The 144,179-nt window shown below is 41.1% G+C and overlaps 2 protein-coding genes across 2 annotated transcripts; both read right to left on the bottom strand.

The window, feature by feature from the left end:
• Positions 1-29,248: 29,248 nt before the first annotated feature.
• On the bottom strand, positions 29,249-32,677 carry TLR5 (toll like receptor 5). Its single transcript, XM_018085042.2, is given in 1 exon segment — positions 29,249-32,677. A coding segment is annotated over 1 exon segment (2,586 nt). The 5' UTR covers positions 32,615-32,677; the 3' UTR covers positions 29,249-30,028.
• A 27,461-nt stretch (positions 32,678-60,138) lies between these two features.
• Positions 60,139-92,371, bottom strand: SUSD4 (sushi domain containing 4). Its single transcript, XM_008919871.4, has 8 exons — positions 92,299-92,371; positions 90,849-91,061; positions 83,358-83,537; positions 79,854-80,042; positions 65,082-65,273; positions 64,463-64,607; positions 62,431-62,813; positions 60,139-61,241 (listed from the first exon to the last, which is right to left on the bottom strand). Exons 1-8 carry the CDS (start codon positions 92,369-92,371, stop codon positions 61,213-61,215), a joined length of 1,404 nt encoding a protein of 467 aa, XP_008918119.1. The 3' UTR covers positions 60,139-61,212.
• Positions 92,372-144,179: the final 51,808 nt, after the last annotated feature.

The raw sequence follows: 144,179 nt of genomic DNA, 5'->3' as shown, positions 1-144,179 counted from the left end.
ATGTTATATTTCCGTTATGATTTATATGTTCTTAAAGGCTAATACAGTGAAAAAATGGGGCAGATAAGGACTTGTGATGTAATGTGCTCTTAGAAAAGCTTGAAGTGAACTCATGTACTTGGCTAGTGAACAGGATCACTGCTGTATTTGCCTTTTGTGACTTTACCATTGCCCCCCTGCTAACTGCTTTATCCTTTCCAAATCAGTAGCTGGACAAGCAGCAGTCATGGACTTAGATAAGTTTAATACTTATGGACATGGCAGCTTGTGTGTGTGTGTGTGTGTGCACTGCATCTATGTCAGTTCATGTGTGGACTCTAAAATCCGAGCTGTGGAGAGTGGAAGAGAATAGGTTCCAGTGAGAGGTGAAGGCTGATGAAGCTATGCATTACTCTATCCCTAGAAAATTCAGGAGAGAAATAAATAAATACTAATAATTAAGTTTTTACCAGCTACTAGGAGCAAGCAAGGAGAGGTGGGATTCTTTTCCAGTCCATGAAATCTTAACAAGAACCATAACGTCCTACTGAGACATCTCTCAAAGACTTGCCAATGACAGCCAAGTCCCAAGGATAGCTGATGAGCCAAAAATACTCCAACTTCCATTAACTGATTTGCTGTCACTGAGGTCCTCCCGTGCATTGGGATTGCATAGGGAATATGGGTGTGTGCACACCACACAGTGTGGCTCAGTGTGGTGCTTCTCTTGTAGGCTGCCCAGGTGGGCTAAGGGCCCTACCACTGCCAGTGGCTGATGCTCATTCCATGAAGTAACATGGTCCTGGCTTTACAAGATGCAGAACTTTATTTCTATGGATAATCCACAGTGGGGTGTTTGGGAATTGTTCTGTCAGTGATGACATGTATCTTGAGACATGACAGGCGAGATTTCTAGGAAAGATGTTACAGCAACTTGAACATGTAAAGTGTCTTTAAAGTGACATCTCTTTGATTATTCAAGGAAGGAAAGAGACTTTATGTAGGAAGACAGTTACCTGTTTATGGGTCTTAAGTTTGCTAGTATGCTTTCTTAAGGAATAAAAAAGTACAAGCCAGAATCTTCCTGGAAGTGGGGCTTACATCTGAGATCAATTCTTTCAAATTCACTTCACCTAGGGGAAAAAAAAAAGATATTTAATGTATTAGATACCTTAGTTATCTGTATTATCCTTAGGGTCTGTGTTTTTCAGGTCATAATCACATTTAGATTGTGGGTAATACATTGATTAGTTTTAAAAAAAATGATACAAGTATTTACATTAAGTCCTCTAAAATATTACATCAGGCTCAGTAATCACTTGGAATGCAGTTACCTCATATGAAGTATTGGTAGGTGGGTAGGTAGCTGATGAAGTAACATAAAGGAGTTTTAAGTTACTGTTCCACTGTTTGTGTTTTTAAAGAAAATTAAAATCCCTCTTTCTGCAATCACCCATAATCACTTTAACTTGATCTTTTTTAATTGATGTGGGAGAATTCCTTTGAAGTGCTTTGAATCAGGGACACCTCTCATTTTGCCAGATGGAGTCCTGGCAGTCAGTCCAAGAGAGCTCTAAAAGTACAGGTTGACAAATGACAAAAATTCTAGCACTGTAAGAAATGTCAAACATGATAAAAATTGAATATATTTTATTTATATAAAGAATGTTATACTACTTAATATAGGTAGCAGATGGGTGATTCAGGCCAAAATCACACTGACTTCATTGAATTGGACCTTAAATTTTTTCCACATGCTGGCAAGCTATATTAAATTTTATTTCTGCCAATAACATCTGAAGTGCCTGTACCTCTAGCATTTGATTTATGATAGTGAGCTGGGACACCATCCTACTAAGTGTTGCATATTCCCACAACGCGAAACAACTCCTGCCTCAGCAATAAAAAGCTCAGTCTGTAGAAGTTATAGTCTGGAAGAAAAGCAATAGCTTCTCCTCATAACAGATCTCTGCAGACTCATGAATTTGGATCCAGTGTCACTATGGCAGAACTACCCTCACTTTAATGGTGTTATCCTTTGACTATTTATTCACTCACTTTATCAGAAAAAGGCCTCTGAGGTGTGGAGAGCCTGTAACATAGATCATGCACAGCTTAGAGAGGCTGCAGTTTTTAGGTACTACTGTGCTATAACGTCTGAATACTAAGTAGTCTTACACACCAAGGACTCTTGACTTTACTGTTTGCTTTTAGTTGGCATGGCAGCCTGTATTCCAAGTGTTTTTCCTAAAGTCTCCACTTAAGAAAGTTCCATGGAGTCAGGTGTTTCCTGGAGACACATAATTTTGGATATTTTGGTGTATCTGAAATGTATTAAAGGTAATATGTCCAGCTTGGGTTTGGATTCCATTATTTTAGGTTTTGACCAATGTCACTTTACCTGCAAATGGATAGATATATTCCAAGTAAACAGCAGCTGGTCGTTGCTTTTATTTAAATTCTGTTAGTTAAAAATGTATGTTGAGTCTAGTTCCCAAACCATCGATTTAAAACTGATGCTGATCTATCTTCTTAAAAGCAGCAGGGCTAACACTTGCTCTCTTGCTGTGGCCTGGCCACAATGGTGGTAGTGTTAGAAGTTGAACTCTTCCAGAAGTGAGTCTTTAGGGCAGATGGATGGCTTTGCTTTGAGGCCTAAACAAACTTTCTTAAACCCTTGTAAAGCCTTAACCAAAATTGTCTGTAGATTTATCGTAATAGCAATTCTAGCATGTTTCTCTGTGGTTTAGGAAAGCAGCAGATTATTCGTAAGGGACTCGTTATTAATTTGGGCTGTACTACAGTACCCTGATCCTTGGAAAACAGTGTGACTAAAATACACACTGACTAATGGCAGGCTCTTAAAAATTTGACCTAAGCCATGTCTTCTGCATACAATAGTTTTTTTAAAATATTATTCAATAATAGGAAATGTCATGGTTTAAATTTTAAGATGGATGATGTGCTGAAACTACTACTGAGTTTACATGTATTTGAAGTCATTTTCAGGACAAGTGAAGGACAGCTTGGCTGGGTATGACAGACGAGGTGGCACCTCTGGTTGTCTGCCCTCGCCCAATGCTAGGAGCAGGTCACCTGAAATCACCTTGCTGTAACAGCAGCGTTCAGGAGCTGTCAGAGGAGCCACCAGGTACCTGCAGCGTGGGAGGAGCAGAGGGGCAGCAACTGCATCAGCCACCTCTTCTCCCCTTCCCTTTGGTAATAAAAAACCCTTTCAGTGTGTTGCATGCTGGGGCAATAACTCATCTCTCACTTTAGTGGTGTAAATCACAAGTAAGTTAATTGGAGTTACTTGAGCTGTGTTAGTATAAGAAAGAGGGATATCACAACTGCTGAGTTATTGGCTCTCATAAAAATTCCTTAGCATTTGGCCCAAAATCTGCTTTTGAGGAGAGATGTTTATGTGCAAAAGCAGAACCCGTGGATGTTCTTACAGTCCAGGTAAAAATGAACAGAAATAGGCCACTGAAGGCATGTGAACTCAGTCCTAAAAAGACTGACAGCGCAGAAAGCAGGTTTAGCACTGCTTGGAGTGGAGAGTTCTGCTGAAGCCATCCTGCAGTACAAGGCCAGATACTCTTTCACTTTTTGTTACAAAAATAGTCTGATTCGATATATATTTTTAAATCTATGTTTTTAAAATTTATATTTTAAATATCTGTTTTATAATATATAATAGTATTGTCCCAAATATTTTCCAAGTAGTCTGCACATTGAATCTTCTTCCTAAAAAAATGTTCTTTTCAATCTAATGGAACTTGAATTCATGGCTGTCACAGGAACAAAGCTGTCCAAGTCCATTATTCACCTTTTCTTCTATTCTGTGTTCCTAGTTAGGGTTCTGTCTCATATGATCCTACATTTTCGGGCTTTTCTTAGATGTCCTAACAGCTTGATTTCTTTCCTGACGTGGTACTGAATCCTTTAAGTGCCAAATGTAGCTCATTCTGTCATAAAACTGCATGTAGCAGGCCTTCCTCTCCTTCTGTTGATTCCCATTTGTCTCGAGTTCTTGAAATACAGCTTCTGTTGTTGTGTAGCATAACCTCTTTGATCCTTTCTTATTAGAGAAGCTTTATTTACATTTGGGGAGTATAATATGTCAGCTTTTTAAGATTTCACAGCAGTGTTACACTACAAAATAGGGCAGAAATAGGGAGAACTGTTAAACTGACACAAACTGAAGTTTGAATACTATTAGCAGTAGGTAGTTACATAATATGAGGGTGTTTTATTTGGCATAGCACTGAAAGGGTATAATTTTCAGAAAGATGGGTATAATGAATTTTGTAACATAAATGACAAATAATAACTTACTTTCACCTTCTTTTGTGTAGCATTACCTTCACACAAAGTAACTTAAAAGAAGTAATTCAGGAAATATTAAGCAGAACAACATAAAATTGAAAAGTGCTTGGATTACAGTGGCTTCTCAATTCTATAAGGACTTTTTAAACCACCTCGCTTAATATGTCCCATGCTGTTGTTGAACGAGAATTGAACAAACTGTCCTCCAATATCTCTAGATGGTATCACTTTCAAAAGAAGTTTGAATATGTGAAATAGCAAGACTGGGGAAAGATGGCTTGCCAAAATAAGGTGTCAAAGAAACTATCACTGAAGTGTTAATCTGGCTTTCTCATCATTTGCAGCTGAGAAGCATTATGGGACTTGAACTAATACACTTTAACTGCAAGGCACTCAAGCCTGTATGCAAGAATTTGAGAGAGGCTCAGTAGGTACACTGGATAACTTAGATATATAACATTCAATTAGCTTAGTTAAGACAGCAGGAGAGAGAGAGAATCCTTATTTGCTTTGAAATACTCTTGTACACTACATAGAGGGAGTAAATGAATTGAAAATATGTGTAAACCACAATATTTGAGAATACAATAACTTTTATGATCTCAGAGTAATAAGCGTGAAACAGAGTTGCAGACAATAGCATGTGTAAGGTGATTGATGTTTAATTAGGGAATTGTAAACTTCTGTGCACTTGAAAATACCAGTATTTGAAAAGGCTGCTTTCCAGGAACCTGCAATAAATCACAGAATCATTTTGGTTGGAAAAGACTGTTAAAGTGATTGAGGCCAACCATCAATCCAGCACTGCCAAACCCACCACTAAACCATGTCCTTATAGTGACACATCTTTAAAATACCTCCAGGGAAGGTGACTGACCACTTCCCTGGGCAGCCTGTTCCAGTGCTTGACAACCTTTTCTGTGAAGAAAAAAATGTCCTAATAGCTGATCTAAATCTCCCCTGGTGCAACTTAAGGCCATTTCCTCTTGTCCAGTCCCTTGTAACCTGGGAGAAGAGACTGACTCTCACCTGCCTAAAACCTGAGGGAGTTGTAGAGAGTGATAAGGTCCCCCTGAGCCTCCTTTTCTCCCGGCTAAACAACCCCAGCTCCCTCAGCTGCTCCTTATAAGACTTGTGCTCCAGACCCTTCACCAGCTCTGTTGTCCTCTTCTGAACCTGCTGCAGCACCTCAATACCCTTCCTGTAGTGAGGGCCCCAGAGAGCTGCATGCAGCACTCGAGGTGTGGCCTCACCAGTGCCAAGTACAGGGGGAAAATCACTGCCCTGGTCCTGATAGCCATGCTATTGCTGATATATGCCAGGATGCCATTGGCCTTCTTGGCCACCTGGGCACACTGCTGGCTCATGTTCAGCAAGTGCTGACCAGCACCCCCAGGTCCTTTTCCTCTGGGTCGCTTTCCAGCCACTGTGCCTTGAGCCTATAGTGCTGCTTAGGGTTTTTTGACCCAGCACTTGGCCTTGTTGAACCTCATGCAATTGGCCTCGGTCCATTGATCCACCCTGTCCAGATCCCTCTGTAGAGCCTTCCTGCCCTCCAGCAGATTGACACTCCCACCCAACTTGGTGTCATCTGCAAACTGATGGAGGGTGCACTCACTCCCCTCATCCAGACCACTGATAAAGACATTAAACATTGTGAGAAATGATGTCAAAGGCTTTACTTAAGTCCTGGTAGATACATCCACAGCTTTTCCCTCATCCACTGAGTAGGTCACCTCGTCATAGAAGGAGGTCATGTTGGTCAAGCAGGACCTGCCTTTTACCAACCCATGCTGTCTGGGCTTGATCCCCTGGTTGTCCTGTGTGTGCCATATGATGACAACCAAGTTGATCGGCCTCAAGATCTTCCCCTCAAAACTGACAGGCCCGTAGTTCTCCGAAGACTCTTCAGCCCTTTTTGTAGATGGGTTTAGTCACATTTACCAACTTCCAGACAACTGGGACCTTCCCAGTTAGCCAAGATTGCTGGTAAATGCTAGAAAGTGGCTCGGTGATCATTCAGTACCCTTGGAGGGATTCCATCTGGTCCCATAGGCCTGTGTGTGTCTAAGTGGCATAGCAGGTCTTGTAGGTACTTGTTCAGGATGACTAGGAACTTAGTACATCCAGGTAGCTTTTATTGCTATAACTTTGATATACTCCACCTGACATTTGTTTGCAGGTACATCAGTGCAGAGGATTTGGCTGTCACCACTCACAGCTTTGGATGGGGACTGAACTGCCTCCTGAATGAGCAGGAGGAAATCAGAACTGAGACCCTTTCTAAAAGCAGAATGTGAGTATGCCTGTTTGGCTTATTCCAGATGCTGGTTTGTTGTAGGCAACGGAGAAGGGAGGTTGAAATCTGTGCTTCTATTTGTCTCCTGAATACAGAAGCTGATAACTTTGCCCAGCATAGATGTTTCAAAATTCAGTAGGTGAATTAAGTATTTGTAATGGTGTGTACATGTAGCTGAAACTGTGTGTATGTGCTTGAAGTCTTTGGTTGTTCCAAATACATACTTGGATTTTTGTAGCTAAGAAGTTACTGGCATTCAAGCTGATTAATTTTTCACTTCACCCTGGTTAAGTGTAAAATGTGGCCTGATCTGCTTCTGTTTTGGTGTTCTCAAAGAAACACCATGCACTTACATTTAAATTCATGCTTCTTTTAAATATATAAAACCTAGAATAATAAGCTCCAGTCTTAAACTACTATTATTATAAACTGATGTTTAATGTTATCATTATTTCAGTATTTTTATAAATGGGCAAGCACAGTAGGGACATATAAGCTCTCATTTAATTTATCACTTTTAGTACTTTGTGATTGTATTTCATGATGCCTTTAAAATAATTAATTTGAAATGCATAAATGATTCAAAGTACCTACATCTAGCTTTAAAACTGCTTGATTCAAACATGGGGAGAAAAAAGACAAAACACTTGACCTATAATAGTGAAACAGAAGCCAAATATACTTGATTGCTAGGAGGTCTGTAGCACTTTTCACAATCCACCTTACAAGATGAACTCCACCCTTGCTTTGTCTTCAAGTTCCCTTTTCCAGCTCAGCTCCAGCTTCCTTGCAGTGTCTGACCATGCATCTTAAGGGATAAGAGCTGGTTATCACACTGCAAGGGGCCAACCAGTTCAGAGGGGCTGGTTATGCCATTTTGTGCATGCTTTTTGTGTTTCCAGACACAGAGCTTAAATAAGAACCACTATTATATCTCTCCCAGTCCTCTGACCAGAGGGAGGGATTGATCTCAAGCAGCAAAGCAGATGTGGTGGCCTGTGCAGCAGGGGGGTACTGGGCCGTGCAATGCCTGAGGATTAGCCTCCAGTCATAAGAACTCTCTGCAATTTATCTGTCTGATGCCAGGTCTAAATTTGCCTTTTGTTCATTGTCACTGTGCTACTCTGCAAGTTATTCCCCCTCCTTTGGGCAACTGAGAGCAACTCCCTCCTGGTGCTCACGTTTCTCAAATCCTTGCAGTTGCTGCTGCCTGCAGAGACCCTGCTGAGGAAGAATCCCTGCTGCTTGTGTACAGCCTTGTTGGAGCCCCACGTTAAGTGGAGGAGAGCTGGTGGGATTAATTTATTTAAGTATTATTTATTACCCAAAGGTAGCTACTGTTTGTATTATCACCTCCTCTGGCACCTGGGGTCTGGGAACAGGGTCGACCTGAGCTCCTGAGGTGGACTGTAGATGTACGGCTGCGGATTTAAAACTGTTTTTTCTTCTGACTATGCAACAGCTTAGGAATTGTCCTGATGTCTATCATTTGCTGTCTTGCTCCTGTTTTTTGATACATTTTAGCCTGAAAAGGCTGATTGATGTGAAACCCTGTTGGAGTCTTCAGTTTCTACACTTGCTCTGGTTTTGCATTATATTTTAGGATCAGGGAAGCAAAGATTCATGCCAGATGTTGTTGCTGCTAGAGTCTTCCCTCTTCCCTCCACCCAAGTCCATGTTATCTGGAAATGGATCCACCCTTCCTTAGGAAACCCAGACAGTGAGGAAGCCACAGCCTCTTCATGTTTTTACATTTAGGTGTGCCTGACTGAATATAGATTTCCTCAAAGCTATCACGGCTCTCAGATTGGTTTGTTTTTACTTCAGAGGATCTGAAGTCACATTTCAGTGTACTGAACTAGATGCAACTCTTGTTTGTAACCTCTTCTACAGCGGGAGGGGAGATGGAGAAGACATCAAAAGATGTCAAAAGATTCAATCTCTTCCATCTTTTCTCTGTAGAACAGGGGCTGATCTGTAGCCGATGATCTGAACTGAAAATTAGTCTCCTAGCTACCAAGGTTTGCCACACAGTGAATTAGTTCAGTAAAGTGAGATCTTAGAGCTCGAGCTGTTGGTATGGATGCAGCATCTAAAGCTGACTGCTGACATAAGAAGCACATGCATCCTGGACTGTGGTGTCCTGCCTGAAATCCCTCTCTCCTCACTGCAGAAAACCTCCAAATTAAATGTGTGGCAGGAAGCTACTATGTAATAGTAATCTGAGATGTACCCCTGTTGTCTTCTTCACACATTCAGTCCAGGTACAACCTTCTGGAAGCATGTGTGTCTTTTCCCAGTGAATGTGCAGAGAGCCCAAGATCCTAATTTAGGAGCATCAAATTGTATCTAACTTGGAACATCACCCTCTGAAGGTTTTCAAAGGTTGCAAGGTCTTCTTGGCTACCAAGGCAGTATATAGTATATAGTCTCTTTTTGTCTTGTTAACTCACATGCAAGCAGATTGAAACCTGAAGCTGGAATAACATGGGAAAGTTGGAAAAGCACAGGAGCGGGTGAAATATTTCTTTCCTCTTTGAGGCAGCAAGCTTGGCAAAGGGGCTACTTTGCTTCCATGAATCTTTATATTTGACCAAGCAAAGGAAAAGGTTACCTGCAATATGTGCCCTGCTCCCCTTAGTCACCAAAGGAATCCAACTGGGACAACACAGGCTCTGGCCTTCAGTACTCAGCTCCCACAAATATCTCTGTGCTGTGGTGTGGCATGCACTGGGAAATTAAACCATAACCCAATGTTGACTTCTGTTGGAAGTCATCCTATACAATGGACTTTAGTAGTTTCCTTTTAGGGCCAGAGCACCACCTTCTCTGGGTAACTGGTTACTTGTGTCACAATAGGGTTAAATCAGTGGTTACAGTGGTCCCTGGGACCAGTGCTCTGAGCCCAGCCCTTGTCTCTTGTCTTCCTCATGATGATGCTTCAAATCCAATTCATGTTCCTCCTAACAGTCAGCCCTTGGCTGTGTGCTGGCTTGGAAAAACTAAATTCCTTTGACTAATCTGTTGTTCCCATTTTTTTGTGCATGTAGTTTCTAACAGGAAAAGGCATGGGGTTTAGTCTGTGGCATGAGGCAGCACTCACCCAGGACACCTGGTAATACTGCTTTGTGTGCAATATTCATATTAAGAAAAATGTTGTAAACCTTATGTGCTCTTTGTAAACTAAAATACTGGATATCCAGATCAGAATCTTTCAGAGGTGAGGAAATACAGGTGATCTACTCTTGTTCTTAGAGATCAGCAGTTGTCTTACACACCTCTGTACTTACACATTAGAGGCATCCTTTGATTTAGATTTTGAACAAAACCTCTCTGACCCTGGAATTTACAGTCATCCTTTCCTGTAAGAAGAAATTAAATGGGAAACAGGTTTTCTGGTGAAGTTGTATCATCATATACCCATATGTAAGTGTGTGTATAAAAATAAAAAATAAATAAGCAGGCAAAACCCTAGATTTCTTTAAAGGTTAGATCTGGTCATAAAAATTGAGAATGTTTTTAAAAAATTTAAAAATCTTGTTCTTTCAGTGTTTACTCACAGTGTTTAGGCCAGCTGAAGCTTTGAGACACATCGGCATGCTTTACTTGAGGAAGCTCAAGTTTACATTAGTTTCTAAAAATGTAATCCTTCACTTCCAGCTTTCTAAGAAAGTCTGGCCTTTCTTCCCTTACATGGTGTCTGGCCACATTATGCCAATTCATTCATCACCTCCGGATTCTGCTGCTGGGGTTTGTTCCATCTAAACCTGGGTTGGAAGGTGGTGCACAGATTTCGTTTGGGACAGCATGTGATGGCCTGCCTGCCTTCTCTGGACCTTCTCTCTTGTGGCACCACACCAGCCACACAGCCCAGATGTGCCCATTCTTTTGATGACTGATAAGGAAAACCTCTCAATACACATTAGATGAATGTAGAATCAGAACTCCTTGAAGATGCATTTTGGAGCTTCCTTAGAAAGCCTTTTTATACTTGGGGCCATAAACTGAGAACTTCGTTCTTGTACCTCTAAATCTTCTCCCACCTATCCTTCTCTACCAAAATATGTACCCCAATGAATGTTCCCTTCAAGAGGGAAGATTGTCAGGCACTACATTGTGTCTGCTTAATATCTGCAATATTACAGATAGGGCAACAGTGAAAAGATAAGGCAGATAGTTTGGTTGTCCAGCATTTTTAGTTCTGTATTGCTTCTGCAGCCCTTTGTGGATGTTCCAGGATTCACAGATAAATATAAGGTCAACTCTGGAAGGAAAGGGTATTACCAGAGAGGAATAGATGAAAGAATTAGAGCCATAATATATATAATATACAATTAACATACATATTGTGATTCAGAACTTGCAGAGCTCCAGGAGAAGGCACCATCTCATAAATTACATCTCCACTGTGATTGCATGATTATTCTTATTAAAAATGATGTATGAAATCAAAAGACAAGCCTAATTCTCAGATAATGGGTTAAATCTATAGCACTGGCAGCCAGATAAATCCTTCTATCTACCTGGTAAATGCATCAGAGATAGAATTGGCTACTCAGAAATGTATTTAATATTGACTGAAGGAATAAAAGGGACAAATTTAGAGACAGAGTAGTGGACTGAATTGTACATGTGCCTCTGAGAGTGTCTATTACTGTCCTGTTGGGTAGGGGACTTTAATGTGTTGAGTTAGAAAGAACTGCCAGACTTAATGAAGGCAGTATGACCTTGCAGGACCAGTGATTAAACCAATTAGAATTAAACAGTGAGTGCAGAACTGTAATATGGGCCCTTGGTGGATATGCAGACAATATGCTGCAAAGCAACTGTAGTAACTTCACAGACACTCATCAGTGTGTTGGCATGAATTTCAGCAAACAGCCACATGTGGCTCATCTGCCAGCATTTCAAGGGGAAAGCCAAAATTCCTTTATTACCTTGGTCTGGATGGCTACGCTGTCTGGTTTTTTGTACTGCTATAGGTGAAAAGGAGGTGAATAAGTTGTCTGGTCAAGTTTTTTTCTTACCACTGCTTCCAATTGTGGCTGTTTCAAGAAAGGCTTAAATGCTCATTGTGTTCCCACTGTAATTACATTGAAGTGTTGTATAGGTGAGGGTGGGGAAGCTATTTTTCCGTGACCACAGCTGACAATTAGTTTATCCCTTTGAAGCATGACAGTTGATATCTTTGGACATTTTTCATTAGCTAGTGTAATGTTAGATACTATTCTTATTCTTACAAATGCCCAATCCAGCTTTTGTTCTCTGAGCTGGCTCTGCCAGGGGATATCCGAGGAGAAGAGAGAAGAACAAGGAAGACAGTGTACTGATGCGGTGTGACTGATGTTACTGGGAATGCATAACAGTAATTGCAGGCTTTTCCTGCCCCAGTTTCCTCTTCCTGTTGGTACTTAAGTCAATGAGGATTTGAAATAACTCTTCAATATTGTGTTTGTATAATAATTATTGGCATTATGAACAATGAAGGCAACAGATTGACATGCCATCAGGAAATAATGTTAAGTGTTGTTGCTGGGGGCCGAGGGGGTCACACACAATACAATGCAAGCAATATTTATTGAAGTGAGATGGGAAGTCAAAACCTTTCCCAAGCATTTATAGTTAAATAATTTGTTCTAAATTTTGCCAAGAGAGCAACTTGTCTGAGAAAGCAGTTTCTGGAATAAATCAAAGTTATTGTTGCCCTTAGGGCCCCACTGAGATGTTCTTCTCAGATATCGGCTGCATGAGAGATGAAAATAACTGTGTCTTTTTGACTGACTGCTGTTGTACCTTGTCTTTCCGGCAGCCTGGAGAGAATTAACAGAGTCCCGGGCCTGGAGTGAGCATGGAGTCATCAGAAACTACAATATTTGGGAGGCCTGAGTTTTCAGTGAAAAGCTCAGAAACATAGCTGAACTAGAAAACTCTAAATACAAGGTATTTAGCCATTTAATGAAATAAAGCCTGTTTATCAGCCCTGGAAATTACTGTCCTTAGTCATGTCTGGCCATTGATTGGCAGTAGCAAGTGCTAGTTTTGTTCTGCTTGCCATTCAGTGTAGGGCACCAGGCAGGAATAAGAAACAGTGAGCCCTGTACTCCTGAAAATGTCGTCTCTAAAAAGAAAAGCTTGAGAGACAATAAAAAATAAACAATCATATTGTTCTCTGTTTTTGAGCTGATGCTGAGTGCTACCTGAATGTGGGGACTCAGACCTCCAGGATTATTGTTTGTTTCAACTCTTACTACTGTGATTTTATTCAGGTGCAGTCTGGACAGTCTGGAAATGTCAGAAATGCTTTGTAAGTCTCAGAGTGTTATTACAGGGCTTGTGAAGTACTGATAATAGAAAAATGATTTTTAAAATGTTTTAGTTTTGAAGGCCTTTACATACAGCACAAACACTTTATTAATTCAAAATATTTCACCAGCATTTATACAGAAGATGTCAAACTTTCTTCGTGGCTGCTCAACATGTTCTCTTTTTTCTCTAAGTCTTTCTATTTTGCCACTGAAGAAGTGAAAGAAGAGGAAAAAAAGACATGAAAACTGAAGCTTCTTTAATCCAGGGTTCATTTTTTTGAGAAGATGATTCTGAAAATATTATTTTTGCTAGAAATTAGTATTTTAAATATTTTCTGAAACAAACAAACAAAAAAAAACCTCAACGTGATAAGGAAAGCTTGTTCTGTTTAAGACTTTGATCCCTTCCTGCCCCTGGCCTTTGTGCAGCTTTTTCTACCCTTTTATAAATCACAGGCTGGTCTTTTCACTCCAATTTGAGAAGAATGTCAGGTATGCCTGTGTCAAATTGCTGACATAACCTTTTCTGCTTTAAGGCACACATCGACATTAAGTTGTCTCTGTGTAACAGTGTCCAAGGTGTCTGGTTTGTCTCTGTCACCTCAAGGTGAAGTCACCTTCCACACTTTTTCACGTAGCAAATAAAACCCGTACCTACCCAGACTTCTCAGCTCTGCCATGTGTGCCTGATTCTTGGCAACGTGAGTCCCAGCAAACAGAGGCTATAGAGGAAATTTAGCTCCAGTGAAACCTGGACTTTTTTTAATTTTATCACCAGAGAATTTGAAGAAAAATGCACTTCTTTCTCCCATATTGCTGATCATTCTATGTGGAAATGCCTAGATCTCCAGAATCCTTTACTTTCTTTCCTTCTTTTTTCCTAGGAAAGTTACAACTTCTTTCAAGTGCTGTCATCTACTCAGCTTATCAGCACTTAAAAATATCTGCAATCACTCTGGTTTCAGTGAATTTTGGGGGCAGTTTTGATTCTCATCAAGATGTCCACATTTCCCTTGCTGCATACCTTAATTTCTGTTTGCAATTTCCTTCTCATCTCAAATTTGTCTATCCCAGTAATACTTAGTTCTGCTTCTTTGCTTATTTCCATGTTTCACACAAAACCTGTTTATGATATTTTCCTTGGCAAAGGCACTTGGAGATTAGAGGCATTATAAGAATAACCGTGCAATGCAATGCCTTTTTTTAATCTCAACCAGACCTCCCTCCTTATGAAGCAAAAGCTTTTACAAGTTGCAAAGAGACAGGTCATCAAGACCGTACAGTGAAGCTGCTATCACAGAAAGTCGCTTGTATTTCTCACTGAGGTGTTCAGTGTCTCCACACAGTCCTTGGGCAAAAACTGAGTTCAATAACGCAGCTGAGCAAAAATGGAACTATTTGATAATTCTTTCAAAAGATTTTGGATGGTCCAAGTTAAGGCAAGAAACATAAGGATTGTGATTGTGGCCCAGACTGACTTTTCCAATGACTTGTACTGTTCAGTTTCTCTGTGCTCTCAAGTCTGAGCAATGGGGGGAGGATAATGCTGATCATTCAAAGAACTGAGGAAAGTTTACAAAGTACTCCTGAGCTGACATATAACAGACTGCTGTTATATGGCAAAAATTGTCAGCAGTTCACCCAGGCATTCCTAATCTACTCCTGAAAGGGACTTCCTAGTTACTGAAGCCAGCCTCCCTAGAATCCCAACTGAAAAATCTCATTGTCTCCTAACACAGATGGGATGACTTGGCCATGAGCAAATGGAGAGGAAATGTGCAGAGACATGAGCAGAACTTCATCTTGTCACTGCAGAACTCTGGTTCCAGAGCTAGAAGGACTGAGATTGGGTCTTGTCTGCACCTTGGATTTGTGTTCTGCTGGAGCACAGATTCAAAACAACAGCATGAGTTTTGGATGGGTTTTTTTTTCCTATATGAATTCTTTAATTATTCTCCAAAATTCTGTAGCTGATTCCATTTCACACCTCGCACTTTGCAGCTCTTCAAGATCTCTGTATAGTGTTATCATGCTTGGAGTTGTCAGCTCAGATTCATCCCATATGTCACATATTGGTTGGAAATGAGACAGAAAACAGTGGGCTGCAGCATGACAACTTCCATATGACACTAATGCTATATAAAAGGAAATCACAGATGCTGAAATACTTCCATGACCTCACTGATCTCCTAAGGTAGTGGCACTTTAGTATCCGGTGATACTTTGGTATCACACTGGATACTTTGTCCAAGATCAGTTGTGTAAGTGTTTAGGTTTTGGAATAGTTTTGGTTTGTAGCTTGTGCAAATGGAGTGGAAGGCACAGAAGCCACCTGTGTGTAATCCAAAGCCAAATATACTCAAAACTCAAAGAATTTTGCCTTTAAAGTGTCCTTGATTGATTACCTGGTTCTTCCTGTTCCAATAATAGCTTTTCTGATTCTTTCTCTGAAAAGTGAAATCACATTATGAAATTACATTAGTGTGCATTGAGAGAGTACCAGTTATCTGATCTGACATTTTATGTATTGATTGAAGTGCTGAGAGACAAGAAAGTCATGATTTATAACAGCACAGTGAAAAACTGAGACACGGGTGAGGGAAGGTCACAAAACATGAACAGAAAATGGGAGCTGAGCCCACTCAGTTCCTGAGAAGCATGAGCCTGACAGGGCTGCTCTGTGATGGGAAGGAAGGAATATGGGGGGTTCTTATTCCCCAAACCAAGTTTGGTTTGCTTAGCCATTTTATTTGTCTATGTAGTCTTACCAAACTATATGGAACACAAACCACCAATAGTAAGGATATATAGTAATACTTAATCCAGAACTTCTTATCTATAGTTCTCAAAAAATTTCAAAAATACTTCAGATAGGTAAAGCAGCAGAGATGTCCCAAGGTAATTACCTAGCAGGCTGGTGAGGAAGCCAGGACAGCCCCCAGCACTCATGAACCCCAGTCCAGAAATCTGTCCTTTATTGAATTGCATCTAATCATGAGAGCAAAAAAGGGTGATGTCAGGGTTGTGTTGTCATCTGCAGTTTGAAATAGCTGAGCAAGTTACATTTAACTTGAGCTGGTTTGTGTAGCCTGTTTGGCTTTGTCAGCCTGCCAATGTTGGCCACTGGGGAAGAGCAAGAGTATCTGTTAGGGGAGTGCTCTTTAAAAGCAAGATTTTTGTTTTAATTGCTATTTACATCTTCCACCCTTCACCCCTTTTCAGCTGCAGGGAGATCTTGTTCTATTTTAAAAGCTTGGGCAGGAACTGGAGGCTAGAGACTGCAGCCAAATCAAACAGGAATCTCACCAACCTAATAGAGGGTTGGCTGATAATAAAGGCTATCTTCCCGAGCCTTTAAAGCTCTCTTCTTCCAAAGACACTCCCTTATCTGAAGCCTCTGGCTTCCCATGAGAGGGTATAAACATCTTCCTATGCAGCAGGGTACCCTTTGACATTAAGAGGAAAGCACAACTCAAGATAAGTTGAAGAGGCTTTTATGTCTAATCTCAGTAAGCATTCAGAGGCTGTGAATGTCTTTTTATCCTGAGTTGTTGAGTTTTGTTTTGTTTTTTTGGCTGGAAGCACATTTTCCTTGGAGTTTTATTACATCCCTCATGGCTTCTTTTTTTTTTTCATATGAGCTGTCAGTGCAGTACTTGTTTGGTCAAGACTTGTGTGTTTACTTGGCATCTTCAGTATACAAAACCCGTGCTGTTCACATGGCTTCCATGCAGCCAGTTCTGCTAATATTTTAAGGCTCTGACTAATGTGGCTTGAGGGTAAATGTTTTCTGACTTTAACATTGTACCTTGCTCACAGGAGCAAATTTTGATGACTTTCTTTCATTGGCAGAGGTTTCAACTTTGTCAATTCACTGCTATTCCTCATTAGGGGTTTTTTTAAAAGGTGTCAAAGCTTTTTTTCTTTTTTTTTTTCTCTCGTAGCCGTTGGGATCCTGTTGGTGAACGGCTCATAGAAAGCCCAGCTCACTTTCCTACAAATGCATCAAGTGTATCTGGGTGATTGCTGAAGGCAAGACCCCTACTTTCCCTTGTGATAATCATCTCCTCTTCCAGGAGTGCTCAGCTCCAATGCACTCTCCAGGACCTTTTCACTGTTCCTTGTTTCATGTCCATTCCCAGCTCTTGTATCCCAACCACCCTTCTCCTGGCCAATGCAGAGCAAATGAGGTTTCATTCAGAGCCTGGCTTAAGCGGCCCCATTGTTGTCCTTAAGGACTGAGGCTGAAGGATTTGTGAGGTGCTTTGTGCTAGCCCAGGGCCCTACACTTTACTTCTGCTGTGCTCCAAACTGGCTGTGAAGATGCTGGAATTGACCTTTCCCTCCCAGCAGCAGTGCCAGAGGCCTCTCTCTTCTGCTTGCTGGGAGCCAATTAGAAAGAAAGCAAAGACATTTCAGCATAAGATTTACCCCTGTGGTTTAGCAGCAGTGGTGTCTTTACTCAAAGGCTGTCTTGAACCTCCTCTTTCTATCCCATGAATGAAGACTGGAAGTCCCTCACATGTTCATGGTAATCACCACAGGCCTTCCACAGTGGATGTTCCCCCATGTTCAAGCCACTTTCATTTCTTTCAAAGGGAAAAGGTCCCTTGAGGCTCATGGTGTGAACTTGTTTTTAGATAAAGAACATGTATTCAACCACCATAATTAACCTTCCATTTTAAAACCTCCCTTTGCAGATCAGCTCCCTACAGGCTAATCTTTCTGTTTGCAGGAATGGGTGAGTGATGCACAGATGCTCTGTCAGGATACTTTACCTATTCATTAACTTTGATTAGATAGCATTTGCACTCTGCCATCTAAGAGTGCTGCCACTTTCTGATATAATTAGTGTTCCTCCAATTAGGATAAATGGCTGTTTCATTACTTTTAAGTGGGTCATTAAAGTGCCATTCCTGTCTCCTGCCTCTGGAGCTGACAAGGGTACCTGCACACTCCTTTTTGCAATGTCAAATCAAATTTCAGAAGGCTAATGGAGTAGGTAATGTACCAGGGCAGACGTTTCTCATGGCTCCTGCTGAGAGCAGTTCCCGGGTAGTTGATTTTCCTGTGTGCTTGATACTCTGATTTGTGAAACAGAAGTTCTTGATTGCTAAGACACCTTTTGAAGAAGTTTCTGAATGCATCAAAACATGGAAATTACTTAAAATACGTATTGATAAGCTTCTGTTGCCATATGAATTCCTTTTACAATGTGGAAGCTTGTGGTTGTCACAAGGAAAACACAGAGATTGTGCCTTATCAAGAGCAATCCTTTCATCTTTGTTTTCTCATCCCTACATTCAACCACAAGGAGCTCTTCTCTCCAGGGGTCATGCTATTTGCTTGCAACCAGGGTGTAGCAGCCCTTTTTGTTTCTCCAAGAGGCCTTGCAATTCCTTAATCATTAGATCCTGGTATGCTATAAACACCATTTTCTGAGAACTAGAGGGCAGATTCTGGCCCATATCAGAGAACTGTGACTCACATTTTGGGAAGGGATAGAGACACCACTTTTGCAAGGGAGATTTGAAAGTGATGATTCACCACGCTGGTCCCTTTCTGTAATTTTTCGGTTTTAGATGTGGAATTCATAGACAGCTGTAAATTTTACAAATGCTTAAAGCCACATCTGCAGAAGAATAATCTTGATAATTTTGGATGCTGTAAGTCAGAAGCTGGTCCAGCTCTGAGATCATCTGCTTCACCCCTTTAAGATCTAATACTGTTTTTAAAAATTTCTTAATAAGGGCTAAGATTCTGGAAAACAAAGATTATATTTCTTGCTGCAGAATTTATCTACTCAAGATGTAGTAAAAATGCATTTTTTTAAAAAAAAACAAAACATCTATGGAATTCCCTGGGTATCTTTCTATTGATGAAACTGGATCCTATCATAGATTGCTTAAAATGTAAAAAGCCCATTTGTTTTTTTTTGCTTTTTTTATTTTCCCCTAGTTTTCTCTGATTTTCAAACCCTTTTGTTTTTTTCTGCCGTGTGGTCTCTGGTTCTGTTTTCACCACAACATAATTGTGCAAGAGTTCTCCTCCCCAGTTCATCCAGCTTACAGCCATCTAGATATTGCTCAGGTTCTCATCTCAGATGGCTCATCAAAGCCAAAACACCCAATAATCAGTCACCAACTTATTGATTAGGTTTATTTCTAGTAAGTGTATTAGCACTGAAGAAAAAATAATTCCAAGATGTTTTTCCCATCCTCCTCAAAGTCAGTGGATATCAGGCAGGTGGGCTGCAACCTTTATCCCCTTCAATGACTTCTCAGTGGGTAAATCGAAACATGCAGAGCAGTCACAAAAGCCAAGTGGGAGCTAGGCAGGAGGGATTAGATCTTGAGGAATTTTATTTAATTAACCTTCCTGCTAAAGCAATCATATCTCACTTCTCAGACTCTTACCCTCCTAGATCATGTTTTCTCTATCAAACTATGAAGTAACATACAGAATTATATAGCCTTCTTGGTATCTTTGATTTAAAATAAAATTTAAAATAAAAAATTCTGAAGTGACATGGAAGTATAAATAGATGGAGTATGAAGATATTTACTGCTGTGTAAACAGCTATCAGTCTGTCAAAAATGTACGCAGCTGCTGGCTCTCGGTGGGAGGTAAGGCTGAGTCTTGCACCTTGAGCCACTTGTGACAAAGGTTTGCATTGATCCCAGATGCCACTTTGAAAACTGAGGCTCAATACACCTCTAGTCTTTGCAGGAAGTCGGAATAAACCCAACAGCTTCTGTTTAAAATCTGTGCTGGTTTTGCTGTGGATGGTGTTTTGATGGTGTAGCAGCTTTTAGTGAAGATTCTGGCTTCAGATACACATCCCAGGAGAACAGACTGATATTTTGCAATGCCAGATTTCAGTGATGAAGGCACCAACACGTTGTGGTAGCTCATCAGGCATTGTTAATGCATGTATCCTGGAACTAAAGATGAGAGTCTGGCCCAGGGTTCATAGGTTCAGGCAGGATGTGCTGCTTTGTCGCTGCTTTGTCATGCCAATGAAATACAGTCAACAGGATATGGAGAGATCTCCAGCCTGGGTGCAAGGGCTACCAGAGGGTCACTGAAAGAAAAGCTACTTACTTCTTCTATATGTGAAGCACAAGCTGTATCCCTCCAGAGTGTCTGCTGCTAAGCTTTTTCCTTTGAAGGGGTAAAACTGAGGTCAGAGAGCAGTAAGTTATTAAGGTTAAAAAGTCTGGATTCTGAGGTCATCTGAGAAGTGGCAAATCTATGGATGCTTTGCTGAGAAGAGCTGCTGTTATTCTTCTGCAAGATGTAGGTCTGTTCAGTGGATTTCGTCGCCCATTGCTGTGTCTCATGAATTCGAAGTCTGAGCCACTTCCTGAACAAATGGCCTGCTCCCGTGGGAGAACAGACATATGAGAAATACCACCTTTCTCTGAAAACTGAGAAGGCAAAACAGCCCAGCCATAATGGTTACTTGCATCTACCTACTTTGTAGAATATTTTTCTGCAGATATTCCTCATAGGTCCCTAAGTTATAGTGCCAGGCCTCTTTCCTAAGGGCTTGCAAATACTGAGAATATGCAAGCCTGAGATGAGTCATGGATTGTTCCTAAACCTTGGACCCTTCAAGGAGCCATGGAGAGTAACTTGAATGGCAGAAATGACTGTTTACTAATAACAGTGTCCCTGGTGCTGCTCCCTGAAGTCAGTCAGTGGTGTCTGAGCAGGTGTCCCAGGTTGCCTGTTGAATGAGAAGGGCAAAGCTAGTAGAGTGTCCACTGCCACCTCCTCACCACAGTGTCAGCAGGATGGACTAAAAAGGGGCCTCTCTGGTGCCTTTGGCGACTGCCAGCAAGTATGTTGGAGCTCTGTAGAAAACTACATCATTCTTATTCCTCAGGCTTGCTAAGACTGGGCAACTATTTTATCTCCTGACTATTTTAGGACCATAACACATATGCTGGCCTAGTGGAGTTGTGCAGAGGAAGGTCAGGCTTTGTAGCTGTGTGCTTTATAATGCTGTAACATAAGATGGTTTAGTTCTGTCCCTTCAGCTAACACCAAATGATGCTATAACCCATCCTCAGACAGGCTAACCTCTTCTGTATGCACTGTCCCTCCCTCCTCACAGGGCACGGTACAAGTAGGGAACAGCAAATGCATCCCCAGCGTGTGCATTGTGGTTGGCCTCCTGCAGCCTGACCCCTCTCTCTCTTCAGGATCAGGCTATTGGCTGACTGGGTCAGTCTTCCCCAAACTATTTACTACAGCTACTCTCAAGCATTTTATAGGCCTTCCTCTTTACTGCTTAGCTTCCAGGTAGCTTATTCCTCTCTCACGAGGTGTACGGTACGCGCTCTGACAGCACACGTGTCCTCGTGTGGAAACAGTCACGGTGCCAAATCCTCTAAATATTGTAAAATTCCAAGACTCAGTCCAGGTCTCCTAAAATAGCACGTCTGAGCAAACTTCCTGGGGCTTTTTAAACAGCCTTCTGATGTGTGTGCTGGGGTATGAATGGAACTGCGGATTTCTGAAGTGTCAAGGGGGTAAATGTGTTGTGTACCCAAATGAGAATATTATGAATGAGTCTCTTCAGAGAAGAACACTGATGAAAAGGACACTGTTAGCAAAAATGCCCACAGAAGTATGAGCAAATACTCGAAAGGAAGAACACCCAGGGGGAGTGGGTTCCCACTTTCTAGTGAACTACATTATTTTCTTTTCAGAAGTCATGCTAAATAGGAAAGATTTTCCAGTTTTAGAAGAAAACCTGAAATAACGTCTGTTCTTAGTGTAAGTTCTTCTGGATGTGAAGACAAGTGCCAGTGTGACTTCCGTGGCCCTAGGACAAGCCTATAGATTTCTCTCTTATGAGGAGTTAAGTAAGTTGAAAAAAGCTAAGCTCTTATCTATCTTCTATGTTTTCATTGCTTCATCAGCACATTGTTTAATTGTCTCTCAATTTTAATATCCTCACAATTACAGCAGCCTTAGGATACAGAGCTTTTGCTGTCCTCCCATGAAAAAGATTAAGAAGTGAGGCATGAAGAGGGTGATTTGCACAAGCTTCTTTAAAAGTTTCAGGTTATTGACCTCTCATACCATTCTTTGTCTTTCATTTAGTCACTGCACCTACAGTATGAATAGACACTGAGCTGGCAGGGACAGTGCCCTCTGTAGTAGTGCAGCTCCTCTTTCTTCACACTGAAAACTTGTGTTAGCTTCAGATATGACTTTCCTGCAGCTGTTTTGCTTCTCTGGGTTTTTCAGATCTTTCAAATCAAACTACAGATTTTTCTAGCCCGTCTTTTCTTTCATTAAGTGATTTGTTTCCATCTTCATACAGAACCTGGGCCAGGAGAATTGAACAAAAATGGAAAATAGGGCAGAAAACTGCCTGGGCTTTTCTAAAGCCTCTCTCTAGTTTAGGAACAAAAGGAAGGAATTCCTTCATTATTTAAACTAACCAAGCTGTGTCAGTCCCAGTTCGAGTCTGTTCTCCATCAACTCACATTCCAGATTGCTCCTGATAAAGAACTGTAAAGACAGAACTGAGTGAAATACCACCAGCTTTGTATTAACAGACAGCCTACATTTTTCCTCTTTCTGGATGTGTCCCTGAAGAGTATCAAGGGATTTTTGTAAAGGTAATGTGTATTCTGGATTTCTCTTTGTTCTACACCAGCTTGTATTTTCCCTCATGCCATGAGGTCTGTCAGGGGCAGCACTGGATGCTACAGCCAAAGACTGAGTTGGCATCTTCTTAAAAAGTCTTGCCTCTGGCATGAAAAATGCAGCCCACACTTCAGAGGAAAGGCTTTGATTAATCCCTGGGTTTTCTCTTAAGTCTAGGTAGTGAGTATGGTGGACATACCTAGCTAAATGGCTTGTAGATCTCTCCTAACTTGTATTTAAACACAGATATTCCTGCCATGCAGTGTCCTAAGTGTCAGCCACTCTCAGCCCTCCCTCACAGCACAAAATTGTTCTTCCCTGGGTGGGTGCAAATCCATTTGCAACAAAAGATGGCCCAGGGATGTTTGACAGTGTGGAACTAGGAAGGTTACAAAAAGAAGTTGCAAAGCAATTAAAGTTTGAAATTAAAGAAGCTGACACTGAAAATTGCAAGATGCTTGCAGCAGGCAGTTGGAATGTGTTCACTTTGCAGCTTGAAGGCAATTCTCCTTAGGATAAGACTGAGAAATTCAAGGCCTGCTTTTCAGGAGTGTTGAATGCTTATGTGAGGAGAGCTGCAGGTGCTAACACTCTACAAAGTGAGTGACTCCCCCTGGCATTTCTCACCATCTCAAAGGGAAGGCTGAGTGCATGGGACTTGGGTTTTCCTTTCCGATGGGTTAAAGGGAGTAAATTCCAGAACATCAAATCTTTGGAAGAATGAGGCTATAGTTGCAATATGTTTATTCATTTCTCGTACTCTCTACTCTAAATCAAAGGTAATTGTCTCACCTTTCTTTTTTTCCTTATTCACATTCAATTCTTAGGCTTCATTGTTTTGAAGCAACATATCCAAATGGCTCATTCCAAAGCTTTTTCCTGATCATTAGTGAAATTTTATGAACTCAGAGTTCTCGAAAGAGAGTTCACGTAATTAAAATTTCTTTGCCTTCTCCCTGTTCTCTCTGCTCCATTACTGCCATTCCCACGGGTCCATCTTGAGGACTATGTCCTCATGGGGCCAAATGTCTTCCACTATTTCTCCTGTTGTTCCTAATTTGCAAGCCCTCACCAGAAATACCAGACCATGTGGGTACCTGAAAAGTTGTCAGCGACTCCTAGTGAAATGCCCAGTGAATTCTTACTCCTATACTTGATAGGCTCAGACCATCCCAAAATCACTGACGCTCAAGTTGGCAACTCTCAATGACTCTTCAGCTACCTTCTCCTCCCTGTGAAACTTGTTCTGCCACACATGGGCAAACTAGTGGCACATTAAGTGGAGGCCTTACACTGTTAATTAGTTCTGCAGATAAATAGAAAACTTTAGTTTCCAAGATAATAAAAATGCATGTTGTAAAACTCCTACAAAATGGAGTAAAGAGACCTAATAGCTTATCCTTTGTCAAACCTGAGCTCTCCTCCTAGTACTCACCGCGACCAAAGGTACGTATCTTGATTCTTTCTGCCTCAATTCCTCCATCTTTAATGAGAGGATAATAAAATGCACCTAAAGCACTCCTAGGTTCACTGTTACAAGACACCACATGTACCAAATATCTGTTTTGATGATGTAGCTAATCACAGTGCTGAAATTGCGTTGCCAATGCAATTTTTAGGAACAGCATCAGAAGACTTTGTGACTTGAAGTGCTTAGTTTTGGGTGGCAACATGCAAAGATCACACTGCCTGGTATGTGCAATCCTGACTCAAACCCACCTTCCCCCCCTCAAAACCTGCCGTATCAAACTCATTGTTTTGTATGAGGATTCTCTGTTTGCTACATTCCTCTCCATCACTGCCCTACATGCCAGCTTGAGGCAGCCTGATAATGCTGTTCTTTCACTGTGAAATCTTGCACACAGCTGAGCAACCCAGTGCAATGACTGCTCATAAATCCAGTTTTGCAAGAGGCTGGTGAACTGGTAAAAATACTCTGAACAGCAGCATAGCATTTGGGACACACTAAATAAAAAGTGAAGCTTTCTTTGATACTTACTGATGTTTACATGCCATGTAATTATTATTATCATTGAAAATCCCGACTTCCTTTCTTTGAACATAATGTCTAAACAGGAAAAAGGTAACCTTCCTGTTTGGAGAATTGTTAGTTTCAGAAGAAATATATTTTTTCTCTCTTGCTTGCAGTTCTCAAAGATTTTATTTTTAATACAAATGAAAAAGACAAACAATAGGCTATCTAAAAGGAAGGAAAACTGCATGTCTGAAACAAACAGAGTCTGCTATGAATAGATAGTCTTTGCACTATGAAATAATTCATGCCATACCTACATACTGACTTTTGCATATTGGGAAAGGAAATGTAGACTTATTTTTGGCACCCACTACGCTGTATATGCACAGTACAAAAAGCAAAGTTAAGGTTAGAAAGGGAAGAGAAGCCACCCGTCAATCTGCACTAACAGCAAGAAGCAATCACGTAGGAGTTGGCCTGCCCCACTGATGTGAGGCAAGGCTGACTGATAAGGCTGAATTTAAAATTCCTGGTACCTGCTCAAGTCAGTGCTCACAGTGGCCTTCTGGGTAAATCTTGGCTTGTAAACTTACTTTGCAGCTTTTGTTTAGCTAAAGGAAATAATGATGGAGCAGCACCTGCGGCGCCGTTCCAGGTGTATGGAATCTTTGATGGCTGCCAGGAGCAGCACAAGGAGAATGAAGACCAGGATGCTCAGCTCATCTTTGTGAGAGACAAATCAGAAAACAGGTAACTAAAAGCTGAGTATGAAAAAGTGCTCACACCCAAAGGCAGAAAGAGCTGTTTGGCATTCCAAAGGTGTGACACCTTCTCAGAATCTGGCAAACAGCCTAATGAAATAACCACCAGAAGAGGCCTTGTGAGGTCTGCTGATGTCAATTTTTCTGTATGGGAAGTGTTCATGTTGCCAGTTCTCCTTCCCATTATTTCATTGCAGTCAAGGCTGTAGTTTTGCTGATCCTACTTAATAGCAACAACTAAAACATCTTGCACGAATGGAAGAGGATATATGTGATGTAAGACCACTGCCCAGAGAGGGCTGGAAAGCTAAAGTTCTTTATTCAAGGCCTGACTAATTCAGATGTTCCTCACAGCTATGCAGAAGTCCTGAAATATTTGTACTATTTCAAAAAGTCTTTCCTATTCATGGACTGCATGAATATCTACCTTCTTATGATCCTGAAGAAAGTGAAAAATGTCTTACATGGTCAAACACCAGACATGTATAGTTGTTTCCTAATCTCTGGGGGTTTTTTACACCAGTCTTCTGATTTTGGAAGCCTTATTTTACAGAACTGCCTGCTTGCTGTTGGTAGTACTGTATAAGTGCAAAGAAACTCTACAAATATTTGCTTGCACTAGTCCCATTTTCAGGTGAATCCACTTGCTACGTCAGGGCATTATGCTGGCTCATGTTTGTAGAGTCAGACCCTAAAGATGTGTGTTGTTCCTTGTCTATCTTTCCTTACTTCATGTTTCCACTTCTCATGGAACCCAAGTCCCCTTTCTATGGCAAGATGCTTAAGCACGTGTACCCTTCCTAACTTAGCTGCTTTGCCAGAGATTCACATGTGAAGCTTCTGCTCCATTTGCAGCATCTTCACCGCTCACTCCTACCACTCAGTTGTGTGTTGCTCTTCATCTGTAAGTATTTTGTCAGGTATGAGCCTTGCTGTGTGATTTAACTGGACTGCTGCTATTTGCAGCTCCAGCAAGAAAAGAACATGTTAAAGCCATTGTAAAGTAATCACTACCACATGAACTTGAGAAGGTGGGATCCCATGGTCTGAAATGCAGATGGTCTCTGGCAGTGAGATGGAGAGCTGTCCTGCTGAAAAAGACCCAGAAGTCAGCAGAGGAGCTGAGTTAATGATGTGACACAAGAAAATTAAAGGCAGAGTGATTCTGAGCAACGTAGGAGTGTCCCACTCGAAACTGAACTCTCTGCAGTCTCACTACCTAGTGAGATCCACACAGGTAGTGCATCTATTGGGGTGGGAGCAATACTAACTGTTAGTAGTTAGATTCATCACCTTGTTAATTAACAAGGTGATGTATCTACCTGCATGTGGAACAGTCTCTCTGAGGAGGGATTAGGGATTGGGATTAGCAAATATAATTGCAGTTTGCTGAGACTAGTATGCGTGTCAGAGTGGAGGGGAAGCCTGGTTTCACTGTATATGAAATAATAATAATGTGAAATAATAATAATAATGTAAAATGTGAAATAATATGTAAGCATATAACTGTTGGCTTCTGTTACTCTCCACAGGGATATGTTTGTAGAATCTGGGTTCTGGTCTCGAGTGCCTTGATTTTGAGGAGGAGCCCTTGCAATCCTTGGACTCTGGTAGGCTGGATACCTGTTGCTGTTGAACAATATTGCCCACTTGACCAGTTAACGTTTATAATATATATTGCAATGGTGGCGGGAGGCTTTTACCATTGAATATCTGAGCTGATACCACGGGGCACTGAGTCACTGTCCTCTGAATATTCCCTGTGCTGCTACTGCAAATAAATTCACCACCTTCCATCTTAATAGCTTGCTTTAGAGCCAGTGCCACACTTCACACCCTATTCTGGACACCCTCCAACAAGTTAATGTTTTTCACTGAGGAAGGTGAGTAAAACTGATGAGAGTATCTTTAACTAAGGAGCCATAAAATTCTAATAGAGCAGTAATGTTCCCAGCGAGCCTGAAGGAAATTCGATCAATAGTTATGAGGTTGAGGCTCAATTTAAGGCTCAATTTATGGCCTTAATTCATCAAACATAGTCATTCTCCATTTTTGTACAGGATGCTTTTGTGGTTCCTGCTGAGCAGAGGAGTATAAAGTCTGCACAAGCTCTTTCTCGACAATTCCCCAGGCTTTGTCATTTAAGATAGGTGACTCTACAGAGGTGATGTTCAGGGTTCTGGGATCTATTTGAAGGTGATTTTTCATCATATAGGACAGACTGCACCAACTGCATTTGTTCTGAGCATCTCAGGCTTGGAATGGTTTCACAGTGAGTAAAAAGGAAGATGTTTTGGATCTCTTTAAAATTTGACACTGCAGTTATTCATATGCCTGTAGACCACTCCACAATCAGGAATGGTTCAACAGCATGTTCTCCAAAAAACCTTTTGCTGCTTTTTGTAGACCCCTTGCAACAGAATTTGAAAGGTGCAGATGGGGGCTGGGCTTCTTCTACATTTCTAAGCTGCCTCTGTGGTAGAAAGAAGTTTTCCCAGCTGCTTCTGACACAGGTGTGATCTCTTTTTTTCCAAAATGGTATGCAAGCACAGAGGCAGACAATGAAATTTCATGCAAAGGTTTTATTAAAACCTTTCTATAAAATGACAGATCTTTCCGAAGACTGAAGTAAATGCAACCTTTATGTACCCACCTCCCACCAGTGGCATAAGCATGAGGTAGACAAAAGCATCTCAAATGAAAGAGCCATAATTAAAGACATCTCTTGTATGTACTTGTCATTCCTGCATACAGAGGTTAGCAGAAGTAAGTTTTAACTACGTGAAGTGATAGGAGTGTCTTGTAAGTATACAGTAAGGTCGTAGCTGGAGAGGGCTCTTAATCAACACTTGACCAAAAAATGTTTTGTGACAATCATTCAAATATAATTTCTAAGGGTGCTTTTAAAATCCCCAACTCTTACACCACGTACAGATCCACAAACAACCCGGAGCTGCAGATGATCTTCATTGTACAGACTCATTCCTGAAATGCCTGTGGTGGCTTTTCTGACCGCCCAGGGGGGCTCTGGGAAGCCAGGGCTGCTGGTGACTTCCTCGCCCTCGCTCTGCAGCACCATTTTCCCCCACTGCCAGCAGCTGCAGTAGCGGGGAGGCAGGAGGGGTTCTGGAAACCCGGGCTGTTACCTGAGCCAACAGCGACACCCAGGGATTCACCAACACAGTCCATCCCTTCTTTGATCTGCAATCCCCTGTCCCATGCCCCCTGAAAAATATTCCAAGGTTTACCCATTTTTCTCTTCCTGAGTGACTACACTGATTGAGAGGGAAGAAATACTGTAGTAATTATAGTAATTTTATCTATAGAAATCCTGTTTTTATCTATAGAAATCCTGTATACTTGTGTGCTGAGAGTAAATTAGATCAGCCACAGGCACATCCATATTCAAATAAGTGCATTCACATTTCATCTCTATCAAAACAGTTAGGATGGTATTATTTGTTTGCAGCTAAGGTCAAGACAGACAACTTATAAAACCTCCCATTCCTGCTTCCTCACTACAGCAAAAAGCCCCACTGAGGCCCTGCTGAAAGTATTTTGGTAAACTTTTGTTGAATAAATGTACAGAGATGAACAGTACACTCAAGGAGTACGTCACAATCAAAATAATAGGTGCAGGTTCTGTATCAGTGAACACTGAGTCTGACTTCTATTAAAATGACCCTGAACAACTCCTTGAAGACAGATACCTGAGCAAACAGTGGTAAAATAATTAGAGAAGTAAGAGACTACCAGGCATTAATGACTCCAGAAAAACATTTCAGTAGAAGCAGAAAAACACCTTAGAATTGATCAGGACACAGGATGTGCTGAGAACAACCCAAAATACACAGTACAATTACCAAGTGCAAGTGTACTTCCCAATCCCAGCATGCCAATGCTGTCTGTCAGTCACTGGGCCATTGGCCCTGTCACAGGTGTACAGCCTGCACGGCTACTGAGGTAGTCTCTTGTTTGCTTTTCAAGCCTAGGCTTGCTTCAGATCCAAAGGGAATGCCTGCTCCTCTCTGCAGGGCAGAAGGCAGCTCAACTGAAAAAGCACTAGGCTGAAACAGCAGCAAATGAAGTAGACCAGTGACTGTAGCTTTACGACAACAGAAGTTGTGAAGGGAAAGGGCACGAATGAAGTCCAAAGTTTGTATGTTCCAGTTGAGAAGCTGAGGATAATTGAGTAGGAAGCAAACAAATGAAATCTGTGTTACAACAATTTAAAGCATAAAGGTGCGAAACAATGATTTGACTTTGAAATGGAGCATGAGAAGTTACAGGTTCAGAAAGCACAGAAATAGTCCATGAACTGATGGTCAGGCAGTGCCTGAAAGCATATTTGGTCACTCCATGGGCTCTTTTTAAAAAAACAACCATGAGCATCCTTCTCTAACTGAAACAGACCCATGAAGTAGGTAGTACTCTGAAAATCAGGACTGAATTGTCTAAAGATGAACATCCAAAATGTGGAGTATCTATGATTCATTTAATTCTTCTGAAAATATGTGTCATAGTCCATATAAAATAATAGTACTTTCGTCTATTTGCTCGGTGCTTTCAAGCTGTCTCTATGTTTTGTAGGATTTACACTGAATCAGTTATCATTCTACCTTGTCTTTTCAAGGAAAGATGAACCAAACTTCTGTTTACTCCTGCCATGGCACAGCTGGAAATGGGATATTTGCCAGGAACTCACACACTGTCAGTGTGAGACGGTTGCTACAGTCTGCAGCTCAATACCATTGGCTTTCCTTTGTACCTTTTTCTCCTTCAGAATCTGGGACGAAAGGTTATTTAAAAACCAGTCTACATCTTGATAATCTTCAGGCCACCGCAAATACCGACTCCTTTGTAAGAAGTTTCGAATTGGTTTGTGTTTCATCAGTTGATATTGAGAAAGTGACCCAACCACTACCATTATGAGGACATCTTTCAGATCAGAGAAGTACCTGCTCTGGGCAAAATTGAAGGCTTCCACACACCACCCATCTTTGAGAAACTGCCTGGTCACAATACAAATTGTTTTCCTACTGTTCCAAATGGCATCACGAATATTATTGATATGTTCTTCCCCAGGCAAGAAGTCTCTTTCCTCAAAACACAAGGTAAATCTGTTTTTATCCAAATACTGTGAATCCAGGTGCTTTAGCAAAGCATTCTGGACCCATTCAAAGTCATTTTTGCTGTAGCACAGATACGCATCATATCTGTATTCACATTTATTTGTTACTTGTGGATGGCTGGCTATTATTTTTTTGGTGATAGTTTTATACCAGATAAAACAAATCCCCCGACAGCGAGTAAAAATGATGGCTGACACCAGAAACATGAGAAAGGTGACAGAGAAGACAATGAATAGTGAGAACCTGAGTGCCTGCTGGAGTTCATCTTCATCACAACCATCATATTCCAGATACGACAGTGGTACCCCTGCAAATTCAGGTGGGTAGGCACAGTACCTGTCAGATTCGGAGCCAGCTAGGGTTACATTGGTTTCATTTAGCCACACTAGTAGGCTCTTTAAAGATCAATCACAGACATACTTATTATGTGTTATATCCAGAATATTCAAAGTCATAAAGACTTCAGGCTCAGGGGAAAGCAGCTGGTTTCCAGATAAGTTGAGGTACATTAGGCTCTCCGGAAAAAGCCCAGGAGAAAGATGAGACAGCAGATTGGAAGCCAGATTAAGGGTTTTTAGAGATGTTAGACCTCTAAAAATGTCCTGTGGAAGAGCACTGAGGTAGTTGTTATTCAGATGGAGAACCTCGAGTTTGGACAGTGCCCCAAACACATCCAAACATAAGTCTCTCTCCCACACAAGCTGTAACATATTTTCACCCAGATCCATATAGGTTAACTGACTATTTTGTATAGCATTATCACTTTTCACACAGTAAGAGAACCGATTCTGTTTTAAGAAGATATATTGCAGATCTGGAACTTGGAAAAGAATGTACAGGTCACCTACATTTGCCAACCAATTTCTTTCTAAATCTAGGTATGCTGTATCTATTCTTGTGTAGGCTACAGTCATTAGCTTATTGTCACCTAAAGAGGCATACGTCAGACGTGGAAAGGAAGGGAGCTTTTTAATGGCATTGTCTCGGAGGTCAATTATTTTCAGACTTACTAAGTGATGGAATGATTTTTCACCAATCATCCCAATATGATTCTGCTGTAAATCAATATATGCTACACTGCGTAGACCCTCAAAAGTATGATCATACAACTCACCTAACAGATTACTTGAGAGATTGAGGATTTTTAGGTTGCCCAAGCCAAAAAATGCTTGTCTTTCGATTTGATTTATCTTGTTTTTGAAAAGGTTCAGCACTTCCAGATTACCAAGGCTTTGAAAGACTAAAGGGTTGAGAGAGAAAATGTAACCCCCTGAAATATCAAGGGAACTAAGATCACTTCTTTCTAATCCTGCAAAAGTATAATTATCTGGATTTTTTAAGTTTTGAAAGCCAAATCCTGAACCCATTATATGAGTGCTAAATATTAAAGACCTGATTTGAGTCCCTTTAATGGCTGTACAGAAATATTGGACTCTCTCCGTGCTCCAGCCATTTTTGCTAAGGTCTAGTGAGTTAAATGTAATATTTTTGAAAGGATTTGGGCATTTGGCCCAGTCTACACTTTCTGCCTTGTACAAAAAATTAGAACTGAGGCTGAACAATAAAAAATGTTTTCCTCGGAAGCTGGTAAGATTGCTCTGGCACAGGTCGGATATGTAGTTGGATTTCAGGTTCACAGTTTTCAGGGCTGTTAGATTATAAAATAATGGATGAGGCTGAAGTCTGGTGATTTTGTTCCCTGAAAGATCCAATTCTTCTAATGATCTCAAATCTTGAAAGTAACGTTCCTCAAGGATGGAATTTCCAAGGTAATTCCCAAACAGACGGAGTACAGTCAGATTTCGCAAACCCACAAAAGCATCAAGATCTGGTTGAAGAATCCTGTTGTATCCCAAATCTAAGATACGAAGGTTTGGCAGGTTCCTGAAAGCTCCTTTCCCTATGGTAACAGGATAGACCAACTGCGTTCCAAATTCCAACAACAACAAGTGCTCCAGCAGCGGAAACGAAGTTTCAGTCACTCGTATGATATAGTTGGAAGTTAGAAAAAGCTTCACCGTGTCCTTCGGCACAAGTGGAATATCTGTGAGGTTGCAGAAAAAATATATGGAGACTTGGGCTTCTGAGTAGCAGCTTCTAGATGCACACACCCCACTAGCTAGTGAGAGTCCAAAGACAAGCACTAGTTGATGACATAACATCATGAACCTAGGTGAAACAAAGTGAAAATAGAGAGCATTAATTCTGCAGTTGGCTGTCTATGCAGTGAGTTGTAGAGCCCATTTTTAACAGTTGTGGAAGAGAGGACTAATGTCACACTAAAAGTTACTAGTGGTTTGGGAATCTATCCTTTCTCTGAAGTCTATCTGATAGGCTGTCTGGTCAGAACAGACCAAAGAGTCCCAAAGAGATGTGAGCAACTCCTATGACCTAAAAAGTAACTCTTCTTTATGTACCTTAAGGGTGGCACCATAACCCCACTAGGTAGGTGCTGAAATCTCGGCGTAGCTATTTAATTTGCACCATGGAACTGGTAATGCTGGTGTATTAGCTTAATTCCTTTATCAGTTATTCAAACAGGTTTTAAACAGTTTGGAATACCCAAGTAAAGTGCAATCATCCAGTCATCTCAACAGAGCAGGCCAACGCTGCTCTTTCCCTGAGCACTCTCCTTGTGAGGGCTATTACCTATTTGGAATTTAGATTGCTGTCATACAGAACTACCTAACAGCCTCGAATTTTAAAGAGGAGGACCTCTTTTGGGGCTCCTGGAGCCTCAGACTACGCTGACAATGTGAAATTTTTCTTGAAATGGTTGTGAGATAGTTTTGAAAGTATAGGCAGGAACAAGGCTTATGCTGAAGGAACAGAAAAGACACAGTAGCCTGAAACTGTCCTGTGAGATTTCATGTTTCATGAAAAACTGTATTTCCTGAACTGTAAGTTCCTAAGTTATACAAAAAGGTGGATAACGTAATTTATGCAGCTTGCTGATGAATCCATTTATTAATATATTCCCACTCTGTATTTTCCTTGCATTATGCCATCTGTCTGCCTGTCTCCCTTTTTATCCAAGATAAAAACCTCTTCAAAGCAAGGAAGATCTTTTTTACTGAGTATGGTAAAGAACAGAGCAAATTATTAGCCCTAAAGTGATTGCTTGTGTACAGTAGTTTTTAAAAAAATCCCTTCTAAGATTGCAACCATCTGCTTCTGCTTTTAGACAAGCGTTTATTGAAATGAAATGATAACCCAATGGAAGAATTTTTGTGTCCTCCAGCACAATCTGCTTAAAAATTGGTAAATGTAAACTCTTGGGGAGCCAAGCCCCCAGTGGCCATCTAACATCTGCAAAGTAAATCTACTTCAGAGAGGAAAAAAGTGGGGCTTTGAACAATTATTGTTCTGATTTGAGCACACTGCTTCTTTAAAGCACAAGTAGAAGCCTCTATGCAGAACATTGTACTATTAAACTAAAATCATCTTATGCTTTTTGCTGTCATACAAAGGGATTTCTGGGAAATGTCAGTAGAAACCCAGGAAAGAGAAAGCCAATTTTTAGAGACTATCTGCTACATAGGCAATACAAGGATATTACAGCACAGTCCAGTCTCACTCTACCAAACATCTCAAAGTCATTTGATTATATTAAAACTCTAACTTGTAACAGCTGTGACTACTAGAGTGAGTCTGCAAATTTTCACCCTAGAGGCTCAAACACCAAATGGGAAACACAAATACCTCACAACTTAAAATACTAATCTTTAAATTTTTAGGACATTCTTGTGTGCTTAGGACAAGATCTGATTCTTGAGGTAAAAGAGATTATGAATATAGGATACGAGTGTTGAATTCTGAAGTCCTGGTGTTCAAATTTCATTAGCATTTTGTCTCACAAAGGAATTTAGGATGTGCTGTAAAGAAAAGCAAATGTGCTGCAAAGAAAAACAAATTGTAGGTAGTGAGTATCAAAATTCTGTTTTATTGAGCATAGTAAAGAACAGAGCAAATTATTAGCCTCAAGGTGGTTGGGTTTGTACTGTACTTAAAAAAAAACACTTAAGAGATTTTAACTTCTTCTATGGGGAATAATTCCAAGCACTAGAATATAATTGTATTTACTACCCTCTTTTTTGACCTAGCATACACTTTTAAAGGGGACATTATAAACAGTAAACTATGTAATGTTTGTTGTTGTTACTACAGAATGTTGTAGGTTATTAAGAAAGACCCAAACATATAACAGGTGATTCAAGATCTTGTTTACATTTTTACATTCTTCTTTCCTAGAACCATGAAAACGAAGCACCAAGTTTCCCTTTTAGTATTTGACAACTATGACATTGGTTCTTGCTGACATTGTAATATAAGATGTTTAGCACAAATAGTTTTAAATGACATTTATCTTTCAGACTTTTACATTTTCATTCCTTGTATTTGCACAGATGCTATGGCTAGTTTTTAAAGTTTGGGCAAAATCACTGCATTATCAAAAGCAGTGGCAGACAGAAAATACTTTGGAAGTCAATATTTGATGGACACGTACAATAGACAGCTAGAAAAAGATCAAAATGCTTAGAATGGAACAATTAGGAAATGTTGTTGTTTTTAAATTTTAAAATGTTATTTTATTTTCTTTATTAGAATATAAGAAAATGGTGAAAGATTTTTAGCCGCCTTTCCCTTTATACTTACTTGCTTTTCCACATTCTTTTAAGTTAAACAAATACCTAACAATCTTTTAACAGTTGTTACACTCCACCTCTGCTCTGGTTTACTGACAAGAAAGATTTCACTTGTAAACTCTTTGCTCCCTCAATTTTTTCCACATAAGTTACTACCTTCTCTCCCAAATCTTGTCCCTCCATGAGCAGGAGGGTGATGCTGGCAGTAAGTAATGCCTCTTACTGCTCTCATGACAACAACAAAGATTTGTATTTTAACAGAATCCCATCATGTAGCATTTTATGCAACCCTTCAGCACTGTACATTAGCCTTTAAAATGTTTTGGGAAGAATATTCTTCCCACAAAACGAGGATCCTCCCATTCAATTACATGTCTGTGCATGGACATGGAGATGAAGGGATGTCTAAATGCTTCATTCATAGAATCTCAGAATCTTTAAGGTTGGAAAAGACCACCAAGGTCACCGAGTCCCACCTATGACCAAACACCACCATGCCAATTAAACCATAGCACTGAGTGCAAAATCCAGTCATTTCTTGAACACCTCCAGGGATGGTGACTCCACTACCTACCTGGGCTGCCTGTTCCAATGTTTAACACCCTTTGAAAATGTTTTTCCTGATGTTCAACCTTAATCTTCCCTCATGGAGCTTGAGACTCTATCCTCTTGTCCTGTCAATTATTGAAAATTTTCATTATTGAAAACTGGAGCAATGAAGTTTAGAGAATCAGGGCCCAATAGGAGTGGGATGAAAAATGCAGCAAATGCTTTTGGGATGGGAAGACCTAAGCAGGCTATGTTTCTGAGCAATGGAAAGAACTTTTACAATGCAGGGTGAATATTCTACCTAGATCTAAAGGCATAAGTGAGTGCATACAGAATGCACATACTCTAGCTCTGGTCTCAGCCTCCTGTGCATCTGGATCAGGGAAGGCAGATGCAGATGCTTTGAGTCATCTGGAACTTTCACTATTGTACTTACTTTTTTGTAAGACTTTTGTTAACCTGGTTTAAATCACCTAGAAACTTTCACTAGCACAGTAAAAAAGGATGGGAACTGGCAGTACCTGAGAGTGGATGTTGTAGCTGTGCCTGTTTATCTCAGCACAGCTGTGTATGCCTTAGGACACTCAGAGAGACTGTCAGTAAGCAAGGCTTGAAGTAAAGCTGAAAAGGAGGACTAAGGTTGTCTCTTTTTGTTACTCATGCCAGAGTAACAACTCTCCCATGGAGAGTTAGAAAGCATTTGCCATTCCCCTTTCCACACCCCCAACAAAAATACACGGGATTCCACATAAATAAAGAATAGGTTACATACCCTGCTTCTGTCCTTGCTGAGGCCTGAGGCTTGCTTTTAAAAAGAGTGACCTGAAAGGAAAATTTCAGTCTTAAAAGTGGTTTTGTGCAGCAGCAGCAGCCTCCTGTGCTTCTGTCACATTACCCTAGGTTAAACGAGAACCAGCACACACCAGTGGGAGGGAACAGGTATGAACTATGTGTGCTTATGAAAATGAGCAGCAGGCCTAAGTGTTCTCAGCTGTCAGCCATAGGTTTTGGGGAAAAAAGCAGCAGAAGTGCTGGCTATCTGGGTGGACTCTAGGGAAGACCAGTGTAAAATAATCACCAATAAGACTGAAAGAGTTTAAAAATATTTTTAATAACCTATTGCAGTGACGATGATATCCTTCTAAGGAGATCCTTCGTAGATGACAGCTCAGTCAGCCAGAGGAATTGTGTGCCCACCACATGCACAGACTACTTGAAATAATTCCAAAAAGATGAAGTCCTGTGACCAAGGATACCAGCCATTTTGGTGTTTAGGATGTGGTCAGTGGATAAAAAGGTAAAGCTGGTAAAATCTTCATATCTGCACCATAAAGGAGAAAAAAAGAGTACATTTTTTACTAATGCTAATTTTCATGAAAATGTCCAGGTCATTTTCTGTAGGTCACTGAATCACAGAAGAGTTGAGTATATACACAATAAAGGTAACAGCACCTTTTGATGAGTGTGTGAGAATCTCATCTGTAATTGCCACAAGCCTGCTTTAGGATTAAGGATTAAGGGATAAACATTAATCCTACTGCCAAGTTGGAAGGCTTTTCTTCCCTTTAACTTCATAGCTAAGGGTCTTTCTGTTTGGACAGCAAGATGCAAGAGCTCTCTTGGAGCCTGTGTTACCCTGATGCCTTTCTGTGAAACACCACTTAGTTGTCACAGGCAGCACAAAAGCTCCCCAGAGAAAAGGGAAAGATAGGATTCAACAACTTCAGGGTATATTTCTTGCCTGTAAAATGCATGGAAGACAGTCCTCTTCTCTCCCTCTGTACCCCAAAACATTAGACACTAAAGTGGCAAACTCTGTCTTAATTGTCCCTTATTATTTTTTCTAAAGTGAGATGTGTGTGTATAAAAGTACAGATTTAACTTTTTATTAGATATGCACACTGCTTTCATCATCAGTTTACAACTTTTCTTGTGACTGTTTTGAAAAGTGTATTTAAGCCAACTTCTTTATGTATATGTCCAGAGCCCAGCTAACTGAACAGAGACTGTTTTCCATTCATTTAATCTAAACCATTCTTCCTATTTAATTACCCCCAGATCTTTCTGCCAGAAACTGGCCAAGTGCAGCACTCAGAAACAGTATCAATAAAGAAATCATCTGCAGGTACAAAACACATAGGCATGAAAAAGCTACTGGGAAAGGGAAACAAAGACCAGGAGGAATTTGGAACCTGTGGTGGGTTGACCCTGGCTGGATGCCAGGTGCTCACCAAAGCTGTTCTATCACTCCCCTCCTCAGCTGGACAGGGGAGAGAAAATACAATGAAAGACTCGTGGGCCTAGGTAAGGGCAAGGAGAGATCACTCTGATTACTGTCATGGGCAAAACAGACTTGACTTGGGGAAATTATTTTAATTTATTACCAGTCAAATCAGAGTAGGCTAATGAGAAATAACTACCAAATCGTAAAACACCTTCCCCCACCCCTCCCTTCTTCCTGGGCTTAACTTTACTCCCAAACTCTCTACCTCCTCCTCTGCCCAGAATGGGTCCTCAAGGAGCTGTAGGTGGATATCTGCTCCACTGTGGCTCTCCATGGGCTCCAGGGGCACAGCCATCTCACCATGGTCTTCACCACAGGCTGCAGGGGAATCTGCTCCAGCAGCTGGAGCACCCCCTCCCCCTCCTTCTTCACTGACTTTGGTGTCTGCAGAGTTATTTCTCTCACACATTCTTACTCTTCTCTCCAGCTGTAGTTGTCATTGCACAGTTATCTCCTCCCTCCCTTCTTAAATATTATCCCAGAGGCTCTGCCACCGTCGCTGATGGCCATGGCCTTGGGCAGCAGTGAGTCCATTTCACAGCCAGCTGGCACTGGCTTTGCAGGACACTGGAGAAGCTTCTGGCAGCTTCTCACAGAGGCACTCCTGTAGTCCCCACTTCTACCAAAACCTACACAAACCCAGTACAGAACCTTTGAGTAAGTGAGGGCATTTTTGCTTAGTTTAGATAATCTCAGCTAGAAGGACTTTCAGATTTTAAAAGACTCTTGATGCAGGTCAGAAGTTCTAGAACAAGAACTGCAACAAAGTCAAAGAAATCCTTTCTTTTTTTCTCCTTCCCCTTTCAAGCCCAGTTTACTTTACTCCATCCTCTTTTCCTCAGTGTCTTTCCCTTTTCACTATCCTTTGGCTTAGACACAGACCAAGTGCACCAGGATATAAATGAGGCTGAACTCCTACACTGGTATGATCTACTGCATCTGCCTGCTTTCCACAGTGTGTCTTAGTCTGGATTTAAAGGTAAGGCTTCAGTTATCTTTCAGGGGAATTTTGTTGTGCTAGCTGCCCAGTCAGAAAAGTAACCCCAAGGAAAGCCTCAGAATGAAGATTAGAAAGCATGCACAAACCTAACACAGCCCATGCATGATTATCTGCCCTATCCCTGGCTAGTGCAGCTCTGATATTGTTTGCATTACACTGACCCTTCTGTGGAAACAGCCAGTCACACTGAAGCAGACTTGAACAACAACAAACCAACCAAAAAAGCAAATCAAAACCAGAAATAAAAAAAAGAGACTAAGAAGCAATGCAAACAATGGAAACCGGTCTCTGTTGTTTATATGTTACAGGGCTGAGACTTCCTCTAAAGTATCTAGAACAGTTGGGCTGCTTACCTATGACTTTCAATTTTTCTGAGAATGGCTCAAAGCCATTGGGGCTAGAGGCTGTGACTGTGGGAAGTGGTAGCTCAAAGTGGAAGTAAATGCTGAAAGAAAACTGACTTGGGGAGTTGACTATAATACTCCAGTTTGGCAAAACAAGAGGAATACTGATTGGATGCAACATTATGCCAGGGGCATGTACTGACAAAGGGAATTAGAGGACAGTAACATCCATTGCTAATTCTGTACTCAACACTGGGCTCTAAAGCTGAAGTCTAGTTATGGATTTTAGCTAAACTAGTGCTTTGGATTAAGCAACCATAATTAAGCAAGCAATATTCTATTCCAAAATAATTCAAGAAGTTTATCTTTCAACCCCTGCTCAGCAAAAAAATCACAGAATCACAGAATTGTTAGGGTTGGAAGGGACCTCTGGAGATCATCTTGTTCAGCTGATCTAGCCCAATCCCCCTGCCAAGGCAGGGTCACCTAAAGCAGGTTACACAAGAATGCATCCAGGTTGGTTTTGAATGTCTCCAGACTCCATGACCTCTCTGAGCAGTCTGTTCCAGTGCTCTGCCACACTCAAAGCAAAGAAGTTCTTTCTCGTGCTGAAGTTTCAGTTTATGGCCATTGCTCCTTGTTCTGTCTCTGGGCACCACTGGAAAGAGTCTGGCACCATCCTCTTGGCACCGGCCTGTGAGATATTTGTATGCATTAATGAGTTCCCCTTTCAGTCTTCTCTTCTCTGAAGGAAAACTGAACAGGCCCAGCTCCCACAGTCTCTCCTCATAAGAGATGCTCCAGATCCCTCATCATCTTTGTTGTCCTCTGCTGGACTCTGTCCAGTAGCTTCTTGTCTTTCTTGTACTGAGGAGCCCTGAACTGGACACAGCACTCCAAATGTGGCCTCATTAGGGCCAAGTAGAGGGGCAGAATCACCTCCCACAACCTGCTGGCCATGCTCTTCCCGATGCATCCCAAAATACCACTGATCCTCCTGGCAGCAAGGGCTCACTGCCAGCTCATAGTCAACTTGTCATCCACCAATATTCCCAGGTCTTTCTCAGCAGAGCTGCTCCGTAGTAGGTCAGCACCCAACCTGTACTGGTACTTGGGGTTATTCCTCCCCAGGTGCAGTACCCTACACTTGGCATTGTTGAAAATCCTCATGGCTCTTGCATCCTTGTGCGCACAGCCACATTTCTGCAGGACAGATGTCAGGTACTGTTACCTGACACACTTATGTGCTTACAGCCTTATGGTTAGAGCAGTTTCCTTGAGTGAGAACCAGATTGAAGCTTCTCAGACTGAGGCAGGCTAAGCACTTGGGTCTTACACTTCCTTTAATGGTCTAATTGGGCCATAGCATCAGGGACCTCTCTTTTCCTTGGCCAAAGGTTGAAAGAAAATGTTCATGGCTCACATGCCCTGCACTAGACTCAAAGCTGCAGCTCTGCTAGAGGTGCTCCACGCAGGGTCCTCTGAGGAAGTCTGCCAGGGGTCATGTTCTTTGTATTGACCTCCCCAACACCTGCAATTGCTGTGCAAGGCTCCTCACCCCGGGGTGCTCCCGTGCAATGGCTTACATGCACTGAGAGCCACCGCAGATGTGGGGGTGCCTTGTGGGTTTATGAATGAAGGAAGGGCCTTTGGGATCTCATTTTGGGGACTTGGCTGCCTAAAATCCACTGGAATTCACCTGAATAGAAAAATGTGTCTCAATCTCATTCTTCAGATCTTGGGTCCTTTCCTGCCATCCAAATGAATAGAGTCTCCCTTGTGCAGCTTTCTCTATATATTCACATGTCAAAATTCTGTAAGGAAATGAGAATCATTCTTACTTCTTCTATCAAGTGCAGAACAAAATATCCTTGTCTAATGCCCTAATATCACTCATATTTTCTTCAGTCATGGCAAGAACTATGGGCATCTTTCCCAGACCCTTGTGATAAACACTGGCTGTGAAGAACTATTTGTATTTGGCACTTGGTAAAATTTCTAGAAAAAACCCCCAAAGACCTTCAAAGAGCATCCTTTTTCTTTTAATCTAACAGAAAGCCTCACTGACAAGGAGTTTGTAATATTTATCTAGGCCATAAAAAAGATCTTGAAAGATATACTGCAAACAGTAAACCTTTGTTCTTAGACCGGTCAGATAAAGGCCAACTGCTATTGTGAAAATTTGTATTGCTGCTGTTATCTGATTAGATCAAATCTACTTACTGAAAGAAAAGTAAAGATCCGAGCTTTGGCCCAGGCTCTAAGCCATCATAATATATGCATTTGTGCTCATAAAAAGTTGAGCAGTGTAAACATACTTTTCATCATGGGGCCCCTCTAGCCAATTACAACCTAAAAAAGAAACTATTTCATTCATCATATGATTAATGAATATGCCCCCACCCCTTTGGCATCTCCCTTAAGTTGCTAGGATTCTTAACTGTAATATAGCATTTTCCAACTTAAAATCAGGAAGCATCTTATAAGGCAAGTGAGTACTGAGGCAGTTCCTGTCACTGATGGAAAAAAACATAAGGCAGTAAGGCATTTAATGACCTGACAGAGCAGAAGGACCATAAAATTCAGCCACTGGTTTGGGTGTAATGATGTAGTTCCTGTTTGTATTTGTTTGTTTTGATATCCCATCAGATTATATGATGAGATGCAAACACACAAAGACAGATGTGATCCCTTAATTATAGGGTAAGAGTTCTTTAAAAGAAAACAGTCCCCAGAAGGATAAGAAAATAAACTTGAAAAAAACACGCTCTAGGCTATTTCTCCAGAGGACAGGAGTAAATTGGATAGGCAGAGGGAGGGTGCTGTAGCCCCAGACCCCAGGTCCTGGCCCCAGTTCAGTCATTTTTAGCCCCTAGCACATTTTTAAGTGTCTCCCTGCTGATTAGAGCCAGGCTGCTCCTTTCCCTGCCTGAGCAACCAGCTGGGCTGGTTGTTCCAGTGAAGCACCCCAGTGCTGGGCACTGGTCCATCTGCCAGCCCCAGGCAGCCCAGCTTCCCCCACCTCTGTGTCTCAGAGGGGATGATGAAGGCAGAGGGCTTCAGAAGAGGACCAAGAAGGTTTCCTACAAACTTCTTATTTCCTAAGGAAATAGGGCTTCAGCAAGGGCAGTGAAGATTCAGGGGGCTGTTGGGTTTTTTTCAAGTTGTTGCTACTGTTGTTTCCCAGTAGAGACGCTCATTCAAAGCTGCACAAACAACCTAGCAGTCACAGTCACCACTCAGATACATCCTGAGTCCATGTTTTCCTTTTTTCTTTGAAAAATGTCACGTGAGAACTGCTGGTCTAGACTAGAAGTCACTCCAGGGAAGAAACGTTTCCTTCTTATTAGTTCCCCTTCCCTCTTAGCTATCATTTTGGACTGTGTTTTTCACACAGTGGATTTAGCTTAGGAGCACAATGTCCTTTTTTTGTGCTTGCAGGATAATTAGAAGCAGAGAGGATTTAAGCTCTCACCTGGAAGAGATCAAATTGATAATAGGAGAGGAGTCTCAAGAAGGACAGTCAAATTTGTAACTTAGAGGAGGCCAGCTTTCACAGATGAGACAGAAATTCTTGAGGAAGCAGCAGGAAGTGGAGAAGCAGCATTCAGACAGTAACTCCTGGGGTCACAAGCAGAGCTCTGTACAGCCTTACCTGCAAAAGTAACCTTTTCATAAAGCTCATCAGCACTGTCATGCCTGTGAAATAGTGGTCATGCATAAAACTGGTAATGGGTTGGTAGCCTGAAGTCAGCAAAGGTGACTAACTGGCTAGCCAGAGGGGGAATGGCATGGTCACCCCTCCTGCACTCCTGGGACCCAATCTGGAAATGTTATTTAATAAAGAACTATTAAAAAAATATGGAGACAGGTGCCTGAATATGTGGAGCCAAATGGAACAAATTATAACAAAGAGATGGTTGCTTTTGCAAGGTTTTTTTACACATACATTTTAATAAGGCAATCAAAAGATAACAAGCTGCAAATGTCCAGTGATGAAAAGACCATAAATATAATACAAAGAGAGAGAAAATCTGCCAAACATTGAAGTGAAATTAGAAACCTGCTCTGTTCTTTCCTGTAATGGAGATGTTGAAAGGATAGTTTCTGAATTTCTTTGAAATAGGCTTTAGATCTGAATAAATTTGAGTCAGTTGGTGGAGGAGAAGAATGTGAAAATTTCACTCACTAGTATGGCTGACATAATCCTATACTGTAGAACCTACGATGCAATGAAGACCTGTGAAGAAGACAGAAAAGTAGCTGGTAGCCTTTCTGAAACCATTCCTGAGGGAAGCTGTTGGTGAGTGGGTTGTTCCATTGACTCACAGCATGGTAGTAGCATGCTAGGGCTCACCTGCATATATATTCCAGGTCTGACACCTAGGGACTGCCAAAACAGAAATCCCCAAGCAGGTTATATTTTAAATTCTGTCCCTACCCAGCTTTTTCCAGAGGGAAATCTAGCTATGTCTTCATTTAGCACATTAATCTATCAAGTAAAACAGCTACTCTCAGTTCTGTTCTCTGCACAATGCAACACCAAACCATTTTATCTCACACCCCCCCATTCACTGTGGAAGCATTGGTTATTCTGGACTGGAGGCACTCTCCTCTTCTGTTACAGCTCTTCCAACTGAGTGAATAATGTTCAAGAGTTGCTAAATCAAAGACATGCTTCAGCCTACTGAAGGGTTAGGGGATGCTTTGTATGGGGTCAAGGGAGGGAAGGGAGATCTGCTCTAGGCAGCTTCCATGTTCTGACTATGCACATGTTCAACCCAGAAACCAATCCTTAGACAACACCTTGGAGCCCTTCTTGTCCTCCCCTCCAGTTGCTGCCTCTTACCATCTCAATCAGCTTCTCGCACAATGACACAGCTTCACAAGGAAGCTGGAGGAGGCCAAAATTAGCCTGTTCCCAATTAGGATGAAGACATATGTCCCATTCACCCTGAGGCAAAGGACGGAAAGGGTTGAACTCTCCCACAGCTTGGGTGAATGCTCCCAGCCATAAGCCACGGAATCAAAGATGTGCAGTTCACCACTCCATTTTAAAACACTACTGTGCTTTGGGCTGGCTCTGAGCTAGAAGCATGCCTACATCACAACACCTGTACCACGTAGCTGTATCAGATGTTGGCTGGTCAGCCCTGCCAGACTCGGGCACTGCTGGGTGTCTGCAAAAGCAAAACGTTTCATGCTTGATACTCGAAGCACTGAAGTGCAAGGTGGGAACTGCTGACATCCTGCAAGGTGGAGTCTTCCAAGGCCAGGTGCAGGCATGTCTCATCAAGTCCCACCTCTGACGCCTTTGTGCCTCTTAGGGACTTTATACCCCACATACCTATTTTTTCCCCATAAAATGAGGGTAATAATCCTTGTCTGCCTCGGGGAGGGCCGGAAAGTGAATGAATGCTAAGTTACATACTGCTTTGAAAAATGCAGAAGTGCAACCCTGGTGCCAAAACATTCTCCTACGGGTGGATACCCTTATTTCCTGGCGACTGAAAAGGGAAAGACAGAGCGGGGAAAGCGAGGGTGACGACCGACCCTTGCGCTGGCGTGGGCTGTGAAGGAGCCGTGTAAGGCTGCTGCTCAGACCCCCGGCTCCCACCCGTATCCCGGTGTCCCGGCTCACCTCCCGCCGGCGCCCGGAGCGGAGCGGAGCAGCTCCACACGGGAAATCGGGCGGCGCCGGGGAAAAGGCTGGGAGCAGCCGCCGCCCCCGGGAGCGCCCCCCGCGCCTGTCGCCCCCCCCCGCGTTATTCCCGCATACACACCGTCCGGCTGGAGCGGGAGAGCGTGCTCGACCTGCAGGGAATGGCTGAGGAGCGGTCCCGGCTGGCCGGGACGGGAAGGTGCTCCCGGGAGGGCAATGTTCACAGCGGCCGGGAACGGCGCTGCAGCCGAGCCGCCTTCTTGTGCACGGCGACCGTAAATAAAGGGGCAGCGCCACAGGGAGCTGGGGTGCCGCAGGGGTAGGGCAGGGAGGAGAGTGGTGGTGATGTGCATATGGAATGGGGAAAAAAAAATATTAAAAAAGATAGAGTCACCGAGGAAGAAACACTGGGAGGGAATTTCCCCAGCAGAGTGGAAATCCTCCCCAGCTCTCCAAGACCGGCTGCTGGATACCGAACTCTGGGGCCCCAGCATAAGGACGTGAGTGTTGGAGCACGTCCAGAGGAGGGTCATGAAGATGCTCAGAGGGCTGGAGCACCTCTCCTGTGAAGACAGGCTGAGAGAATTGGGGTTGCTCAGCTTGGAGAAGGCTTCACAGAGACCTTATAGCATGTTCCAGTTACTTAAAGGGGGCTTACAAGAAAGTTGGAGAGGGGCTTTTTACAAGGGCTTGTGATAGGACAAGGGGGAATGGCTTTCAGTTGAAAGAGGGTATGTTTAAATTGGATATTGGGAACAAATTCTTCATTATGAGGATGGTGAAGCACTGGCACAGGTTTCCCATAGAAGCTGTGGATGCCCTTTCCCTGGAAATGTTCAAGGCCAGGTTGGATGGGGCTTTGAACAACCTGCTCTAGTGGAAGGTGTCCCTGCCTATGGCAGGGGTGGAACTAGATGATCTTTGAGGCCCCTTCCAACCCAAATCATTCTATGGTTCTGATTCTATGGGAAGGGGTCAGGCAAGGGGAAAACAGACTGAGGGATGCAGCCAGGACACAGGAGTAAGCTTTTATGGGCTTTGCTGCATTTTAATCTGTAGGAGATGATCATACTAACTCACCTCAGCGTAAGCAATGTGAAAATTTGTGTTTGCTGGCTGCTTGGTGCTTGAGCTGTTTCTTTTGGTCTTTTGCAGGTGGAAAGAGCCAGTTTCTCTCTGCCTCTTACATCCAATACAGCTGAGTCTCTGATGTGCACTTATCTGACCCAAGATAACTGTAAGCAGGTGATCCTCTACTCACATTCTTATCCTATTTCTAATGGTCATTATATTCCATTTCCTACATTACCTTATACTAAGTGGAACACTTAGGTTTCCTAAAGAAGTTAAGGTTGAATGACAGATCTGTAACTGAAGTAATTTATTTGCCTGCTACTGTAATTCTTAAAGAGGAATCCAGGAATGAAAAGGGGAGGTAAAAGAGAGGACAGAGTAATTTTTATTTTAAAAAATTATAGTAATTTAAATTTTCAGGTTGCACTGAAATAATATATCTGGAAATTGATGCTGTTTGAAAAATTGACAATCTCTGAGCTAACTCAGAGAGAGCAGAGAGCAGCACACGGCTGCCTGGCCTTATCAGCAGCAGCGAGCTGGGGATTTAGTAACATTGCATGGGAGACACAGGAGCCTAAAGCATTGGATCTCCAATATACATCATGTTAACCAAAGCATGACCTAATCTGGACCAGTTGGAAATGCGGAACTCAGGGCCATGTCTTAAGATTCACCTTTTAAATAAAATGAGGCTCCACTCTGTTGGCGTTGCACAAGTCTCAGCCTCTTTTGGAATTAAGTGCCTGAGGCAGTTCTTGCTTGTAACTCACACCAAGTTATAGACCCTTCTCCTACCCAGGTTGCTCCTTATGGAGCCTTTCTCTTTTTAATAGGACGTGAACTCTGCTTCTGTCTCTGATGACCCCTGTTGTCACCCCCAACCAGATAGAGGATATCTACAGAGGAAATTCTCACTCTTTCCTGCTTGAGCTGTTCTGCTTTGTATGGAATCGACTGGGCCTGAGATTACACCAAAGTGCCTGTCTTCATACTAATCTGGGTTACATACCTTTAATTACTAGTACTTATGTCACTCTTGTATTAGGTACTTACAAGTGACTGCATATGCATGTATTTTAATGGTCTTAATGCACCTCTCTGGTTGCCTGGGATATGTTTTGCTTCTGTTAAATCAGGTGAGAAATTACAACACACTCTGGCACTGAAGCAGTATTTCTAAGGCCACTGAAAACAGGACCTGTGTGTTTGAAGACAAGTAATTTGGAATAGCGTATTTAAACAAAACACAGGGAGCTGGACAGAGCAAACAAATTTTTTAGGAAAAGTCCATAGGATTCTATCAGGTCACGTGGGATATTAGAGAAGTATCTGCGAGCGCCCATTGTTTCGTGCAAAGTTACACTGTGAGGTTGTGATACTTATGCTCAAATAAATAACAACTTATTTTCTGTTTGGTCCTGCTTCTCTCTTACTTAGAGTTGAATAGATGGAAGTGGATACTTTAAGTTCTGAATATTTTCAAGATTACTCTTAGCTGTAAGTAAGTAAATCTCTCTTCTACTGAGTCTACCACCACAGCACCTCTTTTTATGTGGTGACAGTAAAAACCAGCATGAAGTTTTAACCATGTGTGCCCTCAGTTCACACATCACAGTATGTGTCTAAGGTGGATACTTCACTTATAATCCTGTTGTTGTAGCTTGTTGTTGCAGGTGGGAAGCACCCAGGATCTTGTCAAGGTCCTGATTTTGTGGATCTTGCCAGCTTAGGCCTCTCATTGTTTGCCCATACACTTAAAAGGATGAGATATTTTATACTGAAGCAAGGCCTGGAATGCAGGGACAGTTTAGGTGTCAGCTAAGCCTGTTTCAGTTTGAAAATAAAAGCTTTAGAAGTGGCTGAAGCAGCAGGTAAGCAGCACTGCTGTCCTTTCACGGCTATAGTCCTTGAGCATCTTTTTGTTTAATACATAATGCATGTTTCAGCATGGAAGCAAGGTATTCACTGCTGCTTTTTGTACAGTCAACTGCTGCTAACAAGTGTTCATGAATTTACAGAAGTGTTTTTTGCAAAAGCTTTTGCTAAGTTATGGTTGAAAATCCAACCTGGAACTTTTTTTGGTTTGGTGCATTGACTGATTTATCATAGAACACTGCTCACTATTATTACAACTGCACACTGGATTAAATCTTTTTGATTCAGTTATTAAAAACCTCCAGGTTTCAAATGCATAAATCACAGGACTCTATAAAGAATGTCAGTGTATTCAGCTACTGTGGTTGTGTAACTCAGGGAGAAAAGAAACAGCTAAGTTGTTTGTTATTGCAGCTGTATTTTCTGTAGCAGTGTGCTGACATCTTTCAGTGCTTTTCTGCACAGAGAAAGTAATGTAATTCCAAATGATGCAGATGAGCATGTTATGCATGTTATATTTTGATGACAAAAGGCACACCTACACAACCATCTCATGTTGTTCTGTCACTTGCAAGAAGCAATGGAAACTAAAACAAAAGCTGTCTTCCTGCCAAGGTGTCTGTGTTGAGCAGAGACATGTTTCTTGCTCCTCTGTTGTCTTATGCAAGTCACATACACACAGCAAGCTAGACACCTAGCAGGCACCATAAGGAATTAGGAAAGAGGGGGAAAAGAAAACACCAAAAATTAGGAACAATTACTTACAGAATTTTACTGTCTACTAGATTTATGCAGCTTCTTGAAATTAAGTACTGAGAGACCTAATTTTAAGCATGTTACTAATTTCAAGAAAATACCATATATGAAGGTTCATTTATGAAAGGTCAGTAAATGCTCTAACAGATTTTGTACAAATAATCATTTGTCTCACATTTTGATAGAGACAGGTTAATAGGCTGTTTCTTGCCATGGCTTATCAATAGCTATGATGTCTTCTACTGATGTGCAGGTAATATTTCCAGTGTATCCCACTCCATTTTAAACATGCTAATAAAATACATTAATAATGTGCAACCTTTATAAGCCCCCTTGAAATGCAACTAGGATATAATCTTTATTGAAATAAGACCCAAACAGGTGCTCTCTCTTGTATTTAATGGAGTGTATTTAATACTGAAAAAATGTGCTTGAAGCCAAAGAACAGCCCCTTGTGTGTGCTGTTTCTGCAAATGACATTTGCCAGTTGTAATGAACTCAGACTATGAAATTCTAATAGCCACAGAAGGTTATCTATGGCGAATGACTAATACCTTCTAAATTAAGGTCTGTAATTGCACTCTGGTGATTAATGCATTAAATTACCAATTTCTTACATGTAAACCACTTGCCAAATGTGTATCTTATTGTACCTCTGAGCTCACCTATAATGTACAATAGGCAGGTGAAATACACAATCATTTCCCCCAGGCTTATTCCAAAGCAGGCTTCCACCCACACAAGATCAACGCTGTAATAAGGTCATTATTTCTGGAGACGAGGTTTTCATATCTTGCATGGGTAATGCCATTAAGTTCCCTTAACTTATGAGTCTCAGTTAAAATTATCATAATAAATGCCAGGAATTGTTTAGTTTTTTTCCCCCTTGGATTTCACAACAAACATAGCAAAATCTGTGATCTTCTTAATAAACCTCTAGCTTTAAAAAAAAAAAAAGAAGAAAAAGGAAAAAAAGCCAGTATTTGGGGAATTATTAAGGTGTTTTAGAAAGCTTTTATTGAAGCAGTGAACTCAACAGTTTGTCCACAGAATGGAGAGAATAAGAAAAGATAAAACTCTACACATACAAAGTTAATTATTCTCTCTTTATGCATATAGAAGAATCCAAAATGAGCCTCTGGAAATGAATTTCTTCCTGGTTTAGGGAGCATTGATTTTGATCTCAGTGTGCTTCTGTGAGCTTCATTCTTAGTGAGACTAAAGACTTTGGAGAGGCAGGTTTTTGCATTTATCTGCCTTTATAGCCTTGGCTACCACTGAGTTCAGTTACAAATATGACTGTGTTAATTTGAGCAAAGAAGAGAAAAGCAAGATCAGTAAAGGCTAACTGAGCAAAGTTTGATCAATTGATTAATGTGCTCTCCTAGTCTCAGCATAAGAATAATTCAACACGTTACATTTTAGCTTGAAAATTATATTTTCATTTTAACAGACGTTGAAACCAAAGTTTCATCTGTTGAAATTAACACAGTCAGATCTTTGCAAAAAACCTCAGAGCTGTGCTTACCCTGCTTTAGATTCTCAAAAATAAGGTAAAAATATGCAAAAGGATAGTGTCAGAGGAATTGATTCAGCCCGCTTTGCTCCTCTCCCAGGTCTGAGTAGATTGTAGGAGAAAAATATACTCCCACAGTTGAATTGTGTAAAATATAGCCCCAGATTGTCTGACCTCCACAGCTGTACAGGACAAATCCCTATTTTGGGCCCTGCTGCCAGGCCAGCCAGATGCAGCAGCAGCTTCCCCCTGAGGCCACTCAGAGCAGAAGGAGACCTTTGTTCAGGCAGCGTCCACCAGCCAGCCAGCTGTTCCCATATTCTGCAAAGAAAGGCTGACTGGAGCCGAAACCCAGTTTCATACTAACCTAAATACCTGTCAGAGCTGAGACTGCAGTAAAATAACCTGTGACACCTTTCATGTTATTGAGTTGTCTGCCATTTGTACGTGAGTATACATGAAAGCAGTAGTGCAGCCTCAGGTCTCTGCCCATGGAAACACCCTGGGAATCACACAGCGCACACGGTATCGTGTAAGACAGGAAAGAGCCTCAAGAAATAAGTTTCTGCAGTGTTAACAAAAAGGGAAGATGAAGGCAAAACAAAATCCGTTGGTAACACCAAAAGAAATGTCCCATGAAATTGAAAACTGTACATCCTGATGATATGCCAAGGTTCTGCATGCAGCTGGGATTTAAAAGCCGACACCTCCATGACAGCCTTATGACTCCTGTTGCACTCAAGACATCTGTCAGTTAACAACTGCGTATTCAGCTGGGATGGCTGGATTGCTCCATCCTGACCACTTCTCCAAATGTAAAAATGACAGATGAATTGTGACATGCCATGTTGTGCCACTCAAAAACACAAAGGATGAGGAGAGCATAAAACCAGCACATCACTTCTTGCACTACCAGCAACATTATTGTTTTAAGGATCTGCAGCGTAATTTATTAGCAAAGCAGGTAACATCCTTGAGAAAAAGTCCTTAACATTTTTTTTTCACATGGAAAGATGCCTGCAGGCAAGTCTTGATACTAGATCACATTTTTACCAAGTACCAGGAGGAAGTAATCTTTTACCCAGATTCAAGAGGAAGGGCTGCTGGGTGACAACATGAATTCCCAAGCTGGGTGGCAGCCCCTCTGCTGCTGCTGCCTCTGGCCCCCATGTCCAGGGTAGGAGGGTCCTCAGAGTGGTGCAGATAGTGAGACCTGTCCCCCAGAGAGCTGTGTTGGAGACTGTGCTTCCCAGCAGCATCCTGCCACCATCCTGTCACCTCTGGAGAGGTGACCTTCAACTCAGCCTCCTGCCCCACAATATGAAATCACATCAACTGCAGTCTCACCTGCCAGGATAGAAAAATTCAGCAGTTGTGCTGCAGCTCACTACCTCACCCAGTGCCCAGTTTAGCCAAACTCCACTAAGTGGTGCTTTGCACTCCTGCTTTTATGCTGACAGCACCTGCCAGCCAGGAGTAACTGGAGAAAGTGCTTGGAGCAGGATGTCACATTGCTTCTGGCTCCATCCCCACCTGAGAGTCCAACCTTTCAGACGTGAAATGTGTTTCACTTTTGTATGGCCTCTTTCTGTACTTTTTCTGCCTGTTTTTAGTTGGCAGCAGTTTCTGCTCATTTTGTGCTATCAGTACAAGCCCTAAAACATTGCTCTTATCTACACCTGTTCCTGCCATGGAACGTGCTGCCTAAGGAAAAGAGATGCTGTAGAGGGTAGGCTTCTGTGCCTCCTGCCTGTGAAGCAACCATCACCTCACAAATCATATTTGCCTGAAATGGCATGCTTGCCATTTTCTGTAACCCCACACATTGCTGTTATTATTTACTTTGTACAGTTGAGAGAATTTTGTGTCTGGTCACCTTTGCTACTGGCTGTCCTGGCCAATGCTCCAGCACTGACACAGCTGTGTGGGTCAAGGCCCAGTACAGATGGGCTACAGTAGCATAAACTTGTGTCTCTTTTGCCCTAATGTATATGGTGCAAATCCAGGAATAGCCTTCAGCAGTGAACAGCTGTTGTTTTTAAGAGAGCAGAATCAATTCTCTATGATCACGCCAAGTAAAGCAGTTGAGGCTCAAATGAAGCGTTTCCCAGTTATCACAAATTTATGCTTTTCAGTTTTTTTGCATTTACTGTCTTCTTCGAATTATATAGAAACATGTGAGTCCATCTACATTTGGAATTTAAAATCTATCACAGCCTGTTTGGCATCCATTGCCCTGTAAGCTTTCGGCATATACTTACTGCTCTCCACAGTCATTCTTCATTTCTTTCTCTGTGGCTCTGCTAATTAAAGCCTCAGGTCATTTTTCTTTTAAGGTCCAAAATCTCTTCACTCCGTAAAAGAGAAAAATACTCATCAAATGTCAAAGGTCTTTGAACTGTTGTATCTGTGTAATCCAGGTGATTACTCAGGACTCTCTCTGACCAGCAGCCTGGGGTTTATGCCTCTCTCATTCAGTAAACAAATCTTTTCCACAGAGCTTAAATATGTAATTGCATGGCAGAGGCTGTTGCTTTCCAGGAAAAGCACTTATGAATACATCTCACATTAAGCTTTGAGATTTCAGTGTAATCATGGGCTAATATTTTTCTGGTTTACGTGCTGGTTTTTCCTTCCAGGGTCCTAATTATGAACATGAGATTTCGCTGCCCTGTTGTGAACTTCTCATTCTTCAAATGCATGACTAATCTGAAGAGAAAAACGAATGTATGGGAACAACACAACAATGAGGCTACTCCTAAGCTTGATTTTTTAATTTATTTATTTTTAAAATTTGCCTAGTTTTCAATGCCACTCGCTTTGGAGCTGATGTGAGTTGAAAATACTCACTACCTCATACAGCTGGGCCTGAAGGACATCCTGATATGACCTGATAGTGTTGATTGCTGCTGATGCAAAAACCTAAGAGGACAAACCAAGGGAAAAAAATTACAAAGCACAGCCACAAGGAGGGTCCCATTCTGCCAGGGACTGTAAATATGCCAGGTTCAGGGGGGACTGCAGTGCCCAGCAGTCCAACTTACGCAAGCAGGAGCAGCAAACATGGGTGCTTGCAGAGACCCAAGGCCCACTGTCATTTCCTGATGATTATTTGGGGAAAAAGGCCACTTTCTACTTACTCCATGTTCAGTCTTGGACCATAGAAGTAAAGTGCATCAGGTTCAGTCTTCTTTTAAGCTAATTAAATTATCAATTAAACTATTGAGAAAGGATACCCACTAACTTTCTTTATGAAGAAATCTAAGATCTAAATTTATCTTGGGTGTTTTTCTTATAAATTATTTATAGTTTTTAAATTATTTAGTGAAGAAAAAAGCATTTAGACAATAAGAGAGAGTGGCAGGTTGTTGCTTTTCTCAGGACTGCAAACAAACTGAGGCAATGCCTCTTGTGCTGGAAACCAACAGACAGATCTGTGAGGATGAAATAGCATTTTAAAACTGAATTTGGAAGGTAGAAAATTCTCCCAAGAAAATCTGTCTGCCTTCATGGATGGAAGTAATTTCCTCCCTTAGATATTCTAGAACAGGCAGATATTTGATTTACGTTTGCTGTCTCCTAGTGACATGAAATATGGTTTGGTGACACAGTTTCAATGAAGAAACTGAAGGTCAGGGAACAATTCATCACTTTCTTGCTCATAATTTAACATGAAGATATGTAGGTATTTTTAGGATACTTAGGCAACCAAAGATGAAGACAGCACCGTGCTGGATTTGAAAAATATCTAAGGGAACTGTCAGTGCCTAGAGCAGACAAAGGCAGAGTCCTATGTTGTGAAGGCTTAAATGAATGCAGAGTACTACAATGCACCCACTCAGCCTCAATTCACTACAAATAGTGCAAGTAAAATCAGAAGTCTGGGTGGAGTTTCCGGAGTCCAGAGTCCAGTTTTTCTCTAAAGAAGTGTAATGCTAAACCCCTCCTTACTTGGATGAGAGCACATGGCCTTTCTTCTGCTTCTTAGAATCAGGAGATGGGGACTCCAGACTGCATGGTCAGAAAGAGCTCATTACTGAAAGGGGTCCCAGTTCCCATCCATTTCACTGTAAACTGAGAACAGTGCATATGTCCAGAGCCTTTTGTCTGTAACAGCTCCTAGATTCAAAGTTTCAGGGAACAGGAAACTCTTCCAGACCAGAGAAAACTGAGTGAAGAGGCATCATTACCTTTAATGATGCTGCTTCTTGGAAATTTTCCCCTTTTTTCATAAACCAGAGAGAACACCATCACCCAAGTCTTGTAGGTATGTTTATCTCCACCAAGATGTATTTGTGACAGATCAGCCCAGCACCCTAAGCCTAACTGAAATGCTGGACTCTTTACAGTTGCCATGATGTCTTTTTTAATGCCAGGCTTCAGCACTCCTGTAGCTTGGTCTACACTGCACAATGGTGCAAGGTGAACATGTATATATAAGCAAACCTGGTAAGTTACTGTGGCAGTTCTCTTCCTAAGCAGTTGCCCAAAATCCAATGGAAAACCCAACAGGAGGTGTACAAGCAGGCAGCCGACATTGCCTATTGGACTAACCCTCATTTCTGCTGCAGCACTTCAGTAAAAGCCAATTATACTGAACTCCAGTAATGGCTCTATCAGTGATAGACTGCAGACATTTATAGTCTTCATCAATGAACAGGCTAAGCGAAGCTAAATTGTTCTGCTAAACTTTTTAGTAAGCAATTAACCCTGAATTATTAACAACAGGCAGCTATGGTAATGGTTATGAAAGAAATAACAACTGGTTGCACAGTTATTAACACGAGAGCGCTGAACAAGGCAGGCAAACAGCATGTGCTGCCATGGAATTAATAGAAGGGACAACGGTGGCAAATGCGATCTCCCGCAGGGCGGTAGAGTTCCAGGGGCTGAGAGAGCTGCTCAAAGACACTTGCTTTGGCAAGAGCAGCATGTACTCAGCAGTAGATGGATGGAAGTCAGAAGCGGATGGTAATAAGGAACGTTAAAAATAAATCTAGCCTCATTAGGTTAAAAAAAAGAAAACACGTGAACCTGACAGCTCAGCAACTGGCAGCTCCTTAGTTCAAGCAGTTATCCGGGGAACAAGAAATTCATACTGGAACATCGTGAAGCAGACAGATGAAGTGACCTGCTGGGCACCCTGTGCTTCCTAACTGGACTGTGTCAGTGCCAATTTTCTGAAGCTGTGAGCTCACCAGTTTCAGAAAGGAGGGGGTCTTTAAAAAGTCTTATATTGAAACCCCCTAAAATATAAGCCAGTTCTTAAAAATCTTGGCTACAAGGTTTTTACAGGAGCATTTGTGTGCACCTGTGAATACTGGGCCAATGAATGATGGCAAGCTGAGAGTCTTGGGACTGAGGCATATAGACACATCACACATGTAGCAATGTGGGCTCCCCTTAGTGCTCCGCTCTAACCATTTTCATGGACCATTTATCAGCAGAGTGAGGAGCTCTGTGTCCCTTCTTGTCCTCTCTTGCTGAGAACACAAATGAGCAAGGCAAATAAGAGCAACCTCTTAGGAGGGAGAGGACGTGTCCTGCTGGGTACTGCACTGCAATTAAGCAACTTGTTTGGCTTCCCAGCATGACTGAGGTGACAGGATGAAACTGGAACAACAGTATTAGTTACCAAAAAAAAAAACCCCAAGAAAGAGAGTAGAAGGATAAGCAGAGGAGAAAAAAAGGCAAAAAAATAAAATGGAAAAAGTGGATCCAAACTAAAACCAAGGCCCTTATTGCACGCAGAACCAGTCTGATGACAGAAATGCAGAGGTGAGGGAAAAGAGATGCTGGACCACCAAACCAAGAAGCTTGTCTTACCTCTCTGCCTCTTGACTTTCTTTAGAACCAACTGTATTAAACAAACAGCTCCCTCTGTCCTTACTGTGGAACATGGGGAACTTATCCATGTCCCCTGGACTTTATTCAAATTTAAATGTCTTTTCTCCTTCTCCAAGTTTTTCTTTAATATATTTTATCAGGTAAATCCAGTCTTCCTAGGTTATAAAATGCCCCCATGTAGCAGCTTCCTCTGGCCTGCAGGATAGTCCCTTTGCCTTGCTGAGGAAAGGTGCCTCAAGAATCCCATCTGTATGGGGTCTATGAGAATTATTAGAAGTTTGCTCTGACGCCTGAACAGGAAATAATTCAATCTCAGGCTAATGCCCTTTCTGTTATTGTTAAATAACCTTTCTTCCTGTCCTGGAAAATGTCAGGCTGAAAGAATGGACTGTAGGCTACTATATAATGGTAGTGAGGAGAGAAATATATAATGCATTAAGTAAATTATATACATTATTTGGGGAGAGAAGGATTTGTCTGTCTATTCTGGCTGCACACCCTGGCATCAGAGAGTGACAGGCAAAGCAGGGCCTGTCTTCCCTCCACCATAGAGCCTCCTCTCCTGTATGCTGCAATTCCTTTGGGAACCGTGTCAAGGAGACTGGACGTGCCCTTGACAATGGCACATCTCCCTGGGTTTGGGGCACATGTTTGCTTGCTTTCTAATTCCTTCTGCCCCTGAGTCCTCCCTGGGCGTCCATGGGAGATCCAGAACAGGAGCTTGAGATGTGCTTCTCTCATCTGTCCTACTCCTTCTCTGACAGCTGATGTGCTAAGCTGTGCTACCATCCGCAGCGCAGCACAGGGAGGAACAAACAGCTTCTGGGGCACGTGAAGCAAGTTTTGCACAGACATGACAATGGTCTCTGCGCTCCACTGCCTGAGCTGCTGCTTCTCATTGAACTCAATAGGTGTCTTCAGATAATTACCAAGAGAGGATTTACTTCACCTAATGCGCAGAGAGTATTAGAAGGGCTGCCTAAGATAGACATGAAGACCAGAAAATCCCAAGTTTGGATTTGTCACAGAACAGAATTCTGAAATCAATGTCACTAACACAACAGGGTTTAATTCACAGGATTTTACTGGAGTTCAGCTCACACTACACAAAAGCCTCTGTTGATGGAATAGAGGGTATTTATGGCTGTGATTCTGATGAGCACTGACCAGTTTGCCCAGTACCATCAGTTTGGAATTAGTCTGTGGGCAAAACTGTGCACCAGTCAAGTTTAGTTCTCGCAAGCTGGGAATCATGCAGAAACAGAATGGGAAGGGCCCCCAGAGCTCACATAGTGCATTTCACCCCAGTGTTTTCTTGGCCTGTATTTATTTAGAAAAGTCTGAAAAAAATCTCTCAGAGGTTTTTTTACAGATTCCTCAGACCAGCTCTCTCTCCTTGTAACCATCCCTGTGACTAGAATGTTTTTCCTAATATCTAACCTAATTCTCTCAAGCTTCAGTTAAGCCTATTATTCTTGTCCTACTTATATGGATAAATTCCTTCTTCTTTGCAAAATATGCTTATTACAGAAAACCAAATTTCTGTGTTCCCTTCTGTTGTTCACACTGAACACATGATCTGTGAGGACAGGCCAGGCTCTTCCAGTTCTCTCTGCTTGGCTGCCCTCCAGCTACTCTACATTTTCCTTGAAGAGGAAAAAAATTGCTCAACATTTGACACACTGCTCTAGCTGAGGCCCTGCTAGTGCTGAGTGCAGCTGAAGGATTGCTTCATGCATTCGATAAGTTACAGTTCTGTGTAAACATTCTCATATTGACATTTAACATTTTCACAACAGCCAGGTCCTGTTGACTCATGCTCAGGTTATGATTCACTCCCTGCAGAGCTCCTGCGAGACCTTGGACCTCCACCCTTCATCCAGCACTCTGCAGGTCAAGTCAGTGTTGAAGGCTAACACACTTCTCCTCCACTTTTTTTCATTTTTAGAAATATTGGCAGGGTGAAGCCAGTTCTTGTTTTATTTTCCTGAAGTTGTCAGCACGTAGCCTTTCCCCTCACTGCCGAAGGCACACAGGTTGTCCATCCTCACTAACATGCTGCTTCTCCCCTCACCAACAAGGGTTTTCCTGGGCCTGCTTTAATTCACATCCAGATAGCTCAAGGGAAAACAGCTTAATCTGCATAAGATGTGCTCATCCTCCCATCTAGTTTCATTTACATGGCAAACATACCATCATGATCTTACCAGCTCTGTAGTCTCTCAAGGCCCTAAAAGGATCCTCCCTCCTGAAGGTTTGGCTGCTGAGGGTTCAGGGAGAGCTCGAGGTTGACCTGAGGTTTAGGCCAGGGAGTTGCAGAGTTTTCCAGGCTGGCAGGGTGGTCTGGTTGCTGCAAAGGCCGGGAGGGCACCTGGAGGCAGCCCTTAGCCCAGGACATCAGCTTGTGGGTGGGGGCACGGGTGCAGATCCAGGTGTGGGCAGTCCTGTCATGAGAATTCAAGCCCTATGTGAAAAAAAAATAACATCAGAATCAGTCCTCTGTTTTCCCCAAATCCACAAGCATGTAAAACTCCCAAACTCAACCACACAAGTAATCCCCCCAAAACAGCCTTTCTGGAAGTCTTATACATCAGAAGCAAAAAATGGTAAAAACTCTATTACCTTTAAAATCTGTATTTAGTACAGTGCTATCAAAGGGCTATCAGACAACATTAATACATCCATGTTTTCTAGAGTATTTGCAGTTCTGCACTTTTTAAAATACAAATGGTCTAATAAGTCATAAATTTACATTTCTTAAGTTACCATGTCTGGCTCCTTTAACAAAATGACTGCAGTACAATACATACAGCAGTGTAAATCCGTAAAACCACAGAGCTCCAAACATTAATCAGAAGCCTTCATAAGAGAAATTAATAAATGGAAGTCCAAAAATTTAATAAGGAATGAAATTTCACAAGCTGTTAAAAGACTTGCAAAGACAGGTTTCATAATATTTTATAAGGCATCTAAAGCAAATTCAATACTTTTCAATGACATTATGAAACAGAAATCACTTAACTGACTGTAGGCTTGAGATGTGCTTCAATTCAAGGCTGGCATCACAGCACTCCCGTCTTATTTGCTGGAGTGACAATCCTGAACATCAGTTGGTCATGCAAACACCTCTGGAAAGCATGGGGACTAAAAAGGAAGGGGTAGCTAAAATAGTACTAAGACCTGATAGATGTGTCTCTGGGATCAATCTGAAGATGCAGTTGCAATTGAGACAATTCAGCAGAAAAAACTGCAAGTCTTTTGTAAGCAGGAATAGAGGATAATGCAGAGTATGTCTTATACTCTGCAATACCAATTACTACATTCTCATCCATCTTACCATAGAATAATTGGCATTATTCTAATAATTGCTTCTGCACCATACAGTTTTTTTGTCTCCTTCTGCTTCCTTGTGGTAATATGCAATTGCTGACAGGCTGCTACTAAACACTTTCTTGAATGGTTGCAGCACATCTATAATTCTACTAGCCTGACTCATGAGAGAGGCCACTAGATGTTACCACAATACAAAGAAATCATTAAACAATCATGAAAAAATAACAGAGCAACTTGTAGTGATCCTCTATTTAGGGCAATAGAGATATTATTAATTTACTTTGTACATAAAATCAGAACTCAGCCTTATTTTTCCCTTTGGTTTGGATTAGCCCACATGATGGCAATCTCTGTCATTAACATACGGCGAGTTATTCCTTCAAACACCGCCGGTTCAACATATGTTTCATTCGCTCAGTACCAAAAATAAAGACATGGAAATCTGCTTGGATTTCAGTAAGTGTATGAAACAGCCAGGAATTTTCCTGAAAAAGAACGAATAGCCTGTAGCACCACAAGGGTGAACCACACAGGCTTTAGCACAATGCTTGGCACAGCATACAGAGGAGAGAAAAGCCGTGTAGCACCTACAGAAGCTGTGCCCTTGCTGCACCCATTTCGTGTGCTCTGCTTAACCAAAACCACTCTCTCCATTTGCAGCTGGATGAGGGATATAAAGCTGAAAATGCACCAGAGCAGGTGTTTTGCTGCCTTCTCAGCCTTCGGGTAGGAGCTGGTAAAAGAAGTGAGGAAGGGAAAAAAAGCAAAAAAAAAGGCCAACGTCACAACAGTCCAGTAAGTCAAAAGAACCAAAACTGAACTTTATTATTATGTTTTTTTAAGTATTCTACAATAATGGCTCAGAATACTACCACAACGTACAGGGACAAGGCAGTGCTCTGGGCTATGACTGTAGATTACTCCAGAGTGTGTATATATATATATATAATATAATATATAATATACACATTTAAGAGCTTAAGAAAGGTTGAAGCAGGGTGGTTCAACATTTCTTAAGCACATAGTTCATATTTTTAACGTGTTCTAGATCTCTCATTTTATAGTAGGATTTATCAAATGCAATGTAGTTACAGAAGTCTTGCATAAATACAAATATTGATATTTTACCTTGAATATTGTCTATTATATAAATTCTGCCTTACCTTTAAAAAAAAATCTCCAGATCATTGTGTGACCTGGGAGTCTTTCCTTTTCTTTCTCTTTAAGAGTTTTTAAATATATATATATTTTAATATATAATTGCTATCATACATCAAAGTATATATGAATCCCATCATTTCTGTTATATTTTCTGCAGACATGGTCTGAACCAAAACCACCAACAGCTAAATCAAAAGCTTCCTGGTTATCACAGGAAACCCAAAGAGGATCTTTCCTCTTTTTTGTGTGTGTGTGTGTTTCAGTACCGGTATTTTTTTAAACTTGCAAGGATTCTTCATAAACTAGAGGTCCATTCATCATTTAAAGCAGTCTTTATAAGCAAATTTACATATTTTGACATGCTTTTGTGAGGCAGTTAGTATCAAAATCCAATAGCATTTCTTACAGAACCATATGACTTTCTGCGATGCAGATATACATTTCATTTCTAAAAAGCCACAGTTCTTTTTCTACATCTGCTCTCATCAAATCCCCAGGATTCATTCATAAAACTGCTGCTGTTCCAAATGCTGATGCTGTTATCCCTGCTGTGGATTAAGATATACACCCAATCTGGTGACACCATCACGTGGAAGATTGATAAGTAGGAAAATACCCTCCCCAAATCCACAGATAGTCTTTTCTGTCTCAAAATCCTCATGATTTCATGTCACCCAACAGTGCAATGTGACGAAGACACAACTCAGTGCAGGCTAAGGGTCTTCTTCCATCAAAGGAATCTCTAGGGGAAACAAAGAAATAGCAATGACTGTATTTTCCCTTTATTCTTTTGCAGAGTATTATTGTTAGCAATTCTACAGAAACAGAAATGGACATTGCAAATATCTGAACAAGACATGTGGTATTGCAAATTCTAGACCGCTCATGCTCTGACACCTATATGAAAATTATTACTAAAACTACCCAGATTTTCTCAAACAAGTTAGGCCCACAAAAACCTAAATGCAAACATCCTTGCTACTACATTAATCACTGAAACAGCATTCAGAGTAGGCAGGGACTACTTTTACTGACATTACCGTAATTTCTTCCTCTTCTCCTAACTGTCCTCTTCCCCTTGTGATACCACCAAAATTATCCTAACCCTTATGAAGCAGGAAGAATTCCTCCACCCAGACCTTCCTCCACACTGAATATAGGACCCTGGGCTTCAGCTCAGTGACTGTGGAGAGAAAGATATGAGCCTCTCCTTCTAAGTGTCTCCAAGGAAAGCTATCTAGTTTCCTTAACATTCTGAGCAGCACACCATCAGAACTCAGTGAAATGGTATCGGAGCATGCCCATGTTCGATTTAAATGGAGGCAGTAACACATGGCAAGCTCCCTCCTCACACATGGTCCTGTGGGTACATTCCCCTCCTGCTGTGAGTTCCACACCCATGGCTTAATGTGCATGTGCCTCAGATGGAAGGAACCCTCTGCTCAGTGCACAGACATGATGAATTTGATAATAAAGGCTGCTAATTTTGACCCAGTATGAAAACATGATTTATTTTCTATTTCAGGGAGAAAAACCTGTTCTTTGCTGTGAAAGCCGTGGCATGTGAGGGATTTGTGAGTGTAGGAGTTGAGGAGCAGATGAACAGATCAGCATAGGCAAGACAATGGTTGGCTTTGCTGCTGCACACAGGTGCTTCCTGACATTCCTGTTGATGAGACTGGGGTCTGGACAGGAACACTCTGGCCTGGGATTCAAATCACATGCACCAGAGCTAGCAAGGACATACCACAGATACAAAGCCCTACAACCGTGGAGTTGTATGACTTAAAAAAAAATTGTCCAAATTAAGACGCGAACAAAAACATGGAGAAAGTATGAGCAAGTCAGGTAGGTGTATTCCTGCTCCACCAGTGCAAACAAACGATGTCTCCTGTTTATGGACTCACCTATTGCACCTATGCAAGACTCACCATCTGTAATATCGATCCGCGGACTCGTGGATGCAGCCTCCCCGTCAGTGCTACGGGATACGTCAGTTCGGTCTGGAGCGGGAAGCGCTGCCGCTTGGCACGTCAGGGATGGATACAAACTTTGGAGCAGTTCAGAGGAACCCGACCTACTGTCACAGGTCTCAAATTCGCTAGGCAGCATGTCTGTAATCCTGGGGCCAGGGTAAGCGGGAGGATTCTGATCTTCTGCCTGCAAAATGTGCCCCTGGTCTGTGGTGGCTGAGTATCCGGGTGCCAGAGCATTCAAGCCGCTGCTTACAGCTTCATCGTAGGAGGGCAGCATGACAGGAACGCCATCCACCACCACGAAGTCAGGGTCACCCATGGAGCCCTCTTGGTTGCCTCTACGTCAAACACAGACGAGTTATCACAGAGAGAAGGAGCATGTCAGAAGCACCTCAGAGCAAATGCTGAACTTCAGCAAACACAGCACTTTCTGGTCATGCAAAGTGAAGCGACAGGGCCATAAACATTCGCATAAATGTTTGCTTCATGGTTTTGCAAAACTCTCTTCGGATTGACAGGTGAAATCTTTTACAATCGGAAAAATGAAACTACTAATGTGAAGGAGAACTTCAAGAAGGGAGGAAAACAGGTGTTTGGAAGAGATAAGGAGCAGCATTTGCTGTGCTGTGCGCAGTAGGTATCATGGATATAAGATCACAGATGTAGTTCACCAGCCAAAAGTGCCTGAACCCCCTGGAAAGATGTGTGCTAGAGCACAAAAGTGTTTACAGCCCATGTAAACAGGCACTGAGATGACTACTGCTGGATGACAGGGCTTTGGTGGCCAGATTTGTGGCCTCCCTCAAGTCTTACTTTCAAAGGATGGAGGCTTCCTTTCCTTAACCAGTATCAAGCTGTATTCTTTTTTAAGTAAAACACATTTCTATTAATTGGGAAGGTCTGTTAAACTCTGAAGTATCTGTTTAGTAGCCAATTAAATCACAGTATAGTCCTGGCAGGAGGGAATTGGTCCCAGGTACCTTTAAGACATGAAAATATCTGAAAAAGAGAGGACTTAAAGCATTTCAATAAGTTAGATAAGTACAGTCTATAGACCTATCCATAGTGCAGCCCATTACCCCAAAGATCTTCCTTGTGATATAGGTGTATGCATAGGTATTAGTATACTACTCCCCATACGCTGTATATATTGACACCTATATGTATATATGTATATAAATTTACACATTGCTTATACAATCTGCATCTATTTAACATTAAGAACACAAAGTCCTTTCTGCTGCATTGGCATGGGGACGTATTTACTGACACACAGCTTTTTCAGCTCTCATTTCTGCTCGTGGTAGAATAAAGAAATGAGAAAAATCAAGTGTAGGAGAGAAGTCAAGGTCCATAGTGAACTGAACAGACTGAAAATAAGAAACACGTCTAAGCCCCAATACAATTCTAGCTTTGCCTAAACCTCAGCATGTCTGCCTCTGTTTTTCCAGATGTATCTCATGAGGAGTACTATGTGAATCAATAACTAATGCTCATAGCTGCATGGTATTTTATGGAAATAAAGGAAGATATGGGAGATATTTATGAATCATGATGATAATAATACTAATGAAGGTAAAGCAAACTTTTAATATAAATCTGTCCATAGAGAGAAGATAAATTCTTTCTTAAAACTTACATTATTAAGTCTACAGTAGTTAAAAAATTAATTCCCCCGCACCTGAAAATGAGTATTTAAAAATATTGGCAGCTATTTTTACATGCAGAAGCAGCAATTCTCAGTAGCAGAGCTGTAATTACTCCCAAAGTGAATCTGGCAAACTTTCCCTTTTATCTCAGTTGCAGAAAGGACTACTGTAGGTTTTGGGGGGTGCCCTTCCACACCAGTGATTCAGAGACTTCTGCTCAGAGCAGAAGAAAGTATCTGCAAGGCTTGCGAGCTGCTCCATCTCTTCAGCAAAGAGTGCTGAATGTGAAAACTGAATCAAGGCCATCAATCTTCAAAATAAAAAAGAACAGTACAAACCGTGGAAGGAAATGTGTCTTAAATTTGGTCTGGAACATCCTGGCTAAAATAACCAGTAGTAGTACTAATAAAACGCTGGTAGCAGTAAACGCCACTATTTTCCATGTAGTCAGGAGGGTCTCCTGTGTATTTGGCCAGGTTTGTTCTGTAACAAAAAGACAGTACGAGAGTTGTGCTTGATTATTACCATCGTTATTTTGTATGAATACTTCAACAATACTCAGAAGTGCCAGTTAGGACAAGACATTTTTTCTATGCATGTTGTAAAAGCACACATAAGCCCAATGCCATATACCAAAAGCAACCTTAACATTAAGCTGTCACAGGGGCTGTATCTTGCTTTTTCCCCTTGACTGTTTTTTTATACATGCAATAATGACTTTAGATTACATACATATAAAAATATCCGGATGCTTAAAAATACACTTGAAGAGGTAATAATCAAAATGGTTTAGGATCATTCAGTATCTTGAAAATGTATTATATTTAACAGCATCTTAAAATCAATGTTCATCACTTAACCATGAAATAGAAGTTCACCAGGCATTACAGACCTACAAATTTGCTCCAAAAGGAGGGACTACAAGAAGCTAGGATTACAAGACTGTAAATCCCCTACCTGTTTTGACACAGTATACTTGGTAGGAGGGGAACCACTCTCCGTACTGGCAGGTAATGTACTTGTAGTCGTTGGTGAGGGTGTAACCAGGGTCACAGTAAAACTCCACCACCGTCCCGTGGTTGTAACGCTCGCAAGGCCGCGGGTGGCAGATGTAGTCTCCATGGCTCACCATTGGAGGTAGTGGACAAACTTAGGCAAACAAACAAAGAGAAAAGGAGAAAGACATTAATTAAATGTCTTTAATTTGGATAATTAAAACCAGTAACCCACTGCTGGGTAGCTTCAGTGTGTCAAAATGCACCGGGCACACCTCAGGCTCCCTTTAGGCTTCCTGCAGTTTTGGGTTTGTCTCGGTGGTACCAGACAACTGGCCAGGGAGCCCAGGTGCCCATCTGCTCTAGCAGATGGATGCACATGCCTCCTGCATAGCAACACATGCCAGGGGGTGACTTTTGGCTCTCACTGACACCAGCAAGCTTTGATGTCACCTGCTTGTTTAAAGGCCTAAGCTTCCAGTCCTCTGTGGGAAAAGGAGGGTGAGAGGAAGACAAAAGAGGACCCATATCCATCAGATGGCTACAGGGGGTTGGAGGGAGACAGTCAAAATAAGGAGAATCACTTTCCTTATAACGCATCTCAAATTCAGCTGTAACATCCTATTTTTTGTTTCATTAACATAATTAAATGGTTATATGCACCAATTAGATTCCTAAATATTGACTTTTAAAAATAAGTTTGCCATCAGCAGCGTTACAAGAGATGCTCAAGCACCTAGTGTTGCTTAAGCATATACAGTCTGTATCACTGTAATGTTATTAAGATGGGCTTAAACTCTACTGGTGGTATTTGTGTTTTGTTATTTCTGAAAAGCCCCACTGATCTCAGTGGGACCACTGGTAGAGTGAAGTCTTAAATAAAACAGAGGTTGAGCCTGTGTTAATTAAGTACAGTGGTTTACTTAAGGTTAGGTCAATAAGAGAGAATTGCAATATAAACATGTGGGACTTTTATTGTAGGCCCCAAAACGAAAAGCAATGTAATCTCACATGCTCAGGCCAATGGACTCAATGGAGAACTGAAGGAGCACTCTCTAGAAAACAGCAGTGGGGAGAGCAGCTTGCAAGCAGTATTTTTATAAGAGAGGAAACTTTTCCAAGGTGTAAGTGTTGGTTGATTACTGTTTTCTTAAGTGCTTCTAACACAGAGCAAAAAAACCTTACAAAGTGTAACGATGTTTCAAATGGCTACATACTGACCCAAAAGGGGATTAAATTACTGGATGGCTTGTTTTATTTCCCTTCAGAGGCAGTAGCTGACTGGCTCAGTGCCCCATCTACAGGCTGTTCCCTTCACTTCATGCCTCCCTCATGCAGGCAAGACCTACTGCATTGATTTAAATAATGAAAATGACATCTCTTGGAAGAAGAATCTTCCCAGAAATTACAATTCAGCTGCTTCTCTCTTGAATCTTGTTACATGAATAATACATTTCATAAAAAAATACACAAGATATTAAATGAATCTTCAAGAGAGGCTGATTACAATGTGCAGCAATGTCTATTCCCCATCCCCTGGAGACATGGTTTTGTTTGCATTTTCACTGGCAAGGCTTAATAATAACTTGAAATCAGAGCAAGTAATTCACATAAAAATTCACATCCTCAATGCTCTGCATACTTTCCAAAGTCTCTAGGCCCACAAGAAAGAGGAATGCTTTACTGGGAAGTCAACTCAAGACTGAAAACAATTTTCTTATGACTAGGACAAGGGTGTCAGATTGAAACAGCAGGAAAGCACCTTTTGTCTTGATCATTCATCTATTAAAAAAGAAAGTGATCAGTAAAAGCCACGATTCTGGCCTGCCATAAGGAAACCTGGTATATTTTTATTACCTGTGCTTAGAGCATGAGAACAAAGGAAGACAGCAATTTAAGTTTCTTTGCTACTGATTTTTGCCAAGCAACAGCCATGTTCAAGAGATGTGTAGGTGCCCAGTACCTTTCTAGCAATGAGCAAGTAGAGCACACCTTATCACAAAGTGCAACACTCAGAGAAACTAATTTTCCCCTACAGCAATGTACCTGCTACATCATCCCTAACCTCTTAACATCACTGAGATCCAAAACAGCCTTCTGAATGAAAAACCCCTCTAAGTTGGTGATCCCAGCAGCGTGGATCAGCTCAGGAATGACACATTTCCAAGCAGATTAAAAGTAATACACTGGGGAGACAACCCAGATATGGAGCTGTCAGTCTGTTTGCAAATGGAGATGTATTTTATAACACTCGAAAACAAGAGCATCACTCTTTGTGTAGGACACTTCCCCAGTAGTAAAAAGGAGTGGCACCCCTTCCACTGACACATCCATATTTCAAGGGAAATGCTCATATATTGGTGCTGCCTGGGAACTCCAGCAGACTTTTTTTATGGCACTGCTGAGCATTAGTCATGAATTAGAGTCGAGCTTTAAGCAGTCATACCTGCTCCTGCATTAAACACTTGCAACCAGCAGATACAATGGAATGGAACAGGTTTGAAAACGAGGGCTCTGAGCTCAAATGAAACAGTGCTTCATTCTTATGTCAGTTGGACTGTCAAGAGTCAGGGTTCTAACTCACTCAGGGTATCCCTCAGCACCTCCTGTGAACTTTATGTTCATCCAGTTTCAGGATCCCTCAAAATGTCCACGGGCAACCTGGCCCCCATGTACAATCTGTAATGCTCAGGCTCAAAGCCTCTTTTTCCAAATCAAATCAAATGAGATACATCAGAAATAACCCAAAACAAACTTGCTTTGAGCTCTGGGCAGTTAGTCGTGCACTCAGTCCTTTTCTCAGCTCACTCCATTCCCATGGCCATCCAGACCCAAGATCCTTAACATCTGAACAGTGGAAGAACAGCCACCAAGTGGCCTTAGTTTTGATCACAGAAAAGAAAGATTATGTAATTCTGGAGGGCCACTGAACACTCTTGGCTCCCAATGACAGAGAATTTTTCATGCAGAGCTAGTCACCTTACAGGGTCAGATCTCTTATTTATGCTGAATGCTAGTGTATGATACTGGTTAACAGATTAAAGGAATGTGCCAGATCAAATATGGAGGAAGACCCCGGTGGCAAACCTAATACCACTGAAGTTTTCTAGGGAAGGTAAAATTCTAGCATTCCTAGTGATGACCACTAATTATATTTGGTAATTACAGGCCATGGACTTCAGGCAAATGCATCAAACTCACTGAATGAAAACACCTACAAACTGATTAAAACAAAAGTGTGTCTGACAAGTACATTTTCACTGTCAAAGCCAACAGCAGTATGCACAATAGATAATCACAGAAACAAGAGAATTCTATGTCAGGAAGCTCTCACAGCTTAAAAAAAGCCCTATGTACTGTTCTTAAATACAACATTAAATCTTTACTACCGATAGCTTTCAGCGTCTTCACTGTATAAGGCTTTTGAGACTTTAATGCACTAATTACAACATCCAGCACGGATGATCCAGTAGTATCTTCTGATGACCAACATTAAAAGATAACATGTCTGTGTCCTTAACTCTGGATGTTGTCAGAGGGATGGATATAATTCAGACTGTGTCTGCTGGTGGTTCTGCAGCAGGTGATCCAAGGCCTCCAGACTGTCGTTGTAGAGTAATTGGCCACAGACTGTAAGGGGATTTACAAGAACTTTTACAACAAGCTCAGCATTCTCAGCTGAAAAGTTGAATCATTCATCAAAAAGAAAGAACAATTGTGTTTATACAGCAAACAGATCCCTTGCTAGATGCTCAAAAGTCCTGTTACTCGAGTAAGTTGAAGGGAAGAATTCCTGATTTGATTTGGTGGACTTCCCTGCCTGCTCTTAGGAGCTGCTAGAGCTGAGGGCTCTCCTCTGAGACCCTCTGTGGGCTTTCTGCTCTGATTTTAATGATGGATTAGAACCCTCAGGAAGAGCTTAAAACCTGGGAAGTTGAGCCTTGCTTTACAAACAGTGTGGCATACTGGCTTGGAGCAAAGGCAGAGGCTGGTCTGCCCCCTGGCATGTCCCCTCCATCACAGTCTCCGCAGGGCAAGAGCCGCATCCCTTGGACGGAGGGTACAGTGAGGGAGGCACAGGCTGTGGGTGCTTACTACCCAGGCACTGGAGAAATAAATGGGGCTCACCCAGTAATTTTTCCTCCCCACTATGGTCAAGAAGCTTTTTAAACTCTGCACAAAAGATGCTGCAGTAATTCTGAAATGTTGACACTGAAACCGTAGGAGGGAGGGAAGATTTTTTGGCATTAGCACATTGATGGCACAGAATAAAGACATCATATGACTTTTAAAAGCCCCTGGGGGAGAGATCACAGTGGAGTTACAGACATTCATAGTGCTCAAAACCATTTTTTCTAGTCAATCAGTTCAGTGGCGAGTGGGTTTAATCTTTGGTCAAAGTAGACGAGTGGTAAATTATTCAGGTTTTGCCCAGCTTTTGTATGTGAGCCAAAAAATAAAAGCAAAAATGTCTTGAAATACAGGTCACTTACTCATAAACAAAAGGAGTAGGAATAAGCAAAAAGCTTATTTTTCACCTTTGATTTTTTTGTGTACTATGGTTTTTTTCCTCAAGCTACTAGTTCACCTTTCATGTAGAACAGTAGTTGCTTGGTTATCTGGGTTAGCAGAAAACCCTAGTGCAAGGCCAGCTAGTTCTGTTTGACACAGAGATGGACAGGACTAGAGATACTTGCACCTAATAAAAAATAACAGTACTTCCAAACACATCGTGAATGTCTGCTAATTATGCAAAGAGTGAGAATAGATTAAGATGAAACTTCCTGATGAGAAAGACACAGATAAAACCCTGCCAGTTCCTGTCAGTGTGTGGGGAAAATGCTGGTATATCTTGCTCAGATAGTAATCTGATAGTGGGACACTGTTTGGTTTGCTCACAAAACTGGAAGAGAACAAGAGCTTCTCCTGACCCTCATTTGTCGCTCTTGTACATATCTGGACACTAATTATCACCAGAAATCTGGCCACTGTCATCTGGCTACTGCATTCCAACTAATGTTTAATTCAAGTTGTCATTTACTCCATGAGACCACAGCTGTATATATCCCAGCAGGTCTGACCCTTCCCATCTAGGGTGGCCTAGTCCCCACCTGAAGCTTTACTGGCTGGCTTCTGGGGCATACAGAAGGATCCTTTCCCATATCCTGCCTTCTTACAAACACATGCTTGCATATGTAGGATCTGAAAATTCTTTTTTTTTTTCTTTTTACAGGAACATAGAAGATGAAGACTATGTTTCTTTCTTTTCCTGTTTTTTTATGAATACCGTACTAATAAAACTTGGTTCCCAGGTAACTTCAGTGTCATCACCCTTCAGACCCTCAGAATAAAATAATCAACCCAGAAGCCACTCTCTCATATACCTCAAGAATTCCTGTCCAGTTCACCTGACAGACCTGGCCATTTCCACAGGTATTATCAGCACATGAATCACACCTGCACAGCACAGTACAGAGCCCCAGTTTCAAGCTCTTTGTCCTCTCACATACAGATAACACCACATTATAAGGCTGTCTGTAAGGAGGGGAATATAACACCTTTCTGTTATGTTCACTTGGTGGAACACAAGTGTCAGCCTCTTTCACAAAAGAAAATGTTTCCTAATAGTTATGAGTTTGTAAAAAACAACAAACAAAAAAGGAATTAAATCAGTGGTGTTCAAAAAAAGAGTAGCTGTTAGTTGTGGATTTTTAAACCCAAAGGCACTGCACTGTTTAGAGAATTTACTGATTTATTAGGCAAAAAGATCTCAATACAAAAATTGGTAGAGAAAAATTAGTATTTCTAGAGCAATATCAAATAGGGAACTGCATGGGGGAATGGGGAGTGGATGGCCAACAGGAAGAAGAGGAAGCAAAGAAAATTACTTCTGCACTTTGAATATTAAAAAAAAAAGATTTTTTTCTATTCTATACTTAGACTTCAATTTATACAAATGTACAAAATGAAAAATATTTTAATTCTAAAATTGAAAAAAATTCCCATTAAATTGCCCAGTATTATAAGTAGGATGGAAGAAAAACTATTGGACTCAACTGCTCATATCCAAGTGAAAGTTTGAAGAAGAAATTTAGAGTTTTGTAAAAGGAAGTAGTAAATCCAGCTGCTTTAAAATAAGCCCTGTCAAAACATCTCATTCTAGAACAGCTGCTTAATGAGACTTTATTTTTAATGGCACTCTTTGGGAAAGTAAGCAGAACAGGAAGCATTACTAGAGTAATCTTTTCATTTATCATGAACATCATCTTAACAATATCCTAACGATACATTCTTATAACAAATGCTGCCAGCACTGTGAAGGGAGACTTCATGCATCTTATAGCTGTACTGGAACAAAGTTGGAGGCCACTGAATTTGTGTTTTGAAAGTGGAGACATGCTTTGAGGAACTTTTCTGATTATTCATTCCCATAGCAAAACAATAGCACCAAGAGTAATGACAGAACAGAAAGTTTAGTGGAAACAACTAAGTGAGCACTCATATAAAGTAACTCCTACTAAGCCTGACAGTAGTCATGACTTAAAGCAATGAAGATAGAAGATGCTTACTTTGAACTCTGAAGTTGTCAGCAAATTTATTTCTTGAAAGCCTACAGCAAAAATTATTAAAAATATTGTATTCTTAGTCAATATTATCCAAATTCATTTCAATCTCAATCTTTCTCAATTACTTAACCTTCACAATGCCACTCACACATTTTCTTCTGAAAAGACACCTGACATGTAAGCAATTTCTTTTTGACCATTCAGCAATTCGATGTTCCAGCAGGCAGGAACATACTGCAGGTTTCCAGGCTGCTTGATGTTCCCCTCGACAGTCATTCCTGGGTAATTCTGTACCACCTACAGTAGTGAGGTCAGCCTTTCAATGTGCACACAGTGAGAACTTCTCACCTTCTACGAAGTGCGAAATGAATTGAATAATTAAGTTTTTAATGAAAAACTGCTTCTCTGGTCTAGCTTTGACAAACACCACCTTGCTGAGAATTGCTGTCATTGAAACCAGCTGTATGAGCCTAAATGAAACAGTATAAAAGTAGTTTCAAACATATTTTAATAATAATTTAACATTAGCTGATTCCTAAATGGAAACAGAAGGTGATTTGCAATCACTTATTGTACACAGAACTTCCTTGTTACTGGAGTTGCAAATTACAGAGCACATTTTGCAGTTCCAGTCAGCTGAGCTCCTACTGGAGCATCACACCAAATTCACACTCATCCTCAATAAATCTGCCATTCCCAGCACTGTAACCTGTGAAACATTGATATCAATGGGAAAGTATTTAGTTTCAAATGGATTTCACAAGAGATATGGGATGAAACACACCCCAAGTCATCTTTTTCTTATAAATTAGAAGTTAACAGTGCCAGTTTCATTTAAACTACAAAAAATTGATGACAAGTTTGCAGTTAGAGAGCTAGGACTTCTTTTAGCAATAGGCCTATAATTTTAATTCCAGAAATATTTATACTCATCATTAACCTATGAGTGCTTGGAGCACTGTGGTCTCATTTATAGTAGATCGTTTTAGCTTTCTTCATCACTTGCTTCTAGTTTTGTTTCTTTGTTTTCTCATGAGTGGTTGACTTAATGATCAGTAATGGTCTTTTAAGGACTTCGAGAAGTAGATGCTGGGGACAACACAGACATTTTGGAGGAAGAAATTAGAGAACTCCAAAATAAGTCAAGGCTTGAGTGTTTGACAGACATCACAGGATAACCTCAGGTCTGGAAAAGGTCAAAGTGCTTAGAAGTAGAATGGAGATGGAGGAGAGGGAGCGAGCGAGCTGTCAGGAAGCTGGCTAAGAAAACCAGACAGATAAAGGCATCTGTCAGGGATATCCAAAGAAGCAAGTGCTCACTGTGAGCTGGACATATCAGTGCTTTTATGTTACTATAATCCCTCTTCTTTGAATAGCTTTTTTTTCTTTGTTTATAAAGCAAGAATCCCTCAAGCTTGATGGAGAGAAGGAATGCTGCAATAGGCAAGCTTGTATTCCAGGGCTTAGCTGAAAGCTGATGAAATCAAGCTGTACCACCCAGAATAAGGAAAAGCACAAGGTCCCATTCCCAGCAGTGGTTTTAGCACTGTAAGTTCATAAACCAGCTTACAAGATTAGGAAGACACGGAAAAGCATCAGTTTATTTGATTTATGTTTAGTTCTCAAGTGCCTGCCTACACTGATTGGTGAAACTGCCACCCTTTAAATAGTGGGTTTTATCTCTGGAAAGAACAAACCTACACAGCGAGTAGACTTTCTAATGCTCAGAGTCCACAGCTACAGTTCCCTCCATTTGTGGAAGATGTTCTGTGATTGCCAAATTTAATGACCGTGTCCATAAAGCACAGATATGCCTGATTTCAAGGTAGACAATGTAGTGTTCTTTTCCTTTCCAAGGAGTCTTACCAGGTACAGTTAAAGATCAATATTATAAAACAGCCCTCAGGGAGAAATTTTGTATGCTTTCCCCCACAAAATCTGCCACATATTTAAAGCACCATGGAGAAAACACTACACACATCTGGCAGCTAATGTGGAACTTCAGGGCAGAAATTATGGTTCCATAAAGAAGTTGGGATGTCTGGCTGATTCTGGAAATGCTAAGGAGCTTCTGAAAGGTAAGAGGTGATAGAGCAGGTGTAAAACAATGATTTACTATGACAGTCCTGTGCATCAAGCACAAACAGAAGACATAAAAGAAATAGATTACAAGATGTTGTTCTGTTGCTTTCTTGAAAAACTATGAACAGTGAAGAAGGCATCTATTTCAATCCCTGCCAAGATCAAAGAAGATTTCTGCAATGCAAAAAAGGAGCAGTCACTTAGAAATATAAAGCTATTTATCTTCAAACAATGTCTTCAGCTTGGAGACTGTTCTCTAAAGCCCCTATCCCTCATTACAAGAGCTGCAAAAAGCCCACTTTGTTGTGTATCCATTCTGTCTCAAATTGTGGTCTGGTTTTCTTTGTGTTTCACTTTGCAATACACCTGCTGGGGTTAAGAGATTGGATATTTACTAAGCAGTAAGTCCACAGAAGAACATGATTTCTCTGTCTATTATTTCTTGTCTCTGTGTTCCTTCTGAATTCAATTCTTTTCCACACCTCTTTAACTGTGAGTAAAAGTGTACAGATGAAGTGCAGCCTTTTCCAACAGCACAAAAATCCAGATATTCCAAGTTAAAGTGCTCAACTTCCATACTCATACAGGAGTGGTTGGATACATATAATTTCTGCACTCCTGGGTGACAAATGAATTAACTGTCTACAGTGCAGAAACATGAACAATTACTGAATGACTTTTTTCTAAAGAAAACTGTCTTCTTAAACTTTATCACACTTGCTTTCTATAACTTAAGCACCCTCAGGGTGCAACACTATCAGCCTGTTTTATCCTTTGGGCATCAGGCTAAAGGTGTCACTGACATAAAGGTCCTGCCCTGGTAAAGGTGCTTAAAAATATTGTTGTCTGCTGCTGTTTGAGCATTTACTGCTGGTTGTAGTTCCTGAGCTGCAACAAGTATTGCTGTAGGCAGTGAATACATTCTGAAACACCACTGTAGTCAGAGCTATTAAAAACAAGGCTATCAATATGTCCCATGTTAACATTAACTCAGTTAACATGGATGACCTCTTTGGCATTGAGCAATATTTAACTTATTCTTCCTCCTGCCTTTCAAGCTAAGTAGGTGTAAACATAAAACAGAATCCTGGTATCTACCTCACTTAATTTCTTAATACCATAGTGTTTCATAACTTACTTGTATTGCTGCCCTCTGCTCCCTTTACAGGACTTTTATCTGCTGGAGATCTGCTGCATCGACATTATCTTCCCTGAGGATACACATCAGTCTGTCATGTCAGACTTTATCTAAAGCCTTCTCAATGTCAACAAAGAAACACAGAGAGAAATTCATTTGTACCAATGTACAATATCACAAGCTTAGGATTGCTTACTTTATTCTGTCTCCTGAACATAACTGATTACAGGATGACTTCTATCTTTTTCCCTCAGTGTGTAGCTTTATGTTCCATCAAGAATTTAAAAGAATTTAGGGGCCTAGTTTATCAAACATATAGCTCGGTGTCAATCACTCTTTTTGGCATTAGCAACTGTTAGAATGAAGATTTTTGAAGCTTTCCTTCAAACTGTCCTGTGTATAATTGGTTACAAAGTTTCAGCTACTTTGTTTTGAACTATTAAGGGGCTACAGCATTTCATTGGCAATATCACCCTCTTCTTTCATGCTCTTTACTTTCTAGGTTCTAAGTCAGAATTATCAGCCCCTCTCTATGAATGTCTGTCCACAAGTTTATGAGAAGTAAAATTTTTAATTGTTCTGTATTCTTACCTGTTTTTCCAGAACATTTATTTTATTTGTAGCACACTTTGTTGTTTTTTCATTTTCACATGACTAACCCCCTTTTATTCTCCAGAAATTTCCTGGTGCTCCAGGTAGAGGGGTTTTGGGTTCCCTTGACCTTTTTCTGGCTTCGTTGTGAAATCTTCTTAATACCTTTCTTCTCCTATCTTTCTTCCATAGTTTCTATAATTTTCAGGATCCTTTCTGTAATTTGTGGTTGCTTTGCATTGTATCTTTTCATCTCCCCTCACAATGAGGGCATTTTATTTTCCAGAAATTTTATATTCTAGACTTCTGCAATGCCTTCAGTTTTCTTCTCTATTTTTCCTCTCTTCTATTCATTGGTTCTCCCCTTTGTTGTCTCTTCCTCAGGTTTGTTTCATTTTAATTTTGAATCTACCTACAAAAATTTGAAACATTTTCTATTTTACATTCTTTCAAGTTTAACCTCAGCTAGAGAATCTGTTGGTCCCAGCATGTAGAAAGAAGTTTTGATATTGCAATATATTTGATTTCCTGCAGGACTGGCTTATCTGCTCAGCTGGGATGATGCTGAAACAAGACATTCCAGATAACAGGATCATGTCCATTGTTTGCAAATTGAATCAACCTGTTTTCCCTTTTACTCTTAAATACAAAGCAGGGAATTCCCAATGACACTATCCATACAACTTCTTTATTTTCTAGCATTATAATCAAATTCTTTCAACCTTTCTTCTCTTTGCCTGCTTCCCACCCAGTTTTTTATAAGAAATATTCTTTACATCTTCTTGGAAGTCTTCCAAAGGACATGAAAAATTAAAATACAGAGTCCAGATGGCAAAGTGTGTAATCAAATGCAGATCATGTTCCCAAAGTACTCACAACCAAGGGTTGTTGTTTTGGGGGTTTTTGGGGTTTTTTGGGGGTTTTTTTGTTGGTTTTTTAATTTCTCCAAATCCCAAGTAATACCTTTATGCACTTTAAAGTATCATATTAAAAACACTTCCTTTTTTCATTTGACCAAGTTCCACGCAAGTATGTTTTTAAGTGTTTGCTCTCCTCCAATGTTTTTGTAAGCCATTTGATTTATTTTACAATTCATGTTTATACCCCATGTGGTATTCTTCAATTCCATTAATTTTGCACCCATGTGTTGCATATCAGATTTTACAGAAGGCAAAAATTAACTTACATCAATTTCTCCAGATGGATGATTAGCCCCAAATTGGTAATTTAAAAATCATATAAATAAAGAAAAACCCAAAACTATTTTCCTTTGATTTTTATAATTCTTGGAAGCATCTACTGAGTTTCAGTACGAAAGAAAGTTTAAAAAGTTTATGCATAATTATGGAATTCCACTAGAAAGAGAGGAAATTAAGGAAGTTAAAGAAGAAGAAAATTCAGTGTTAAGATGCTTCATCTTATCCTGCAAAATTTTCTTGCTCTGGTAAAACAGCACCATTTCCTTTACCATCATTCTCCGATACAGCTGAACCGTTTCAGCTGAAGTTTCCCAAACGACTCTGCTTGAGGCAGACACTCGAAAAACGATCCAAATGTTTTAAATTTGGCAAAGGTACAAGCATTTAAAGGTACCAGCAAACACTTGGCAATGTGAGCCGAAGGCATCCTTATTTCCCTGAGCCATAACCACCGCCCTGGTTGGATGCAAACAGCTGTTTCTGAGCAGCCAGTGCACAGCTCTGCACTGTTGGCTGCACTTCAGCACCGGGTGACACAGTGTCTATGCACTGCTGTGACTGAAGCAACACTGATTTTATTGATCAGAAAAAAAAATCTTCTTCCCTTCTTCTCTCACCACGGAGCTGGTGGAAGATCCGTGCTTGGCAATATCGAGGATAAGGCTGGAAAGCATTAGAGAGCCTACTGTATGATAGGAGCTGAGTGGTCCCTGGTGTAATCGTTCATTCAAATGGAGCTACAAACCCTTCATTCAGAATTTATGTGGTCTAACAAAGAGGGAAAAATTCACAAGACTGACATGTAGTATTTTTTGTTACTACACACAAATTTAAGAAATCCCTTCTGTAGAGACTTCAAGAAGAACATATATCTGAATGAGAAAGCTGTAAGCAGCATTGCTTATAGGAGAATAAAAGTTCTAAAATGGTTAGCAATAGCTTCCTAACAGTCATTTGCTTTTAATCATTACCATATTAAAATACTGAGCAGGAAATGTCATTACAATACATTTTTAATTGAACATGGAAAGAAATAAATGGAATTAATTTGTTATTTGCAGATTTCCTCTGTGAAAAATACTGCTTGGTGAGATTACATTGCACACATAAAAGGAATGCTGAAAAATGAGCTTGACATTGGAATGCAAGGTGCAGAATAAAAAATATGCAGGGAAGGAGTTTGGTCCACTAATTAAGAGTAGTGGACTGTAACAAGATTCCTGGAGACTAGCACTCCTTTCATAAATCACTTGAAAAAACATCTCAAGTTGATTTACCCTATCTGGATTTAATTTTGAAATTCGCTACATACCTTCTGAAGCAGCCCTACAGAAGAGTTTACAAAGGGAATTGTCAGGGGTGACCTTTCAGTGATGCTGCTTTCTATTCTGCACCAAAGCTGAGCAGAACCAGCTCTTGCAAGTATTATGCTCTAGACTTTGGTCTCCTGTGGTTCACTCAACACACGCACTGATGGGATGCCAACAAGGAATCACCATGGAAAGTTTTGACATTTAAAGACAGCCATAAGAAAGTGATTAAAAGGGAGGCTGAACCAAAAGCAAAACTCAGGAGGCATCCTAGATGGCCTTGGCCCAGTGTCTGGCACACACCGATCCCTCAATCACAGATCATCACAGTTGAGTGGGGATGACGACTTTTGACATGTTATTTAAAATGTAGACTTGTTAGGGCAGCAGTTCTTATCTCATGTTTTTAATTATCAAGAAAAAGATTCTCTCATGACTTCATAATACAAGCAATAAACAGTGAGGACGTGAGTTTTCTTTGGTATTTTGGTAGGAGGTGGAATGCTCACCTGTATTAAGTGAGGGTAAGACAGAACTTTTTCTGCTTCATAACACTTGAGTTTCTGTATTTTAATACTCTTACCTTCCTAACTGAAGAACTGCCATTTTTATCAAATCATTTTTATTGTTTGGATTAAGCCTAACAGGGCCCTTCTGATTTTTTAATGTATTTTCCACGCTACACACAACAACAGACAAGCCTTCCAAAAAAAGTCTTACATAGAGCTGATTGCGGATTAATCTTTTATGGTGTGTTAAATAAATAGAAAAACCCATCTTGTTTTGTCATTCCAAAATTGCAAAGGCATTTTTGTATTTTGGAACTTGGATTGTAACTTAAAAATAAGGATCATTTAATTATTTTTGTGCAGTGTATCACTTTGTTGAAGCTTTTGGCAAATTTTTACACTTCCAGAATCCTTAGCATTTAGTTCAGTGACATAAGCATCACATATGAAATCCTATAATTGCTTTTAGCTAAATTCTACATATAGATAGCCTCCTACAGGCTTGAAATAGAACAAAAACGTAGTCCTTTAACAGGAATGAAATGCAAAGGATGTATTTGGATTCTGATGACTCCCTAGGATGTTTCATTCAAGACGTGGTATGAAGATGGAGGAGGGGAGTTCACGCAGTTTTGACAATGTACAGAGCAATCGATTCGGTATCTCTGTTCTAAATGTATGGGATGCAAATATAAAAGCACTACAATATCCTCCATTCCAGCGCTGCAGGTTTAGTCACAGATTATTCCATTTGGCTTGGTACAATTTACCTCTGTTTCACACTGAATGGTTTTTATGTTCCTAATCAATAAATTAGCTCAGTCATTTTAATTGCCAATCCTTCTTTAACGTTAACTACTATGAGAGACAACAAATGTTGAAGTGTGCAGCATCGTGTAGCACTGAATAATGTTTGCAGTTGGCACAGCCCAAACTAAGAGTTTCTATGGAGTATTTTTCAGTTTATCATGGAAATATATCCATATGTACAGGAACTCTGACCATCTGCACAGCAATGAATGTGAATTCCCTAACTTCTTCAGTACTTTGATTAGAAAGGCAGCAAAGAATTTACATTTTAAGGGCAAAGCAATCATCATTAGGAGCTTTCTCTCTTGCACTTCGGACTCTGAGAGAACAAGCATTTCTTAGGGAACACTGAGAGCTGATGGTGCCATGAACCACAGGAAAGGTTGCGTGCAACGAAAACCAGATAGGCTCTGCACAGCCAGTGGGAACATCACATATCGTGGAACTGTGGTTAGAGCCCTGAGTTAAAATCATATAGAGCATGCAGGTTTTGCAAAATTGAAACATAAACAAACAAGAAGACATTTACCTTCCACATCAAGGCACCTAGGTGGGCTATCTGACCAGATAAGGTTATACATGCACTCAAGGATCTCTGTCCCTTCTAGTTTATATCCAGGAAAGCACTGGTAATACACCACTGTTCCTACAGGGAAGGAGGCCTCGAACTCAGATATGTTAATGTAACTATGAGGAAGAACCAATGGCCTCAGGCAACCTGCAAATTAAGAAGAGGGAGGTTTCTTTTATTATGAAGTGCTTATCTCAGTCATCTTCACACATCTCAGTTACAATTTCTAAATCAAGGAGTGTGATATTTTTCATCTTCTCCACTCTGAATGGCATGTCTGCATGATCTCCCTCAGATATATATGCCTCATTATCCTGTTTCAAACCCTTTTATTGTTTAGCCCACACACTCTGCCAGCGTGGGATTCACTTCCAGGAAAATCCAGGAAAGGTTTACTGAAGCTGACAGTATTTTGTTTAACAAACATTCACCAGTTTTGCAGATGGCAATTTCTTTCTGAGGTAGGATCTTTAATAAAGAAAGATTGTCATTTATATAAACCATGAGTTTTATTCCTCCTCTTAAGAGTGACAGACATGTAAACTATTTTAAATATTAAAACTGCTCCTGTGACAAAGTGCACATGACTGTAAAAGATTTGCAAGCAGAATTAATGATTTTGAAATTCCAGTTTGAGAAAGTCTAAAGGAATATGACTTCCTAGGAGCAGTCCCATGATAAACACTGAACAAGGTCTCAGATAAGGTTATCAAAAAATTAAGGTACCTGTTATCACCAGAAATGGTAAACGTAGTCAGAATCAGAGACTACATTCTAGTTCTACTTCTGGCATTACTTCTGAGGGATTTGTATCATGGATGGTACTGAGCAGTGATGGTTAAATGATCACCAGCCATATTTGGGGCAAGAGAGAGCAGTGAATTTAATAGATGGCACGTCTTTCTAGTGGCCTTAGAAATGACCCTCTGGGTAATACTTAATACTGTTGATTTTTTAATTTGCAGTAATGTGGAGAAAAGATGACTAGTAATCAGGGAATGAAAAATAGTATTTTAAAGTTACGTGACTAATGGAAGCTGCATTACAGCAACCCATAAATAGGTCTCTTGCCACTACTAGGAATTTGTGAAGGATGTTCATAGGACACCCTTAATTTTAAGCCTGAGGGGGGAAATAAAATCAGTCTGAGAACTGAGAAAGTCTTAACAGCATTTCAAGCAGTTTGAGGGAGAGAGAAGAAACCAAAAGAAAACAAGGCAAAAAGCTTGAAAGCTTTTTGCAGCATGCTGTACTACCAGAGCAAAGGTTTTGATTGCTTTTTTACTGGTTGGTTATGTCACTACTCAAATAAAGCTTCAAGTGTCCTATCTACGGGCTGCTGCTCATACCCTGATCAGGTATGCCCCACACATAACACACTAATTCCTGCAATCTGAGCAGTCCACTGAGCAGGATGACATAAGGAGCCTCCACTGGGACAGAAAGAGCACAGACTGCCTGAGCAAGACCAAGCTTATTCTCCTCTGAACTGTATCAGGGAAAATTTTGTCCTGCTGGCTCAGAATTTTAATGCTCATTATGTTCCTTGTAATGCAGGGCAGAGATTTACTTGAATTTGTATGACAGCCAAGCATTTGTGAAAATTCCTAGGTCTCCAAACAACTCAAGCTGCTTGAAAACTTGATTTTGGCTTCTTTTTTGCCAAGTAATTCACATCATTCCAGATCAGTAATTAATTTTATTATCTCATTGCAAAAATAGAGGTTGGATTCTTATACGGTCTGTAATCCTTTATCACTGCTCAGGCAGAAAAAAAAGGCATCTTAGTGTCATAAGACTCCCCTGCCTGTTGTAATCAAAGGGCCATAGAAATGTAATTGACAGGCTACCTAGTGCAAGTAGACAAGTGGCTTTGATCTTATTAGTGCTTGACGTAGCAAAAAAAAAATTCTGGGGACAATTTTGCAGCAAGAATTTGGCAAAATATTTCAGATACTTGAACTACCTATTCTCTGCCTGTCTGGTAATCACAGCACTTGGGTCTTGTGCAATTGATTTCTCAACTTTTATTAGCAGTGCTTTTATTCTGAAAAGCAGTTAATATCATATTGAGTAGGAGCAGTTGATTGGGTTTCAAGGTATAAATACAAGAAGAAAGTAACAAGCCAAGGGGTACTTGGGGATCTTCTGCTTACACAATTAATACTGTCTGTCCCAAACTGTCCACATGGACCTTTGGCAAATACAGTACCTGCAAATTAATCTTTTGAGTATTCATCCCATCTACCCCTAAGAGTCTTAATCTACTTTAATTAGATGCGAGGTGCACCCACTCTCAAACATGGGCTGTACACTTCATACTGCCACACATGATTCCACTGCTGACAAGATACCCCAAAACCAGTGTCCACTTTTCTACAGTTTCATGAAAATTCTCCTTTGATGTCAGCACTATTCAATGTGTGCATCTGAAACACTGAGCTATTCTGGTAATATGCCTAAATTTCTGCCATAGTCTAAGACAGGACCTTGGGGGACAGTCTGATGTGCTGTCACTCCTGAGAAGTGTCCCAGTTCCCCTGACTGCCTGCTCTCGCTCTGCAAATTGATGGGACAGTGTAATTAAGTGCCTACAGAGAACTGTTAGCTTTAGGAGCTGACATATGGGTTTGAGGAGAGTTAGGATTAACCCAGTTTTCTGCTCAGCAGAGACAGTTAAAATCTCTCGATGCTGTTCAGTGGGCCAAGCTTGTTATCAAGATGTGAACTGGTTAAAACCAAGTCAGTGGTGCTAACACGTGTGTATTAGAAATGTGAAGGTAAAAGGAGTCTAGGGTTATTGAATTTCCATTCACTAAAGCTGGCTTACCCCCAGTCATTTCTCACAGTCTAAGCTGGGCTGGGATCCCATGCTGCTGATACTACTAGTCCTATAGCTAATGGCTTTTCTGGCCAAAATCATTCCTGTGCATACCCTGAATTTTCAGTCAATACCTGCAGGTTTAATGGACTGTGAACCTAATCAACAACTCTGCTGAAAACTCTGACAGAAGAACAGGTTCCAGCCTCTCTCCTCTACCCCTGCCCTCTGCACAAGGCAAAGAAAGACAAATTGCAGTTAGAAGCTTAAATCTTTCCACAAATTAATTAGTGAAAAAATGTCAGTTGCCCATTAGATCTTTTGCTGAACTTCTGACTAATTACCCTAATTTTTTTTTTCTTTTTAATGCAATGTATCTGTGTCAGATTTTAGACTCACAAGCAAAAAGCAATATTTAAAGTAGTATTTTAAGTATGGGTATGTTCAGAAAGCAGCATCTTCTTTCCTGCAGTGAGCAACAGGGAAGAGAAATCAAAAAAAATCTTAGCAGCAGCATTATTCAAATACTGCACTGTGGAGCTTATCAGATCACTGACATTCTTACAACCGTAGGAAAAAAATATTGGCAAACTATCACAAGATGCATGAGCTATAAAACAGGACGTGCTGGAGTACTAAACCTTGACATAAAGGTAGGTTATCCCATGTTCCATCGTCTTGACATATGGAAACCATGTTGTCTAAGTCAGGGTAACGGATCTGGAATCCTTCATGACAGCTGATTATTAACTTATCGCCAGTCCTGTATGTCTTGTTATGAATCTCTGCATCTTCAACATGAGGAACAAGGCAATCTGTGACTTCATAAAAAAAAGAAATAGTAACTTAATTAAAAAAACATGGCTAACTATTCAGTAATCAAGCTCTTAAACAAAAATTAGCATTTAACTTAATTGCTCTGCTTAAACTGTTTCGAAAACACATGCACTTCAGTAAAAATGCCCTTTCCCTAGTCAACCACAATTTACAAAGTCTATAGCACTGCAGAAGAAGCCAAGGTGCTATAATAATGGATCATTTCCCCAGTCTTTTTTAAACAAACAAAATTAGGTGCTTTTTGGAAGACTGTTGTTAGTTTTGGCCCTCCATTCATCATGAGTGCAAATTTCAGCACAGTGTCTGACTATCCCAAGGTCCCATGTGAAGGCAGACTCTTTGACAGCACTGAGGACAGGATGAAAGAAAATATAAAATACAGATATGGCACAAGGAACACAGAAAGACTGCTGTTTTAGCAGAGACACAGATGAAAATCAGGTACATTTACAAGGGTTTATCCAGCTCCATTCCACAGAGTTCGTTATGAGAATGTCCTCACATTAATCTCATGGATTATGTTTTAAATCAGATAGTTTTATGTACTTGCATTCATATGCCTTCAGAGGACACGATTTTTAAGGTCCTGAGCAGGATCTCAAGTGCCTGTAGAAGACTCTCAACAAGGGACTACAAACCTGTAGTGATATACAGGCACAGGCTCTATTTCCTGTCTGTGGTACATGTATCAGACAGTCATATATCTCTCTGTATATACCAGTGCTAAAGACACCAAATACAGAATAAAACCCAGGACACTGAAAGATTTGGAAAGTGGAAGGGTGAGGTAGGGGAAAAATCCCTCTGCTAATACTGAATAATTAAGAAACAAGCCAAGAGGGTATGAGGGAATAGACCAGGGGACTCAAAGTTCATCCTCATTAAAAATGCAAAGTGAGATTAAACAGAAGAGACGAAAAGACTAAATATTGTGAGAGAATTTCTGTTTGTCTGCCAGCAGTCAATCCATGACAGAGATAGTGATAAAAGTTTCCAGGCATCAAAACTCGAGAAGTATTTAAAATAAAAGGAAGACAGTAAATATATTGTAAGCCTGTGTTAAGTTGTTTTCCCCCAACACTTCTACCATGAGAGACAATTATCTTAATTTAGGAATGCAATATTTATTAGGGGAAAAAACAGTTTCAGAAGTCCCTTGAGATCTGCATAAAAGAGAAACTTTCTGCCACTTTCATGGGTAATTCTTGTTAAAGAGGAATAGGCAAATCTAAATTTTTATTTAGCAATTAATTGTGAGTATGCACAAAGTAAAGCTATAGTGACAGCTTGTTTGTTTCTGTAGAAGCACAAGTAGAAACAAGATAAACTGTCATTTAGCATAGCACACACAAACTACGAAGAGCAAATGTATTTCATAATGTATATATTTAGTTAGGCAAACTCAGGTGATCTATTACTCTGAGACTCCATCACTAAATTTTACTAACATGAAGTGGGAGAGTATCACTTTCCCAGTTAAAACTGGGAAACACTGTCCTTTGTGTCCTCCCATCACAGGGATGTTTTCTAAAATACATTGTACTTAGCTAACTTTCAGTATTGGGCCTGGACATATTATTAGTTAAAAATTCTTTCATTTCTCTTTTTACTTTCAGCTTCTTGGCTGCTGCTGCAGGTGCCTCCTGCTGCTGGTAATGGGAAGGGCTGGCAGCCTGCCAGGCAAGCTGAGAAACTGCAGCAAGAAGTTTTCCTAGAATTTATTCATTTATAAAGGCCCAAGTCTGGGAGGACGTGTACCCTAACAGGAGGCTATAAAATACACTGACAAGGGTGCAGACATCACTTTCAAAGGCCAAACACTTTTCTCTCACTCTCTCTAGCAAGTTAATCAGCAGATGAGACAGCAGAGGATGCCCCACAGGAAATGCCTTACACTAAGCCTTAAATACTGCCATGAAGAGGCTGTCCTGGGCACCCTTGAGGATGAGATGAGATAGATGGAGAACCTGCTTGGCAGCCATACAGGAGGAGGTCGGAGATAGATGCCAGAAGATAACATCAATGAACAGCTCACTCTCTTGACATAACAGCTTTCTGTTGCTATACAAATAAAGGAGGTATGTGTACACATGGTGCAGTAAAATACAAGATTTCACTTTCAAAGTGGGGGAAACTGATTCCACAACTATGATCTATCGTAGCAACTTCATCCCCATTATTCCAAGTAACAGGTACAGATCGAATCGTTTCAATCGTCTAGATGTCGGCAAAGAACAGCGATAAGTTGCTCACTGCACTGTCCTTTGCCTGCAAAATCCTGTCTGGCTTTGATAACAGGCTTATTACAAGCCCCAGCTAAATGCCAGACCATTGGACCACAGTATTACAGCTCTTATTCCTGATGCCTTGCAAGCAAATGTTTTCCCACTGGCTGAATTCATATTGTTTAGCACTTAGTCAGGCATAAATTGCAGTAGCTACCTCTCCACAAACAACTGGATTAGCTGGCACCAATTCTGCTTGGAAAAGCTGAAAGTAAGTGACTGAATTTTAAAATGTCCTGTCCTAGAAAATAAACTACTTTATTCTAAGTACTTTTCAGCAAATCCGTGGAAGCTGCTAAACCATTTAAGGAAATACATGGTCTTTAGCCAGCATTGAACAGCAAAGGCTATGACTTACACTCTTTTCTGGCAGTTTTACATGATCTGCTTATATCTACCATGTGCGTACTAAAATGGGTCAGCCAAAAGAACCCATTTCTTATCTTGCAGGGGCAGAAAGAGCTGGGGTACAGCCAGCAGGCTCAACACCCTGCCAGGTGCAAGGGCTCATCTTGACCTTACTTTCAGGAAGATGCAGCTTTTGTACGATAGGAGCTCTAACCTGTAGCAAACTAAGTGTGTCCCCCATTACAGGAATATTGGTCTGAAGAGTAAAATTTGTTAATCACTACAGTTATAGTGTGTTCGTTCATGTGCAAACCATGCATCATCTCTCAGAACTGCCCGTGGGGAAGGAGGACCACCCTACCTCCTCCCAGGAGCACTTGGGCCACAACAGCTACTCAGAAGGAAGGGATGACCTAGACACCATGGAAATAGCCACATCATCCACAGGTACCAGTTGGTTTGGGATGGCTTGTGTCTATTGTACGTGAGCCCTTACCATCCAAAAATTGTCCCTGCTCCATACTAATCCAGAAGGTGCTTGAAGGATTTGCTAGGGGAGTACTACTGGATGTTGGCCAAAACCACATCAGGGACTTTTCTAACACTGTAAGAGTGTGCACAATCGAAAAACAGTGTCCTGGTCTGTGCTCTGGTACTGTTTTGTTTACTAGTCTTTATGTCAATTCAAACACAGAGGTCCACTGCTCCTATGGATCTCACTGTGGAGTGGTCTCTAAATCAGCCTTGACTACATCTAGTGACATCACTGACAGGCTGGAACAGAGAGAAATAGAGAGGAGAGATAAAAGCAACATCATGAAGAATGGGTTTAATGCACGGACAGCTCATCTGGACCCTTTGCTCTTAAAAGTAAACATTTAAGATCAATATTGTCTCTTGCTTTTTTACTAGTGTTAAATCCATAGTACTGTTTTATTAGGATAGTTCTGTGAATGGCAAACACAGTAGTTTAGTGCATATTAAATAACATTTTCCCTTTACTGTCTTTGCTTGTATTACAATAGTGCAGAGAGACTTTACCTAAGACCTGTGGCTATTGTTCTGCAGCCTGGTTACAAACATAGAGTGCTCATAACCAGGTTTAAGAACCAGCAAACAGCTGGTAAGACAGATAAGAGATGGGGAAATAAAAATATTTCAGTCATCTCACAGGTCCAGGGACAAAGGCAAAGAAAAATGAGGGATGAATGTCCTACAGGAAAGGTGTAGCCAAACTATGTACTAGTCCACTACTTTCACCGCAGGTTTATCTCCCCTGTCAGTGGGAGAAGGAGGCACTGAGGACATCTCAAAGGTATCTGCCTGAAGAAGCACAGGGAGAGAAGGGCACAGCTCTTTGCTTGGTTGTCATCTCCATGTAGACTATAAATTTAGATTCAATCTCATAGGAAAGAGCTAACATTTGTTCCAAGTAGGGCAACAGTCTCAGCAGCCACATTATCACAGTGGGAGAAGATGAGATTAAAGTGTGAACAACATGACATACTGCTCTTAAACAGTAAATACAAAATTCCCACCTTAGAGGTTTGGTATTTATGTGCATAACCATATTAGAATTGATGGAAGTTACAATCACAACATGTTGTAGATCAACAAGAGAACGTAACTCAAAGCACACAGATTTTTGACAGGGCATTTATTGGGCATCTATTCGTGCAACTTCATTCTCGTACTGACACTTAAAATCTCCTGCATCTTAACGAGAAATGACAGACCTATAAAATCAAATTGATTGGGTGAAGAGCTCCAGGCAAACGTATTAGTTCTAAAATCAATTACATTCTCAGGAACAGGTTGCTTTACTTCCTTTGGCAAATAGCATCCATTTGTGATTAGAGATTGTTCTGGTAAACACATAACGACAATTAAACATACGTAACATACAGACATAAAATCATCCTTAGTTGAATCTAAACTCCTGAGAATAAATGAACTCCAAAGTATTGAGTGTTTTTAGCGTGCAAGCTCAGCTGGCAATATCTGACACTTATATATCCCAGGATGAGAGGCGTGTAGAGCACAGCACAGCACACAGAGCAGTCAGCCCCCGCTGTCAATGGGTAAACGCAGCATAAAGTTTATTTCGCCTTGTGATAGGTAATGATGAATGGTACAACATTAGCTTCTTCCTTCTCCAGGAGTTGCCAGAAATTTCAAATTTCTTTCCATATATCATTACAGAATTTCTGCAATGTAGACTTTTATGTATGTCATTAGACAGCTGAGAATTACAAACTCTGTTATTATTCTTTCTTAACTGTTCTCCAGATGTGCCATGTTCCTACACTGTCCACCTCTCTACCATGGCCCTCTTTCACGATTCTGCTCCCAGTATGCAAAAGGATCACTCTAAAAATCACTTAAGCAAATGCTTGGGTCTCATGGACTGCCACTGAGCCTTTGTTAATATTTCTTCTGAATCAATGGTTCTACTGTGCACCGGATAGAAGAACTAATTCTGCAATCTAATTTCTTTTTATCTACTGCCAAAGCCTAGGATTGTTTTAATAATACCTGAGTATTATTACAATGTTAATCAGGAAAGTACTTAAGCACTTGCTTCACTAAATCCTAAATCACGGTCCTACTCTTTGGCCCAAATAATAGAAAGCATTTTTGCGTAGGCCTAATTTTGAGCACAGAATTTTAACAAGACTAATCCCATAATTACAGTTAAGCTTAAGTACTTTGCTTGATCAGAGCATTGGTTAGCAATTCTTTTTAAGTGTTCTGTGCTGGAAAGTAATTATTGCCGCTTAAGCAACTGCTGTCACATCATCCATCACATTCTCATCTTCCAATTTCTTTCTTTTTTGAAAACACCTGGCTCAAGTGTTGAACTCACTGACATTGGTGACAGTTTTGCTTTTGATGGCATTGTGATCAGAAACTTGCTCCACAGATTTCCACTGAATATTGAATATTTAATAAAACACATTAATTTTTATTTTAACAACTGCAGTGGATGATACAGGTAACATTTCAAAGATGCACATCAAAACTCCTAGAAGCTACCTGAAGTGGTTAAGAAAACAGATTTTCCAAGCATTAAAGCTTTTTCTGGTAGTTTGAATAGCCAGTTTAGACAGACGCTGCTGCCACTCTACATGTATTTGTTCTCAAATAACCATGAGATGAAAGACAAGGTAATTTATGAAAAATGTCTGTACACGAGAGGGCATGATTTTCATACATATGTTATTTTAAAGGCATCAGGTTGTTTCTTTGTAGCTGACCCATGAGGCCACATGATGAGGTGTTATTGGCCACCCTTTGCCTTTATGTTCCAGATATCAGCTGCCTTCTCAGTGCGAACCACGGCACAGCCCACAACTGTGCCCCTCACAGGCCTGTAGCCTGTGGCCTCACACATGACCATATTTTACCAAGACCTCTCCTGCCAACAGGCAGCTACCTGAAAGCCCATGGACTAGTTACCAACTGCCTCTGGCTACTCTCTGCAGTATCTCATGCACCACTTGCACACAGGCCATTGTTCCGGGTTGTTCCCTTCGCATGCACCTCCTGAGTGTGCTCCTCCCAGCCTTGCTTGATCCTACTGGGGCACATCCCTTTGCACACCCCTGTCCTGGTACAGGCTTCTCATACTCACTCACCCACTACCATAAATAAGTACTTGCAGTTTTTATACACGCTGAGTGATGCATGATCCTGTGCAGTAAGTGTGTTTATGAGCCACTTAAGTCTTTGAATACTTTTGAATGAAGTCCATAAATTTATCTGATTTTAAATGGTGAAATAGAATTTATCTTGCTCAACCTTGAAGACAATGAGGCAATGCTTAATGACTTTGGTGGAGAAGTCACAACACTAAAATGTACACACTTGATTTAACTAACACTTTTCGTGTCTGTCGATTTTAATAGCTCTGTTGACCAAAAATAAATCAACAACAAGGACAAGCTATATCTTCAATATACTTGGTGAAATAAATAATTTGTGCTGCTTGCCTGTACCTTGGCCAAAATTTACACTTATGAAATTCAAATTAATCCTGCTTCTATCAAAGTCTTAGAAGAAGAAAGTAATTTAATGCCCTGATTATTTAAAACCAAATGCAATTTCAAATATAGAATACAATAAAAATCAATTGGTTTATGCCATAATTGTCTGAATTATCTCAGAGTAAACTTCTACTCTGACTTTAAACTTCTGCTGTCTATGCATATTTGATTTTTCTACTTGACTCATGCACACATTATAAAACACAATTGTTTAAAATTCCTGATTAGCAGGAGCAGTAGCATTGGAACCGGATTTTATTTTTCTAGTAAAACACTGAAGAAGGAAATGTTAAGTGGGTAGCTTTAATAAATAGTTATAAACAGTTTACTTACAGTGGAGGTTGGTTTTTTTTCTCTGCATTAATTTGTAAGTTGTTAAAAGGAGACACGTATTATCTTTTTTTTTCACATTTATGTCCCTTTCAACACGTGTGCATGCACACACACAGTCTCTCGTCTCACAAATTTAACTAACAAATGAGGATTATGGATGAGAAACTAAAGTATGTATCCAACAAGACACAGTGAAATGGACTCCAGCCTTTTCTGTTTTGTCCAGAGATACAGAGACATGGTATATGGACATGTGAGATCTGCTTGAAGAAAACTGACTTACCTTCTTGTAGGCACACAGGTTTATCACTTGGTTTCCAGCTCAGGGAGCCATTAAAGTGTCTCACACAAAGTTTTTTGGAAGTACCGTTAAGCCTGTATCCTTCTTGGCAATGAAACCGGACCACCACACTTTCAAAGAAAACACCTGCACTGGGTGTCTTGTATCCATGTTCAGGAGCTCCAGGATCAGCACAAGCTTGTAGGTCATCAAACCCTATGTCAGATAAACACACAATCAAACTGTGTTCATTTACTCCTCATGCAGCCATAGCTGCGCTTTTCCTAGTGTTATCCATCTGTCATGGGGACCTTGTATCTTCCACTACTGACCACTAGTAACCCTGCTTGGGTACTGGGTACTCCAGATCCAGGAGAGGACTAACCTCCAGCTACAGATGAAATGCTCAGGTGACAGAAATACTCCTGTCTTTTCATGCAGCTACTGAGGAAGCAAAGTCAACACGCCTCGGTAGCTGACCTGGATAAAAATAAAGCACTTGACCCAACCTCCCAGTGGGATTGCTCAGTAATGTATCTGTAATTACTTTTGGGGACTATGGGATTTTGGAGGTCTGGTACAGTCAGTGGAAAGAATAATAATGTGTCAGAAGCAGAGAGGAAGAGGAAATAAAGAAAGGGGCATGAAACCTAACTGCCATCCAAAGATACAGTAACTCAAATACAAAATGAACTGGTAAGTACAAGGAGATTTGAAGATTGAAGGGAGATCTACCACAGGGTGTATCTGACTCCCCCATCACATCAGCTTGGTGGCCCTACTACACTTTTAAAACACAGTCATGGAACTGCTGTATCACTGCATTGACACCAGAAGGGATTTTGTAAAGCCCTTTACTTTCCCAAAATTAACTGTAAAATAACGAACTAAACCCCAACAGTTGCAATCATTAAATGTGACTGTTTATCACTTTATCAAACTCATTTCAATGCCATTTGCATAAATGGAAGCTTTTTTTACTGCAAAGCAACAAAGGTTTAGTGCAGCACTGAACAAGCGCTGCATACTGAAAAAGCAAATAGCTTTGGAACAGGAACAGCAGGGGGGCAATTAATGCCAGTAGGAGGGATGCCTGGAAAATGTGAAAATCATTGCACTGTAGCTTTAATGTTTTGATTTTAAAAGAATAGTATCAGAGAGCCTCAGCTACTTCCTGCATGATAAGGATGAGTGCCTCCATGGTACAGTCAGAGAGAAGGAAGATATTACAGTAAAGGACTTTTTAAAATAAATCTCTGTTTCCCAAGGCTAAATCACTCCCTCCATCGAAGGGCTCCTTGTGACACCGTAGCAGCCAAATGGAGAGCACTGAAGGTGATAAAGGGCTCTTGCATTTGAACAGAAAATGTCTCCATTCAGTGCCCTGGCTGACAGCTGCTAGAGGAGAATACAAGAGGCCCACACCAATCCACTGCGTTGTACGTCCAATTACCTGCTCCTGGTCGCAGAGGCAGGGAACACTGTGGGGTCACCAGAGCAGATTGCATCTTTCTGACTCCACACATCGCTGATTTTATGTGTGCCCAGGTTCTATGCTGAACTCCCCAACCACACTACAATTTCCAGGAGGTGACCTGATGGCCAGGAATGCCTACGTGCCATGTATGCTGGAGAGAGTCATCACCTACAGCCAGCCTCTGACCCTCTGCAGTGCTCCAGTGCCCATGGCTCTTCACTTAAAGAGATTTTACTAGCATTCCTTCTCTGCTGAAGCAGCACAAGAGCAGCAGAGCATCTGCTCTTATGCGGTTTTACTCCTCCATCCAGTAAAGTTTATCATGAGAACTGAAGGGTCAGTGCAGTAACCAAGTCAAACACATCTCTGAGCTTCACAGCTCAAGTCCTCAAGTGCAAATTGCCTGAGACTCTCTACCATTTGCTAACATGATGAGCAAGGAGAAGTACAGTCATTACATTCATGGGATTACACACTGCAGGAAATATTAACAGAGAAGGGCTGTCCATTTTTACTGGAGATTAAAAAGAAGCTTCTTATGCTTCAGACAGCAAACCCACATCCTTTAATAATGTCAGCGATGATCTTAATTATTTTCCATTAAACCAAGGGATAACATGACATTTAGATCAATTTTGTTACTTCAGTAATCTCAGAATTTGCAGTCAGGCACGGAATATTATAACACACCTTGAAATACGTGTTCTTTCTTACTAGCTGCATCAGGGAAAAGTACACAACTGCCTACTACTTTGCCTCCACAACAACAGAAAAAAGAAATGAGCTGAGGTCACACACAATTTGCCTGGTAAAATAAATGAGCCAAGCTTGTTTCTCAGTTTTCATTAAGTCAAACATGCAAAGTTAGAGATTTTGTAACTGTCAGTACAAAACCCAACATAGAAAGCAAGAATGTTTTCTTCCCTGGTGCAGGCTAATTTTACGACCCTATTGCCACTTTTCTGATGACCTTTCACAAGCAAAGATTTTCATTCCTCCTAGGGATCCTTTTGCATTAAGTTGGTCTCTTAGGTTCTTGAGTGCAGTTTGTGAGCAGACAAATCTAACCCCAAGGGGAATTCCCAAGTAGAAACTGGAACACGAATGGGGGAAATTGAATTATGTACCCTCTAGTTTCTACAAAGTCAGTAGCCAGTTGTTATTCAGCTACTGAATAAGAGATGACACAAGGAATCGGCACAGGATCACTGCTTCCTTGGTTTGTTCCTGAAGCAAGGAAGAAAGAAAAAGCCTCAGGGAATAGCCAGTTAGGCAGATTACACATGCAATACACTAACTTCTCATGGTAAGATGGCAAACAAAACTCTAACCCCATCTTTTCTCCACAGACACCAACAGTAGACTTGGCCCAAATCTTAGTCAGTGGGAGATACTTGTATGGGAAGCTTCTTTATGAAGGTGCATATGATCCAGGCATAAAGTAGTGAACTCAGTGCTGTGCCACCTCAGACTGTGTTTTGGCTGAGAAGGAGGCAAGGATGTGTGTGGGAGGTGCAGTGAGACTGGCCACCGTGCTGAGGATCTCCCCATGCACCAAGAGCACTCTAGGGGTTCTGAAGGAGCAACTACTACCACCTAGAGAAGCCAGGAACTGCTCTGATTTTCACCAGGATTGCTCCTCTGTCGCACAAGAGGTGTGCTGAATGTTGCAACGGCTACTTAGCTGACAGCTAAGTTCAACAGTCTTGTCCAATTTAAGTATGAAATTTCTGGTACAATACTCAAGAACAATATTGTTCAAACATCTCTGAGAATTTCAGTTCTTTTTAGTGAAACCTTTACATAATAATCCTTTCCATATAATCTCATATAGTTCAACTCCACCCTATCAAAAATTAGTAAATATATGTCTTCAATGAGATACGGTTTGGTGGATTGTATTTTTTTTCTCATGATCTTTGGTTTCTCTCCTTTTTCAGAGCTATGCATTTAAGAGCAGCTACTCAAAGTTGTGATATAGTATTTTTCTAATGACAAGAGTAATCCCACATTACAGATGAGATTCTATAGACATTTTATGCTTTGATCCCTTTAGAACCTGATGAAAACAGCCAAAAAATTTTTCAGCCAGAGCCACAAGATAAGTCTTTGGAAGAAACCATAAAAGTTACATAAAAGCAAAAACCAATCTTTTGGCTATAATAGAAAAGTGTTGCCCTTCAGGAAAAAGTATATCAAATAAGATAAAAAATAACTTGGAACTACAATGGATTCTGTTTCTTTATAAACCCCTCTATGAATCTTTGGGGAAAAGAAGACTACTGGACTTTTTCTCATGGTTGCAGAGAGAGAACAGGGAATCATCACCACCTACTAGTAAAAACTATACAACACACTTGTCAAATAAAGCAGTAAATTTTCATGTTACCTATATAGTAAAAATTTACTATGGTCAGCAGCCATCATAATCAACACTACATCAATATCAACAACTTTATGGTATGCTGTTGTAGGGCTTTAAATCCCTAAAGTAAAGACTACACAATTACTGCTGGAACTGACTATTTCACTAATCAAAATCATTTAATATTTAGTCCAAGTTTTGGGACCTTTAATGGACATTGTGTAAAATACAGTGAAGAATAATGCCTTCTGGTAAGGTTATCGAGTACATCAGGTTATCATCACCAGTAAAGCATGCAGTTGATACAGAATATATTTGGGTTGTAGTATTTACCATATTTTTACTGTTGGACCAACCAGAGCTCATCAGAAAATAACAATGCTCTTAACCTAGATGAAACACAAGCAGATTATAAATTTACCTAAATTTCTTGGTATTGTCAGTTAGATAAATGATGTCAAATTAATCAGAAGATTGAAAAATAAGCAATGCCCTCCTTGGGGTGTAAAATGAGCCTTTGTAAATAATTTGATCAGACTATTTCTAGAATTCAGCATTGTACATTCTTAAACACATAATGATTCATCTCATCCCCAATGAAAAGCTTGAAAAGTTGGAAGTCAGGGGAAAATTACATATTTCTGATGGCAAGAAATCATGATTGCCACAACTGAACTTCAGACATGCCTAAATAGGCAGGAGGAAGAATCCCTCAGTTCATTCCATAAATCTGTATTTCTGTGCTTCTTTTTCTCAGTTTCACTTTTGGTTTTCCTTGTTTCCCTCTTCCCTCACCTTCATGTCTTACAACTCCTTGTAAATTCGTGGTGATGGTGAGGTCATTTCTAATCTAGATTTGATGGACTTCTTTGCCTCTAAGGCTGCTATATAACATTTCACTGACATACTGATAATGGATGTGAGCTCAGAACTGGCTGCACTCATTCTTGAACAGAGGCATCACTCTCATTACAGTTTGTTACATACACACAGTGAATGAGAAGTGACACATAATGTGTAATAATATTAAAGATATAGAGTATTTTCAGTATTCGTCTTCAGTAGGAAGGAGAACGAGCTTCTTGTACAGCAACACCTGCACTTGGGTTCACTAAATCAGCAAGTCCTTGCTACCTCAGTCCAGGGTAGGGGAAGGGAAAGGCTTTGCAGCCTGTGGCAGGACCAGACTGCCTGCACGCACATTTTATAAGGAGTCCGTAAACACTGCAGGAGCAGGTTATCTTGGGCCAGCTCTCAGTAAAAAGCCATTCTGGGACTAAAACAGAAGGGCCACAAGTGCAAACATGCCAAGGGTTTGCTTGTCTTGTACAAAGTCATTTTCATCCCTTATGAGTTTCTGCCCCGTTTCTGTGAAAGCCATGCAGGCACAGTGGTTTGTGCCTCTGGCTGTTTATGCTTCCTCACTGTTGATGACGTTAATTGAACTATCCATGTACCCCAGTAACAAGAAAAGGGAGGATGTGCTTCAATTAGCATCTAGCCTTGGAAGTTAAATGAATTTATAAACCTATGATTTCATTAATGAAATGCCTGCTAAAATGTAAACTCTCTTTAATCCCTTAAGGGTCACTAATTCTCTAGCTTCCCTGAGACTTCAGCAGCTTTGTAAAACCCTGCCCTGTTTAAGATGTGAATCACAACTCCCTTTGCTATCCTTGAAGATAGCACTCCCTCCTCACTTGGCTGAGCCTTATCCAGGAGAGCCTAACAAGCCACCGGAAGAAACAGAGAAGTTCAAATTATGTTGTAGAAGAAACAGAACAAAGAGCAAAAAAACAAAAGAGACCTTTGGGGGTGGGTACTGCGCTTAGGACACTGATCTAGAGTTGCTGATAAATCAAGAACACCATTAAGCTTCATTATCCTCCATATAACCCGAGTGTCATAGCAGAAAAAAAGAAAATCAGTGCCATTGCACGCTCCTATTAAGACCTCTATGCTCCCAAATCTTGCCCACCACCATGCTCACCACCTCCCTTTCTCCTCTTCTCAGTGAGCACTTGGAAAGGGGCAGTCACTCAGAGTTGCTCCTAAAAGTGACGGTCAGCTCAACCTTAAAATTTCTACTCAGGTGTGACAAGTCCCTGGGCATTTTTGTGCTAAAACAAACTGACATCTCCCTAGAAAGCCTAAGGATTGCTGCTCCCTCCAGAGTGGGCACAGGGGAAGGAGTGTAAGGAGCCATAAGCAGGGCAAAACACCCATGGAGGACAAAACAGGTCTAGGAACCATGCCAGAACTGCTTCTGCATGGGAATATCACCAGGGAGAACTGGGGACAAGCTGCAGTGTCAGCAGGGCAGGTTCGAGGGCCCTGCATAGATAATTGCAAATGTAATAACAGCATCTTTATTTCAGGGGTCGTGCCTCCAATTAGTTACTCCAATTACTGTTCAACACTCACGGATGACAGCATAGCCCAGCTGGTGCCTGACCAGTGTCATACAGCGGGAAACAAGCTGAATTTTCTACCAACGAAGGCGATCACCATTTTTGATTTTGAACATGAACCTTGACACAGGATTCTTTTATTGCCTTGTCATTAGGCTAGTGCATGACGAAAAACCACTTAAAACTGGCTGGAAAAGGAAGATGGTTCAGAATGCAACCATCAAAGCACTTCAGTAAACCCAAAGCAAACTAAAAAGATGCATTTGTTTCTTCTCGAAAATGAGTTTCTTCTAATTAACATCTTAAACAGTGCAGGCCTATCCCTTTAATCATAACTTCTCACAATTAATATAGCTATGTCATCATAGTAAATAAGCCATTTCATTTATAATGCAAGAAGCACTTGTTACTTCCAGCCTTTTGTAATCCAACAAGTCTGACTGCATAATTTATGAACCCTTATGAAATGTCATATGCTGCTCTGTGATCCTCTGAACCTCCCATCACTCAAATGAAGAACAAAAGGCAGAAAGTAAATTTGCCGGTGGTTCTGCTGACAGAGCTCCCTTCTTCTGTGTTCTTGCTACAGAAAGTTACCATGGATATCCTGGGATATGATTAAGAGTAAATAAAAGACAATTTAACATACAATAACTCCCCCAACCTCCTCCCAGTTCCTAAAATTTTAAATGGGATATTTAGTTTTCTAACAAAGCCACTGAAAATGATAAAACTTGACCTCTGAGGCCTAAACTGAGGTCAGTTCAAATCCAGAGTAAGGCAGAAATAATTAAAGACCTGAAGACAGAGTTTGGTCAGCTTTCTGCAAATATAAGGTGAATATTTTCTTTATCTCAATTTATTCAGCTAGTTCAATTTAATGACTAGTTTTATTCAAGTTGCAAGCTCTAAGAAATTTAAAATGTACAAAACTAGAGGGGTTTTTTTCTACTTTGTGAAAAAGAAGCATTGAATTCTTCAATCTCCAATAATATTTCATGTTTCTAAGTGAATTTAAAATATAAAATGGGCTTAGATAAGCTTATCTTTATGCATACTTATTATAAATAAAGTAATTTAAACTACTTTAAAATGTTTCTTCTTGGAAATGGTAGTTCCACACTTCTCATCCGAACCCCGAATATCTATGAATTCTAATTCCTGACAAACATGCTTTGACATAGATGACTAATTTTTGAAACAAGTCAATTTTAAAAAATAATCAAACTACATCTTGTACCACAACAAAAGCAAGGATGCAGTAAAGGCATGCTAAGCTCTATATATGCTTCAATAAATGGGCACATACCTAACACATCCTCCCATTCATTTCCCTGATAAGGCACTGTAATAAAGATGATATTTGACAACATGTGATTGTTGACTGGTGACCTATAAGAATCATCACAAGGAATTAAATATGTACAAATCCAAAATATAAAATATTAAGATATCTCTTATGCCAAGATTTTGTTTTTACTGATTCAAATGAGTAAGTGAACTCAGTACTTGGATTTAAACCAACCAACCCCACTTATGTTTTCATCTTCAGATGTAACATTTTATATATTATATGTCTAAGGATTTCATTCGAGTTGCAATATTTTCGATGTGGGAATACAGCCTTAGGTCACTAAACCGGACTAATAACAACATAGAAAGCTACTAATAAAAAAGTGCCAAATAAAATAAACCAATATTCCCATAATTTCAAGAATGTTATGGGCCTGCTGTGTTTTTAAAAAGCAGTATCTGAGTATTTTTGTTTATCTGTCCCGTATTTTTAGAGCTCTGGAAAAAATTAATTACCGTTAGTTTGAACAATTTTAGTCTAGACAGGCAACCCTTAGGAAATATAGCAAAAAAACAAAAAACAAAAAGAATCATGAGCTAGTTACTATAGTAATATTTCTTCTAGCCAATAGCATATAATATTATTCATCATAGCAAATCCAAAGTGATGAAATGTCACATTGTTCAGCAGAGATCTTTTTTTTCTGTAAGATGCAGGAATCAAATACTCAGGGGTATGAGTTGGGGGTTTGGTATTTATGTTCTAATCAACTACAGACTTCCCTAGATAACGCTGTATTTTTATTGTATACCACAGTATGGTAATCCAACAATTTTTTGCTTTTCAGCTGTGCTATATAAATTGATTTTATACTTTCCCAAGACCAGGCAGAACTGTATATAGGGACAATCAGGATTAATGTGTGAATATTGTAATATTAAACTTTTATATGAATTGCACACTAGAGAAGACTGAGAGACGTGGGATTTAAAAAGCTGGTACATACCTAAAGCATGAGAGCAGACACTGTTTCCAGCTTTTGCACTGATTCTTTATCACAAATCCTGTGGTGCTTCTGGGTGCTTTGACAGTTCTTATACCCTACACTGACTTTTCTCTATATGCACCCACCCGTGAAACTATGACCTTTCCTCTTGGGATCTCATTGCAGCCATCCATTTTTTATTCACCTTTTCCTCTGTGTATGTTTTGCTTGCTGGTACTTGTTTTGCTTAGCCTTGAAAAGTTGTGACATTATCTACCTACAGGTCTAGAAGATGTAAAGGAAGACAAGATGGCTTTGCTGGTTCACCAGGTATTTTCCACATGAGGACTGGCATTGCACCTTTCACAATTGCTTCACATCACACTGCAAAGCATTTCTACTCAAGTAAAGCTTTTAGAGAGCAAGCAGATAATATCCACTGGAAAAAACCCAACACCCTTATTGATTTTGGTCCTAATCTGGACCCAAGGAGAACTTCTGATTTCCTTCTGTATTGAAAAGTGACCGTATGTTTCTATGTTTTGCTATTACTGTTAGCATTAAGCACAGGCTTTAGTCTGGTGATTCCCTTCATGAGAATGCATTGTCTGAAGAAAAATGAAACATAGTTGTCTTGCTAAATTGTATAGAAAGGCAACAGAAATCCAGTTGGGCACTAATAATGAAGTATTGTCATCATACCAAAACACTTCTAACTTAAGTTACTCATTTAGAGTGCTCTTTCCTGTGAGTTATTCTGTCTATGCTAAAAAGACTGGGAAAATCAGTGGTAGTTTAAGATGATGCAGAAGCATATTTTTTCCCTTTCTTTTTGATTCACAATTGTGTTCAACTTAATCTTTGTGTGCCCGTTTTCATCGTACGGTCCTACCCAAGCGCCGCCCAATGGCCACAAGGCGATGGCAGGCTGCTCACAGCATCAGAGCAAGCAACTCAGAGCAAAGTCCCAGAAGAGGCAGTGACCAAGATGGAAACATTTATAATTAAAACACTGTATCACTACACAGCCATCATGTTTAACCCCCTAAAAAAAAAATTCCAGAAAAATGTCAATGACAAATCCCACTGGCATATTCTCAATTTTTACGGCATCATCAAAAAATTATTGGTGTGTGAAGTCCCCTCTGGTCCTGTATTTCCCCTCTCAACACAAGCTGTTTCCCCTCTAGCCGATTTCCTATCAATTCTTCAATTCTTCTATGAATCCAAATCTTCACAAACACTTTCCCTGGTGGCAGTTTGCAAAAGTCAAGACAGACGATATCTGCTGCATTTCCCATCCCTGGGAAACCATCTGTGTCTCAGGAGATTAGCAGATTAGCCTGACACAATCTTTCTTTTAATAGAGCAATGCTTTATTTTATGTCATACCTCCAAGGTTTTTAACCTCACTACCTTAAAACAACTCTAAAATCTCGTGAATTATTGAAGTAAGAGAACCAAGTCCCTGACTGCCCACATCCTGGGGTTTTCTCTTTTTCTTTCCCCTTTAATCTGTGGGTATTACAGATAGTGTTTTAGGGAACTACTGAAAGTCAATCTCTTTCAGTTATATGGTAGTGACATTATACAGAAGAGGAGGAAGCTGAGGACAGAAGAGAAACCAAAGAAACTGGAGCAGGAACAGCAGGAGTGACTTGGCAAAGGTACAGAGATGGGATGTAGCAATATACAAAAATATGTTAGCCTAGAAGCTGATTGATAGCTGTTTGGATGGTGATACCACCAGGATGTAAGAGAGGAGGAGATGGGAACACAAAAAGAAGCCAAATATGGTTCCCAGGAGGCTAAAACGTGGAACTGGAGAGGGACAAGTGAGAAGGGAGGGGAAAACCCTCAGTCACACGCAACAGAGCTAAGAGGATAGGTAGTGCCTGCAACAAGAGTAGGGCATCAATGCCAGGGGAATGCCTGGCAGAACAACTTTGGAGGCTGGCAACACACTGTGAGAGCCTTCCCAAGGGTTAATGGTCTATCCTTTTGGATCAGAAGAACCTGGGTGGTTTTTTTTCTGATGACACCTCTAAAAACTATACACTCCATAACGTACTCAGCACTGACAACACTGAAGTTGAGACTGTCAGATTAAGTCTGATACACTTTATATAACATATACACATCACTATTAGTCAGTTGAAAGATTGAGAGATATGGCATTCATGTGCACAGATAATAGGTATTGCTGAGCTACCATCATGAGCTCAAAATATTTTCATAAAAGCCAATCCAAAAATCACATATATTAGTTAAATTTAAAGATTATGGGCTTTTGTTCTTCAGAAAGCATTCACATCCCTACCTATCACGAAAATAGGTTCTCATCATTTTGAAGAACTATGGGAAGAATAAGTTGTTATTAAATTTTTATGGTACTGTAAGTTGATTAACTGGGAACTAGGAAAGGTCTAGAGCTAGCAAAGTGATAGTTCTTTGTTCTTATTCAAGGGACAAGAGCTTTAACCACATAAACAAGCAATTTATTTAAAACTTATTTTCCTTAATAGATATTCATTTGAGGATTTCTGCAGCTTTTTTCCCCCAGAGTGTTAGATGGGTCTTTTCAGAGCAACAGCTGCAGCAAACCTAGTTAAAATAAAAAGCAGTCGGCACACAGATCCATACGTATGCTTTGCAAGAAACAGGCAGCATATCCAGATTTATGTGTGTGCCAGTCCCCTAGGATGTCGTAATTGTGTTTGTTCTTTTAATAACTTTAGGCTCCAGTGATCAGAATAAGACATCCTATGCTGAAGCTAATGCTTCATCCTTAGTTTACCTCACTATCCTGAATTATATAGTAAGCAGACTTAAATAAATGCAGGAGTCTGGCTCCCTCCTTACACCAGATTCCAGCCACGCACATAATAGGTTGCCTGATTTAATTCTGGGTCTCTCTGTTCAAATCTTACTTTCTTTTTACAAAATATTTGGCCATTTCTTTTTATGCAGATTTTTGAGCCCGCCTTCCAGCATTCAGTGAATTGCAGCCTCCCTGATACGAACAACACATCAAGCTTCCTGACTTGCAGGAGCAGTTGGATTATTCAAACAATTTTGTTCTTCCTAATTATTATACCTACACTTTACATTCACAGCCTCTTTCTATAAATGTATCTCAAATAACCGAGTTAGTTAAGCAGCTTATTAATTACACACGGCCTTCCAGTAGCTTTTGTGACTACAGCATGCCAGTCCTAATCTTATGATTAGAAATGATTTTTTAACTCCTATAACCAGACTACAGATTACCTTATAATGAAGACAGGCGTACATATTACCAGTTTACATGAGGGGCACTGAAACAAAGAGAGGTCATAAATAGCACGGGCTAATGGAATAGTGGTGAGTAGAAAGCCAAACCCCAGGCAGCCAGTACCTAGTCCAATGTGTCATACTACATAATGACTAAAACTGAGCTGAACACGTCTAAATATACTCCCACTTTCTGTTTCTGACCACCTTAGAAAGATTTTTTTTTCATAATCTGACCGTCTTGAACCTTGTTTGAGACCAGAGATGAACTGCTTTAGGAATGTCAGAAATTACAGAATCATAAAATGCTTTGGGTTGGAAGGAATTTTAAAGACAACCTAGCTCCAATCCCCCTGCCATCAGCAGGGACACCTTCCACTAGCCCAGGTTGCTCAAAGCCCCATCCAACCTGGCCTTGAACACTTCTATGGGCACTTAATGGGCATCCATGACTTCTTGGGCAACTTGTGCCAGTGCCTTACCACCCAACTCAGGCCTTGCTGGATTAGGCAAGACTAATTGTCTTTGTTACACACGAGATGCAAGGGTACTTTTGGCCCCAAATAACTCAAAAACAGTTTCAGAATAAAACTCCAAGCTTGGTTGTTGATAATTTTGATAATGCTGGTGGAAAAAGAATAATCCCTGCATCAGTTCCCTGACCACCACACTTTGTCACCCCTTTGCTCTTCACCATTACCAATCTTACTGTCCTCCTGAGAATAACAATGACCCTTTGTTTCCATACCTCCTCTATCCTCACCCAGCTTTCTTTTGTGGCTTTCTTGGGTGCCACTTTTCAAAAACCTCTCTTAAAATAATTTCCTTTCTCGTTCTGACTGATGGGAGTCACCCAACATGATTTGACATCTAGTGTCTGGTGCCAAAACTGCCTTTCTAGAACTGCCTTGAATCCCATGTCTCTGTGTTATTCCCAGTAATGTCTCTGCTCTCATTTTATCTCTGCCAGGACCCCGAGGGCATTGACAGGCCCTAATGGCACTGACTGGCTCCACCTGGAAATCCTCACACACTCTCTGCCCATGGCCCCAGAGCTCCAGGTAGCTCAGCCCCAGGCTCCCAGACATTGTCTGGGCTATGCTATAGGTGTGCCTGTCTCCAGGCCCATCTTCTGGATGGACCCTGGACCCATGTTTTAGCTCTGTCTCCTCCTGCTCTGATTGGGCTCATTCTCTGGCTGTTTCTGGGGCTATTGATGGACCCCATGACCAACTCTAGCTCTGCTAAGACCCTCTGGGGCTGTGCTCTGGTTGGTGAGAGCACAGCCTCAGTTCTCTTCACTGCTCTCCTTTCCTTTCTTTGTGAAGTAGAAGCCCCTCAGCCTGTTCTTCCTCACCATATGTTCCATTCTCCATTCTTTCTGTGCCCTAATTTTCTTCTACATTCTCCCCAGGATGTACTTTTGGTTGCTTAGTTTTTTCTCAAGCTTGAATTTATTTTTTTATGACATCTCCCTCTTCCCCCATTTTTCCCCATTCATGTCCAGCTGTCTTTTAAACCCCATCTCAAAACCCCACTTATTTAAATTATCCTTTGCCAGGGCCAGCTGCTTTCCACTTTGAGGGCTGTTCTCCATGAGGTCTTTGAGTTTAGGCTGTTAAAATCCACAGACAAGTAAGCATCTTGCCACACTTGGTGGTCTCTGACATAGTTCACCATAACCTTGGCCTGAAAAATGTTACTATTCTACTTAATTTTTTTTATTCCTGGAAAAAAACCCTTTCTTCACTTGTGATTAATTTTCTGTGAATGTGTCACTGTACTTTAAAACAGGGAGACTGCCATTGATCTGATCTGGCTTATTGTTAAGAAATACTTGTTCCTGGCATGAAAAGCAGGACCTCTGCTCCTGATTTCTGACTCAAGCCACTTCGTAGCCCACATGCTGCTCACCAAAGACATATCAATCATCACACACCAGGTGGGAGTGACCTCCAGAGGTAGTTATGAGTTCCTACACTGAGATACTGCTACATGGTTTGACCTAAAGATCTCTCCCACTCGCAAAGCAGGCCTGTCCTTCAGGCATTTAGACCTACTGCTCTCATGAAATGCATCATCTTGTGCCAGATCAGCACAAGGAGTTGCAGCGACCAGGTCTCATCACTGGATCCTGCGGGTGTCTTGTGGGTCCTTCCAGTCCCAGCCCTGCTCCAACTGCCTGTGCCAGCACTGCAGCCTCACTCCAGCACTGACCCTCATCCAGCAGTGAGACTGGTTGCTGCAACTGTGATGGTGGTTGTAGTCCTGATCCACTGAGGTGGTGATAGAAGTACCATGGAGTGAAGGGAGGAGACCCTCAACCTACTGAGTGAAGTCTGAGTGTGGTCTTTTAGTGGGCTCAGGGTAGGTGGGAACACCTCTGATACCTCCCCTGGGATGGGGAGTTCTTCACTAGATGGTTATTACTGGATCGGGGGACATTTCAAGAGTCTTTGACACCTTCTAAGCACAGGTGGATCCATTATGGCCATCAGCAGAGATGAATATCTTCAGGCCATGTGTGTGAACTGACCTGACGTTTCCCCGAGTGGAGTTATCACAGATGAGTCATTTGTGCAAGGATAAAGAAACGATACCCAACCCTCGTAGGGCAGGTGTACACGATCTCTGAGTTAGCAGCCTTCCAGTCTTTGCACACTGGTGGATACATTCTTCTCCTAGGAGAACCACCCTTATCTTAAGTCCCTCCCCACAGTCTAAATTAGTAGGCATATCTGGAGAAAAGAAAAAAGAAAAAAGCAGATACCAGAGTCTTTGTGTAACCCGGAACAGACTGCTATGTTTGTGGGCAGCTTTCAGGACCAGAGTGTGAAAGGGGGTGAGGCAGAACACGAAGAGCGAGGAGCACAGCTTTCAACCTGAAGTCTCGCAAAGATTTATGCTCATGAGCTACAGAAAATGAATGAACTGGGCAGCACAAGCTCCCTGTGTACAAATGGGAATGGCACTACTCAAAACCAGTTGCTTTGGCAACTGGGGGAGATGTCAGTCCTGCCTCTTAGGCTGACAGAGCCTTGTTTGAGCTGGTGTTTGTACCACCAAGCTTACCTAGGGAGCGTGTGGCAGCTGAGCTCTGGCATCAGACTGTGCATGCACTTCATCCGTGAGATGAAATGCATTAGCTTTAACTTCTTGCATCCAGACAATTTGCCAGATGGATTCCTAACAAACAGCAGAACTGAACTGCTGAATTATTTTATATATGCTTGGAAAGCCTGGGAGAGGAATAAACACAAAATAAGTAACTAATGGGAATTGAGTGATGCATTTTTGAGTGCAACAGACTGCATCACTATTTCAAAAAACCTCTGTGCGTTACAATTCTATTTTTTTAAAAAAGTCAAAAGTCAAAGTAGTTTCCCATGCTAAGTGAGATAATGGGCCGAATTTTCACACAGTAAAAATCATGTCCTGTTCCTCTCTGAGCATACTGTTCAATAGCAATGGTGTATGAATGTATTAAATTAATGCTTACATGGTGCTGCAAATCCTTCAGCTATGCCTGCAAGAAATTCCCTTTTCCCTTTTCACTATGAATCTACATTCCTGCTCCTGTACAACAGCTGCATTTATTGTTGTTATTATTATTATTGTTTCTTTTGGTTTGGGCTTTCAATCTTACGAGTACGCTTTTTTCCAGCCTTTTTTTTAAAAAAAAAGCCAAATGAAGTTAACGCAGCCACCAGAGGGAGCCTCTAATGTCTTTCTAGAGAAGAAAAAGCTATTGACAGTGACAGAGAAATTAATGAAAATAATTATAGTTGAGAAATTGCATTCCAAGAAGCAGTGACTTTGCCTTAAGACCAAATTCTATTTCAGTATAAGGTTTTGTGAAAAGATGTAATTTATGGCATAACTGCCTCCTTTCAATATGGAAAGCATGCAGAGGAAGGACAAAAATCTGACTGGGGTGAGAACAATTTTGATTAACTGTTGCTTAATCTAAAAATGCAGCAACTCTTCAGCTCCAGTGAGTAGCTAGAAGCAATTCAGGCTACTCAAGAGCATGCCTTTTGCAACCAGATATTAATATATAAATACACGAGGGTAGCAGTATGAAATTTTCACTATCTAGACATAAACTTTTTAATGGAGTTTGCAAAAGGAAACACACAGCTTCTTTCCTATGTGTGATGTCTGTGTGAACACAGGTTTTATATGTGTCACGGCTGCCTTGCCAAGAAGAGGCATGAAACCTGAGTTCTCCAGAAATGACAGCAGAGCTTTCTCAGACCTCTCAACATCTTGCATAACCCTATCATGTTCCCTAGACAGCTGACCTTATAAATGTCATTAAAAATATGAAATATTAAAAATACACGTCTGCAGAGTAGCATCTGCACTTTATATCCCATTCCTGCCGTGGCTCTTCAGAAGAAATCTGCCTTAAAGCATATATTGCTTAGAGGATATAAAAAAGGATACAGTATGTTTGTAACTAGTATCTCCAACAGTACATTTAGTGAAATATTCATCACTTGTTCTAGTCCCTGAACTACTTCTGAATTGCTTATGTCATTTCTGAGAAGATACTTGCCATATAAAGACTTTATATGTTGTTATTCTTAACTATCATCCTTCTAACCAAGAAATTTTGCCAGAGGGGCTTTACTTCACAATTGCAAGAACTTATGTTTTAGTTTACTTAGTCTGGAACTGGGATGCTTCCCTTTCTCTTCCTACTAATGAAGGAAAATATTGCCAAGCAAATACCAGACTGACTGCTAGATGATGTATGGTACTCAACATACTCTCTCAAGATGCTTCTCTTGCATGCTAGGGGATTCAGTTCTGGATTTTTTTTCCCCCATAACTTAAGCAAATATGCTACTGGAACCTACACCAGTAACATTGATCAATTGAACCTATCTTTCTTTAACATATGTGAAATAACTCTGTACAGGCAACTCATGAAGTAACACACTGGGTACAATTAGGTATTTTAAAATCTGGTTCTAACATTTCCTGAAATCCAAAGCTATGAAGCCAGAGATAAAACAAGAATGGAAAACTTCAGTTAAATGTTTCTGTATAAAGTTATAAAAACAAGTATTCCTACCGAAGCAGCTTTAGCTACGGGGATCACTGCCAACTCCACCTTCCCCAACACAGCACAACCCCTCTTGACTACACAGCTGCTCATCACACCTAATATAATCACAGTTATATAACCAGCTCTAGCACAAGGCACTTGATATAAATGTTGATGTCATGGTGATTTTTAAAAACAACATTTCTATTAGCATTCTGTCTTCAGCTTTCCCAGCTGGCTGACTGCAGACCATTTCCCAAGATGTTCCAGTTCCTCCCTGCAGAGCTTTCTCATGTATCTTAATAATAATTCATAACATTTCTATTGCACCTTTTACTTTGACTCCCACTGACATATTCAGCTGTGACTTTCAGAGCAGCAGTAATACTGTTGTAGCTGCGATTGCCTTCAGGATACACCAAGGAAACATTTGTAGAGAAAAGAAATATATTTTACTACACCAATTAAGATAATTATAAAAAACAGACCATCTTGAAGTCACACAAGGCCTTCCTCACAAAGTCTGCTGTATTGTCTCTACTACAGTTATGAACTAGAAAATGCCTGCTTAATGGTGTGCTGGCTGGAAGATGGAATTCACTGGGAATATGACTTAAGCCAGTTACAAGAGTTAAAAGGTTGCAAAGGTTTCATGTTTAGAACCGGAGGCAAAACCTAATCAAACTAGAAACATATTTTCAAAAGCACTTTTCCTCTCCCTCTCATCATTACTCTCTTCACTGACCTCTTTCACCTTTTCATACACATGTGAATCAGCGAGTAACCATTTACATTTTATGCGGAAAATTAAGAGACCAAGAAATGCATGTCAGAACAAAGAAAAGAATATAGATCAATCTAATGCAAAAGCAATCAAAAAGAAAATGAGATAAAATCTCATTTTGCAGATCTGTTCCTAGCATTCCCCCTCTTCTCCCCCCCCCCCCCAGTTTCAGGAACAAGTACAGCAAGCAATCACATGCCGACATGAATTAGCCTACCTCTAGCAGCATACACAGAAGGCCAAAATACAGAAGGCCAAAACATCACTGAATATAGTCTAAAAAGCATTAAAAGGATTTTCCTTCTGGAATGGCGGTAAAGCGCCATGAAGTGAAATAACAGTGCACGTAGTAGAGGGTGTTGCAAATTTCTCCCATCATCCCAGCAGCACTGTCTGGTCCCAAATAGCTAAATTCAACAAACAAGTACAGTTCAGCTTCCACAATCTCATCCAAAACGGGCACCTCTGATGAGAGTGTGAAAGGTCATGAGGAGACCATATGTGATGCAGACATCTGAGCAATAGGAAAATCCATTTTACATTTGTGAGGCCATTTAATATCTGTTTAAATGGCAGGAATCTTTTGTCACTGTTGAACTAAGGTCACTGAATCAGGAGCTTAAAATATAGCTTTCTTTATCCCTCTGTCCAGATTCAAGGTTTCAAGGCCATCATGGGTTTTATGTAAGCAACTGTGAGATGCTGCCAACAGAGCAGTCATTTTATTGTTACACGACGAAAACGTATCCACACGTTCAGAACCAGATATGGGAAGAAATGTCTCAAAATGCACGTATGTCTATGAAATCAATCACTTTGCATCTTCTTAAAAACTTCAGTTCGTTTATGTGTGGCATATGCTTGCCATCTTTGAGAGACCTTGGACCCTATCTGTGTAATGGAGGATTACATCTAGAACTGATTGTTAAACAACACCTATCTGTAATAGCCAGCATATTCCAATAAAAGCCAGTTCATTTGACCTTCTGCATCTTGTTTTAACCAAGCTGGGAACACTCCTGCTATGCCATCTGTTCCCATCACGAAAGCAGCAAGACAAGGACACTGAAGAATACGAGCTGTGCCTTAGCAGTTTGGTCCTACTTGCGCCAAGGCAGCATACGGTCATGTTGTGTGTTCATCAAGACACCAATGCAACAAACTTCCTAATTTCAGCTGAGTATGGTAGCCAGACTACATTAAAAACAACCATGTCAGTCATAATAGCAATAACAACGATGGTAACAGTAAGAGCAAACCACAGAAGTGCTACCATGTCTAATGTCTTTATAGTTGTTTTTTTATTTGCTGTCATTCCCTTTACTTACATTGCACTTTAGATCTTTAACTCTGTATTGAAAGGGTTGTTAAATTGTTTCCCTTAATCAAGTACTACATCCATGCTGGACTAAGGCTAGAAGGGATAGGAAAGAAAGGGGAGGAAGGGTAGATTGTATGTGGCCAAAATTAAATATTTCTTAGGCCATATTTCCAGGCTGCAATCACTTAGACTCTTGAACATGAGCAAAAATTGTCCACATGTGTGGACACATGTGTGGACAAATCTTGTTGGATACACTTAAATTTTCAAACAGCAGGACTCAGATCTCCATCTGCTTCTTTATGTTATGTATACACCTCAGCCTTGCACCTAACTTGACGTAAGTCCACATACTTTGGACATGACCTGTGCGATCACATTCAGTCATTCCATCACTACACAATGTCCGTATAATAGACTGTGTGTCACACACTTCCCGTGTCCTTGACAGGGCTGATAGGCAGCTCTGACTGGGAGGTTTCTTCTGATGTGTATATTTGTGGTCTATCACAGAATAACAGGACTGTTGACATTGGAAGGGACCTTCTGATCTAGTCCAATGCCTCAGCTCAAACAGCAACAGCTAGAGCAGGCTGCCCAGGACCGTGTCCAATCGGGTTTTGAATATCTCCACACATGGAGACTCCACCACCTCTTTGGGCAACCAATGCTTGGTCACCCTCACAGTGAAAAACTGTTTCTTGATGTTCAGAGGAAACCTCCTGTGTTTCAGTTTGTGCCCATTACCTCTTGTGCTGCCACTGGGCACCCCTGAAAGTCTGGCTCTGTCTTCTTTCCTCTCCATTCAGGTTATTTTTATACATCAATAAGACCTTCCCTGAGCCTTCTCTCCCCCAGGCTGAACAGTCTCAGTAATCTCAGCCTCTCCTCATATGAAATGTGCCCCAATGTCTCTCTCTTCCTAATGCAGTCCAGGATGCTGTTGGTTGCCTTGGCTGCAAGGGCTCACTGCTGGCTCATGGTCAAGCTTGTTGTCCATCAGAACCCAAGCTCCCTCACCGCAGAGCTGCTTTCCATCTGGTCAGCCCCAGATTGACTAATAGGATTTATAAGTATCTGAAAATGAAGTCCCCTTTAAAATGCGTGCCTGCATAACATAACACCAGACTTGGATGTAGATTCACAAATAGAAAAAAAAAAAAAAGAAAAAATACTTTAGACTAGACCAGACAGTGGAATTTGTTACAGCTGACTGTGAAGTGTTGATGAGTCAAACATGAGACCTAAAGTGGAGTGCTCATCTTCCAGCTACCCTGACTTAAAACATTCCTCTCAGACATCCACATAGGACCAGAACAGACAGCTAGTCTTCTGCTTTGAAAACATCTGCCTGGTGTAGTTTGATAAGATTCAGTTCTGTCTTGTACAATGAGAAAAGATAAATACCAGCAAACACCACGAGGTTTTATGCCTCCTATGAAACACAACCAATCTTCCACTGTTAAAGGCTTCTTCCATGGCTGGAAGTCACAGCCAAAGCACGCTACACCTTTCTCATCTTCTGGCTCAACTACTCTTTCACACTAAACATAGAGACAGACAAGGAAGCTACAGAGTTTATAACCCAGGGAAAGAGCAACACATTCCCAATGATCCAGTATGACAGGTTTGTTTCAGGAGCCAAAATCAAATTGATCTTCCAAATCAAGAAGTGTGAAGGCTCCACCCTCTCCCACAACTACCCCTTTACGGCCCCAGCAGCTGCAGTCCCTCAGTGTTCCCAGGACCAAGATGCCAAAGACAAGACCTGCACCTACAACAAAGGGTTTCAGAATTCCACCTCTTCTGCTGAGATATCATGAATGGAATATGATTGTGATCTCAAAACTTACTATTACCATAATGAAACAAAAGGTTCATGTCACAATCTAGTATTTTCTATAGGAATTTTCTCAATAAGATAAAATGGGAAAAGCATCGGTAAAAAATTCAGCTGTGTTGCACTCTTGATTAATGCACTGCAGAGGAAAGGGGGAATACATATGGTCAGTGATTGCTTTCCTGACCTTTCTTTTCACAGAAAGTTGTAGCATTGGACATCTTTACAGATTAGAGAGATGCACAAGAGCAAACTGAGGTTAAAAATGTGAAAGTCAAAGTGCACGGTTCACATTATTTCTGCAGTTCTCTCTCAATGCAAAATTCTACTGAATATCAGTCAGATTAATTCTTTTGTTGGAAAATGAATGCAGGATTGATTACCAATGGCCTCATTGCATCTCAAAGGACTGTACCTAGTATAAGGAGAGACAGTAAGCTACAAGTGATCACATCCTCCTTCCAGGAGATTTAGAAGATGGTGATTTAGAAAGGGTTAATCTTCAAGAAGCACTCAAAACAAAGAATATATTGAGTCTTCAGTTTTGAGGATGATTGTAAAGAAAAATGTGCTTTATTTAACATATTTCACAATTTAAATCTTTAATCTCATCAACTCCAGACCTGTTAAACAAGGCAGAACTTTCCAGATTCAGAAAGAGAACAACCAGTAACCACATGTGAATGATTGCTTATAAAACTAAAATGTTGTATAAAACATATACAAGGCATTAGGAAAACTGAGGTGGGAAACCAGCTTCACTAATTTCTTCAGCCTACACAAGGACATGCCCAAAGGATGAAACTATAATCTTCTAGATGTTATATCTATTCTGTACCATTACAATTTCTAAACAGTCAGATCTTTTGCCTAAGGAGTCTTTCCACTTGGCACAGCTAACACATCACTGAAAAAACCCATATATTAATTTCAAAACAGAATATAAACACAATTTGGTAACAATTACTTCAGCTATTTATTCCTCCAGATTTCAAATATAAAGCCACAGCTTTCCACCCTTGAAACACACTCTTCTTGCAGGCAGGATATGGGAGGGATTCTCACCACTGTGTCCCAGTGAACTGAAGTGCACAGGGACATCTCAGCTGCTCCTGCATGACAAGTGCAAAATGCAGTGGGTCAGCCCATTTGAGGTAGACTATGGAACAGGCACTCCTTTACTTCCAACAGCAGCTTTTCGATGTGGTCACACAAACTTCAGAACAGGACAAATCAAACACTGTGGCTACTGATCCTAAGGGTACCTGTAGGCACAAACAGTCCCTGAAGAACTCACATGGCAAGGCCAGAGCAGGGACAATATCTGTGAGCAAGAGAGGTGACCATTTCAGAATGGTAGAAGTGCACATACAGAAGACATACCCACGTAGGTTTTGAATAAGGGAGAGGTGTTCATCCTGAACAATCAGTCTTAGGAACTGTCACCTGCACTAGTGGAGTGGATAGAAGATCCATGCTTAAATAAATACGACTTGTTTGATTTAAGAAATCACTGCCTCCAGCAAACACTTGAGTATATATTTACACGAAGAACCTGAGAATGAGTAGGTAGAATACAATATTCTGCTCCATTACAGAAGTATATTGCATAAAAATCTCACAAACCCAAGCCTGGAGCAACGTCAAGATTATTCCACTGCCTATTAAAAACCTGCAATTTTACTGTTAAACTTGATGTTTGGAGCAAGATTCAATAATGGTCTAAGAAGAGGTGAATCCACTGATATGACACAGTCATCTGTGGTACCAAGGGATACATGACCTCACCCAGAGTGTGGCAGAGGTTCTCAGTTCTGAGTCAGGTACCGGACTCAAAAACAGAAGGACAAAATTAAGAGCCACTGCTGTTAAAAGAGCAAGACAATATAGGCACTGCCCTTGTTTAGCAAGCACCCAAGTCTGTGAGCAGTTCTGCAGACAAAGTAAGCAGAGCTGAACAGCGCAGCTGAAGATGAGTCCTCTCAAGGGCTTGGCTAAGGGGATCAGACTGTAGCTCTGATGTGTAGTTCTAATGCTTAAAATGTATCCATTTAGAAAACGTTTCAGCTTAGTTCATTCAACTTGTAGCATATACAGCATTATCTATTGACAAATAACCTTGTAAAGTCTAGGAATAGGAGAACATTTACTAAAAAACTGTCAGATTTAATAGTTTCCTGGTTGTAGCTGACTCATTATGTGACTTGAAACTTTATATTTAAATCTAGTGTGTGTGCACAGTATGTCTCTTGGTATTTGCTTTGTTTTTTTAAAATATTTTGTTAAGTGAAAAATGTTCTGCTGTACAAAGCAAAGATGCTGAACACAGTCAGTCTTAAAATACATACTAACTTTTCAACTGTTATATTGCATAAATAAGTATTTAGAGTCTGATTAAAAGCAGATTATTTATATAACAGTTCATAATAAATCCTGTACCAACAGTACCATTTTCATGCAAATTTGTACTGAATGGCTAATTTCAAAATATACTCCTTTTGTCTAATACACTTATACAAGGGTAAAACAGTTCAGAAAGCAAAGCCCTATTGAGCTGTGCAGTTTTCAATATACATCAGCTTCAATTTTGTTAACATATTGGGTGAGATTCAGCTGTGTTATAAATCCAGAGCTGTCAGAATACTCTGGAATTAATATTTCCTGCCTTTGCAGAACACTGGGCAGATGGTCACATTTTAAAGAGATTTCAGTACAGTGGCCAGAATTTATTCCTCACTAATGGTGCCATATGATTAAGGTGTCTTAGGTCAGGATACTGATTCAAAAGATAATGCAAAACTGCAACTTTCATAGACTTTTACACTAGAAATTTGGGGTAAATCATGTCTGAAAATGAAGTCCTTCAATTAAATCAGTGGTGTCCAGTGGGGTTTTATTATATTATTAACATTTGATTTTGAAATGCCACCTCATGTATCAGGGCTCAGCCCCGGGCAAAGATTTTTCATTAAATGGGAAAATAAATGCTTAGAGGACAAACTCTAGAACCTAAACGAAATGCAAGCCATCAGTTGTCCAAATAAACTGGAGACACAATCTAGCCTTCAGAGAGACCCAGGGTCTCCCCTGCTCAGTTTTACAAGTTACAGGATCAGGTAGGGCAGAACATGTTTGTTTTGCAGGCATTATCCTTCTACAACTGAAGTCTACTGAACAGAAATCAGCTTCTAAATTGTCATTAAGATTAAATATAATTGAAAAGTGAGTTAAATTTTATATTTTTAAATGCTTTCAATGTCTATAAAGTATCTCTAGAAGTATGATCTTAAATGGATCATCCATGGGGTGGTTCTGTGCAGGGCCAGGAGCTGGACTTCCATGATCTTGTGGATCCCTTAAAACTCAGGATATTCTATGATTCCATGGTAAGAAACTCTTCTATTCAAATTTGAAAAATGAATTCCTCGACCTAATTGTGACATTTTACTCCTGATGCAATCCAGAGCAGAACTCCTGGGGTCTTCACTGAACCAGACATTCAGAAAATCCACAGAGGAGGTCACAGCAGCAGCCTTGTGTGAAAACTGGTTGCTAAATGTAAAACTTCCAGGGACAGGAGAACAATTCACTCTCTTTGCTGATTCAGTACCGGTTTTTCCTTCAACAGTGACAGCAATTATTATGAATTAGTGTCAAGTGGCCTAGGGCTATGAGACAGACAGGTATCCCATAAGAGTAAGGTAAGAGAAGGCCTTCAGGTGAAACCAGCTTCAGATTCAGAGCTAACAAGCGATGACCTCCTGAAGGAAGAAGGATCGATGACCTTCCCTGTCGTACTCAGCTGTCTTGAATATACAACCACTCAATATGCATTTTCGATTCTTTTACAAGTTGACGTTTCAAACCCCTGCTCCCATTTCTGGCTGCATAACTTTGCATTCCATAGTACTCGTGTATAAAGAGCAGGATTACTGTGTACAAGTATATTTTTTTCCTGAAGCAATGCATAAAGGAGTGGGTGTTCACATATGTGTACGGCATATGTGTGAGCATTCATCCATATTAACATTTTTGGTTTGTCAGTGGCTAGGCCTGTGTGCAAGTAATCAAAAGACAGGTTGAGACACAACACGGAAATCTGTCCCATCTGTAAAATTGAATCAATCATGTGCTGTCAACAGAGATTTAGCTCACAAAGAGTTTGAGTCTTACAACATGTTATTGACTTAAAGGCCACACTGTTAGAGAAAATTATATAAATTAAGCCATTTCTCACCACAGTATTACATCCTTTATTTAAATGTCTAACCGGGGAACAAGCAAACAAAAAACACAGCTTTCCAAAAACATTAGCCAAGAGGTCTATAATTCAATGACCACTGCTAAAACCAAGGTGCCAAGGTGACTGGAAACCTTTCTGTAACCAGCCTTACGCATGTCAGGGATACTATCTGGGTTTTTTTACCTTCCATCTCAAGGGTTTTTTGCATCCAAACAGTGTACTGTAGTTGACACAATTTCTTTTCTCTGAAGAGCAGAGAGAAGAGAAGTCATCTGAGTTTTGCTTCTCTGCCTGCTCAGGGGATCTGAGGAAGCAGGGAGAACAGATGGGCAAAGTAGCATGTGCAAAAGTATCTATGAACCCAACAAGTCACTCAACAGAAGACCTAGAAGGGACACTTCAGCTGTCACTTTCCCATAGGTATCAGATGACACTTTGGGGACTGTTTTTGTTGTGTTTTTCTTTTTTAATCACAGGCATTTTGATTTATTAAGTTTAAAATGAGATTATCTGTGGGACTTCTGGCATTGACAGCATTCAGTTAATCCAAGAAACCAACAAGCTTTGTCTGCTGGGCCACAAATTATGACCTTCCAGGGCTTGAATCATGTTGTGACTCCGGAGCTGCCCAATTTCACTAATAGAAATCACTACAATGAGCACAGGAAGGGTACAGCCAAGCTCTGTTCCCACCATGGCACTTTATTTCCTGAGTCTGGGTAGCTTCTCACAAGAAAAAGGATTTACATCCTAGCAGCATTTACCACCCACAGACCCTGACAGATTTAGCAAGAGGTACAGTGATTCAGTACACAGAGGATGGATTAAAAATAGTGACGTTGTAGCTAAATTGCCTCCACGGTGTCTCTAAACATTGACAACCTCAAAGCAGCCACTTATGATACTTGAAAACTACCTGTGCGATTGTAGCTGTTTGGCCCCATGACAAGGTCATGAAGCATCCCCTGGACATTAAGGGAACAAGGCCAGAAAAAAGACAGCTTGGCCAAAAATCCTGATTGTACATGTATTTACTGAATAAACCCAGTATTTCCTATTCCCTGCATTACAGCTTTAAAAAAGAATGAGTCAAGAAAGCAAGAAGAGAAAGAAGCATAGCACAAGCTCAGTAGCGTCACTGTGCCCCGGGATATCATAAAATGGATAGAGAAGAGCTCAAATACACAGAGAGACTGATTCTACCTCTACCATCTGCAATCAGTATGTTTGTTCTGGGATAAAACAACCACCCATAATCAATACTGAAGGAATGCTGGACTGTGTCTCATATACTTGAGCAACTGATCAAGAAATAATTCATCCCTGTGCAAAGCTTACCCTTGTAAGTCTGCCAAGGTCAGTGTCACTTTAGGTTATCAGCTGTTGGAAGTGCTGGCTAAGTTAAACTGCCTAGAGCAAGCTTTAAACTTACATACCCGACTTCTTTGACAAAATGTCTGTGTCTTACTTTATCTGAATTTGCAATCCTCTGATAATGCAAGGCACATTCTTCCTTACTCTCTGCCCTTACTTCCCTTTTTGGCTCAGATAAGTCTTCCATACGTAGCAGAACAAGGCTTCAGTACAGAGAACATACTAGCATCACTCAGTTGACATTCACCATCATATGTCCCTCTTAAGAAATAATTCCAATTAGATGTAAATCCTGGGGTTTTTTTTCCATTAAAAGGTTTTGTTATGTGTAGTTTCCCACTGAGATTAAAATTTTTTTTTTTCTTCAACTTAACATAAAAACAGTAATCTCATTATCAAGTACACTGCATCACCATTATGAGCTATGGTCTAGGACCTAAACCCCACATAATCAGAATGTAGGTTTTTGCATTGGTCATACTCTTAGCAAGTGTCCCAAAGGCTGTAGCACCTCTGTGGGCTGCCCTGTAACTTCACAGTAGCTCGGGGCCTTTGTTTCACTGTAGGTTTATGGACTTCAAGTTTATTTCAGTGCTTAAGCAGTTCTTAAACTCCAAAGTCACTTAACTGCTTTTTTAAGGTGTAAACATGGTTTTTTTCTTCAAATCTGACAGTACCACCAGTCACCTTTACTTCAAAATTCAATGTTAGAAACTGGAACTGCTTGGATGCAACAGAGGATTGTAATGACCAGTTATTTCCCAGGTAACCCTGGCAGAAATGCAGAGGCCATGCAGCCTGGTAGGCTTTACAGCACTCTATAGGATTAGGAGCAAAAACTTTCAGAAATCATTGTACTTTTCCAAGCTGAATATGGAGCAGTTATCCCACAAGAAAATGTGATCTTTTCTTTATTATATCATTACCACCAAATGTCTCACTTCTGAAAATTTTTCTTTAAACATAAAATAATTAACATTCTGAAAGGAAAAGCTTTGAATAGGACAAACCCAATCCACAGACTTCTGTGTTGCCGTTTCAGTTAAATCAGTCACATTTTCCACTTTGGCTGTTTCTAGCAACAGTTGCAAAGTCTACGTCCTATGCAAGGATCTGTACTGTACCAGAAGAGCAGAGAGCCATTCTCTCAAGGAGCAAGTCTATTATGAGTAGAAACCAAAGAGATGCATGGCAGAAAGGGACCTGGGAGTTTGGATTGACAGGAAGCTGAACATAAGCCAGCAGTGTGCCCAGGTGGCCAAGAAGGCCAATGGCATCCTGGCCTGGATCAGGAACAATGTGGTCAGCAGGACCAGGGAAGTGATTCTTCCCCTGTACTCAGTGCTGGTGAGGCCACACCTCGAGTGCTGTGTCAGTTCTGGACCCCTCAGTTCAGGAAGGATATTGAGGTGCTGGAGCAGGTCCAGAGAAGAGCAATGAGGTTGGTTAAGGGACTTGAGTACAAGTCCTATGAGGAGAAGTTGAGGGAACTGGGGTTGTTCAGCCTGGAGAAGAGGAGGCTCAGGGGAGACCTCATCACTCTCTACAATTCCCTGAAAGGAGGTTGTGGCCAGGTGGGGGTTGGTCTCTTCTCCCAGGCAACCAGCAGTAGGACAAGAGGGCATGGTCTTAAGCTCTGCTAGGGGAGGTTTAGGTTAGATATTAGGAAAAAATTCTTTACAGAGAGGGTAATCAGGCATTAGAATGGACTGCCCAGGGAAGGGTGGATTCTCCGTCCCTGGAGGTTTTTAAGATAAGACTGAATGTGGCACTTAGTGCCATGGTCTAGTAACCACAGTGGTAGTGGATCAAGGGTTGGACATGATGATCTCGGAGGTCCTTTCCAACCCAGCTGATTCTATGATTGTATGATTCTATGATGCTATGATCTTGCAGAAGTCTGGGTAAAAACAGAAACACGAACGTTAAGCCTCTCAGCAATATCAGATTGTTCAACAAAAGATTCAGCTGGTATGGAAAGACAAACCTTTGCTCCACTGTCTTTCCTTCAGAGCTAAAAATAATAGTGAGTCATGCCAGTAGCAGTGTTGCTATTCAGCTTTACAAATTCAGGTCATGAGGCTTAGATGTACAGAATCATTCCCTTCCTACCGCAGATCATGAAATGATAGTAAGGAACACTCAGGGACTGGGTAACAAACAGCGCTTGGTTTCAAAACTTGATTTCAAAAGATAGCCCAGGAACAAACAAAATGAATACAGTCAAGTTCAATAAGAGAGTCAAGACTGAAATTACCATTACAACTACTACAAAAAGGGAAGCTTTATATAAACCTCTGAATAGTACATCCTTCAATCCCCCTTTCCCCTATCTAGCACATCCCTGTCTTTTTTTTCCTGTCTCTTATTTTGTATTTCAGATCAAGGCAAATGGTTATAAAGTGTTTGTGAAGAAATTTTTTAAAAGTTAGATGATCTAGACAGAGAGATCAGATGACCTGAAGAAGGCTGAACAGGAGCCAAATTACAAAAAGAGATATATTAAACATTTTCTAAGTGCCTTGTAGCTTCCCAGAGAATCACCCAGAAAATGCACTAGTTGACCTGTTTGTTTTATTTTCAGGTAAGTACTTTTGAAAATTCATCAGAGGAGAAGTATGGACTGACAAGGATATAAGGGAGAAAGAAGGAGTGGTCTTCAGATGCTGAGAGGCTTGACATCCAACCGGAAGGACCAGCATCATCTACTGTTCTAGAAATGGGAGATTTCCTTCATCCCTGCAGGTAAACCGAGGTAGGGCATTGTTTTAGAACTGTTTCATGAGACCAAATCCCTTCTTCTCATACAAACTCCTCTCACCCCTATGTCCTTCATTCACAAGGTCAAGTGTAAGAGATAACACAGAGGATCCAGATTTGCTCTTGTAGGAGATCTGGCAGTGCTGCTGGTGACCAGAGTACCCATGGCCTGGATGACTGCCCTAGAGTGAGAAAGGAAATTCACAGGAAAAACAGAAAGCTGATGAATAGGAAAATCCCTACATCATCCTATTTCCAAAGACGTTCAGACCAGGGAAAAAACAGCAAATGGTATTTCCAAGCTAACAAACAGCAGTACCGTGTTAACATTCACAGTAAGCTGCCAGTCTCATTGGCTCCTGAAACACTGCTGCAGATCCCTGTACTGCCTTGGTTTTGTACTTCAGAGGAGATTTTATGATAACAGAATCACTTGACTGCAAGGACAGAAAATACCAGCATATGAAAAGTATTTTTTATAACAATGTATGTATATCTATACTACCAAAGGACTTTTTACTCTCCAATAAAGCAACCAAAGAATTAAACTGAGATTAAGTATGGCATAAAGGGATCATAAACAGCAAATGCTATGATGGATACACAGTTGCATCTGGGAGCGGTTATATTGTTGCCTTGGAAAAAAATAAGTATCTGATCAGATTTATAAAACATATAAAAAAATCAGATCAGATTTATAACTATTTTTTCTGAAAGTCTGCATTTTTAAATCACATCTTTAAATCAACAGGTCAGGATGGCAAATGTCATGAATCATTCACCTGTGATACTAATGCACTGCATCAAAATCTCTAGCTGACATAATCCTGAGCTACATTAAATGAGTGCCCCCTTGTATTTATTAATATTCTAATAATGCTAGCATTCAAAAAAAAAGTTTTAAATAGTATTTTTTTTCAGTCTGCTTTATCAAATTAGATCCCTGTAACCTTGGCCTGGCAAACATCCTTTCTGAGCTGCGTAGATCTACCTGCCCTATGCACGAGGTTTCTCAGACAGCCTCTTGGAAGAACCAAGAAAACTCTGCCACACGCAGAACCCAGAGTTAAAAAATACACCTATCAGTAACATCGAGGAAACACACCTCCTAGCATATCAAGGCTACTGCAGAAAGGCATCTTTCATCGTGGTTTTGACAAAATTCCTCTCCCCACAGTGAATGTAATTTATCTGATGGATTTCTCTTTGAAATGAGGAATGAAGCCCTTCTCTGTAATGTTACTGTATATGAAATAAAAATGAAATAGAATCTAAATATACCCAACACTATTCTGCTCTCCATCCCTCACACGAATCCAATATCATTCTTGCACCTAAACAGAAGCATTAGAAGCAACGCTCATCCATTTTTCAGTGTAAAAAGCAACCTTGTAAATGTTAAGAACAAGCATAAGAACCTTGGAATGACTGCCAATGAGAGTACTATTTTTTTTTTTTGCCATTTCATTGCTGAGTTGCTGGGGTTTATTTTAGTTTCTTACTCTTATGCAGCATATATGCATCTATCTATCTATCTGTCTATCTATCTATCTATCAAATCCACCTATCCGTAAGATTAACAAGGGCATGCTTAAGTGCATTCGTGCATTGCTGCATAAAAGACAGATGTACCCCTCCTTCATCCCTCCTTTATAACCAGCTGCCCTTGCTAGCCCATATGCCCTTCCCTGCAATTTCTTCCACTGGCACCTTTTACAGTCACAGTTCAGTGGTGTGTCCCATCATGATCTAATTTCCAAGAGACCATAGGTTAAATAGGGTTGGGCTTCATCTACATACATTGTGCAATCATTCATAAAGTTTGTCTGGTGAATATTTTCACTGGGATTTTCCCTTTGGACTAAAATAGCCTCTACAGACCAGCCTAGTCTTGACAAAATCACTCCAAGACTGTACCTTTCTTGTGCTGGTCTCTAAGACAGACACACTGGATAAAGGCAGCAGTGACAGATGACACACAGGCTATCGGCAGGGAATGACTCTACTAGACTGGAGAGGTGGATTCTTCCATCTGGGCAAACACTTCTGAGTGTCACTTGTCAAAAAGAGAAGGGGGCAAAGTCTGAAACAACAACCCCACTTTCTGGTACATGAATCACATAGTCAAGAGAGAGGGAGAGTTAAAATGTGGGTACTGTGCTGTCACAACCATGTCATACCCTCCAGCTCACCCATGTGACTCCGGGTGTTAACCAGGAAATAATATGTATTAACCTGGAAACCCGTTTAATGAAAAGAGAGGCTGTATCCTCCATACTTCTTCCCTGGACCCACAGAAGAACTCAGGCCTTGGAGAAAAGAACAAAGGAGTGCAGAGAAGAGAGTATGTGTTTGTATGAAACAGTAATGAGAAGAACTGTCCAGACTGATTATCTCTGAACCTAAGGAGTGATAGAGCACAATCTAGTATTGTGGTCACAGCAGTGTGGTGCTCCCTCAGAGCTATGACTGTACATTTTGGGGGCCATGACCTCCCTTCAGAGGAGAGAAGAATGTTCTACACTTCACAAGATCAAGACAAATGTGTGTGTATTCTCATTTTTACTATTGCTCATGATAACACCATTTTATCTTAATTCCTTCAAGATTACTGCAAAGCTGGTAATTGCAATCAAGCTATTTTATAAGTCCAATTTACAGGAGACCAGATTATTTATTATTTATTTCCATTTCTAAGTGGATCATTTGTGTTTTTTCTGAGTAATATGATGTGTACAAAATATCCCTAAAACTGTCAACAAAGTGGAGAGATACAAAAAAATGACTCTGTCTCATAAGTACCCATGGCTTTCAGAATACAAACCATTCTTACACAAACACAGAAATAGCACAGTAGTTTTACACAGAGTATTACAAATACAAAAAAGAAGTTCTTTCAGCTAAAAGATTTACCCAAACAAGTAGTCCTGTTGACTTCACTCCCCACACCACTGCAGACCTCCAGCTAATTCAGCTCTTAATGTTGCTCTAAATCTCTTTAACTTCCATTTTAGCCTAATCAAGCAACTCCTCCCCTCACACTCTTCCACTCCAGACTCCTGAATGACACAATCTTTCTGGATTCCCACAATTAGCAACCATTTTACTGGGAATGGGAACTCAGGCACTAAGGGTGTCAGCTGTTAAGTAGCTGCTTCTAAAATTCCAGTTAAAATTGTTTATTTGCAAACACACATGGAAGTCTTAAGCTATTGACCGGCTTTTGTGTGGATCTAATCTATTACCACAGGGCTATTCAGTATATACAACTTCACTCAGTCTACAGAAATAAAACACAAATTCACTTGGGTGCAATTTACTGTGGCAATAACCATACTGTTTACATCATGATCAAGTACAAAGGGTTGGTCTAATATCCCCAAGGAGAACAGACTGTGTAAATAAGCATCTTTTATAAGAGGGCTCTGAGATTTATTCCTGATCCTTTCCAAGTGTAACTTTGGAAAATCCTTGCAAGCCCTTCTAAACTAGCCAGGCAAAGCTGACCTTTTTGATAGCTGCTGGTAAGGCATCTCATTGCCTGTTAAATACAAGCTGTGACCTTAACTAAACTAGAACAATGGAAGTTCCACCATGGAGAATCACAATAGCTCCTCCTGTGCTGGTAGAAACATAGGAACATTGGGCAGTTACAGCTAAACCTTAGCTTCCAGACTGTTAATTAGTACCTAACTTTTCAAAGACACTTTGCTGGACTGGAGCAGTCTGGATTCTTCCAGCCTGACCCAGGGAAGTGATGGCAGCAGTCAGGATGGTTAAAGACACAGCACTGGTGGATTTGCACTGACAGTGTGGTGGAGGAAGTAACGCTTGGGAATCCCACACTAGAGACATAAATCCTCACAGTCCTATGTTACAGCAAAGATTACTCAAATTAGACTTGAGAAAAACCTTTTTAAAGGTTAAGAGAGTGAAGCACTGGGATAGATTGTGGAGTTTCCAACATAAAGCCTCGAATTACAGCATCCCTGAGGTTTGTGTGTGGGTCCTGTGTGCTGGGCAGGAGGATGAACTGCAGGTGCTTCTGAGGTCTTTTTCAGTCCTATTTCTGTGACTCTGCTCTCAAGTCTTTTGTTCCACATCCTGAAAGATGGAAATGAAGTTTCTGTTCTATAGGTTTTTTAGTGTACACACTCACTGGTGCTAATGACAGAAGTGAGAACAGGGCCCTATGTTTACAGGTTTCTTTTTCTGAGCATCTTCTCCTCCCTCCCAGTACGTATGGCAGCTTTTCTCTTGAATCTGTATGGTGTTCTCCAGTCTCCTGACAGATAAACAACTATGAGTGCTGCTGCCTTTCTGCAGTACCAAAAAAGAAGATCTGAAGGTCTTGCATTTTCAGAGACAACCTCTTCTTTTTAGCATATTCTCTCAGTCTCTGGAATGGGAGTCCAGTGATACAGTGATTCCTCTGATTCATGTGTGTGCCATGCCCCGGTTTTATTTCTGCAGCGTACAAGAGTTTATTTTTAAGATAGTATCTCATGATACCCTTGATAACCCAACTTCTACATAATCTAACCCTTAGTAACATAACCTATTTTCTTCCTCAGTCTATTGCAAGCCCTGTTTCCTCTTTTCAGTTTCATGACTTTTTTCCCCCCATATTTTGTAAATTTTTACTAGTTGCAGAATTTGGCTTTACAGAAAGAAACTCTGCTGCACCCTTAGTCCTGCTTTGCCATGTGCAGTAAGCATCAAGGGACTAGGCACTATACCTGTTTCATCCTTCTGTCCTTCATGCTCCTCTGCATTACACCTTATGTTTTCATGAGCAAACATTTGTAAGCTGAACTCATCTTTTTATGGGAGCACATTGTACAGCCACTGATTTCTAAAGTGGAATGGGCAGTATCAGGCAGTGGCACTCATGCCACACTCTGCAAAGAGCTGCCTGGTCATGTAATGCTCATTTCCCCTCTAACTGTTCAAGTACATTAGAATTAATTTAAAATAACATGCAATACTTCTCTACAGTTGCCCTTTCATGTAAACTACAATCATGAGCCAGATGATTGAACAAGGCAGAAATACCAGTCCTGTTAATATGCGCTTTCCACCATGAGAAAGATGCATAACAACATTTTTCAGGGCTCTACCCTAACTTATAACATTAACTCTTTTTGTTGTTGTTATTCAGAAGATGTTTTTGGTGTCTGGAAAAATGCCATGTGCTATCTCAGACATAAAGGAGTCAAGCAAACAAACCACATTGGAAAAACTCCCTCTGTGATTTGCTTAAGTAGCAATTTATGTGAATAGGAAATCAGCTGCTCATCTCAGTTAGAAGACAGTCACAGCCAAAGAATCCTATTATAAAGGCCATACCATAAAAATGTGGATTAGGAATTTCCCTAAGTTCTATTTACAGAAGAAAGTGCTGAATGAAGATCCAAAGGATCTCTTCCCTGTCTATGGCAACATCTGTTTCTTACGTGAAACATGTCTTCAAGACATTTAATCTTGCTACAGTCATTTCCCCATCTACAAAGGGATATAACAAAACTTACATTTCTTTATAAAATGCTTTGAATTCTATGGATGAGAAAACCTATATGAAAAAAAATAATATTTTTATCCCTATTGTTACTCTTAAACTAACACAAGCAAGAATATTTGTCAAATTATGGGTTTAATGAGGTATGCTTATCAAAAGTAAGTAGGGATGCTTGCAGAAAAGCCCCATATACTACTTGCTAAAGTTGTTCATACTGACAAAATCAATTAATACATAAATGTTCCTGATAAATTCTGGAACCTCCCTGGACAACAAAAGCTCGGTGCCACCCCTTAACAAAAAGCAGAATTGCAATTCAGGATGGACACTACTTAGTTTAAAAGATTCAAGGGTCACAAACGTGGAAACATATCCAACGCATCCGCCCCACAGGATCTCAGGGTGCACAGATGGCACCCACAACCACTCCCACTATTTACAGTACGTGGAGAAAGAAACACCCCAATTCGGATAAATCCCACCAGCAGACCTGTTGTTCAGGAAAAGCCACCGGGAGACCCCTCTGAAAAGCAGGTGGCCAAACTCAGTGTTGACAGAAGCAATGGGATAAGACAGTCAGAAAGTAAGCATGGATATCAAAAACTGCTGTTATAAACCACACCACTGTGAAATCTGGTAGATGTACAGCCTGTAATTGGTTTCATAACGCCATATCGAAGAAAGCAGTTGAAAAGATGTAAAACCAAGTGAGGAGATGTCGGTTTCACAGTTAAATTGCTGAATTTCGTAAGATAATTGTACTTTCAGTGCCCTTAATATGTTACCAAAGCAAATTTTTCCACTTACTGAATCAAATCGTACACACTACACCACTTTATCCCTCGAGCTCATTTTCTGACTAAGCAATGTTCACCACTAAGTGTAGCCCAGTCTTCATTCACACTTGCACTGACATATAGCAAATAAGAATTCAGGCCACACTTTATTGTCCTTTTCATGCCTAAAACCTTACAGAAATGCACAGCACAAGTGTAAGGTTTTCTACTTTTAATAATGTGTATTTTGGTATAAAAATAAATGAATCGCAATCAGAGTTAGACAATATTTGGAAAAAAAACAGAGTACATGTTCAAAGATGTAAAAAAAATCTCTAATAATCTGTGAAAGTCAAAAAAAGATAACATCTTCCTAATTCTGGCAAGAATATTTAATTGTTAAACCACGCATATGGTAACAACAAAAATCATAAATGCTGAAGAACCTTCTACTTTGGTAAACTTCAGTTTGTATTTTGTTAAAATTCCTATTTCTTATTCCTATAACATTTTCTTTGGGAGGTTCTCAAACTACCTCATAACATGCCCACAAAATACACCCCTTATCTACTTTACGGAGTAGAAAATCAAGCAAAGCATAATTAATTAATTCTTCTAAAGTTGTAATCATCCCTAATATAGCGATCAAAGATACTCTATTGCAATCCTGGGAGTAAGGGAACAAACAGAGAAGCAAAGTTAACCTCAGCCTCCAAATGCCACAGTACATCAGTGATAAACCTCCTTCTTGCAGGGTGCTAAGAAACTGATTTAAGATTAATCTATCAAATATGCCCACCCCTCTCAAGGCCGTAGGCAGAAGGATGTGCCACTAAGACAAATGATGAGCTCCCACCCTACTATGTTGCTGGCCTTGCTGCTTGCAATCAGAATGGCTACGAAATGGTACTGAACTGCCAGCTTAAGCCTGCAGAGAGGGGAATGGAGGTTGCACGAGGTATATTTGGGACTGAGAATAATATCCTGTCATGGTGGGAAAAATCTGTTCCCTCCAAAGCACTAAACTTCTCCAATAAACTGAGGCTCAAAAACAATCCAGCAAAATAACTGATGACTTCATCAAATGTACAGGGAACTCAAGGCTGAAATGTCTATTCTGTTTGACAAGCGAAGCAGACGCACTGAGAGGGAGTGAGTAAAATACATTAACTACAGACCTAGTGAGATGATATCAGAAAACATTCTGAGTTTTCACAAAACCTTCTTTACAATCCCAGAAGCACATGCAAAGCAGTTAGGGTGAATCTTCGACTGGCTTCTCTTGCTAAAAACAACTGCAAGTTATCAAAAAGGAAGCCCTATGGTAGGCCTGCATCATCAGCACACACAAAAACTTGTATCACCCCAGGGAAACAAGTCCACCATTCTCAGAAACCTGAGGGATGTGTTTTTGGTGGCCAGTACATCCAAAGTCAGTGGTTAGATACTATAACCAAGGCATAACCAAGATTTCAATCAAATGCAATGCACTCACAGAGCAGTAAAATTCAGCTTTGGTCTAGAAAAAAACCTCTATCACTATTCCTTGTGGTATCACTAACATTCAGTATGTTCCAAGGCTTCACAACATGCCAGATTTCCTTACCATTGTGCATGATGTACAGTACTTCACAGCTTCAAAGCACCCACCGATGTGCAGGGATGTTGCCTGCAGAACATGCAACTGTGAAAACACAGCAAATTGACTGCAATGCCAAAAAAAAAAAAAAGCAGTAACATGGGACAGGAACATCTGGCCAGGTAACAGCCTAGGAGTTGCAGGGAATCCAAAGCTGAATATAACCCAGCAGCATCATATAATGACAGTAAAGGTATTCAGGATGTCTGAACAGGAGCAGAGGCTCTATGACACATTCCTCAGGTCTGTTCAGTGCTGGTGAGGCTCCTGGGTAGCACATTCCACAGGGAAGTGGTTCCATGAGAGCAAGCTCATGGTCTGAATGACCAGCAATCTAGCATGTATGATACAGACTTAGGAAAAGTCCAGAGAAGTTGGAGCCATCCAGTCTTTGGAGGAACTGGAGTCTGCATTTGTGCAGAAGATCAAATAGATTAAACAGAACACAAAAGATAGCCAGAAAGCTGAGGGCAAGAGGCAAGACAAGGTGACAGCCCATGGCCCCATCCAAGCCTACAGAGATGCGTGACCACAGCCCTGAGACTCCCCATGGGGCTATCCAGAAGACACTGCAGAAGAACAGAGTTCACCCAACTGACCTAGGACAACAAAGCAGATACATACCCAGGAGATGTCTTGATACAACGATAAAATTCTAAGACCACACGACAAGCCTCAAAACCAGAAGCTTACTGAACTTTTTTCTCCCTCTCTTTTTAGATTTCTCTGTCCTCTACACAATTTTAATATTTCCAGGAATTTGAAATATATGTGAAAATATATTGTTACAGCTACTATCTCCATACTACAGGTTTCACAGTGAAATCTGTACAATGCTTTAAAACTCCAAAGTAACTTGTCATCAGCTTTGTCCACTATGCATTTCATTTTTCCTTATACTAGCCTTCCCACCCTGCTCTTACTTTCTCACTTTCTTCTTTTGCCCCTCCCTACAAGAAGGACCTGGAGGCACTAAAGTGTGACCAGAGAAGGACAACGGAGCTGGTGAAGGTTCTGGAGTACAGATCTTATGAGGAGTGGCTGAGGGAGCTGAGGTTGTTTAACCTGGAGAAAGGAGGCTCAAGGGGGACCTTATTCTTCTCTACGACCTGGAAGGAGGTTGTAGGGAGGTGATGGACAGTCTCCTCTCCCAGGTAACAAGTGATAGGACAAAAGGATATGGGCTCAAGTTGCACCAGAAGAGGTTTAAAATGGGTATTAGAAAACTTTTCTTCACCAAAAGGGTTGTCAAGCACTGGAACGGGCTGTCCAGAGAGGTGGTTGAGTCACCATCCCCATGGATATTTAAAAGACACATAGATGTGGCATTTGGGGCCCTGGTTTAATGGTGTTCTTCGCAGTGCTGGGTTAATGGTTGGACTCCATGATCTTAAAGGTTTTTTCTAACCTAAATGATTCTATGATTCTGTAAACAAAAATGATTAGATGAAACCCACAAGCTGAAGGATGAGAGATACACTTTATCCTTGGTATCAGCAGAGTTAAATACATCAGGGAGGTATATTGATAGCTGAAAGGTTTGTTCACTTGAGTTCACTTCTACAGCAAATTTTTTCACTAGATTCACTTTTGAGAAAGTAAAAGTGTAATAAAGAGAGTTATTCTCTGTAGGGTTATTGACAAGAAAAAAGACTTATAAATAGTATTGATTTGGGGTGAAATGGTAGAACGTGACAATCAATAGAGCTTAGTCAGATATAAAATAGACGGAGTCACACAAGTCATGACAGGATTATTACAGGAGGCAAATCCTGGTATCAGCTAAGGAAGGGAGGAAGATATAAATGGGATCCAAAATATAAGCTGTGGATTGCTTTACAGAAAAAAATAACCCTAAACTATTCATTTTCGTGTTTTAATATGTGAAATAGTTTCTATTTCAACATATTGTCACTGCTGTTTTTCTAAAGCTTTTGAAACAAATTCTTTCCACCTCCATAGTATTTTTATTAAATGTCATCAAAGCTCCTTTCAAATCTCTGAGAGAAGTATGATTATCCTTATTTAACAGATAATGAGAAGATAGAAAGAGATTGGGACTACATTTTCCAAAGCAGTCAGTAATGCCATGTGCCTTCTGTCTGGATACGCAAATCCATAAAATGAGAGTCCTACAGAAACAAAATTTTCAAAGGTCCCAGGAAATCACAACTTTGATCGATGTCAACAGCTGCTTACAAGTTCCCAAGCTCTGGGTCACAGGCTGTGGAGCCAAAAGCTGAGCCTTCACAGCAAGCACAGCAAGATGTGTAAGCACAGTAAGCTCGCTCAGAGATACAACAGAACCTAAAATAGGAGGGATGCTAATTCACGGTCCACTGTTCTAATTACAAAGCTCATTATTTTTACCACTCAAATGACTCAGGGTGAAAAAAGCCAACACTATATATTCTACCACATGAAAGAACTGTATATTTGCCGGTATTTATATAGTGCCCAGCTTCCGAGCATGACCACACTGGAAAATAATAGCAATAATAATAACAGCAATGAATATTTTTTGCTGGTGATTTTAGCCATGCACAGTCATTCAGTGTATTGCCTTTTCCTAGACTCCGCACCAAAGAAAAATAAATTATTGAAAGGTCCTAAAATACCTTACAAATGAAATTTGATACAGAATTAGTTACACTACCAAGGTGAAAGGTAGTGGTGTTAATAATGATCAACAGCACACAAGAATCTATTGCAGGCTGTGATGAAAACTATTCCATTTAAGGAAGATACAAACCATATTTTGAAGAACCGCTTGCACTAATCGGCTAAATAAATGTCGACAATCAAACTGCAGGATATACAGAGCCTCAGGGAGGAGGGGGCTTTGGAACAGTTTCAGTTTTATGAATGGAGCCCTAAGAAGGAGGTTAAGAGAAGGACAGGAGCACACACAACTCCAGTCTCGAGAAAGGCACAGGACAGGCAGGATGGCATCACCACATTGAAACACGAGCCAGGAAACCAAGGGTAATAAAACAAAATAAATAATAATTTTAAAAAGCCATTGATTTCTAAATAGAGATTCATAGTGACTGCAACAGTTTAAAAGCTTCTTTAGCTGGAATCACATTTGCAGTCACAGGATTTCTATTGGAAAATGGCATTATCATCTCCAGAGAGAAAACTAGGACTGAATCACATCAGGAGGAGGATGGACAAGATGACCTTTTGAAGTCCTCTTCAGCTGTATTTCTGTAAGTCCATATTCAGTGACTGAAAACACATCTGGATTGGAGCTGCTGGGGCTTAGGCATTCAAGTTAGAAAATTTTGGCATAAGTCTTTGGCATGAGAGGAACCCCAGGCAATTTTTATACTGGGCTCTGTCTGCCATTAGCGATGCGATTCAATCATAAAATGGCTTATTCCCCCAACACAAATATATAATAACACACCGGAGTAGAAATGTGAAGCTGCTCTCATTATCACAGCTAAGTTCATTTTGCAGCAAAGCAGTTTACTTGAAGACTTTTCCAGTAATCCAAGTCTAATTATGGAATCAATTTAAAACAATTTTGTAATTAAAATTACCTGCTGAAAATATCTCACAGGCTCAATAATTTAAATGATAGTGTAAAAAGGTAATTAAAATTAAAAAGGCCAAATGAGGCTGGGTCGCTCCTCCACCAAGAGAGCGCTGAAGGACGTTGCATTTGCAGACCCGAGCCGCCTGCTTCCTCCCCAGATTTCTGCTTTCCCTAGCTGCATAGGGATTTCGCACTAAGAGTCATCCGAGAGATGTCTGGCCGGACCGCGGCGGGGCAAGGCTTTTTTTTGGGGGGGTTGTTTGGTGGTTTTTTTTCCCTAATTCAAAAAATTACACTGTTTCAAAACCAAGCTGTACTTACATCGCGCCAGTGCGCCCTAGCCGGGGCCGGGGTGAGGCTCCCTCCTCCCGGGGGTCCCCCCACTGAGTGCCGAAGGGGAGCTGGGGGCGCGGAGGGGAGCGGCGCCGCGCTCCGCTCCGAGTGAGCTGGGGGGCAACTTTCCCCGCTCCCCCCGGGGCCGGGGCTGCGGGGGCGGCCGGGGAGGGGGTGTCTCGGCCGGGGTCCGGGCGGAGGAGGGGGCCGGGGCCCCGCACTCACTCACCGCCGCCGCCGCCCCGGGCCGAGGTTCAGCGCCAGCTGCAGCCCAGCGCCGGGCCAGCCCGCCGCCGCGCCGCCGGGAGGGCACCGCCGCCGCTCGCCTGCTTCCCATGACACATCTTCTGCCCGCCAAAGGCATCCGGTTCGCCGCCACCTGCAACGAGAGAGCCGCTCCGCCTCGCCGCTGCCCCGGGGCTCCGCGGGTCGCCCCCGCCGCCCGCGGCGCGGCTGCCCCCGCACCGCCCCCGCCAGCCCCGGGACACGCACCCGCCCGCCCCGCCGCCCTCCCGGCCCCGCAGCTCCCTCGGCAGGTCTCCATCCCCGTTCCCCGCCCCGCCGCCGCCGCTACCTGCGGGGCCCCCCCGCCAGAGCCGGCGGTACCCTCCGCGGCTGCTGCCGCCGCCTGCGCCGCTGCGGCTCGGCAGCCTGCCGGGGCCGGGCGGAGCGCACACGCACACACAGAGAGACACACGCACACCCAGGGGCGCGCACACCGGCACACGCGGGCACGGCCGGCCCTACCTGCGAGGGGGGCAGCGGGAAGCCGCAGCGCGCAACCGCCCGCCGCCCGCCGGCCGGCCGCGCAGCCGAGCGCCGCCGCGGGGAGCCGTGCGCTGCGGGACGCGGGCAGCCCCGCCGCGGCAAACACGCATGGCAGCCGCGGGGCAGGGCTGCGGCGCCCCGCCGCACCCGGCACGGAGCGCTGTCCCGCCGGGCGGCACCCCGGGGCTGCCGGGCGGGGAGCCCGGGATGGAGGGGGACTCGCTGCCCAGCTCCGCGGGGCGCCCGAACGCTTCCAAGGGCGGAGGAAGGCGAAGTTAGGGCTTCGCTCCTGGTGGTTTCTGGTCGTTTGCACCTCAAAAGGGGGTTTCATGGTGGGCAGCTCTGAGGGAGCATCTTTAGGATGCCCTTATGCTTCGTCACGTCGGCATAACGTTAGAGATGAGACACAGTTTACAAGCGTTGGTGCCAGTGCCACATCATTCACAGTTTTTGGGAGTGGGAAGGTGTATTCCAGAGTACTCTCACCCATCAGCTGCCATTGGAGAAAGGCAGGACGCCTGGGCCTGCCGGCTGAAGCAATTTGCTGTTGGGAAGCAGCACCCAGCTGGATTTAGTCAATCTGTGAAATTCACTGCAACTAATCACTGAATCAGAGGCACTGTCTCGTGGCTTCAACAGCTGTGGTACAGCTCCTGGTGCCATTCACAGGTTGCTGTTAGGGATATTGTCCCTCTGCCCTCATCTGGGCATTGCAGGTCTTCCCTTGCTCAGAGGTAGCAGGGGGTGCCCTATAGCCAAAGAGGCTGCAGAGATGGTGCTGGTGAAGCAGATTAATGTGTGTGGCACACTCCTGGGTCACAGCGAGGGGAAGAAAACAAGGGACAAGAGAGTACATATTTGTAATGAAACATACCGAGGCTCCATGCAAACGCAGACCAAGGGTATGTGGGGTCTACTAACAGCATGTGGAAATAGCTGATGCTTTGAAGTCAATAGGCAACAGTGGTGAAGTTGAAGTTCCTTTCAAGTGTCTCAGCTACCTGATGCTGCCTTCTCCAACTTAAAACTTAACGTTCTTCAAGAGGGATTTTAGCTCAAATCATGCAGACCAGTGTAAGAAGCGTAGTTCTTTATCTCCCCTGGAGAAAATGGGCATCTCATAGTGAAATACAGGTATTCTGTTAAGAAAGGAAAAGTACACGGCCAATTTTCAGCTAAGAGCATGCATTATCTCTGAGATACCTTAGCTGCTCCTTTTAAACAGGAAAATTTGGAAACTATAGAGCCTTTTCAGCCAAGAATAATTTCCTGACCAGGTGAGTGTTCACCTCCCCACCCAGCCCAGAGAGGGAGTTCAGGTTAGTAATAGCTCTCTTAAGCCATGCAAATACAACACAGGCACAGTTATATGATAGAGATGTTCTTTAGAGGTAATAAGCCATTGACTATTACGAGTGGCAGGACAGAGCAATAATGCAGAAATTCCTATTATCTGTAATAATAACGGTTTGATGGCTTTAATTTTTAAAATCAAAATAGCAAAAGACAATGTCCCCAGCAAGCTAGCGCTATTCCTCTTCTGCATCAATTAAAATGCAAAGAGCTGGATGCAATATCTGTCTTCTATGTTGATGGGGGCACCCAGATACATACTGGTCTTCCAAATGAAATAATGTCTGTGTCTGTCAGCGTTGATAGGTGCTAATTAACTCTTGTTTCTGCCATTTACTCCTATCCCCACATGTGTGCATCTCTGCTTCTGACACCACTGAGCCTGAGGAAGGACAACTAAGTGCACCAGGCGCCCGTCAGCCACCCCATGTGAGTGGGAGTACCACCACTCTGAACAGTACCAGGAAATCAAGGTCTCCTTGTGCAGCAACTCTTCTTCAAAATCTTAATGAACTGTAAAAATTCACCTCTTGCTGAGCAGCACATGTACGTAGGATGCAAGATGGTGGCAGTGGCTGAAGGGGCTGGGGTGGCTGGCCCCCCACGACTGAAGGAGTTTGACAGGTATCCCTGTCAGCCAAGAGCAGGGAAGGGCTTCTGCAGCCCAGGAAAGCCTAAACTGAGTGAGGAACAGCAAGAGGTGGAGGAGGATGAAGCCTGAGGCAACCCTGACCTCAGAGAGGCAGAGGGAAAGGAGCTGCTTTGCTTTGGCTTGGACTTCATTTCTGGAAGGGGTAGATTGCCTGAAGGGCTACAAGAGCTCTGTCACCAAAACTGACATCTGTAATCAATTTTAGCACATCCTCCTGAGGTGAAGTGGGGCCAGAGCAGTGATCAGCAGGCTGGACTTGAAGCTCTGAGCTGCCATTACCTAGCACAGACTGTAAAATATAGGAGGATTTCTCCCCTGATGATCAGCCCCAGTGTTTCACAGTCACAGATGTTGTGATTTTTGTGCCTTCCTATACTTGGTTAACCCTCCACTATGTATTTTAAATAATTTTACAGACGTGCCTCAAACCTTTAGGGACTAACCCTGAATTGCCTCCTGTGGGGATAAACCCTCACTGGTGCTGGCGCAGACAGACTAGAAACAAGTCAGAGAGATGATGTGACCTTTCTTTGCTCCACACATACTCGAGGAGCTGTCTCCATCTCCCTGTGCTGCTGCTGCAGCTAAAAATGCCTCTTGTTAGCAGCCACCCCCAGAATGAAGATGGAAAGTGCCAGCATTCATCTGCACCCACCAGACACAGGTTCCTGTTGTTTGGGCACATGAACATCGAGGTGGTGCTGGTAGTGGGGGGAGATCTCTGCTTCCTCCCGGCAGGTTGTGGGTGCTGCCATGTGGTGAGAGGCGTTTCTGGCCAGCTTTGCTGTCTTTGGAGGGAGAGGGCTTCAGCTCCCCTCCAGCTGGTGCACACAGCCGGCTCCTGGATGCTTCTAGCAAGTGTAGGGTGGGCATCCCAGCTAGATTCGGCCTCTCTGTGGGCTCACAGCTTATCTTCTCCTGGGGTTTTTTAATCACCATCACGAATAAACAATTGTGTGTGTATTTGTAGTTGCAGGATTTTATTTTTATCTTGCCATACATACTCATCCATTTCATTCTCTTATTTTTATCTTCCCACGTGCACTCATTTATTTGATTATCTTATTCTGAGATCTATACTGAATAAAAGGCTGGATTGAAAAATTCTTTTAAATGTATCCAACTCAAAAAGTGGCCCTTCACTCCAAGCCAAGTTACAAGTTACATTGACTCTGCTCAGGACTAGGGAACAAGAAGACCGCGCCCACCCTACACAGCCTTTGGCCCCAAGTCCTTAATACAATATAATAATTTTCTCTCTCTGTGAAGGTGTAGGAAGTGTCTTTCAAAGCATCCAAGGCACTGTGAGAGTCCCTGCCATCGCCAGTCTGAGCAGTGCTCTTACTGTGTAAACCTGTGTTGCACAGCTGCTGCCGTGGCATGTGAAGGTGCTTGAGGATGCCTAAGGACACAAAACCAGGGCAAAAAGAGGACAGGAGGAACCAAACCTGCTCATTCACACTGCTCATTGGGAAGGTGTTGGACTAAATTATTTCTAGAGCTGCCAACAGGTACTGTTTCAAAGGGAACAAATTCCTTCACTTCAAAAAAGAGCTAGGGAATGAATGAGCTTGCTCAGTCCTCCACCATCCCCTAGCAGAAAGGGCAGGAGAACTGGAAAAAAAAAGAAGCTCATGGGTTTAGATCAGAACAGTTTAATAATTGAGATAAGAACAGTTTAGTAATCAAAATAAAGTAAAATATAATAAGAATACTACTACTAATAATAATAATTAAAATGAAAACAATGGAAAGAGAAAGAGAGAGAGAGAAATAAACCCCAGGATAAACAAGTGATGCACAACACAGTTGCTCACCACCCTCTGACCAATGCCCAGCAGTGATCGGCAGCTCCCAGCCAACTCCCCCAAGTGTGTGTATTAAGCATGACTCTCCATGGTATGGAATATCCCTTTGGCCACTTCAGGACAGCTGTCCTGGCTGTGCTCCCTCATGGCTTCTTGTGCATCTCCTTGCTGGCAGAGCATGGGAAAATGGAAAGTCCTTGATTTAGAATAAGCAGTGCTTAGCAACAACCAAAACATCAGTGTATTATCAACATTACTCTCATACTGAATCTAAAACACAGCACTTTACCAGCCACTAAGAAGAAAATCAAATCTATCCCAGCCAAAACTTGGACAGTGTGGTAAGAGTCAGCTGGAAAGGAGGTTTTAAGTCCAAATTTGCAATATGATTCTGCTCTCCTCCCATAACTGAAACACCTATTTCTTTGCCTGGGATATACCCAAATTCATTCAGTTCATCTCTTCTTACTGACACCTTTGGACACTCACTATTGCACTATCCCAGCAGTGCCCCATGCTCAGCAGCTCAAGAGCCTGAGACTGACTGGGATCAGGAGACACACGTGGGGCTTTGTGTGACCTGCACATTCAGAGCACTCCTTGATGCCAACCAGCCTGGGCTTTCCACAGAGCAAACTGTGTAAACTAGGTCAGAGCAATGTGGTTCTGCCCACTATTGCTGGGCATCACAACAGTTAGAGCTCTTATCCAGGAGCTGGGAAACCAACTTCCCTGGTCTGAAGGAACTCAAACCTGTATCTCTGTGCTATAGTGAGTGTACAGACACTATAAACACTGAAGCTACATCTAATTAAGTACATTAAACAGTTCTAGGACACCAATTCTCTTCTCTCTGTATTGTTAAATTGTAATCACAGCATTATCTTGGGCTACCTAACACTCTGGTTGGCCTCAGTGCATGAGTGGTCGTGGGCATCTTTAATTTGCTGGCCAAAATGTAGCTCAAAATATTGGGTGCTGCATCTTCGTGTGATTATCTTACGGTTTTTATTTATTGCATTAATATATTCTTTCTCCATATTTTACCTGCCCAAAAACAAGATCAGAAGGAATTGTGTGGCTGTTGGGTAGGTAAGTTTCATCCTTAAATTAGATTCCAGAAAGGGTGAAAAGGAAGTAGCCAGGATTCTAGCTGAGGATAGTGAGAGAATTTATTTGTGGCACTGTCAGACTGTAAAATAAAAAGGCACCAGGGAATATTAGTGGCAGTTGAATGAGTAAAGGGGTGGTCAGTCCACGGGGAAAAGAACAGCTTAACACAGAAGTCTACAATTAATTATTTTAAAATTTAAAGTGGCAATGACTGGCATTGAGATTTGGCTGCAAAACCTCATTCCAGACTGTAAGTACATATTGTTGCAATACATCCTCCAGACCTTCTGACCACAGACCAGCTTCCTGTTTCATTGGCCACAGGGAAGAACTATTACCTCAGGCTCCCAGGTATTGTTTTGTAAACACAATTCTGCATGTAAGATTAGGAAAAATAACTCAAGCATCATCTAACAAAATGCAGGGAGTTGTTAAAGGGAGTTCTGAATGCCTTCGAAGGCACAAAACTGTTGAGGGCTAAGATTTGATAATGACCTTGTCCTTATGGAAGATAATAACCTAAGATATGTTGTATTGTTGTATTCTTAACAAGCTCAAGTTGTCAAGCATTTTCAAATAAAAACTCATTTGTTGAATTCCCAATATAACAGATAAGACATTCAGGCAATTTCTTCATACCTGGAGAATGCTGTATTTCTCTGTCAACTCAGAAATATTAATGAACTGAGATTTCACAAAAATAAGGTGTGCATGAGTGACCTGGGGAGACATATATTATTAAGCCATGTAAGAATGGTGATGTCTTACTGTTAATATTCAGGAATGAATGGCTTCCTGAGTGTTTTCCAATCTATTTCCAACTGTGCTCTATTTCCAAGTGAGTCTCTAGGAGGGTACTCCTGGAGACCCTCCTCTTCACTGTGACTTTGCCTTTGCTTGATTCTGGAAGAGACTACCCCTCCACACACCTCTCTGGGTAGATCTGTATTGAAAACCTTGATTTCATCATTTCACTTCATCCATGTCTAAAAAGGCCTGCTCATCTACCTCATCCTGAAGAGAGTGATTGCTGGACACTCAGTAATTGCAGGGATTGCAGGAAAGCAATTATTCTAAACAGAATACTTTTAGGTGATTGCTTAGAAGAGAGGCTTTCCTCATAAGTGTGCTTTCAAGAACAGGTAAGCAATTAGGAGGATAATTATTTTGATGATTTCTGAACCACTAACAATTATGATGGCTCAAGAAAACCAGCCCTAAAATTGTTGAGTCCTGATTCTGCGGATGCTGAGTAGTGCTGGGTCCTTTCAATTCCTACCAAATGCAAAGGAGAGTTGAAGGCATTCAGTTTCTCACAAAGTCAGGATTTAAGAAGAAGCTTTCCCTTCCCTGAATATAATCACTCTTGTTTGAAAGGAGCAAGGAGCAGCCTGAAGAAAATGACAGGAATATGAAAGAAGAATTCTTTTTCCTTCTCTGAGCCATTAGTACTGACAGCTGTAAACTCACATCTGGGACCAATACACAAACGTTAATAACCAGCCATCAGTATAGTTTTACCAATTAGTGCTAATTACATTTCATTAGAAAAACTGGCAGCATCGAGAGGGTGAAGTTTGAACTACTTTTTTGTTTCCTACTGACCTATATAACTGTTGAAAAGTATTACTTAACAGAAAACTATGCTTTATTTTTATTTCCATCAACATAGTTTAGAGGACATTACAGGAAAAAATGATACCTTGCTAATTGGAGAACTGACTAAATCACACTTACTGGGAGGCCTATTCTTCAGCTGAACACATGGAGATTTTTGTACTTTTCTGATAATAGCCAAATTAAACTTGTCAGTATTCTTATGACTACATTTGGCCCTTGCTTTCCAGTAGACAGTAATTTTCTGCAGAAGAATGTAGAATGAAACAATACCAGGACATGAAACAATTTAAATTGTTTATGACTGCTTTTCATTTCATCTCCCCAGTGAAGAAGAGGTTAGCACATACAAAATGCAATGTGTAGTGTTTGATTTGCAACACCATTCTGAGCCTGAATGGTATTCATCATCCTTAAGTATAAACTCATGATGAATTTTTCTATGTCCACAGCACACTTGGCACAGTTCATTTTCTTTGCATTATGATACCTGAAGTTCTCCATAAGAGGACCCCAGTGTCTTTCACCTCCAGCTCACAAGTTCATTATTCACTGGTCTGTTTAAATTAAGGTGCTCAGCCCCATCCATTTACCCACTGGAAAAGTTCCCAAATTCCGCTTTCTGGCCCTTTTCTTCAGTCTGCTGAGGCAGCCAAGAGCAGACCGAGGAGACACACATCTGACTGCCACTGTGCCTTTGGGGTGGCACAGGGAACCGCACAGGGACAGCAAGACACAAATTCCTTCCTACCACTGCCTGAACTTACAGCTGCAAGCAAGGCCCTTGGACTCAGCTCCCCCAAAAAGTACCTACATTCAAAATTGCAACCTGAAGACCCCTGCTCAGCTGCAGTTTAACTCAAAGGCACTTCACAATTTCTTAGCAAAAATTCCAAGGAGTTTGGGGTGTTTCAGATGTGGACTCAGCCTCGGCAGCAGGGGTCCTGTGCTTGCCTAGGTAGGGTTGTACCTCTGTGTACTGGATTCACAGAAATGTGTGAGCTGTCATAATGCTTCTGATGAGAAGGATCTCTTTCAAACCAGATGTGCCTTCCTTTGTCCAAACCAAGCAGCTGAGCTTTCTACTCAGGTGCAGAGGAAATCAGCTTCCCTGGCCCTTGGATTCAGGCCCTTGCATCTCACATCTCTTCAGAGTTTATGCAGACAAAGTGTGTTTGCCTAGAAGCATTTAACTAACCCATGTAGAAAAGCAAAAATTGTGCACTACCTTTTCCTTGCATGAAGAGCAGCTTTATATATTCCTTCAGGACACAAGGAAAGAAGAATAAGGAATCGCAGTAGAGTCTCCATGAGAGAGGAAAATGAGAGAGCTGAAGCAGATGTGTTCAAACATATTCTTTGAAAGGCTATGACAAAAATAGAGCAGCTGGTTGAGAACGCTTCCAGTGCAAATACCCATACCTTTACAATCCTAAACGTAGAATAACAGAAAAAGTTAAAATGTCACCATTTTATAGCACTGCATAGTGACTTTCTAAGTTGTTGAGATTTGTTACATTGAATCCTAACTAAATGCTATGCAAAACCTTAACTTCATAACACAATTTGGTAAGAATTAATTTACATTCACCTTATGTATTCCATATCTTCACATTTTTATGTTTCTTGATAGGCATACAGCAATTTGTGCTAACTTCATTTTGTAGCAAAACCATGGAAAAGTTGCAAGAGGATAGTTGTATCATAGTTACACTAGAATTTTTGTAACTTTCTTTGGCATCTGTTCTGATACACATACTAAAAACCACAGTATTAAGCTGCTAAACTTTTGGAAAAGTCCACAATGTGAAGCAGCACCCATATAGTGTAATTTAGTGCAGCCAGAAAAAAGGGACCAGAAAGAGAAGTCTACTAGACAGCACTCGATACTAGCAGACTTTGAAGAAAAAGAGATTTGGATTTGAGCTGCTCTCATCTTTAATTTCCATGTTTATTTTCTACCTTTTTCACATAGACACAAAAATAGCTCTCTTCAGCTATAGCCACATTACCACTGAGTTGTGCCAATTGTATCAGCTGTTCATCTGGCTCTCAGTGTAGGCAACAGTTCGGGTTTGTTCAGGTTTCTCCCTGCAGGTGATTCTTTTCTTCCTTTTTGGTGCTGCATTTTTGTAGTTAAATATCCGTCAGCTCTTTCCAGGTGAGATAATAACAAATCTAAAGCTGTCTAAAACATGATCACCATTCCTGCATTCTGTTGCCATCCTGAAATTCCTAGCAACAACAGGATTAGCTTGAATTGAAGACTAAACTAGATTAGGTTCGATTAGCTCTCCTCCTTTAGCAAAAAATATCTCGAAACAAAACAAAACAAAACCCAAACAAACAAGCAAAAAACTGAATTAAAGCAGGTGTGTAAGAAGGCCAGGAAACGCCCATGCCAGCCCTGAAGGTAGGTATCTTCAGTGACTGTCCCGCCCCTCTCTGGTCCAAAGGGGGGAAGCTGTGGTTTGAGAGCAATTGAAGGCAGGAAAAGGGGATGAGAAAAAAGGGCATTGTTGGAATTGAGGTGAGTTACTCTGTGATAATCTGGGAACAGAAGACATGGTAGTGAGAGCAAACTCTATAGCCTGGAGAAGGAGAGGGCAGCAGACTGCTAATGATGCTGCATGTGGCAACAGCATGGATTTGAAAGGTCTCCTAAATGATGCTGCCTTCCCATTTTCTTCGTGTTCCTGCCTTTTCTGTGCAAGGTCTACTGTACCCTCCAGGGACAACAGCTGAAGCCCTACTTGTCTTCACCAAGGAAGGAGTTCTCTTTTTTTCTGCATGAGGTGATTTTTGGGTATTTAGATCCCTATGGGAGTCATCTAATTCTTCATGCTTGCTAGTGAAAACTGAATCCAGCCAGGTCTAGTCTTCATCAACAGGTTCATTGTCATAATATTAAATATTCCCTTTTATTAAGCATAGTGCCATATAAAGCTTTGTCCTTCTTTGTAAGTAGGTGTTAAGGTTATACTATTTATATGAGGTGATTTTTTTATTTAGAGTGTAGAACACAAACTGAAACAAAAACATAATTTTTCTAGTATAGCAATGCCAATACCTTTTTGGTGCATAAAGTATCAGGTATTATATACATGGATGGGACCACATATGGTGGTGAAATGGCAAGGGCTTGAGGTGACATGCTTTCAAAACCTGATGCTTAATTAGATCTTCATCTGATCAGACCTTTAATGTGTCCCTGACCTCTACACTTCTCTCAGTTGCCCCAGTATATTCTGAAGCATATTAGTATTTGGTTAAACCTAAGTTTTCAGAAGGGCATACAGTTTTCTTGTGGTGGTTGGTTCAAACAGTTACTTTCCATGTGAAAATAAGATCTCCAACTATCCAAATTGCATTTGTCAACTTCAGCTCCCAGATAATGATTTCTGAGTTTTTTTCATTTGGCCTTCCCCTTACCCGCATCTGGAGTACTTTTTCTCATGAAAATACTTCAATAGCACATTTGAACCACTCCACAAGGTTCTTTTAGGTAAGCTCAGCTGACCGAGATCTTCGAATTTCGCACACTAGGAGTGTTAATAAGGAGCTGTTTGAGCAGCTCCAGGGCCACCTGGCACAAGGGAAGCTCAGCAGGGGAGGCTGACCCCTAGATGATCTAGGTGATCTTTAAGGTCTCTTTCATCCCAACCCATTCTATGACTCTATTATATGACAGAGACGTGCCAGGCTGCCTAGTGCCAGCTGCCTGAGTTGGTGATCCATGTGATCTGGACCTGTTCAAGCCACCACTGTGCTCACCAGTGTTGCAGCAGTGAAGGAAAAGCACTGCTGGGCAGAGATGGCCTTGGCTGAGCTTGCTCCTCCCTCATGAGCAGCAAGGAGATGGGGGCTTCTGAGTCCCCACCCTTGCCAGCCACTGCCACCAGCTTGGCTCTGCTGAGCTCCTGTGTAAGGGAGGGAGAAGCCTGCGACACAGTAGAAAAGGCTTCGCTCAGTCCTGAGAGGAAAGGGCAGGAAGAAATGGACAGTCCTCTCTGGAGACATGGTTCCTTCTCTTCTTCAGAGCAATAAACTTCAGGCTTGCTTTCAATGTTGAGAAGCTCGTAGTAGCCCATAACCTTTTTCAAAGGGGTTACTCCATGCTGGATGATGACAGTCACCAGCCCCCATGCTGACTTTGTAGGGAGCTACCACTGTCCTGCCAAGTGGTAGCTCCCTACAAAGTCCCTGATGAAAAGCCCAAACTGCTTTGTGCCCAGCCAGAAAGGAACTGAAAGAGTTCACTGTCATGTCTTTTTGTTGCCTCTCCATTCCCACAGTTCACAAATTCTCATCTACAATTGATTATTATATGTTACCTTTATTTATTGATTGTACATCACTGTTTATTCCTAATTGCTGCTTTCTTTTTTTTTCACAGAGTCTGGCTGGCCTATCAGGCAATACTGTCATCTTTCTTGGCACTGCAATAACAGCTTTTTGGCTATTTAATGAGCTCTTCTTGAAAGAGTTCACAGTTCTTCATCACATTTGCTCCTTCTGTTCTATTTTTCTCACTATCAGTCTCACTGTTTTTTCTTCATCTGTGGGAAACCAGTTCTTCTGAAACACTAAAAATTTATAAAAGTCTGATTTCTTTTTGCCCATTTTGAATACTAGTAAGCAGTGATTACCACTCCATGGTTGACCACTCAGCTTTACTTGTAACAGAAGGGTCCAGACTAGATTTAGACCCTAGATTAGGGTCTACCTAATTAGGGATTACCTCTGTAACTTTTAGGAAAAAAATGCCTTTGGAATAGTCTCAGAGGATATTGCAGTTCTTTTCATAAACAAAGCTTGTGAAGAAAAGGGAGGTAGTATATGTGAAATTTTGTTGCAACTGATTTGAATCCAGGAGTTCTGTTTGGTCCATCATAGTCAAGTCAGAAATTATTTTTCTAACATTCTAACATACCCTGCTATCTATTTGGGTAGCAGGTTGTATTCCAGCTGATGATTTATTTATAAATCTGAGGAAAAGGATTGTCTATCACTGCAAATGCAGGATAAAT

Source organism: Manacus vitellinus, unplaced genomic scaffold (assembly GCF_001715985.3).
Source record: "Manacus vitellinus isolate BGI_N305 unplaced genomic scaffold, ASM171598v3 scaffold_8_pilon, whole genome shotgun sequence".
Taxonomy (NCBI): Eukaryota; Metazoa; Chordata; class Aves; order Passeriformes; family Pipridae; genus Manacus; species Manacus vitellinus.
This window is presented reverse-complemented; position numbering and strand designations above follow the sequence as displayed.

Bases quoted from the DNA above. Each gene is read 5' to 3' on its own strand.
- SUSD4 (XM_008919871.4), bottom strand. From the start codon at position 92,371: ATGTGTGGAGTCAGAAAGATGCAATCTGCTCTGGTGACCCCACAGTGT. The intron at 91,062-92,298 runs GTAATTGGACGT...TATCTGACATAG, and splicing joins GCCTCTGCGACCAGGAGCAG to GGTTTGATGACCTACAAGCT. The intron at 62,814-64,462 runs GTTTGTACTGTT...TGTTTGACGTAG, and splicing joins AAGACACATTTCCTTCCACG to AGGCAACCAAGAGGGCTCCA.